The 144,179-nt window shown below is 37.0% G+C and overlaps 7 protein-coding genes and 1 non-coding gene across 14 annotated transcripts; 3 read left to right on the top strand and 5 right to left on the bottom strand.

Moving 5' to 3' along the window:
• Positions 1-36,793: 36,793 nt before the first annotated feature.
• LOC107830079 (putative LRR receptor-like serine/threonine-protein kinase At1g53420) lies at positions 36,794-47,084 on the bottom strand. The gene is made up of 24 exons (XM_016657562.2): positions 46,823-47,084; positions 45,774-45,948; positions 45,138-45,209; positions 44,941-45,009; positions 44,789-44,860; positions 44,547-44,618; positions 44,371-44,442; positions 44,215-44,286; positions 44,057-44,128; positions 43,884-43,955; positions 43,715-43,786; positions 43,289-43,360; positions 43,025-43,090; positions 42,716-42,778; positions 42,579-42,626; positions 42,395-42,438; positions 41,647-42,035; positions 40,219-40,414; positions 38,726-38,869; positions 38,418-38,536; positions 38,128-38,338; positions 37,797-38,034; positions 37,545-37,695; positions 36,794-37,422 (listed from the first exon to the last, which is right to left on the bottom strand). The coding sequence occupies exons 1-24, from the start codon at positions 46,920-46,922 to the stop codon at positions 37,066-37,068; spliced, it is 3,018 nt and encodes a 1,005-aa protein (XP_016513048.2). The 5' UTR covers positions 46,923-47,084; the 3' UTR covers positions 36,794-37,065.
• A 15,555-nt stretch (positions 47,085-62,639) lies between these two features.
• On the bottom strand, positions 62,640-66,341 carry LOC142177973 (uncharacterized). Its single transcript, XM_075247182.1, has 3 exons — positions 65,727-66,341; positions 64,196-64,417; positions 62,640-62,750 (listed from the first exon to the last, which is right to left on the bottom strand). The coding sequence occupies exons 1-3, from the start codon at positions 66,339-66,341 to the stop codon at positions 62,640-62,642; spliced, it is 948 nt and encodes a 315-aa protein (XP_075103283.1).
• Positions 66,342-70,902: 4,561 nt separating this feature from the next.
• On the top strand, positions 70,903-78,524 carry LOC107807270 (histidinol dehydrogenase, chloroplastic). Of its 6 annotated transcripts, none has more exons than XM_016631621.2 (15): positions 70,903-71,043; positions 71,413-71,531; positions 71,748-71,869; positions 71,981-72,033; positions 73,007-73,079; positions 73,263-73,364; positions 73,476-73,577; positions 73,681-73,752; positions 73,829-73,891; positions 74,020-74,061; positions 75,246-75,305; positions 75,447-75,557; positions 75,792-75,962; positions 76,151-76,241; positions 77,841-78,524. In XM_016631621.2, the coding sequence occupies exons 2-15, from the start codon at positions 71,420-71,422 to the stop codon at positions 78,122-78,124; spliced, it is 1,458 nt and encodes a 485-aa protein (XP_016487107.1). In that variant the 5' UTR covers positions 70,903-71,043; positions 71,413-71,419; the 3' UTR covers positions 78,125-78,524. The 6 variants fall into 6 exon arrangements, with proteins under 6 accessions (XP_016487107.1, XP_075106306.1, XP_075106302.1 ...); XM_075250205.1 differs by lacking the exon at positions 71,413-71,531 and adding an exon at positions 71,532-71,561; XM_075250201.1 differs by having other exon boundaries at positions 70,904-71,043; positions 71,413-71,561.
• A 914-nt stretch (positions 78,525-79,438) lies between these two features.
• LOC107807271 (seipin-3-like) lies at positions 79,439-83,212 on the top strand. 2 transcript variants are annotated; one of them, XM_016631623.2, is made up of 3 exons: positions 79,439-80,789; positions 81,705-82,186; positions 82,503-83,212. In XM_016631623.2, the coding sequence occupies exons 1-3, from the start codon at positions 79,626-79,628 to the stop codon at positions 82,528-82,530; spliced, it is 1,674 nt and encodes a 557-aa protein (XP_016487109.1). In that variant the 5' UTR covers positions 79,439-79,625; the 3' UTR covers positions 82,531-83,212. The 2 variants fall into 2 exon arrangements, with proteins under 2 accessions (XP_016487109.1, XP_075106307.1); XM_075250206.1 differs by lacking the exon at positions 82,503-83,212 and having other exon boundaries at positions 79,441-80,789; positions 81,705-82,365.
• LOC107807269 (aquaporin NIP1-1-like) lies at positions 82,827-87,818 on the bottom strand. The gene is made up of 4 exons (XM_016631620.2): positions 87,749-87,818; positions 83,651-83,673; positions 83,483-83,544; positions 82,827-83,043 (listed from the first exon to the last, which is right to left on the bottom strand). The coding sequence occupies exons 1-4, from the start codon at positions 87,816-87,818 to the stop codon at positions 82,827-82,829; spliced, it is 372 nt and encodes a 123-aa protein (XP_016487106.2).
• Positions 87,819-89,087: 1,269 nt separating this feature from the next.
• Positions 89,088-92,392, bottom strand: LOC107807272 (aquaporin NIP1-1-like). The gene is made up of 5 exons (XM_075250207.1): positions 91,976-92,392; positions 91,538-91,759; positions 90,560-90,757; positions 90,117-90,178; positions 89,088-89,551 (listed from the first exon to the last, which is right to left on the bottom strand). Exons 1-5 carry the CDS (start codon positions 92,123-92,125, stop codon positions 89,320-89,322), a joined length of 864 nt encoding a protein of 287 aa, XP_075106308.1. The 5' UTR covers positions 92,126-92,392; the 3' UTR covers positions 89,088-89,319.
• A 21,301-nt stretch (positions 92,393-113,693) lies between these two features.
• On the top strand, positions 113,694-114,893 carry LOC107772129 (uncharacterized). Its single transcript, XM_016591615.2, has one exon. The coding sequence runs from the start codon at positions 113,834-113,836 to the stop codon at positions 114,716-114,718; it is 885 nt and encodes a 294-aa protein (XP_016447101.1). The 5' UTR covers positions 113,694-113,833; the 3' UTR covers positions 114,719-114,893.
• Positions 114,894-117,647: 2,754 nt separating this feature from the next.
• TRNAI-AAU (transfer RNA isoleucine (anticodon AAU)) lies at positions 117,648-117,721 on the bottom strand. Its single transcript has one exon. It is a non-coding gene; the product is annotated as a tRNA-Ile (tRNA).
• Between the last annotated feature and the right edge of the window lie 26,458 nt (positions 117,722-144,179).

Genomic DNA, 144,179 nt, shown 5'->3' on the forward strand with positions numbered 1-144,179 from the left:
CCCGTTCGGGTACCCGGCCATTTCAGCCCACTCTGCTGGATCACCCTCTGATTCTTATCCCCGGATGTCAACAACAGATGTAGCTACGAACATATTCACTGCACTGCCCAACCCAATCGTGGCACAACCCGCTACACATAGGCCGAATTTTGACTCATCCTCATTCACATTTCAAGCACCATCCTTCTCATTGGAACCGACTCGATTTACCACCAGCACTCATCCTCAACAACCTCAATACGAGTTTACACCTGGGCAAGACCAAAACCCCAAAGCTTTTGAACAGGATGAGATGGCAAAAAGAATGAGGAGCCTCGAGCAGAGTTTGAAAAACATGCAAGGTTTAAGCGGGCAGAAGAGTGTTTCCTATACTGATCTGTGTATGTTTCCACATGTACATTTACCGTTAGGGTTCAAAACACCAAAATTTGAAAAGTATGATGGGCACGGCGACCCCATTGCTCATCTCAAGAAGTATTGCAACCAATTGCATGGAGCCGGCGGCAAAGAAGAATTGTTGATGGCATACTTCGGAGAAAGCTTGGTAGGAATAGCCTCAGAATGGTATATGGACCAAGACATATCTCGATGGCATATATGGGATGATCTCGCCAGAGATTTTGTAAGACAATTTCAGTATAATATTGACATCGCACCGGACAGAAATTCTTTGTCAAACTTGAAGAAGAAACCCTCGGAAAGTTTCAGAGAATATGCTATTAAATGGAGCGAGCAAGCATCAAGGGTAAAACCTCCCATGGATGAGATAGAAATGGTCACTACTTTCCTCCAGGCTCAAGAATCAGACTACTTCCAAAACATGATGTCAGCCATGGGAAAGCCTTTCGCGGAAGCGATTAAGATCGGGGAGATGGTGGAGAATGGTTTGAAAACGGGTAGAATTTTGAGTCAGGCAGCCATAAGGGCGACCTCCCAAGCCGTCCAAAGCGGGTCCGGAGGAATGTCAAGAGGGAAGAAAAAGTAAGAGACGTCCATGGTGGCATCAGAAGCAAGGGAATATCGTAATCCCAGGCCCCGTTTTCCAGAAAGAACCCCACAACATTACTACCCCCACCAAAATGTGATCTATGCTCCTTAACCCTACATGGTCATGAATACCCAGCCTTATGTCCAGCCGCCACAACAAGCCAATCGAGGCCAAGCTCCACCTCCCAGAAATCATCCTCCCTACCGAAACCACTATAATCCGCAACCACCTCAAAATAACTTTCGCCCTCAAGAACCACCCAGAAGACGAACTTTCACACCCATTGGTGAACCGTATTCTACCTTGTTCCCAAAGCTAGTCCAGATGGGTTTCCTGCAACCAGTCCCTCAGACAAGGCACAATCCGGCATCACCTGCTTACAAAGCCGGTGTTAGGTGTGCTTATCATTCAGGAGCAGAAGGGCACGATACAAATGATTGTTGGACTTTGAGAAGAGTGGTTGAGAACTTAATAGAGCAGGGAAAGATAGTACTGAGGGACGAGGAGGTCCCAAATGTGACCAACAATCCGTTGCCCGCTCACAATAACGGGCCGTTGATTGGAATGATTTGTGAGGACAAGGAGTTTAATCCCGCCTTGAAAGCTATAATCGCCATCGTCGATGCAGGGAAAAAGCCTAAAGCTGCCCCGAAGCTAGAGAAAGGGGAAAAAAAGACTAGTACTGTCAAGGTTGAGCTCGAAGAGAAGGTCGAGACAAAGACAGTGACGATGTTGCCTGCGAAGAATGAAGTTCTTTATATTCCACGAGGTCGATCAGAGAAGCCGCAGATATTCGAAGTCAAAAGGGCAAAACCAATGTACGTATCGAAAGGGGCCTATGTGGTCCGGGGAATGATTAAACCACCTCAGCTGAATGAGCCAGTGGTTATCGAACGCATAACACAGAAGCCGGTGACAGACCCGTCCACAGTACCATAGAACTATCAAAGAACATTGGTTAAGTACAAAGGTAGAGTAGTCACGGGGGAACTTCCGGAGAATACTTTCATTGGAAGATATTCAGACACTCAAGATTTAAACAACGCCACACGGAAACGCTTCCCACCCAAAAAGCCTGTAACCGTTGAAGAAGCGGAAGTTTTCTTCCAAAAGATGAAAATGCCTAACTACAAAGTGGTGGATCAGTTACACAAGTGCCCTGAGCAAGTGTCTATGTTATCTTTGCTGATGAGGTCGGCCGAACACCAGAAGATCTTGCCCAAAACCCTGAACGAAGCGTATATGCCGGCTGAGACTTCAGTTGAACAACTAGAACGAATGACAGAAAGGTTCTTCACAGTTAATCAAGTTTCTTTCAGCAAGAACGACTTACCTCCGGAGGAAGCGGCTCACAACAAAGCTTTACATCTGACAGTTAAGTGCGAAGACTACTACGTCAAGTGGGTAATGTTGGATGGAGGTTCAGGTGTTGACATTTGTCCTCTCTCCACACTGCAGAGGATGGAAATTGGGACTGGAAGAATTCGCCCCAATAATGTTTGCGTAAGGGCTTTTGATGGCATCAAGAGGGACACCCTCGGGGAAATAGACTTGGTATTGACTATAGGACCGGTGGAGTTCGAAATAACTTTCCAGGTGCTTGATATGGATACGTCTTACAATTTTCTCCTCGGCAGACCTTGGATTCATGCGGCAGGGGCTGTACCTTCCACTCTTCACCAAATGGTGAAGTTTGAATATGAAGATCAGAAATTGTGGTCCACGGAGAAGACGAACAGTCTATTTATCGGGACCCATCCATCCCATATCTTGAAGCAGGGGAGGGGAGTGAGCACACGGTTTATCAGGCTTTCGAAATTTTGTTGGTAGAGCAGTATGAAGAAGGAAGACCTTGCCCCCAACCTTTCCTGTCCAACGCCTCAATCATGGTGGCTAAATAAATGATTCGACATGGATTCAGACTAGGGAAAAGGGCTTGGACGAACGCTGCAAGGAATAAACAAACCTATCACCTTGCCTTCCACTAAGAAACTTTTTAGGATAGGTTTTCAACCCACTCCAAAAGATGAAGAGTGGGCAAAGAAGAGGAAAAATGAGACTTTCGTCGGACCGAAATACATCGAAGAAGAAGAAGACGAGGCTTTTACGGCTGAAGAGATCGAAGAAATATGTGAGGCAATGAGAGGAATGCTCTACGAAACTCACATGGTTCAACCGGGAGAAGGCACAAGCACCGTTGAGATGCTATATGTGGGTCCAAATGCCAAGCTTCGGAATTGGGAGGCCACACCATTCCCAACTAGGCAGAAGTCCGGGTAGACCTGTCCTGCCACCTTTCCTACATCACGAGTTATCGCATGATGTAACTCGGATGTTTTTCTTTAGTTTCCTGTTTTGAATTACTGAATTATAAACCTTGTTATCTTACCAATTCCAAGGAATAAAATCAGTATTTCCTCATTTTTTTTTTCTTTATTCTGATTTTTGCTATTTCTTTTCCTTTATCTTTTCCTTTCAGTTATAATAATGCGGCTTTAGATAATATGACATGCTTGCGGACTTCACACCCAGATCACAACGAGCTGTTTAATTGTGAAATAATGAACCAAGAACCGGAATATGACGAAGAAGAGGCTTTTAGGGAAATAAATCGAGAATTGGAACACTTTGAGAATAAACCTAAGCCAAAACTGAATGACACCAAACCGGTTAATTTAGGAACTCCTGAAGAAATCCGAGAGACCAAAATAAGCATTCACGCGGACGAAAAAACACGAGATGCGATAATTCAACTCCTTTTTGAATTTAAAGATGTGTTTGCTTGGTCATACGATGACATGCCAGGATTAGGTGTTGATCTAGTGGTGCATATATTGCCAATTTACCCTGATTGTCCTCCAGTTCAACAAAAGCAGAGAAAGTTCAAGACTGATGTCAGTGATAAGATCAAAGAAGAAATCACCAAGCAGTTGAAAACAGGAGTAATCCGGGTAGTCCAGTACACTACGTGGTTGGCGAATGTAGTTCCAGTACCGAAAAAAGATGGGAAGACTCGGATATGTGTGGATTATCGAGATTTGAATAGGGCGAGTCCCAAAGACAATTTCCCATTGCCCAAAATCCACATCCTTGTTGATAATTGTGCCAAATATAAGATACAGTCTTTCGTAGATTGTTACTCTGGATATTATCATGTGTTGATGGATGAAGAAGACGCCGACAAAAACCGCCTTCACTATACCTTGGGGTACTTACTGTTATCGGGTTATGCCATTCGATTCAAAGAATGCTGGGGCAACTTACATGAGGGCCATGACTGCCATTTTTCATGATATGATGCATCAAGAGATAGAGGTGTATGTGGACGACGTGATAGTCAAGTCTAGGACTCAGGACGATCATATCCAAGACTTGAGGAAATTCTTCGAGAGGCTGAGAAAGTATGACCTGAAGCTCAATCGGGCTAAATGCGCCTTTGGAGTCCTATCGGGCAAGCTTTTGGGTTTCATAGTAAGAAAGAGAGGTATCGAGTTAGATCCAACAAAGATAAAATCTATCCGAGATCTACCTCCTCCAAGAACGAACAAAGACGTGATGAGTCTATTGGGTAGGTTAAACTATATCAGTCGATTCATTGCCCAGCTAACTAGCATGTGTGAGCCCATATTCAAGCTATTGAGGAAGGATGCAGCAATCAAATGGACGGTTGAGTGTCAAGAAGCTTTTGACAAGATCAAAGAATATCTTTCAAATCCTCCAGTTTTGGTCCTGCCTGAGCCAGAGAGACCCCTGTTCTTGTATCTGACAGTCTTGGAAAAAAATTTCGGTTGTGTCCTCGGGCAACATGACACAACCAGAAAGAAAGAACAGGCGATCTAATACTTGAGCAAGAAATTCACCAGCTATGAGGCCAAGTACACTTTGTTGGAAAGAACGTGTTGTGCTTTGACGTGGGTCGCTCAAAAGTTGAGACATTATCTCCAAGATCATACTACTTACCTCATAACCAGGTTGGATCCATTGAAGTACATATTTCAGAAACCAATGCCTACTGGCAGACTAGCCAAGTGGCAAATCTTGCTTACTGAATTTGACATAGTCTATGTCACTCGCACGACGATGAAAGCTCAGGCGTTAGCGGATCATTTGGCCGAGAACCTGGTTGATGAGGAATACCAACCATTGAGTACTTATTTTCCAGATGAAGAAATAAACACCATAGAAGTAGTCTCGAAAAACGCTCATGTTTGGAAGATGTTCTTTGACGGGGCCGTAAATGCCAAAGATGTTGGAATTGGGGCAATCTTGATCTCACCCACTGGTCAGCACTATCCTGCTACAGCTAGGCTTAGCTTCTTTTGCACAAACAATACAGCTGAATATGAAGCCTGCATCATGGGCATGCATATGGCAATCGATCAGGATGTTGAAGATTTATTGATCATGGGGGATTCTAACCTGATTATCCGGCAAGCCCAAGGTGAATGGGAAACTCGGGATGTCAAGCTTATTCCCTACTGATAGCACGTGGAGGATCTCTGCAAGTGATTCAAATCGATAGAGTTCAGGTATATCCCGTGGTGTCACAACTAACTAGCGGATGCACTTGCCACCTTAGCTTCAATGTTACCTTACCTAGGCAACGCCCACGTCGATCCCTTGGAAATCCAAATCAGGGAAAGACACGGCTACTGTAATTTATTCGAGGCAGGATCAAGTGCCCAACCATGGTACCATGATATCAAGAGGTTCTTAAAGACATAAGACTACCCCGAACATGCTTCTGGAGATTAAAAGAGGACTATTAGGCGGCATGCAGGTGGTTTCTTTTTGAGCGGCGAAATATTGTATAAAAGAACCCCGAATCTCAACTTGTTAAGATGTGTTGATGCCGAGGAGGCAGGAAGAATCATGCATGAGGTACACGCAGGAGTATATGGGCCCCACATGAATGGGTATGTTTTAGCAAAGAAAATCCTTCGAGCGGGTTATTACTGGATGACCATGGAAAAAGGTCTGTTTTAGTTTCGTTCGAAAGTGTCATCAGTGTCAGGTACACGGCGATCTGATTCATGCACCTCCCACGGAACTGCACCCCATGTCTGCACCTTGGCCATTTGTTGCTTGGGGCATGAACGTCATTGGTCCAATTGAGCCAAAGGCCTCAAATGGACACAGATTCATATTGGTCGCTATCGACTACTTCACAAAATGGGTAGAAGCTGTTACTCTCAAATCGGTCACTAAGAAGGCTGTGGTGGATTTTGTACATTCAAATCTTATCTGTCATTTCGGTATTCCTGCAACTATCATCATAGATAACACGGCAAACCTGAATAGTCACTTGATGGGGGATATATGCGAACAGTTCAAAATAATGCATAGGAACTCCACTCCTTATCGGCCCAAGGCCAATGGCGCTGTTGAAGCAGCAAACAAGAACATCAAGAAGATTTTGAGGAAGACGATCCAGAGTTCCCGACAATGGCATGAACAATTACCCTTTGCTTTGCTGGGATATCGCACTACAGTACGCATATCAGTAGGTGCAACCCCTTACTTGTTGGTTTATGGGACCGAGGCTGTGATACCAGCAGATGTAGAAATTCCTTCGCTCCGAACCATTATTGAAGCAGAGATTGAAGATAGCGAGTGGATTAAGACTCGATTGGAGCAGTTGACTTTGATTGATGAGAAACGAATGGCCGCGGTTTGTCACGGGCAGTTGTACCAATAAAGAATAGCCCGTGCTTACAACAAGAAAGTACGACCCAAGAATTTTGAAGTAGGTCAACTGGTATTAAGGCGCATTCTGCCACATCACCAGGAAGCGAAAGGAAAATTTGCTCCTAATTGGAAAGGCCCGTACATCATCAGGAGGATACTGCCAAGGGGAGCATTGTATCTGGGTGATATTGAAGGAAATGATCCTGAAACGGCGGTGAATGCGGATGCAGTCAAAAGGTACTATGTTTGACTTTACATCGGTGATGTCTTGGCACATTTGAGATGAAGGTTTTATTCTCACTACCCAAACACTATCAACTCTCTCTACAAGCCCTTTGAGCCGATTACATTTCTTTGGTTACCTCCTAAAAAAAACTAAAAAAAAAAACAACATTGATTGAGCCTGAACTACGTCTGACTTGATTCCGAAAGGATACGTAGGCAGCCTCTCTCTGGGGTTCAGTCACACCAAAAATAAAATCCAATTTTCCCTGAAGTTGAAACTGGGGCCCACCAAATGGTTTCGAAGTTGTAATTTCATCTTCTTTTACCAAGTACAAGTCCTTCGGATCAATTGCCAAAGGCAGGGGAAACCAAGAAAGATCGTGATGGGAAGCCGATACATTCTAAATTGAGAGAAATAAAATAAGAGAGTCTTATCGGTGAAAACCTTCGGGCACCATGAGGCGACGGGAGTAGAGAAATCGAAAATGAGAGAGCTTTGTTTAGTAAAAACTCGCAAATATTGCTATCAAGCGACAGTAAGGAGAGAAATGAGAGAAGTCGACCAGCGAAAACCCGTAAACGGCGCTGTCGGCCGAAAAGATGATTCCACCTCAGAAAATTCTGGCAAGGTTCTCTGGTTTGGGAACATAAATCCGTTTTGGTTCATGAGGAAATGCAAGTTCATGAAGGTCGGGCATCCAGTCCAAAAAGCATGTCATGTCAATTTAAAGTCAGCATGTTTGCCTCAGATAAGTTTTTCTTGTCCCGAAAGGGACACTTTTTTTTTAAATTCGTTTTCTCCGCTCTTTGTTTACCCTTTCCTTAAATCCTTTTCGTTTTAACCCTAAATTCCAAATGTGTTGGAAAGAAAATGTGGCAGGACCGGTTTCACGGAGCTCCATTTAGTAAGAAGCAAAGAAAATACCCCGCTTCAGCGGTACGTCAGTTCGATCCCGACTGATCATGATGTTGATTGCTTTCGAAGTAAAGCCACAAAAAAAAACAGCAAATCCCCACAGAGTCTCCCCTTGTAAAAATCCCCAAAGAGTCTGTCCCAGCAAATCCCCACAGAGTCTGCCTTGTAAAAAATCCCCAACGAGTCTGCCCCAATAAAAATCCCCACTGAGTCTGGATGGGATGAAAGAACCAAATCCTTACACGGGCAAATCATCACAAAATCCGAAAATGCGAGTATGATCAGTTTAAAAGGGTTCGCCTGTGAATGCAATCAATGACAGAGTTTCTCAATAGGAATAAGGACGGGACAAAGCAATTGGAACAATCAAGGCCACCGAACCAACCACCGTTTTCAAACTGACAATTGTTCTTTGTTGGGAAATTGAAACAGGTGCGATCCAAAGTAACTGTGCAAGAAGCAGGTGCCGCCCAAAAGGAAAAGAAATGCACAAGTGCAAGAAACAGCTTTACAATAAGGAATCAACCCAAAAGGGAAGTGTCCCCAAATTCTCTCCTGCATTTTACTAAACAAAAAATGAAAAAATAACACCACCAATGAAAAAAAAAACGAAAAAGGAAGTAAGAAGAAAATTCAAAAAAAGAGGGTTAGATAGAACCCCAATATTTCCTTTTAGCCAGCATTAGGGATCCAATCCCTGAGTTGAGCGATTTTTCTTTTAGCCAACATTAGGGCTCCAATCCCTGAGTTGAGCGATTTGCTTTTAGCCGACATTAGGGCTCCAATCCTTGAGTTGAGCATTTTTCCTGTTAGCCGACATTAGGGCTCCAATCCCTGAGTTGAGTAGTTTTCTTTAGCCGACATTAGGGCTCCAATCACTGAGTTGAGCGTTTTCCTTTTAGCCAGCATTAGGGCTCCAATCCCTGAGTTGAGCATTTTTCCTTTAGCCGACACTAGGGCTCCAATCCCTGAGTTGAGCGTTTTTCCTTTAGCCAACATTAGGGCTCCAATCCCTGAGTTGAACAGTTTTCTTTAGCCAACATTAGGGCTCCAATCCCTGAGTTGAGCAACTTTCCTTTAGCCAGCATTAGGGCTCCAATCCCTGAGTTGAGCATTTTTCCTTTAGCCGACATTAGGGCTCCAATCCCTGAGTTGAGCGTTTTTCCTGTTAGCCAGCATTAGGGCTCCAATCACTGAGTTGAGCGTTTTCCCTTTAGCCAGCATTAGGGCTCCAATCCCTGAGTTGAGCGTTTTTCCTTTAGCCGACATTAGGGCTCCAATCCCTGAGTTGAGCATTTTTCCTTTAGCCGACATTAGGGCTCTAATCCCTGAGTTGAGCATTTTTTCTTTTAGCCAGCATTAGGGCTCCAATCCCTGAGTTGAGCAATTTTCCTTTAGCCAACATTAGGGCTCCAATCCCTGAGTTGAGCATTTTTCCTTTAGCCGACATTAGGGCTCCAATCCCTGAGTTGAGCGATTTCCATTTAGCCAGCATTATGGCTCCAATCCCTGAGTTGAGCAAATTCCTTTTAGCTGACATTAGGGCTCCAATCCCTGAGTTGAGCAACTTTCCTTTAGCCGACATTAGGGCTCAAATCCCTGAGTTGAGCAAATTTCCTTTAGCCAGCATTAGGTCCCTAATCCATGAGTTAAGCAATTTGTTTTTAGCTGACATTAGGGCTCCAATCCCTGAGTTGAGCAATTTTCTTTAAGCCAGCATTAGGGCTCCAATCCCTGAGTTGAGCAACTTTCCTTTAGCCGACATTAGGGCTCCAATCCCTGAGTTGAGTGAATTTTCTTTAAGCCAGCATTAGGGCTCCAATCCTTGAGTTGAGCGATTTTTCTTTAGCCAGCATTAGGGCTCCAATCCCTGAGTTGAGCGTTTTTCTTTTAGCCAGCATTAGGGCTCCAATCCCTGAGTTGAGCAATTTTCTGTTAGCCGACATTAGAGCTCCAATCCCTGAGTTACGCATTTTTTTACCTTTTGCAAACATTAGGGCTCCAATCCCTGAGTTGCGCCTTTTAGACTAGAGGTTTCCAATTCCCTCATCAATCCTATAGGTTTTTATGGCAATTAACTCACGAAATTTTCCTAGTGAAACTGGGGCAGAAAATTTCGTTCGTTTGTTTTGTTTGTCTCAGCAGGTCTGACCTCGAGGTGCATGGGTCGAGATGACCTACGGTTTGAGTCTCAATCCAGAATAAAGAAAAGAAGAAAAGAACAAAAAGAAGATGTTCCCAAATATTGGAACAAACAAAGGGCAGGTCGCTCAAAATTTGATCAAATTCCCGAGCTCCGCAAATCCCGTTTCACTCAATACTGCAGAAATAAACAAGCACCTACAACTTGCGAGCATCAAGATTCAGATCGAAGTCTACAAGCAGAATCAGCTAAGACCCAAGATCGAGTTGCAAAAGAGTTATAGATAGGAATCTTGTAACTAGCAGTTGACAGGCATAAGTAGCTAGTTCAGTTTCAATTTCCTTTGGTTGTAATAAGGAGGTCGGTAAAGCAGTAGCAGCAACAGCAACAGCAGTAACAACAAGCATTGCAATCCCATGGCAGTCCCAACTACCAAAGTTTCCCGAACTACATTGACCCGATTCCTGTTTAGCCCAGGATATGTAGGAAATCTTTGAAGCAAAGATTCGGTCAAATCTTTCAAAAATGTGCTTCACACGGAGTAGTCCAACGGGCAAAAAACGCTCATATCCGCTCACTTTATCTTTGCACGAAAACCTTGCATGTTTTCGGGCAAAAGAGGGGCAGCTGTGAGCACGTGATTTTTGTTTACGCGACAATTACTCCAAAAGAAATCGAAAAATAAAACAAATGGTTTTGTTGTACAATTTTTTGGAATTTACGTGGCATTTTTGGTAGTTATTTGTAGTTTTGTCTGTGATTGTTTAGTTTTGTCAAATAAAAATACAAAAAATATATGTCGCGTGTAAGTTTAGGATATCGTTCTACTATTAGGAATTAATCAAACCATAATTTGGTTTTAAAAGGAAAAATCACAAAAAATATGCATCTTTTATTCTATTTGTTGTCATTGAGTGATTTTATTTTAATTAAATGTTTAATGTGTGTGATAATTGTTGTTTAAGTATTAATTAATATTTGTATAGTTTTATTTTGATTTTACAATTTAGTTAGGAATTTTTGTTTAAATTAGAAATTAAAAGAAGGAAAAGAAAGGAGTTTAAATTGAAGAAAACCCGGATTTGGGCTCAAATTTGAGACCAAGGATCAGGACCAATGCATTTCATGACCCAGTCCGGTTCTCTGATCTCTATGGCCTCACCAAACGACGTCGTTTAAGGCCTATCAGATCTAGACCGTTGATCAAACATATCTAACGGTCCAATTCAACTCCCATTTTAAACCAAACGACGTCGTATAAGGATGTTCAATCGGAGTCGTCCATCTTGTTCAATCCTACGGTCTCCAATACGCCTCATTAGCCCAACCCATTCCCGTCAAAAACCGACCCAATCCCCTCTGAGACCAAACGACGTCGTCCCTTTAAGTGGAAAGATCAAGGCCGTTGATCATCGATGATCCAACGGCCAAGATCAAACCACTCACCCCGTATATAAACCTACCCCTCTCACCCCCGCGCCCTAAGCCAGACCCCTCCCCCCTTCCTCATCTTCGTCTCTTTCAGAGACTGAACCCAAACCCCTTAGAACCCTAGCGCCGCTCCTCCATTCCCCCACCTGAAACCCGGCGGCAATAATGTCGGTGACCACCAAACTAACACCCCTAGTACACCTCGACCCCCTGAACATGGATCTACAAACCATAGGTCTCGAATCTTCCCCCACCGTCTCGAATCTTCGTTTGAAGATTCGAGCCGGACCCCAACCTATGCCAAACCCCCCAAATCCATACCAGGTACCCTCCTGACCTCCCTCGTGACACAACCAAGCTTGGTTTGGTCCGAATCTAACCAGAAAACTCCGAGTCCCAAATCCGTCCTAAGAACCCTAGAAATCTAGAATCTGAGGTTTTGTCCATTCAAACGAGAGGGTTGGGGTCTAATAGACCTTAATCGAAGTGTTCTCAGTTGATAACACTTCGATTAAAGTTCGTTCAACCCCAAAAGAGGTTCGAGTCAAAATCCGAGACATGGTCGTCTGATTTTCAATTCTTTAAGGTATTTTCTTCTTCTTTTCCTTGCCAGTTCATGTTGTTTGTTTTGTTAAATGGTTGTTCGTGTGTTCAAATGTTAGTGGATTTGTTTTTTTTTTGTGTCGACTATTCTGTCCACCTTGCCCGGACCATTTATTTGGTCGAATTTTTCTCTATTTCGTTGATGAGTGTATGTGTTTAACTATATAATCGATTGAAATGAGTTTCGATCGATTAGTTAGTTCCTAAGGCCATTCTCTGTTTTGACAGTACAATTTGAAGCCCCTGTTAATACTGTTCGATTCTGATTCATGTGGTATTGATTGAATATGTTGTAATTCGCGTAGTCGACTCGATATATGTCGACAATTAGCTCCAGTTTGGAATGGTATTAATCTGACTCGTGCTGTTGATTTGTTTACTGAGGCTTTTGAGAATTGATTACACTGTGTGTTAGCCTGTTTAGTTAAATCAAAATCACTTAAGGATTGGTTGTAGCTGTTAGTTTTAGTATAGATTTCAGAATTCAGTTTGAATTGATGGCATGTTTACTCATTTTTTACCTTGGGCAGCATGTGCATTGTTAGTTGTTAATGAATTAAAGTAGAATGGACAGCATGTGCTGTCAGGACATACTCATGTTGCCCATACTTGCTTAATTTAATAAAGGATAAACCACTTTAACAATAAAAAAAGGGGGATGTCGGGGGAATCTCATGGGGAGTACTTTTCTTTTAATTTGTGAGTGGAAAAAACAGAAAAGAGAACATGGGGGGAGTTCAGTTTGAAGGTTTTTTTAACAGGCTGTTGGGATGGGTTGATGGGGGGCTATAAAAACAGAAGGTTTCAAGAAAAATAGGGACAGTTTTTGGTCAGACATCAAAAGTTTAAAGAGGACAAAAAGAGATCAGAAAAATAGGGTGGGGGATTGGAAAAGAAACCAGAAATATAGACAACCAAGAGTTTTAAAAATCAGGGGGAAGAGAGATAGAATCAGAGAAACAAAAAGGGGAAAACTGGGCAGACAACCAAGAGTTTTAAAACCAGAAAAGAGGGAATCTTCCCAGGATCTTAGTTTTTGAAAGCTAGGTTCCACAACAAAGAACTTCAGTTTGTTTTCTGCTCGAAAGTTCAAAATCCGGAACTACTGTTTCACTGCTTTCTGCCTGCAATCTTCTTGTACTGCTGGGATTTACCTGGCAGCCTGTTTGTTTTTCCAAGCACTACTCTTCAAGCTATTGGTTTCTTCTTTTGATTCCAATCTGTCCTTGAGATTTCTGCTGATGTGGCTATGTTTGTTGCATTGTCGCTATACTATTGCTGCTTCTACTGACCTTCCTCTTCTTCTCACTTTCCAACTCAGGTACACATTTGAATCTCACACTGATGTAACAGTAACAATGAGTACGAAATGAAAGACGCGAAGAATTTTCAATCATTTGGTGTTGTACCTATAGTCTTATAAAGTGTTAGTAGATTTGTGTAATTCTTTAGGTTGTAACTCAATAGGAAAATACAGTAGGTAGTTTTGTACTTAATTGAAACTTAGTTTGTTTAAGTATTGTGATTTACAGTTGTTTAGTTGTACGTATGATATAATTATGTAATTCACGAGTAGTTAGTATATCGATAACTAGACTTCATTTTTAGTTATATTTTGTATGTATAGGGTAGACTGCTACTAACCTTGCCAAACACAATATAGCTTTTAATCATTTAAGTTAACTTTGTCAAAATCAGATTTCATTAGGTAGTTTATAGGACAATGTTCGAATCCCATTAGAAGCATCCTCTAGTAATTAATTCCATTAATCTAGTTTAAATAAGTTAGTTTAAATTCAACTTGAAGAATGTTTAGCGTGAGTTTAGCATTTTATTAATCTTGTATGCAATTCTCTTTATTAAATTAAAAGCATGCTTGCTCATGGAATAAGGCATGAAACAATTCCTCGCCTCATAAATAATTAATCCGATAATTAATAAGAGGCCGGAGTTGGCCAAACATTTAATTTAATTAGCGTGTATTTTCTTTCTTTCATTTTTAGAGACAAACATAATAGAAAATGTAGTCGTTGTAGGTTTATCCTGTCAAAATGAGACGAGTCTCGCCAAATAAAAATGCAAATTACGGGGCCCTCGATAATTGGTCGTAATAAAATACTTAGAATTCGGGATGGACTGTTTAGTTCATTTCACTGCCTTCCCCAAAGATAATAACGCGTTAGACTCTTTAGGCGCGACTTAATTAAATTACATTCTTAAATTCGGGTGCGCATTTATGTGACCCAAATTCAAATCTCAACGGAGTCGGAACGTATTAACAACCACGGGTGCATTGATTGTGACGTGGTTCGAGATGCATTTTCACGACGTTGCAATTCCATAAAAATAATATTAATAAAAGCGGTTTAAACTTAATAAAAACACATAAGTTATAACATGTATTAAATCAGATATTTAGCCATTATAATAATTTAAGCGACCGTGCTAGAACCACGGGATTCGAGGGTGCCTAACACCTTCCCTCGGGCAACAGAAATCCTTACTTAGAATTTCTGGTTCGCAGACTTCATTTGGAAAGTCGAATATTTTCCTCGATTTGGGATTCAAGATAAACTGGTGACTTGGGACACCAAAAGTCAAACCTTTCCCAAGTGGCGACTCTGAATTAAACAAATAATCTCACTTCGAATATTGTCACTTAAATTGGAAAAACTCTCTCGCGCATTTTACCCTTCGGAGCGGGCGCGCAAAAAGAAGGTGTGACAGTCAGTAGGTTTACAACAACTACTAAATTAAGGATATGATAAAATATAGCTATCTAACATATACATTTTAGTAGCCAGATAATGAATCAAATCATAGGACGCTATTTACATAGGACCTAGACCCAATTTATAAAAGCAAACAGGAGTAATAAACACAAACAGAAACTGTACGGACTATCTAATATTTCAGAATATCTTTTCACAAATTTTAGTACTATGAATTAATAATTTGAATTTTCAGAAACAGCTATTGTTTAGTGGCTATATCATAGGCATAATTACTTCATATAGTTACTATTCAATTGTTATGGCAGTAAATTCGTTGTATTCGCGTTGCTGTATTCATGAATACAGTAGTACATCAGCAAAAAGCGCCTAAAAATCAGGACAGTCCAGTTGTATGTGCATGTATTAACTGTATTCGCACCATGTATCCATGAATACAGTAACGACAATCACTTTAAAAATAGGTATGTCCAGTTGTCTAAGAGAGAGGAAAAACATAAATAATCTATTTCATGTCTCAATGATAGTATATACCATATGTCACACCTCCTTTTTCCGCACCCGCGAGGGGGTACAAGGGAGTTTTTTCCAATTAAAGGACAATCGAAAGGGGATTTATTTGTTTATTTCAGAGTCGCCACTTGGGAGATTTAGGGTGTCCCAAGTCACCAATTTTAATCCCGAATCGAGGAAAAGAATGACTCCACATTACAGTCTGCGTACCAGAAATCCGGATAAGGAATTCTGTTAACCCGGGAGAAGGTGTTAGGCAATCCCGAGTTCCGTGGTTCTAGCACGGTCGCTCAACTATTATATTTGGCTTGATTATCTGATTTTATACGAATATGAACCTATGTGCAAATTTTAACTTTTAACCGCTTTTATCATTTACTGTTATTATTGTCAAAAATTGCAACGTTGTGAAAATGTATCTCGAACCACGTTACAATCAATGTACCCGTGGTTGTCGACACACTTTGACTCCGTTGAGATTTGGATTTGGGTCACATCAATGTGCACCCGAGTTTAAGGAAATTAAATTATTAAAGGCGCGCCCAAAGCGACTAGAGTATTTATTTTGGGTAGGACCGTGGAATTTTGCTAAACGGTCCATCCCGAAATCTAAGTAATTTGAAAGCAAATATTTAACGAGGGCCCTGCAATTTTGTATTTTTATTTGGCGAGGCTCATCTCATTCTTATTTTTTTAAAAGGAATTTGCAACGTCATGGACACGCATCTCGAATCACGTCACAATCAATGTACCCGTGATTAGAAACACATTTCGACTCCGTTGAGATTTGGATTTGAGTCACATAAATGCGCACCCGTATTTAAGAAGGTAGGATTTATTAAAGCGTGTCCTAAAGAGACTAACGTATTGTTATTTTAGGAAGAGACCGTGAAGGTTCATTAAACGGCCTAATCGAGAGTCTAGTCAATTGTTATGTATTTATTGAGGGCCCCAGCGATGTGTGATTTATTTGGCGAGGCTCGTCTCATTTTATTTAAAAGGATAAGCCTATAGTGACTACGTTTCTTCTATTAAGTTTGTCTCTAAAATAAAAGAAAATCTCTTAATTATTTACATGCTGAAAAACGTAAACTTATTAGTTATTAGTTTACAGCTAATGCGAATGGAAAATTGCGATCGAGTTTGTACAAAGAAAAACTGCTTTCATTTTATATTCTGTTATTCAATAATACTGGAACATGGAGATTGACCATAATATCAAAGCAGACTAATTATTCTTCGGTTAATTTAAACTAAAATTATTAGATGAAGAAAGTATACATATGCAACCTCATTATTTATTAATCATTCAACTACATCTTTATACGAAGAAAAAAAATTATATTCAACCACAAATCTAAACAGGAGGGATTCAACAGGAACAAAGCCTGATTAATATTTTATTTTTGCTTTAAGCCGAGATTGTACAAATGTGTACCTGGAAACAGCAGTACAAGAACAAAAGAAGTAGGAGTCAGCAGCAATAATACCACAGCAACAGCAGATTCAGCAACACCGCAAACCAGTAACAACCAGTAGAATAACCCAGCAACGGATTGAAAATCAGCAATGCCAAAGTGCAATCACAGTCAAAGCAGAAGTGAGAAAAGATACAAGATGCAGTAGTTTCTGACTTTGAATCACATTTGAGAAAAGACAAACGGAATTTATTCAAGTAGAAGTTCAAGTTGTCTTTCTCTTTTACTCTCTAACACTCTTGAAATTCTCCAGAATGTATTACTCTCAAAAATATTCTCCCAATAATCTCTAAGTCTTCCTTAATGTTTTTTCATTCAAGTCCTAATAACTCTCCCAAAAATTCTCCTCTTTTAAGTCAAGAATGACTCTATATATAGCAAGACCTTGTCTTGAATTCCCAACCCCAAATTATTCCCCCAATGGCATGCTTTGACCCACTATTAAATGTCTTCTTTATTTTAAATTTTGTCCCCCATGCCTACATTAAATAAATGTCACATTCCCAACCCATTACAATATGTCCACCATGCCTATATTAAATAAGTAAAAGATTCCTACCCATTATGTTTTGTCTTGTCCCCCATTATATTAAACAAGTACATCAAAAAACTCACCCCATTATATTTGTCCCCCATGCTTAACATAAAGAATCAAAATAATGTTTAATTACCAAACTACCCCTCCGACATTATTGCAATTACCATTCTACCCCTGAACGGATTACAATTTACCAAATTACCCCCATCAGCTCTAAACACTCAATTAATCATAACTTGACCAAAGTATAGCCAAGATGAACAATTTCTCAACAATCTTCAACAACAATTATATGAACACGATGAACAACACAACTCAAAATTAATGGAATGAATTAACCATATCGGGAACCAATCCTGGTTAATTTAGACCATGAATGTATGAGCAAGAACACAACAATACGAACAACAAAACACATGATTCAAACTAAATTAACAAATCAAAGACAAACATAAACTCACATTAAATCACTGGATTTAAACATGAACTTCAAACAAAGATGAACATGAATTAAATCTATTTTTAGCAACAAACATGACGGATTCATATGACTCAAACAACATCAATGATTTCCGGAAAATACATAACAACATGAAACAAATTGAAGAAATAACCAATTAAATTTCAATTTGAATCTAACAAACATTAAACTAACAAATATTCACTTCAACAATAATACGAACATGAAATAAACATGAAAAACAAGTACTTAATCTTTCATTTGGAATCTTAAAAATTAATTTAACAAAAAACACATGAACATGAACTAAAAATTAATTCAAACGATAAACAAAACAAACATTTGCCGATTTTAGATTCGAAAAATATCAAAACAAAATACGGACAAAATAAAACTCAAAAATCACTAACCGGATTGAAATGAAATATGTACGGACTGTTTCGTCGACCCAAGCTTAGAACAAATGACGATGAAAACAAACTGTCCGGAAACGAGTATCGCACCAAGATAATTTGTCGCCGAAGACGACCACGAACGGACGACCAAAGAAGATGGCACCCGTCACAAGAAGATGGACTGTGAATCAGCTGGGGCGTGTATGGTCACGTGAAGAAGCTGACGCGAGCAGCAGTGATGGGTCTGTTTGGCGTCGAACTAGACGACGAGCGGCTGCGGCAATGACTGCCATGGTAGAAGGGGAAGCAGCGTCAACGACGCACTGGGGAACGGACTGGACGACGAGCCTCAACGAAAGCAGAAACAGCAGTTGCCCGGGTTGTTTGCATAGGCTTCTGCTTAAGCAGTAGCAGCTGCGGCGAAGAAAGCTGCAGCTAACAACAATGGCGGAACAGGCAGCAGCTATGGTCATCGACTGTTGCGGCGTTCAGCAGCTATGGTCGTCGAGGAGGAAGAAGGGGATGAAGAAATCTGAAGCAGAAGCAGCAGCAGCAGTGGCGTGAAGGAGGATAAACATGTTTTTTTTTTGGAGAAGGTTGACGGAGAAGATGAAGACATGGCGACCAACGACCATGTGAGCTCATGCTCGAGCTCGATGAGGCTGCGACGATGGTGTTGGAGCTTGTTCTTGGCGTGAGGAGGTGGAAAGGCTGCCATGGTTGTGGTGTGAGGAAGCTTGGAGAAGAAGAAGCAAAGGGAAGGGGGGGGCGGACCACTTTTAGGTTTTTAGGGTTTTTCTTCTTTTTGTTTTCTTTTTGTGTTTTGAATGAAGAGGGGTGTTGGGTTAATGGGTTAATGGGGCGGACCGGGTCAACTCGGTCTGAAGTGGACTGGGTCATGGAGAGGATTGGACAATTTTTTAGGCTTTTGGCTCACAATTGAAGAAGTGGCCCAATCCGATTTTCTTTTGTATTTTTGTTATCTTTTTTTCTTTTATTTTTCTAAACTAAATTATAAAAATACTTAAATTATTATTAAGAACTAAATTAAGTTATAAAAGCGCAAATTAACGCACAATTAAATAATAATTAAGCATAAAATTGTTCATTCGGACATTAAATGCTAAAAATGCAAAAGATGCCTATTTTTGTAATTTTTAATTTTTGTAAAACTAATTTAATTACTAACAATTGTAGAATTAAATCCTACATGCAAAATGCGACATATTTTTGTATTTTTATTAATTTAACAAATAAGCAAACACAGACAAATACAAATAATTATCTAAAAATATCACAAAATCTCACAAAATTGCACACCGAGAAAAATCATTTTATTTTGCATTTTTGGGAGTATTTCTCATATAGGGCAAAAATCACGTGCTTACAGCTGCCCCTCTTTGCCCGGAGACACGAAGGGTTTTCGCGCAAAGATAAAGCGAGCGATTTTTGCCCATCCGAGTACTCCGTGTGAAGCATTTTTTTGAAAAAGATTTAACCGAACCTTTGATTCAAAGGTTTCCTACATATCCCTGGCTAAAGGGGAATCAGGTTAATGTAGTTCGGGAAGTTTAGGTAGCTGGGGCTACCGTGGGATTGCAATGTTACTGCTGCTGCATGCTGTTATCACTGCTTACCGATCTCCTTGTTACACCGTGCTTAAAAGAAAACAAGAAGCTAGGCTAGACTGTAACTTGTTCTTGTTGCCTTGCTTTCTTGTCGGCTTGTGTTTCATCCGGTGCTTTTCTTCCTTGATTTTGGAATGATACTGGCCATTTGCTTTTCTGAATACCAGTTTTCATCATTTTGCTCGGTCCGTTGGTGACATGGCTTTCTTCATTAAGCTTTTTGGCGGTTCCTCTGGTGGGTACGGCTTTATTCATCAGACTTGTTATGCTGGGCATGATTTAATGTTCACCAGCTGCTTCTTTCAAGACGCCTCTTTTCTTCCTTTTGACTCATGCGCCTGAATTTGTGCTGGGAACTCTTGTTGCAACCTTCTGTCCCGGTGCTGGGGATTTTATTGTTTCCTGCTGGGGATTCTTGTTGTAACCCTCTGTTTTATTGTCTTCTGACTTGATCTTGAAATGTATGCCTCTGTTATATGGGCGGGCTCCCAACTTCAACGCTTGAAATATAAAGACTGAATGTATGCCTCTGTTATTATGGGCGGGCTCCCAACTTCAACGCTTGAAAATAAAGACTGGAATGTATGCCTCTGTTATCTGGGCGGGCTCCCAACTTCAACGCTTGAAAAGTAAAGACTGAAATGTATTCCTCTGTTATTATGGGCGGGCTCCCAACTTCAACGCTTGAAATGAAAAGACTGAATGTATGCCTCTGTTATCTGGGCGGGCTCCCAACTTCAACACTTGAAAAGTAAAGACTGAATGTATTCCTCTGTTATTATGGGCGGGCTCCCAACTTCAACACTTGAAAATAAAGACTGAAATGTATTCCACTCGTTATGTAGGTGGGCGCCTGACATGAAATTTAAAGACTGAAATGTATTCCACTCGTTATGTAGGTGGGCGCCTGACATGAAATTTAAAGACTGAAATGTATTCCACTCGTTATGTAGGTGGGCGCCTGACAAGAAATTTAAAGACTGAAAAGTATTCCACTCGTTATGTAGGTGGGCGCCTGATTTCAACAACTTTTAAAATAAACGTCATTCCTCTCTTCAGGCGGGCTCCTAATTTTAACAAACTTTAAAGCTAAACGCCACTCCTCTCTTCAGGCGGGCTCCTGATTTCAACAACAACTTTTAAAATAAACGTCATTCCTCTCTTCAGGCGGGCTCCTGAATTTAACAACAACCTTTAAAATAAACGCCATTCCTCTCTTCAGGCGGGCTCCTGATTTCAACAACTTTTAAAATAAACGTCATTCCTCTCTTCAGGCGGGCTCCTGATTTTAACAACTTTGAAAATAAAATGTCATTCCTTTCTTTAGGTTGGCGAGATTTAAACAACTTTTAAAAATAAACGCCACTCCTCTCTTCAGGTGGGCTCCTGATTTCAACAACTTTTAAAATAAACGTCATTCCTCTCTTCAAGCGGGCTCCTAATTTCAACAATTCTGAAAATAAAATGCCATTCCTCTTTTTAGGTTGGCGAGATTTAAACAACTTTAAAAATAAACGCCACTCCTCTCTTCAGGCGGGCTCCTGATTTCTACAACAACTTTTAAAATAAACGCCACTCCTCTCTTCAGGCGGGCTCCTGATTTTAACAACTTAGGAGGAAATGCCTCTCCTATGGGTAAAATAGACTTAGGAGGAAATGCGTCTCCTATGGGAAAATCTAAACTTAGGAGGAAATGCGTCTCCTATGGGTAAAAGTAGACTTAGGAGGAAATGCCTCTCCTATGGGTAAAATAGACTTAGGAGGAAATGCGTCTCCTATGGGTGAAACTAACTTAGGAAGTGCGTCTCCTATTGGCAAAACTGGACTTAGGAAGTGCGTCTCCTATTGGTAAAATTAGACTTAGGAAGTGCGTCTCCTATTGGTAAAACTAGACTTAGGAATTGTGTCTCCTATTGGAAAAGACGTGAGATGTATTCCCTTGTTATACAGGTGGGCGCCTAAAATGTGAAATGAACAGACAAAAAGTATTCCTCTCATTATTCAGGTGGGCGCCTGTCTAAACTAAGACTGGAAAGTATTCCTCTCGTTATTCAGGTGGGCGCCTGGTAGTAAAGACATGAAAAATGATATGCCCGCATTATACTTGTGGGTGACCTAGAACAGAACTGAAAAGACAGAAATGTATTCCTCTCGTTATTCAGGTGGGATCCTGTCTTCAAACAAACAACTTAGAAAAATAAAATCCTATTCGAGGGCGGATGAACCCAAAATATCCTATTCGAGGGCGGATGAACCCAAAATATCCTATTCGAGGGCGGATGAACCCAAAATATCCTATTCGAGGGCGGATGAACCCAAAATATCCTATTCGAGGGCGGATGAACCCAAAATATCCTATTCGAGGGCGGATGAACCCAAAATATCCTATTCGAGGGCGGATGAACCCAAAATATCCTATTCGAGGGCGGATGAACCCAAAATATCCTATTCGAGGGCGGATGAACCCAAAATATCCTATTCGAGGGCGGATGAACCCAAAATATCCTATTTGAGGGCGGATGAACCCAAAATATCCTATTCGAGGGCGGATGAACCCAAAATATCCTATTCGAGGGCGGATGAACCCAAAATATCCTATTCGAGGGCGGATGAACCCAAAATATCCTTAAGACTTGAAAATGTCTTACCTCGAATACTTGCTGGGGATTGGGATGAATTTTCCCTTTCTACCTTCCCCATTTTTTTTTTTATTTTTTATTATTATTCTTTTTTATTATTATTATTATTATTATTAGCTTCTTCCTTCGAAGACTAACCGCTGAGGATACCGATTTTCACCAAACTTGTGTTGGACTCCTCGAAACTGCTAGGGATAACACTGTTGGGGAATTATTTACTTACCTGTTGGGGGGTAAAATGTTATCAGCCGGGGATAACGTTGTCGAGGATAACACTGCTGGGGGATTCTGATTCCTTCAGAACTAGTGCTTACTGAGCTCAAGTTTCATCCCTTTGTTGTCCGCTGCGGAACAACTTCCTCCATTGAAACTTATTATGTTGGGGGCAACACTAGTTCAAAAACCACTTCCTTTGAGATTTGTGTTATCTTTATCCTTCCCCAAATGGGTATCTGACTTTCAGAAAATTTTCTAAATGAAAGGAAAATTTTCTGCCCCAATTTGATAATATCCCTTGCGGCATGCATTTTGGCATCAATGCCATTTCCTTTACCTGTTTCAAATCAAACAAAATTTGTTAGTTTAAAACATGGTGGTTGGTTGTGATACTCCTACTGGGATGGCTTTTCCCTTTCTCCCTCCTTGCTCTGCGCTCCACAACTTGTTGGGGATGATATTATTTGCTGGGGATAATCCCTTTCTGCTGGGGATATCCCTCTTCTTTTGTGGCATAGCTCGGAAACTGGCATTTCCCCGACCTTTTAGTCTCGTATGAATTTCCCACACCATGTTCACTGCTCTCCTTGCTCTGTTCATGTACCTTGGCCTTGAGGTTTATAGCCTCGGTTTTGGCAAGGATATCCCTCTTGACACTCGTCAATCCTTTGTCAATTCCCTTTTGCTGGGAATATCTTTCTTGACACTGGCCTCGCGCTTGTTCCTTGCTGACTATACCATTTGGATGTATTAGTCAGATCTCATCTTGCATAATTGGAAAGCTGATGGCATATTTTGAAGTCAATTCACACTTGTTCTGACCAAACAGACTCTATTGGGGATTTTTCTATGAAAGGAAAAAGATAAAAGGGAACAGAGTAGCAAGACAAAGGAAAAAGATGACCTTTTAACAAAAAAAAACTAAAAATAAAAAAACTATCAAACGCAGATACCAACTCTAATGGTCATGACATGCATATGTGGCCTACTCGTCTACCGTCAATCATCTTCCAAGATCTTCAATTGGCAATTCCCCATCTGATTCTCAATCTTATTCGACTTGTAGTGCCCGAAGGGTTTTCACTATCAAGTCTCTCTCATTTTGGTTTTTTTCTCAACTTTCATCGCCTTATGGTGCCTGTGAAGGTTTTCACCAATAAGACTCTCTCGTTTTATATCTCTCTCCAGCTGGGGATTTGGAGTGTTGCCGATATGACTCTTTCTGTTGGAGATTAGAGTCCTTTCTGCTGTGGAACAAAATGCCTTCGTCATTCCAGTCTTCAAAACATGTCAAGTGCAAACAACACAATTGAACATAGATTTATAGTCTCTTCCGATGGTGCTGGACTTGACAATTATATTCAACATCTGTTTTTTCATTTGTCACTTCTAAAGCACCGTTGGGCGACACTCTCATTCTCATTATTATGAACGACCCTCATGCCAATTTAGGCGAATCTTTCTTTAACGGTTTTCTTTGTGTTTAACTTGCCCCAGTTCCACATGACTCGGGCTCCAAATAATCTTGAACTGTTCTTATTTCCTTTAAATGCTTTGATCACCTTCCCAGGGTTTTATGATTAACTTTAAGATTAGGCCAGAACTGTGTGTGCATGTCATGTCACTAGAATCGGCACTGAACAAAATTACAAAGGACTAAACGAAAAGATGACTGGAAATAATAAAGACCGGATTTTGCATTAGACTACCGGTGAAATGGTTTGAATAACAAAACAAAACAAACCAGAACAAAATCCTAAAACAAACTGGACAAAATTTAAACAACCGCTATGACAAAACGGAAAGCTAAGACAGTTTGACACAAGACAGTATCCGAATTACAATCCTAATAATCCGAACAATCAGAAATGACAACAAAATAAACCACCAAATGCCTCTTTCTTGCTAACCAAGGAACGGAGCGTCCTCCCACTTTATCAAAATTGGCATCTTAGCCACTGAGCGTTCGCATCAATACTGCCAAGACCATTATCAGCTTTAATATCATCAACCTCCGTCAACAAGTCCCCAATAGGATTTGAGTGCTTCTGCTATCAGGCCTGATCCCCGCAAAGTGTGCTTCTGGGTCTTGCATTTCCGGCTTACCACAAACCAACCACCTTCTTTCTTTGCGATTCAAAACAGGTTAGAATGGACTCAGTCGGTCCTCATTATTAACAACATCTCTCTCTTTTCATTTTCTTTTTTTTCCATTTTTTTTTTCACTCAGTCGGTTCTTATTACTAGCAACATCTTTTTCCCTTTTTTCATTTTCTTTTTCATTTTTTGTTGTGGTCGAATCTTATGGAGATTGCCTACGTATCATGACCCCGCATGAATCAGACCTTGCGTAGTTCGGACCAATAAAAGATAAGCAATACTAATCATTTTTTTTCAATTTTCATATTGGGTTTCAAAGGTTTAAAAATGACCTACAAACTTGAAAATCAAACGACCCACATATTATAATCAAAAGTTTTACAAACTCCAAAACAAACGGCCAGCTTCCTTTCTCCGTTTGACAAATGCAACCAAACGGTTATTTTTGCAAATGTGGCCCCTTCCAAATTTTGAGGCCGGAGAGGATTATTTTATGACACTTTACACACTTGTCCGTTCTTTTACGAAAATAGCCTTTCGACAACTGAAAGATACTCTGAGGCTATTTCGGCAAGAACGGTTTAAGACGCGGCCGAAGCTGGCTCGGCTTATTATGACAAAATTCAAACGGTATTCACCTGACCGCCGACTCTTTGTTTTTTTTTCAAATTACAATAAAAACCATGTGTTACAAACACGGCCCTTCAGCGCCTCGGGGACGAAGATTTTTAAGGCTGTGTGGGTCAACTGGACCAAAATCCTAAACATGACCCAAAAGGTGGCTGTTTATGCAAAGTCAGCCTTCCGGCGTCCTTTTCGGGAACATTCGGCTATGTCTTGACAAAAACAGCATCACCTGACTTATTCATGAATCTTTTTATCGTTTTTCAAATTAGCAAACTCAATATTGCAAACATGGCCTTTCAACGCCTCGGGGACGAAGATTTTTAAGGCTGTGTGGGTCAACTGGACCAAATCTTAAAATGACTCAAAGGTGGCTGTTTATGCAAAGTCAGCCTTCCGGCGTCCCTTTCGGGAACATTCGGCTATGTCTTGATAAAACAGCGTCACCCGACTTCTTTATGACAAAATTAAAATTTGACATATTTTTTGTTATTTATTTTTGGCTATTTTAACAAAAGGTGGGGTTGGACCCGATGAGGGTTGCCTACGTATCTCACATCCGGTGAGAATCAAACCCGCGTAGTTCGGGCAGGTCACGAATAAAGTAAAATAAACTAATTTTAAATTATTATTATTATTTGAATTTGTAAAAGAACTGCTTTAAAAGAAGAAAGGAAGTATTTTTTTTTTGGATTTTTCTTTTGGAACGAAAGACTTCTAAGAATTCCTTTTCTTTTGATTAGAACTTTGAGAATTTCAAAAGTAAATTTTTTTTTGAATTTTCATTTGTTTTCTCTTATTCTAAAGAAGAAAGAAAATATATTTTTTTTGGAATTTTACCTTTAATAAAATAAATGCTTTCTAAAAAAATTATTTTTTTTGAATTTTGAATTTTCTTTTCAATATTTAAAGAAGAGGGAAAATATTTAAAGAAGAAGGAAAATAAATTCGGATTTTTTTTTATTTTTTATTATATATATACGTTTTTTTTAATAATTAAAAAGACTTTCTAAAGAAGTCAATAATGGAAAATATTTTTGGATTTTTGTTTTGAAAACTGGGAGTCTAAAAAAAACTTTTCTAGACTTTGCAAAACAAATATTTTTGCAGCAAATAAAGATATATACACATTTTTGGAAATAAAGAAAAACTTTTGGATTTATATATATATATATATATATATTTGCAACAAATAATAAAACCGCTTTCAAAACAAACTATTTTTTTAAAAAAAAAAAAAAAACTATTTTTTTTCTATTTTTTTTTTGAACAACCAAGACAGAACAACGATTTTTTTTCTTCTATTTTTTCCTTTGCTTTTAATAAAACAAACTAATAAGACGCTTTTTTCATTTCGGCAGAGTTTTGACAGTATTTGGGTATTGGATTTTTTTCAAAAGTAAACAATCAATTCCCTAACCGCTATTTCTTTTTTTTTTCAATTTCACAATATTCATAATATTCAAACACCGGTCAGTGAGACAAAATAAATGCACGGAAAACAAATAGGATGCATCAGGATGGTCTTTTCATATCAGGTTGTTAGTCCTAGACGGACCCAACCCCTGTGTTGAGTCCCCTAAGTCAAATACAACGTGATGCAAATAAGCTTTCCTACTAGGGATCCGGCATGAAGTCACGTTATTCTATGTTCAAAAACCTGGGTCGGTGTTCTAGACAGTGTACCCGAGCGGACAACTCGAGTTGAGGAAGGAGCTCCTTTCCGGGAACCAAAATGCCAGCCGGCTTAGAAACTTTCCGAGCCTCTTTTATTTAGGGTATGACACTAACAGAATAGGGAGTCTCAACCAGTGAGCACATCCCCGGAGGTAAGAAGAGAAAGGTTTCGGCACAATTTATATACAGTTCAGATAATATCAAAGCGGTAAAGGTAACATTTAGCACATTAGGCTCAAAACATGTAAAAATCAGATAAAGCCAAATATAACAATTTATCTAAGCTCGAATTTCTAACCCTGAACCAGTGGTTCTGGGTCAATAATCCCTAGCAGAGTCGCCAGAGCTGTCACACCTCCTTTTTCCGCCCCGCGGGGGGTGAAGGATTTTTTTCCAATTAAAGGACAATCGAAAGGGGATTTATTTGTTTATTTCAGAGTCTCCACTTGGGAGATTTAGGGTGTCCCAAGTCACCAATTTTAATCCCGAATCGAGGAAAAGAATGACTCCATATTACAGTCTGCGTACCAGAAATCCGGATAAGGAATTCTGTTAACCCGGGAGAAGGTGTTAGGCATTCCCGAGTTCCGTGGTTCTAGCACGGTCGCTCAACTGTTATAATTGGCTTGATTATCTGATTTTATACGAATATGAACTTATGTGCAAATTTTAACTTTTAACCGCTTTTATCATTTACTGTTATTTTTGTCAAGAATTGCAACGTTGTGAAAATGTATCTCGAACCACGTTACAATCAATGTACCCGTGGTTGTCGACACACTTTGACTCCGTTGAGATTTGGATTTGGGTCACATCAATGTGCACCCGAGTTTAAGGAAATTAAATTATTAAAGGCGCGCCCAAAGCGACTAGAGTATTTATTTTGGGTAGGACCGTGGAATTTTGTTAAACGGTCCATCCCGAAATCTAAGCAATTTGAAAGCAAATATTTACCGAGGGCCCCGCAATTTTGTATTTTTATTTGGCGAGGCTCATCTCATTCTTATTTTTTTAAAAGGAATTTGCAACGTCATGGACACGCATCTCGAATCACGTCACAATCAATGTACCCGTGATTAGAAACACATTTCGACTCCGTTGAGATTTGGATTTGAGTCACATAAATGCACACCCGTATTTAAGAAGGTAGGATTTATTAAAGCGTGTCCTAAAGAGACTAACGTATTGTTATTTTAGGAAGAGACCGTGAAGGTTCATTAAACGGCCTAATCGAGAGTCTAGTCAATTGTTATGTATTTATTGAGGGCCCCAGCGATGTGTGATTTATTTGGCGAGGCTCGTCTCATTTTATTTAAAAGGATAAGCCTATAGTGACTACGTTTCTTCTATTAAGTTTGTCTCTAAAATAAAAGAAAATCTCTTAATTATTTACATGCTGAAAAACGTAAACTTATTAGTTATTAGTTTACAGCTAATGCGAATGGAAAATTGCGATCGAGTTTGTACAAAGAAAAACTGCTTTCATTTTATATTCTGTTATTCAATAATACTGGAACATGGAGATTGACCATAATATCAAAACAGACTAATTATTCTCCGGTTAATTTAAACTAACATTATTAGATGAAGAAAGTATACATATGCAACCTCATTATTTATTAATCATTCAACTACATCTTTATACGAAGAAAGAAAAATTATATTCAACCACAAATCTAAACAGGAGGGATTCAACAGGAACAAAGCCTGATTAATATTTTATTTTTGCTTTAAGCCGAGATTGTACAAATGTGTACCTGGAAACAGCAGTACAAGAACAAAAGAAGTAGGAGTCAGCAGCAATAATACCACAGCAACAGCAGATTCAGCAACACCACAAACCAGTAACAACCAGTAGAATAACCCAGCAACGGATTGAAAAATCAGCAATGCCAAAGTGCAATCACAGTCAAAGCAGAAGCGAGAAAAGATACAAGATGCAGTAGTTTCTGACTTTGAATCACACTTGAGAAAAGACAAACGGAATTTATTCAAGTAGAAGTTCAAGTTGTCTTTCTCTTTTACTCTCTAACACTCTTGAAATTCTCCAGAATGTATTACTCTCAAAAATATTCTCCCAATAATCTCTAAGTCTTCCTTAATGTTTTTTCATTCAAGTCCTAAAAACTCTCCCAAAAATTCTCCTCTTTTAAGTCAAGAATGACTCTATATATAGCAAAACCTTGTCTTGAATTCCCAACCCCAAATTATTCCCCCAATGGCATGCTTTGGCCCACTATTAAATGTCTTCTTTATTTTAAATTTTGTCCCCCATGCCTACATTAAATAAATATCACATTCCCAACTCATTACAATATGTCCACCATGCCTACATTAAATAAGTACAAGATTCCTACCCATTATGTTTTGTCTTGTCCCCCATTATATTAAACAAGTACATCAAAAACCCCACCCCATTATATTTGTCCCCCATGCTTAACATAAAGAATCAAAATAATGTTTAATTACCAAACTACCCCTCCGACATTATTGCAATTACCATTCTACCCCTGAACGGATTACAATTTACCAAATTACCCCCATCAGCTCTAAACACTCAATTAATCATAACTTGACCAAAGTATAGCCAAGATGAACAATTTCTCAACAATCTTCAACAACAATTATATGAACACGATGAACAACACAACTCAAAATTAATGGAATGAATTAACCATATCGGGAACCAATCCTGGTTAATTTAGACCATGAATGTATGAGCAAGAACACAACAATACGAACAACAAAACACATGATTCAAACTAAATTAACAAATCAAAGACAAACATAAACTCACATTAAATCACTGGATTTAAACATGAACTTCAAACAAAGATGAACATGAATTAAATCTATTTTTAGCAACAAACATGACGGATTCATATGACTCAAACAACATTAATGATTTCCGGAAAATACATAACAACATGAAACAAATTGAAGAAATAACCAATTAAATTTCAATTTGAATCTAACAAACATTAAACTAACAAATATTCACTTCAACAATAATACGAACATGAAATAAACATGAAAAACAAGTACTTAATCTTTCATTTGGAATCTGAAAAATTAATTTAACAAACAACACATGAACATGAACTAAAAATTAATTCAAACGATAAACAAAACAAACATTTGCCGATTTTAGATTCGAAAAATATCAAAACAAAATACGGACAAAATAAAACTCAAAAATCACTAACCGGATTGAAATGAAATATGTACGGACTGTTTCGTCGACCCAAGCTTAGAACAAATGACGATGAAAACAAACTGTCCGGAAACGAGTATCGCACCAAGATAATTTGTCGCCGAAGACGACCACGAACGGACGACCAAAGAAGATAGCCTCCCGTCACAAGAAGATGGACTGTGAATTAGCTGGGGCGTGTATGGTCACGTGAAGAAGCTGGCGCGAGCAACAGTGATGGGTCTGTTTGGCGTCGAACTAGAAGACGAGCGGCTGCGGCAACGACTGCCATGGTAGAAGGTGAATCAGCGTCAATGACGCACTGGGGAACGGACTGGACGACGAGCCTCAACGAAAGCAGAAACAGCAGCTGCCCGGGTTGTTTGCTTAGGCTTCTGCTTAAGCAGTAGCAGCTGCGGCGAAGAAAGCTGCAGCGAACAACAATGGCGGAACAGGCAGCAGCTATGGTCATCGACTGTTGCGGCGTTCAGCAGCTATGGTCGTCGAGGAGGAAGAAGGGGATGAAGAAAGCTGAAGCAGAAGCAGCAGCAGTGGCGTGAAGGATGATAAACAGGTTTTTTTTTGGAGAAGGTTGACGGAGAAGATGAAGACATGGCGACCAACGACCATGCGAGCTCATGCTCGAGCTCGATGAGGCTGGGACGATGGTGTTGGAGCTTGTTCTTGGTGTGAGGAGGTGGAAAGGCTGCCATGGTTGTGGTGTGAGGAAGCTTGGAGAAGAAGAAGCAAAGGGAAGGGGGGGCGGACCACTTTTAGGTTTTTAGGGTTTTTCTTCTTTTTGTTTTCTTTTTGTGTTTTGAATGAAGAGGGGTGTTGGGTTAATGGGTTAATGGGGCGGACCGGGTCAACTCGGTCTGAAGTGGACTGGGTCATGGAGAGGATTGGACAATTTTTTAGGCTTTTGGCTCACAATTGAAGAAGTGGCCCAATCTGATTTTCTTTTGTATTTTTGTTATCTTTTTTTCTTTTATTTTTCTAAACTAAATTATAAAAATACTTAAATTATTATTAAGAACTAAATTAAGTTATAAAAGCGCAAATTAACGCACAATTAAATAATAATTAAGCATAAAATTGTTCATTCGGACATTAAATGCTAAAAATGCAAAAGATGCCTATTTTTGTAATTTTTAATTTTTGTAAAACTAATTTAATTACTAACAATTGTAGAATTAAATCCTACATGCAAAATGCGACATATTTTTGTATTTTTTATTAATTTAACAAATAAGCAAACACAGACAAATACAAATAATTATCTAAAAATATCACAAAATCTCACAAAATTGCACACCGAGAAAAATCATTTTATTTTGCATTTTTGGGAGTATTTCTCATATAGGACAAAAATCACGTGCTTACACCATAAATACTTATTTTGTATAAAATATAAAAGGTAGCTATCGAAAATAATATTTGAAAATAATTTTGGTTTATAATAAATAAGGTGTATATCTTCGCTGTAGGAGATAAAATTTACAATTAAGAATTACTCTTTTTTTAAACCTTTTTTATTACACTTGGGGAGGGGGGGGGGGATGTTACGCTATAGATGAGGTTTAAACTAGGGGTGTGCATTCAAATCGGTTTATCGATAAATCGAATCGATTATTTGTTATCGGTTTATCGATTTCGATTTCGATTTCGAAATTTTCCTTATCGAGTTATCGATTTCGATTTTGTCCTCTTTGGTTATCGATTTATCGATAAACCGATAAGATATACTAAAAAGAATTATTTTTTTAACCCTTATTCTATAATACCCTTTCCTTTACCCTAAGTCCCTAACCCTATTATTTCCTCTACCATATTTAAGGAATGATCATATTTAAAGATCAAGAGAATGAAGTTCAAATTAATGGAAAACGGAATTAGCCGTGATGATGTATTTTGTTTTGTTTTTTTTATATCGTTGGAGTGTTGGTGGCATACATTTGATCTATTACTTTAGTTTTGTTGCATGTGCTTGTTGACACAATTTTTATGTTATAAACGGTGTTCGTCTTATTTTAGCTTCTTTTTGTCCATATTAGTTAAGCGTGTTTATAGCGATATACTTTCTGTGGAATCCCACAAATTTTCTTATTGGTGTAATCGATAACCGAATCGATAAGCCTCCAAAATCGATAAATCGAAATCGAAAAAATTGAAACCTTATTGAAACGATAACGATAAGTATATGTACAAATCGATAGTCGATAAGTAATTATCGATAAGGGTCAAAATCGAAACGATAAATCGATACACACCCCTTTAAACCATGTACCTCAACTGTGGAAGCTAGGGAGCTCGCCAAGTGGGCTAGCCCTCATGCCTCAACCCCAAGTGAGCTGGGGTGTTGTTTCCTCATCTAGGAATTAAATAGGATAATGTTGCAAATTCAAGTTTAATCGAATCTCGTGTACCATATTAACTATGTAAACAAAAGAAAAAAGAATTTCTCGTGATTAAAAAATAAATTGATACTATAGGGTTAAGTTCAAAGTACATTCTGAGATTAAACTAGCTAGAATAATTTTTCTTTCCCCCATAAATTATTTCCAAAAATTAACAACATAACAAATTACCAATAAAAGAGTTTGGTCGGTACATGAATCGAATTCAAATTGGAGATTACAAATCTATTATTTTCCTCGTATGGAAACTTAAGTGCACCAAATATGTACTACATGAGTTTACAAATGAGGAAGCAATCCAATATTCTCTAATAATGATTTCACATGCTATTATGAATTACAGGACAAGTGGTTCTAGATTATAATTAACTCGTCAATTATCCTTTTGTAGAAGTTATAATTAGCTTTTCAGTGACTTGGAGTTGGCAAGTCAATAAGCAATGAGCTATACTTATTTTCGTAGATAATTAATTAAGCCTCATCTTTGACATAAGGATTAAATTAATCTTTTTAAGCAAATTGAGCGATGAAGCGATGTACAAAACGAGAAACTTTTTGAGTTAAATATTCAAAACAAATAAAAGTCAAAGTGGCTCACTTCAAGCAAGATAAGCAATAATGTGAGAGTTGGTTGGGTGTTTTCTTATTTGAAAAGTTAAAAATGCTAACGTAACTATAAAGGGTCCACTCACTATTTATAAAATCTAGTATAAGTTGATCAAAAGTTTAATTGACTATGAGCTATGAGCGTAGACTTCATGAATTCTTTTAATGAAGTTTTTGGTTTTTTTTATTATTATGAAAAAATGAACATAAAATAAAAATTCTAATGACAATGTTAGGTACATTAACGTACATAAGTCAACTGGAAATTAGATTGCAGATACATTACTTTTATATAAGAACAAAATACACCTCTAAATGAGTTTACTCAAGAAGGATCGTGTACTCCAAGATTCTGTTTTTTTTTTAAAAAAAAAAAACATTTTACTCCAAGAGTTGAAAATGATCACCAGAAAGTATTCAACACAGGTTTGAGACACAAGCTACATATTTCTCGCTTTAAAGACAATTGATACACCATCTTGATCTAAATTACCAAAACTTAGTACAGTTGTTTGTAACGTGGTTGACTTCGAACATAATTGATCTTATGACTGCCGTTATCATACTTAATTATTACCGACGCCACTGAGAAGAAAATATTGCTGGTGTAAGTAGTCATAAGTTTTTTTATTCAATAAATTGGGACATAATTAAAGGCCTGTTCGCTGAATCTTATTACAATAATTAAGGTTAATTGAGGCAGATTATCAACCTAACCTAAAATAAAGAAATTTATCTTATAATTAAAGTCGAGTCTTAAAAGATTCTAGGGGAATATCAATAAGAGAATCAGTAAATGTTAGGAAAAATGATATTGTATAGCCGCTTTCAAAATAATAGCCGAAAATAAATATATATATATATATATATATATATATATATATAACGTAAATCGTTTTTGACACGGGCTAAAAGTGAAAAAAAGCCTTTAATGTTATGTTGAGCTGCTAAACGGCCGAAGTTGAGTTGGTCATGAACCTCCTCGGGTTGGTTTAAATAGCACGGGCTAGCCAGTTTTCAAATTGGTCATTCAACAATAGCCAGCGTTTGCCAAGTCATTGAAAAATAGCCACTATTTTACTGCAACAGAGACCGGTCCAGCATAATATACTGGAGTTCGGTGCACCTGTGTATGAACTTCCAGCATATTATGTTGGACCGGTGTACTTTGCTGGCTCTAGTATAATGTACTGGAGTTCCAGTATATTATACTAGAATCCCAGTATATTATGCTGGAGTATTTTTTGAATTTTGAACAGTGTTTTCGTTCATATTTATCTTTACATGAAAAGTGGCTAAATTCGGATGGCTTTTGAAACTATGACTATTTTTGCATGACCACTTGTAAATCTAGCTATTTTTTAATTTCTCCCCTCATGCTGTCTAGAATCAATTATAGAAGTAGAATCATATGACATAGAGGGTGCTTGGCTAAGCTTATAAGCTAGTCAAACTGGCTTATACGCACCTTTTGGCTTATCTACGCGTTTGGTAAACAGCCAAAGTGCTTATAAGTCAAGTGCTTATAAGCTAAAATCAGTCGTAAGTCATAAGCTGGGGGTGACCAAAATACTTTTCCCAAAATAATTTCTTGACTTTCTCTTCATTCCATATTTGTTGTTAATTATATTCTTTACAAAGAAATTTTTTAATTTATAATCTTTTGAAAAATATTCAACGGTATTTTAGTCATTTTAACAAAAATTATAGCTTATCAGCACTTTTTTATCAAATACATCAACTGCTTATCATCAATTTCAGCACTTCTATCCAAATACGTAAATACTTATTTTAAAAATCAGTTTCAGCACTTAAAAAAGCTTTTCAGCGCTTCAAGCTTATCAACTATTTACAATCAGCTAATCCAAACGGGCTCATATTCTTAATTACTACTCCGTTTTTTGCATTGAATCTTGCTCATTAAGATCCATTGATTTCTTACTATCATGCTAGTCATCTTGTTCAATGTGTCGTATGGCTTCAGTGAGATGTTTTTTTTCACACTAGCTATTATAGTTCCATTTCTATCAAGATGCGGATCCAGAATTTAAATTCTATAGGTTCAATATTCAAAGTTTTTAGTATTGAATCTATTATATTTTTAAAGTTATGGGTTCATATTTATTGTTTTTGCAATTTTAACTAATTTTTACATATAAATTTTTAATCAGCGTTGAAAATTATGGGTTCAATTGAACCCATCGATTCAATGCTACATCCATCCCTAATTTCTATAATGTTTCTTCACAGAGACGGAGGCAGGATTTCCGTAAAAAAAGAAAAAAAAAAAGAAAAAAAAAAGATTGTGGTTAGTGGGAATTGAACCAACAACCTAACAAAGATTTTAAAGTCATTAACCACTAAGCTATGTTTTTCGATTGTTTCAAGAAGATTCAAAATATAATATTCCGGCGAAGGGGCTTCGGGTAAACCCCTAAATCCACCCCTGAATTCTCCATCACTAATATTCTCAACACTAATGAACTTGCCGCACTTCGCGCAGTTATAAAAGACGTCATTATATAGTTCTTTTTTGAAAGTATTTAATTTTAAAAATTCATGTATTTATATGATATTTGATAAAAAGTTAATTTTAAGGCAAGTCTTGATCTCAATTCCATCTCTTAATTTTAAGGTCTTAGCTTTTGGAATTAGATTTAATGTTTTATTATCACTAGGAAATCAATTAAGGGACTTTTGAAAGGGATAACGACAATCTCTTCATCAATTTCTTGTTGATAATGTTTGATACCTTGGCGTGAGGTTTTTATTTTTTTGTTGCTCCGAAAAAGAAGATAACTTCCTGTAGAATCCATACATGGAAGTAGTTTCGTTGATTGAACACTGGAAGCACCAAAATTTCTATTTTTGAGACGTAATCAATTTCGTTGCCAAGTCCCAACTTTATAAATATATATAAATGCTTTGGTTTGTCTTTGTCCCTTTTTTGTCAAAGCATATTATGAGCACTATGCTTTCTCTTCCAATATTACGAGCGTATTTTTGGTATCACGATTATCTTCATTAGATATTCCAATATTAGGTAAAGAATAAATTTTACTTTTTTGTTTTGTGGGTACCGTTACAGATTGTCCAACTTCTAGACAATGCCCTTTTCTGTCACAATACCCATCCTTTTCAACAGTCACATTGGTATATACTTCTCAACTGCAGACTGCTTATTCCAAGTTAATCCTATTGATATTTTTGGTCCCCACAACAACAAAAACAACAAACACAATGTTGGAGTCTGAGTAATATAGTGTGTACACAGGCCGAACTCCTACCTTGTGAAGGTAGAGATAGACCAAATATTAAAAGCTTGGAAAATTTACCTTAGATGGAATATAATTTCAAGTGCCCAGTGTTGAAGTTGCTACTAAGATAGATTTCACTGTCTTATGGTTCTTACCAGTTTGATCAAGGGTCAAAGAACACATCTGGTTAAGGGAGGAGCAGCCACATCCGCTACACCACATCCTTTGGTGGTACTGGCACAGATTCAAAAAGACATGCCATACAAACTGACACTTCGATTAAAGAACCTGTTTTTTTTGTGTAAGAGGAACTCCCATAGTCCGCATTTCAGATGTAATGCAAATAAGCATAAGATTATACAATTTTGAAATCTAGCACTGAGGTACAAAAAACTGCACAGCTGGAGATGGTGCCCCTGACACTTTTCTTGGGAGATTTATGTACATTTTATAGACATCTCACTCACAGAAGAATTAATATACAAAGAGTTACAACAATCCAACTCTTTGAAAATATTTGAACCAATGCAATCTCTCAAGAACCATAAACCACTGCTACACCGGCAAGAGATCAAATAAGGAAGACAAAATTATAGAGTCAGTCAGATCTTGATTCCGGATTGTATTCACAGAGATCAGAGGCAGTTTGTATGCTCGCTAACTGAGCTTGATTACTTGATGCGCTTTGATTTTGCTTCTCTCGTTGGAAATCTTTCAATGCTTTAAATCTCAAATCATCAGTATACGTACTTGCTTCTGGGATATCATCAGGAACTTCTCGTTTCCCTTCAAGCATGCCTACAGCCTCAGACATTAGAGGCCTGAGTGATGGCGTCGCACTAGTGCATAATAGTGCTACTTTTATTATCCTTTCTGCTTCTGCTTTGCTGAAACGAGAACCCAATTTATCATCAACGAGCTCCTCTATTATTCCATTTTGTAGCAAGTGACAGGCCTGCGATAAAATTTTATAAGGAGGTTTTTCGGTTAAAAGAGTGCAACGATTCTCAATCTTAGAAATAGCAGACTGGTCCGGCTGTGTTGAAGTGCATCAACAATAAAGGTAAAAGAAGATACCCAGTCTAAAAGACAAATGAAATTGTCGGAAGGGGCATAGCTATTGTTGTTCTTGCCACTAACAATTTCAAGGAGGACAATCCCAAAGCTGTAGACATCTGCTTTGTAGGACAAATAACCCCACAGTGCATACTCTGGTGCCATGTATCCTCTGCAGTTATTAACAATTATGGCACAAATTTTACCTAACCATACTGATGACAAGATAAAGGTAAAAAGAAAATCTAGTTTGAATTCTGCATTGAAACATACATTGTTCCAGCAACTCGAGTGCTAATATGGGTCTTCTCATCTTCAGTAAGTCTAGCCAACCCGAAATCCGAAATTTTGGGATTTAAATCCTTATCTAGCAGTACATTAGTAGCTTTAATGTCTCTGTGTACAATTTTAAGGCTTGATTCCTCGTGAAGGTAAGCTAGACCTTTAGCAATCCCAACACAAATCTTGAACCTTGTCGGCCAATCAAGTATCAATTGACTTTTCTCTGGATCTAAGGATGTCCATCATACTAAAATGTCAGTGAACATTGCATAGAGAGCTGGTAGTAGTTCAGAATTTTTAAAAAAGTGAATGAATAACTTACTAAATAATGCACGAGCAAGGCTATTGTTCTCCAAGTATTCATATACGAGCAGTAATTCAGTCCCTTCAATGCAGCAACCATGCAGCTTAACAAGATTTGGGTGTTGCAAACAAGAAATCATGCCAATCTCATTTAAGAATTCACGGTTTCCCTGTCTTGATTGGTGTGAGAGCTGCTTCACTGCAACTGAAATACCATCAGATAACCGGCCCTACATCAAATATTTGGTCAGAGTTCACAAACAATAATGATAACAAAATGTACCATTACTATTGTTCCCATAATGATACCTTGTAAACTGCACCAAAACCACCTTCCCCTATCTTGTTAGAAGCATCAAAGTTGCTAGTGGCAGCCTTTATTTGCTTTAAAGTAAAAGAAACGGTCTGCAGCTCCATGCCCTCTAAATCTGTCATGGAAATAGAGTCTTTAATGGTTAGTCATCTATTTACAACTCACGACTTCTGGATAGGGAGGTTTTGTTGATTATCATTTCAGTAGAATGTGCTCTTTCAGATCAGCAAAGCATGGATCAACTGCCTAGTCACAGAATTTGCTAGTTAAATTTACTTCTTTCGAACACATGTTTAGTGATCACCTTTTCTCTGTCTCTTTTTGCATTGCAGATAGCCTTTCCACCAAAGTATGCTCATTACCAACAGGAAAATGCATATAGCCACTACTCCAACAATAACATAAACAGTCACACTCTTCTTATCTTCCTCCGAACAAGATTTAAAAGCTGCACATAAATGAAGACAAAATTGTTGTGTGCGCAGCAGCAGTGCAACAGAAAATGAGATTCAATCAGCTAAGATTCATCAAGTTGATTACATAGAACTTGAACATGCACATGTCATTCATGGGAAAATAAAAGCAAAGTAAATATGTTTAAACTCATCAACACTCCTTCAAGCTGAGAAAAAGGACGCCGGTTTGCTATTTCAACCAAAATTATGAAAATGGAGTTCCACAGCCATATAGAATGACCCATATTTCACCAGTTCCTGCTGCCACTGAGCATTACCCAAAAGAGAAAAAAAGGGAGGGGGCACGAAAACAACCATTTCAGTCTTGCATAGACTTGCTCCATTTCTAAACCATCAGCTTACAAAATTTCACATCAATTTAAATGGTGAACTTTAATTTCCCTGTTAACATTACTACTTCTGAAAATATACCGCCTTCATCCCTTTACGCAGGAGATTCTGGAAAACACATGTGCTGTACTAATATAAGCATCGAACTTGTCTGCTGCAAGCCCCGAACTTGCAAGGACCAATTACACTTGGCTTTTGATGGTTAATACAAACGAAGAGCTGATTATATAGATATAATATGTATATAAAAGAAAGGCAAATACTTTAGGAATTCCAGGGAATTAAAAGCTATCTTTCATTAAGAATTAGGAGAGCTTGTAGAAACACAAATCAGGGAACATACTAATACTTATGGATGGTACAGAACCACAAGCAGATCAAGCCAGGAATGAAGTTTAAGAGCTTGGTTTAAAGAAACTAGTTTGCCCGATAATAAATTAGGAATGCTAATGAAAAATTACTCTTTCAATCACTTGGAGCAGGCCAAGTAAAGGTTCACAAATTGGCTTTTGATGCTGATAATATTTTACTTGTGGTCTCTAGAAAAATGAAGCAACTCTGAAGAGACCAAAGCAAATCAATTGTTGAGATAGATGCTCAACCAGTTATCTTTTAAATTTCAGAAACCAACAGGTGTTCAAACAGCAGGGAGAAGAATGGGCTAGAATCAGATTTTCCACATATTGACTTGGATCAAGGAAGCTAGAAAACCAATATCTTTTACATGGAAGTTGATAAGCATTGTCAACCCCACAAGTAGTCTAGCAGAGCATGTAATCGTTCATTCCATTGCAGTGTTTTTCTAGAAGCAAGTAACCAATCCTGTGACCTTATCAGATGATATGTATGATCACTAGAATCTCTCTGTAGGATTTTTTACGAGACATCCTTTAAATACACAATATATTACAAAGAAAGAAACCAAGTGAAATTAAAAAATTGGATATACTTCGTCATTCCCCTTTGGATGATGAAGGTTGAGGAAACTTACTTGGTTTGAGTGAAATAGCAGATATGAGGGGGCCGTAATTCCCTCTAACTGGGATTCTGGTAGTGCCTTTGCCAGCCCAGTAAAATCGAATCTCCAAGGTATTATCTGTAACACTGGTGTTAAAATGCCTAAGTACGGGCTTTTGAACTCCATCAGCCTCATTCACAATATTGAAGTCTTTCCAAACTAATTTCTCCTGGAGCAGAAGAAGATTGTGTAAGTATCTTTTTGAAATCAGGAGAAGCTATTAGATAAGGAGCTTCTTTTTATTTAATTTCACAAGGTATCAGAGACTTTACTATCTTGTTATACATCTAATATCTTCCATTGAAATCCACCTATCCGGATAAGGTTTTTCATATTTTTCATAATTTTACTAGTCTTGTATCTTTCTAGTTACTGGTCCAGCAATGCCGTTATTACATGTCCCCTCAGGCCATTTCTTTTGGCCAGCACGTGCCACATATAAACAGTCCACATTTGCCCTAGGGCCTGATATCATCAGTTCAAATCTGCTGACCTGTCAAATCAACAGTCTATGTTTGTGCAGTAAGTTGACAAGTCATTATCCAGAGAGCCCCATGTCATTGTCCAACAAACTTTCTAATTGCGACTCAATATGTTTCTAGTCAACACCTAGTCTCTCTTCAGGCCATTTTTTGGGGCAGCACGTGCCACATATCAACAGTACACATTTGTCTAGAATTTGATATTGTTAGTCCATGTTTATTGACCTGTCAAGTCGACAATCTATAATATTCTAGCCAGCCAACAAGTCAACATTCAGACAGCACCACATTGCCGTCCAGAGAACATTTCCAGTCGCGACTTGTCCAGTTACATGTTTATAGTCAATGCCTGGTCAGCTTCATTTTTTATCGTCAAATAATCACCGAGTCAAACATCATAGATTGTCAGCTATTTAATCAAACTGGCAGTGTGCTTGCTTTAGCGTAGACATCTAGTTAAGCTGGCAGCATGAGTGTCCTCAAATTCAATCATGTCTAATGGATTCATGTTAGCATACCTAGTCAGTTTCGTCTCAAGGTAGTGTCCTGTCACTTTTGTGCTATAATTTAGAAGCTCAAGTTGCTTCACCACCTTGAGATGAGGGACATGCTGAAAGTCGAGAATTAATGCTGTTATGTGTTAAAATATATTTTTAAGTTAATAGTAGCGAATGTTCTTTCTAATTCTGTTACAGTAAAGAATCCAAGTGTATGAATAATTTCCCTTGTTTAATAACTTTCTTTATATATAGTTTAGATTAAACTTACCTTATTTCTAGTAGTCCAAAATCCCATATAAGGATCTTGTTGTATATTGTTAACAACAAAATTCAATACAGGTTCTCTCTTCTTTTCCTGTATCTTCACACATCTAATCATAGTTTAACAGCATAGGAAGTTTTATAATTAACATACCAACCTGAATGTATATATCAAACACTCGCCTTCCAAGACTGGTATATGTGCTGTCATTTGTAAAAGTTATTTCAGCAAATTCCAAGCTGACATTGTAACTCCCATTCTCCAAGCAATAACGGAAGTAAGTGAGCGAGAGGGGAGACATCCGAGCATTATTGTACAATTCAGAGAGGCTTTTTGATGGTGTACTTTCAATAAAACGAGCATTTTGATCGTTATTATCATCCATAAAGTCCCCAGTGCTACTCAATCCCCAAAAATTGGTACTAGTACTGAAATATCTAGCAGAACCACCATCAACTCCTGCATCTCCTTCATAATTAACCTCTCGGCCGCCCTCCTTTACGGTAAAATCATTTCCACCACAATTAACATGTAATGAGCACCCATCTGGCAAGGAAAATTGTTTAATTCAATGCTCAAATCATGGTGCTCAAAATATTTCTCACCAGTTGGGAGAACAATCAAGCAGAGAATATTTCCAATCATTAGGTTATGAATTTACTAATCACCTTAAAACCTGTAGATATATGACTTTAGGACTGAATCCAACATTAAAATGTATTGGCATTTTAATATAACAGATGATACTAATGTGCTACAGTCTGTTTGATAGTTGAGCAGTTTGCTACTCGAGTTGACGAGAGAATGCCAAGGGGCTAAAGGGTAAGCATCAGATTCTTTACTGTTAGGTTGTGTTTTTCATATGAAATTGTATGACTTTCCAGAGAAGAAAAGAACCTACTTACACCGAGGACAAGCGAAATCCTCTGTACATGGAAGAATTCTCCTTCTGTAGAAGTTAAAGCGCAAAAGCAGTTAGACCCAAATTTGAATCAGATGAGAAAGCAAAGCTTTGCACTTCCTTTTTCCATCAGTTTCATCATGAATCAGAATTTTAATGTTTCAGAATAATTAGAAGAATCCTCTTACAAGGGGCTTGCTGCTGCAGAGCTCTTGTACAAGTTTACATACAGATTCCTGTAGTAGGAATAATTCTCAGAACCATATATGCTCATCCAGTAAAATAACTTAAGAGCAGGAATTAACAAATAAGGACCTTTCCTTACATATTTTGCTGACAAGCATGTTGGTCAGGTCCTTGCGATGTAAAATTATTGTAGGAAAGATCACTGCATGCGATGAATGCTGTCAGATACCATCTTCCCAATTATGAACAAAGCGTTTGTGAGATCCGCATGAAGACAAAATGTGGAAAAGAAACTGCCGAGATCAATGAATCAAAATTGCTTTGGCACGCCAGTGTACGATCACTATGTTTTTGAAGAATAACTATGACATGTTCCGCAAAGACTGATCCTATCATGCACAAGAAGAAAGTGTGTATGAAATTCGAATATTAACAAGTGTAGACTTACACATTTATTCCATCCTTCAAAATTGAGTCAGGTATAACTCCACTGAGCATGTTGCCAGTAAGAAACCTATGTAGAGAACATAAAGCGGTTAGGCAAGAGCAAAGTTGGAAGTCAACAATATGTTATATGCTTCATACTCCAAGATGATTGGGTATGAGCAAAAGAAGCTTGAGAAGAAAAGAGAAGAGACTGCTTTAACTTGCCAACAGAAAAATCAAAACGGGATAAGTTTCCCAGAAATCCACCTTTTGCAATTCAACTTACACAAATTTCAGCATACTTCTAGCACTAATATTGTTTGGGATTCCTCCAACTAACTTGTTGAAGGTAACATCTCTGCAGTAAAATTAAACAGAAAATCAAGATTAGAAAGTATTTTACCGTTTGAACTCTTAGATGGAGGAGATGAATCCGTGTGTCAAACTCTTACAACTGTCACATGTATATTGAAGAGCAAAATGTATAAAAGAGTGACTCTATATATTAAACTAAAGAATGTACTGGAGAGATACAAGAAGAGGAAGGATGAGAAGACTAATTAAAAGCAAATATCAACATGAAGTTGGTATTAAGGAAAAGGACATCAATGAGAGCTAACGAAGCAGAATATCAACATGATACCTAATACAGAGGACAGCCATAGTCGAAGCAGAAAAATTTATTTCGCCTAACTGTACGTCCATAACTTACAACGTATGCAGATCCTTCATCGCCCAAATATATACAGGAAGTTCTCCAGAAAGGCTGCAGTTTCTCAATACCCTGCATCCATATTTAATAAACTTAAGGAAAACTAGAATGTCTAATAACACACTGTAATTGTACAATGGTTTCCACATATCAGAACAATCTGACATACAAGGTTACCAAGCCCATGTTATCACTCAGTGGAGGAAATGCCTGAGCTGGTCCACCTATGTCACTGATCCTCCTGTATACGAAATTGACCATGAGATAACTGGCAAAGAGTAAATGCTCTACAAAAATCTAATGGAAGTAGTTAAGATAATGTTGAAAGGTTCTATTACTCACAAATCTGTTAACTTATTCAGAAGAGATATGTTTGATGGAATGGGACCCTCTAGTCCGGTGGCATGCATCTCCCTTCATATATCATCAAGAAACAGTTAGAAACTCTGCCAATTTTTTATTTTTTTTTGAAGTTTGGGAGGTATTTCCAAAGACCTTACAGTTTGGTAAGTTGTTTCCAGTTCTGTATGAAATCTGGAATCTGTCCGCTGAAATTGTTATCATTTATCCTACTGTATGGTAAATATATACTGTGAGATATACTATTTCGCAAAAAAGAAAGGAGCTAAAAGCTGGGCTAGGATGTATGTTCTTACAAATCTGTTAAATTTATGAGTTCAGAAAATGAAGTTGGCACCTCTCCCACCAATTGGTTGGAGGATAAAATCCTGAAATTAGAAAAAGATAAAGTCACTCATCTATGCATTGGTCATTCAGGTGCCAATTGTTCTTCAAGTTTGCTTTAGGAGAAGATAACAAAGAGAGGTCATACAGGGTTTCCATGTAGATCAATTTCCCTAGTTCAGAAGGAACAGTGCGTGAAAACTGGTTCCCCTCGAGGTTCCTGGTTAAAAGATCCATTTTCAATACTAGAAACAATGAGAGGAAATAACCACCAAAATATAATTGGAGAAAATAACCATATATGGACAAATCAGCGGTCTCCATCTAGTTAGGAGAATCCACACTCGACCGATATCATTGAAGTAAGTTCGAAAGAAATTGAATACATACAGGTATAAAAGGCTGGTGATGTTTCCCAACTCCTTTGGGATTCCCCCTGACAACCGGTTTACAAGAACAGAGCTGGATCAAAAAGTATACAATTATAATTTGCAAGTGAAGACATGACAAAACTGATTAGCCGGAAAGAAGTGGGTTCTTACATGTTAGTCAGCTGTTTTGTGGCCCACTCAACTGGTATTCTACCAGTGAGATAGTTGTATGCAAAATCACTATAAATGGGGTACAAAGAAAAAGGCAAAAGATTTAGTGAGTGATGTTGATATTGGCAAGAAAAAAGAAGCTAGTCACATCAATTAGGAAAATTTCAATTGCGGAAATGGTCAAGAACAACTCTTACATTTGTCTGATGTTGGGAAGCTTTACCAATTCAGGTGGGAGAACTCCTGGAAGACTTAAACCCTTTAACACACTGCATAAGTGAAAATAATATACAGGCTTCAATTATGGAACCAATTGCAATAGAAACAAATAAAGACGCAGACACACACACGCACGCAAAAGAAGAAAAATAGAAAATGACTGTTTCTGATAAAGGAAATCACACAATGAGTGGTATATTTAGTCAATTTTGAGAGAGAAGAGCTAGTATGAAGTCACTAGAAGGAAACTTCTACATAGCTTTTCTAAACCCAATAAAAGCATAGCCTATGCTGTTTCTCTTTACAAACTCCAGGAATACTTAAGTTTGAATAAACCTTTCAAGCAACAATACATAATAGTCCAGCGGAAAGGAAGTTCATGAAAAATCTGAAACTTCTTCACTTCAAGTTCATAGAGTTCGTTCTTAAATCCCATTTTGACAAAAATAAAGTTGGATTGTCCCCAAGCTGGCTTTGGGTGACATTGATAAGCACGCGGATATTGGTCACGCTCATGGTACTATGTAGCAGTAGATAGAAAGCATGCATGACAAGCTAAAGGTTAGAAACAAATTAAGCAATCTTGATTTAGTAACAAGGTATAAATGCCTCACATTTTTGTGATGTGGTTGAATTCGTCACCTCCGATGCCACGATCACATTCGACAATATTCTCATACCACCCACGTGGCTTAACTCTGACTCCAACCTCTTCAATTCTGCATGAATCTGCATCGAAATTCAAATATGTTGCACCCATGGTTTTGGCGATTTGTTGGAGGACATCCACTGAAAAGCAATCAGTAAGGTTGAAATTAACTATATAATCCACATTTGACAATACATGAAGACACTGGAGAAACTTAACCCTCAAACTAACATAAAAAGAAACTGCAACCTTAAAATATTATTCCAAACAGGGGTGTAGCTAGAATCCGCCTACGTGTTTGGCCGAGCTCACTAGCTTTTGTTCAAACAGTGTATTTGTGTTACGAAATTCATTAAATATGAAAAAATATAAAGTTTAAAACCAAGTTATTGGAACTTGACGTCGTCGTTCTAAAATTCAGAACCATAAAGTTGAAATTCTGGCTCTGCCTCTGATACCGAACAATATGTGAGCTACAAAACTACAATTTGAATAAATTTGGACAAAAAGACCAAACTTCCAGCAATAAAAGGAAAAGAATAATAAAGTCTTCATTTTTTGGGTCTTTCTAGATCATATCAAAATTTAAAAAATAACTTAATTATGAACTGCCCCAAATTCAAAGCCAACACTTCCATGGCTAAACAAGCAAATCACAGTATTGCCTAAATGAAGCATCTCAACCACTAGACATAGCATTAATTTCAGAAATTCGGTAACCAACTGTAATATTCTATGATTTATCCATCTGAGAACAGTAAAGTTCACACCTTTTCACTATAAATTCACTAATTTGAAGTAATTCCATAATTCCGCCCATTTCTTATCTTCTTTAAACTCAAAACTCCTCGTCCTCTTGAGATTATAATACAGAGAGAGCTGTACTCAAAAAATTTACTATTTCTTAATCTGCTAAAGTATCCTACCCTGACCCCCCCCCCCCAACACACACGCACACACTCCCATGGAGTCCAAAAATACCCATGAAAGCAAGAGACAAGAGCTGCAGCTTACCTTCTTCTTGAGGCACTTTGGACTCCGAAAATATCAAGAACAAGAAGCAGCAGTTCAATGTAAGAATCCAAGCTGTGGTGATGCTTCTAGATGGGAGCATTTTTCAAGATTAGAAAGAAAAAAAAATGTGTAAGAAAAGAAAACAGTAAGTGCACAAGTCAGTAGGAGGAAATATATGAATATCCCAAGAAATAAACAGCAAAAAAGAGGGGGGGAAAGTTGGAAATGATTGGTGCTGAAACTGTATCCATGTAAAATGTTCAGAGAAAGTAGACGTGATATTTTCTAATCAAAATAGCTGACCGGGAATTTTGGAGCCATGCGCATGTGTTGGGAGTGGGGAACCATACTATTTTTAATTTTTACTAAATAGACTAAAATAAGTGTAAAAAAAAAAAGTTACCAAAGTATATATAAGTGGCGTTATACTGAGAAACTTACATAGCGCCATTAATAGTGGCGCTATATGTCTTATATATGAAGACATAACGCCATTAATATTGGCGCTATACCCCTTAATACAAATCCCCCATCTTCTTCTTCTTCGTTCCATCTCCGTCTTCCACCTCTTTTCACTTCTGGTCCCCCCACACCACCGATCTGGCCCAATTTTTTTAAAAAAAAAATTTGGGTCCCCCATCACATAAAAGTTTAATATTTGAGGTCCCACTGTCAAGTAGAGCTTCGTGTTTTAGTGGATTCATTCTTCCGGAGTCAAAATTTCGATCTATCTACATTTCAAAAATTCTAAATCGAGGTATTTCGATTTATTTTAAGTTGAAACTTTTATAACAATGCATATTACTTGATTTGTATGTGTTCTATTTCGGTTTGTGTTTATTTTTTCCGAAACTAGCATGTTAAATTTTATCCGAATTTAATTTTAGTGTTGTATAAAAATATGTAAATTAGTCTAAAAATGTGTTTGTTAATATCCTCATGTATATTTATGTGTTTTTATGCCGTTTAGTTTAGATTATTTTTTAGCGTAGTAAAATGTATACTTTATTAGCGTAGTAAAACGTAGACCTTTTTAGCGTAGTAAAACGTAGACCCCTTTAGCGTAGTAAAATGTAGAGCCTTGTAGCATAGTATTGTGTAGTAATTGTTTAATTATATTATATTCTAGCACGAAACCCATATATATCTAATTATGGTGCCACTGGGCCACAGAAAATCTAGCACGAAACCCATAATTATAAATATATATATATATATATATATATATATATATATTACAATTTAGTTATTAAATAAATATGAATAAAAATTATTTAAAAAACATAAAATTATTAATGATAGTTGGTACCACTGAGTTTTAGAAAATCTAGCACGAAACCCATAATTATAAAAATTATATATATATATATATATATATATATATATATAATTGTTACAATTAAGTTATTAAAAAATATGAATTTAAATTATTAAAAAAACATAAGATTATTAATGATAGTTTTGTACCACTGGGCACGAAACCCATAAGTTTATATATAATTTTATACAATTAAGTTGTTAAAAAATATGAATTTAAATTATAAAAAACACACATAAATTTTAATGATAGTTATTAAAAATTGTGAATTTTCAGTTGACGACATGGATGCACCTATACATCCCGGCCCTCGGACGTCGGAGCTACTACCCCTACAGCCCCAGCATAGATCCGAGCATATATGGGGGGGAGAGTTGCTTACGCAGACTTTTCGGGGGAGGAGAGTGGATTTATTGTGGGATTTTTTGACTCCTCCCCGCGTTCTACATCCCCGTGTGGTCCATCACTTGGAGGAAATGGGATTATATAGGATCATTAGCATTGGGCGGATACAGCTCGACTATGCTTTGATCATGGCGTTGATTGAGCGGTGGCGACCGGAGACGCACACTTTCCATCTGCCCATCGGTGAAGCCACCATCACACTCCAGGACGTCGAGATTTTATATGGCCTGTCCACCGATGGCTTGCCAGTTTTACTGCCTTGGAACATGAGATTTTTTAACCGGGTTGCATATATGGAGTTGCTGCACAGGCTCATGGGTTTCAGGTCCGAGGACCCAGATGTAGCAATTGGGAGTAGTCGTATGCAGTTGGTCCCTATTAGAGACCATTTGGTGCAGATCCACGATACTATCACCGACGACTCAGCGGAGGTGGATGTGGAGCAATATACGAGGCTGTTGTTGCTCCTTCTATTTGGGGGGTCTTGTTCCCGAACACTTCGGGGAACCTAGTGAGCCTTCGTTTTCTGCATTATATTGCGGACTTTGATGATACAGTCAGCTACAGCTGGGGTGGTGCTGTCCTATCTTTTTTGTACAGGCAGATGTGCCGGGCATCCATGGGCACATAGAGAGACGTTTGTGGCTTTCTGCCACTTCTACAGGTGACAACTTATTCAAATAATTTGTCGTTTAGTTCCAATTCTACCTAGTTAGAGTTAATCTTTACGTCAACTTTCTGTTTTAGGTTTGGGTGTGGGAGCGATTTCTGCAACTTCGGCCACCTCTACCACAGCTACCGGATAATGTACATATTCCTGATCTCCCTCTAGCTTGTAGGTGGGTATTGCATCGTAGACTTGCACGAGAGTATCATGGCCATCATAATCTCCCGTTCTGTAGGGATGTGTTGGATTTTCTGGAGGATGCACAGGTGAATATCTAACTAAACTTACCAATTTATTTTTAACTAGGTGTTGCGCAAACTAACAGTTTGTGTTATTATTTGATAGTTCATCTGGACGCCGTACAGCGAAGAGCTGATAGGTACCCTGCCAGCGTATTGCACGCACGGTCGCCATATTTGGAGGGCTTCCGTCCCTCTCACGTGCCTCGATATTGTTGAGCATCATGCCTCAGAGCGAGTATTTCGTCAGTTTGGATTTCCGCAGTCTATACCGACTCAGCCTGCATGGGACCCTTTACATTATGAGAGGGATGATAGGATGAGAGTGGACGACACATTTATTGAGTGGCTGACAGCGCAGTTGGGTATTTGGGACAGCCGAGGGGACTTGACCCCAGCTCCGCAACACTTTCCTATCGAAGTTTATATGGCATGGTACCGCACTGTTTCCCGTCTTTTTATCGGGAACCCAGTTCATCAGGTAGATGGTCGATACGTCTCATACGCCGGGAGACATGAGGCTCTGGTATGTTTTCTGTTATTATCAATTACTTTAATAGTAATTTCTAGTCAAATACGTAGTTTATATTAAAAACTTTTGTGCAGGCGATTGGATTGCATACCGTATATCGTATGGGGCAGCAGATGCAGAGTTATGTCCACGACCCTGTGATCATGCAGGACTATAATCGTCACATAATGGATGTGGCTGCCCAGACACTGCAGCGAGGCCGATCGGATCAGCGTTTGGCACACCAGCCAGATTATGTTGACCCAGCCACATGCCAGCGAGGTTGTGGTATGCCACGGGGTGGTGGCCGACGAGCTGCTGCTGCTCCACGACGACCTGCTGGTGTTGGACGACGCGGTCGTGGGCGGAGAGGAGGTCCCCAGCAAGGGGGCTTTGAGGTTCCTGATATGGGAGGTGGCATGCATGAGACCGACATGCCGTCTTACAGCCTTGGCATTTATGACACTCCAGAAACGTCGCAGGTGACCCCATCGGGTCAATTCTTGATGATGGGCTCGGATTTTCACGGAGTGGAGTTGGGTAGATATTTCCATGGACCGTCTACCACTGATGAGTCTCGACCGATCCGAGATTTTGATAGTGGGCACCGACTGAGTTATGGCAGCTCATCACATGCGCAGGTATGAGTTTATTAGTATTAATTTTATTACTGTTTTTACTATAACTTATTTATTTTGTTTTAACTTTATTAATTTACTTTTTTAGGCTTCATGCGATGCTGCGACAGATGACTACATTCAGGATCCAGACACGTTTATGGTAAGACAATATATATTTTTGTGAATTGTTATGTAGTTTTCTATACTAAGTTTGATATTATTATGTAGCCTTCTACTGGACCTGACAGCACCACCGATACATGTCATCCTGTGCCGCATCCAGCCATAAGGAGTAGACTTGATGATGATGATCCTGATAGCGTACCCGGGCGGCAGGGGATGCGCCTCAGGCCAACGGCTACTTTGAGACACACCGGATGCGGGACACATTGATTCGGTCTTCCATATTTTTGTTTTTTTGGTGTAAATAATATTTTTTTATACATTAACAACAATATTTAGTCGAATATGACAGTTGCTTTTTTTAGTTCAAATTTCGTTTTATAGTTTTTGGTATAGTAACACAACAACTTAAACTTAACTTCCACTTAAATTAAAATAAAATTAAGTACAACAAACAAGGAAAACATTAGTACAATACAAACACAAACATAACAGGCCAACATAATAAAAAGACATGACATATGAAAATGACACTAAACACATACACGTAAATGTTCAGATACTCAGTTGTCATTTATTCTTCGCTCCAACCACTTAAATCGTTCTTCCATTTGTTCTTTTTCTTCTTCTAACTCTTTCACTCTCGCATTCACCTCCGCAAGTTCCCGTTTATATTTTTTGTTGCGTTCCTTGTGTGCTTCACAATTCCATCCAGCTCTCCATTTTTTATCTTCCACCTCCTTTAGTTTCTCCCTCATATCTGTAATAATTCTATCTGCATCCTTTTGTATTCTATGCTGGTATAACAACATATTATGAAATTCATGTAATTTATCCCTGTAGCTTTCCTGATAACATGGTTCCTCAGCCCATTCATCAAATTCACAAGTAGGTTCGTCGGGTTGCTTGTACAACTTGTTCATACAACACCAATAGCGGCGTCCAACGTTAGCACCTTCCCACCCACAATCCATCATGCATGGTTTTCCACAAGAGCAAATTGGTGGACGACCATGTTGAGCCATTTGTGAACTATTTGCTTATAATAAAAACCTTACTTACTTTTAATGAAATATTTCTTGGGGGAAATTTTTAGCACACTAAATAAATACAATGACCCCGTTATTTATAGGCTAAACAATACACATATAACGCCATATCTAATGGCGCTATATTAGATAGCGTCATATCTAATGGCGCTATATTAGATAGCGCCATATCTAATGGCGCTATATTACATAGCGCCATATGTAATGGCGCCATATCATGATGTTGACGAGACGACTTTATGTCAGCCGGTCACACATATCTAATGGCGCCATATCATTATATTTTCAGCTTTTTCAGTTCGACAAGACAAGACACACATAGCGCCATATATATAATTTGTGTATTAAATATCGTGATAGCGACAAGACAACACACATAATAAATATACCGATAATTAAGTATAAATTATTATTTAAATAGGTAAAAAGGGAAAGTACAAATCATAATTAACAAACAAAAAAATATTTTTTCATAAATACTTAAATCGTATAAATAACAACTAATTATTACAACATGAACTCATGGGTAGTTAGGTACAATAGAAGAACACCCGCCCTGAGCTTGATTATTGTTTCCACCCAAAGGACATTTTCTACGGTCGTGGCCTGTTTGCGAGCATATACCACATTCGTGCATATACGATATCACTAACATCCATTTGGTTCCGTATACGCGTTCTCTTCTGCACCTGTATTTTACGCAAATAGGACTTGTTACACACCATTTTAAATGGTTCTGGGGGCCAGTAATGCTCAGAACCCACTGGTTGCAGCTGACCACTATATGTGTTTACGTATTTGGAAACACTATATTGTTGATCAATATAGTTGGTCTCCGCATAACCAACACGTTGAAAACACTTGATGGCATGTGAACAAGGCATGTGGTATATTGACCATTTCCCACATGAGCATAACCTTGTGGATTCATTTACAGTATGTACATTATTACCCCGATTATTATGGATAGCGGTGCGAACTTCAAAAATACCTCGTTCGTTATCATATTGCAAAAAGGAATGCCAATGTGCTCGCCGTCTGTATTTCTCTAATCTCTTCATAGGCACTGGCATAAATTCAACACCCCTTTCCATCAATTCCGTTGCAGCTGCAGACCGTTGTACAAACCTCTCCGCCATCTGCTTAAACGACATACGCACCATGGCTGTGACGGGCAATCCTCTTGCCGACTTTAATAACCCGTTGAAGGATTCTGACACGTTTGTAGTAAGAATTTCCCAGCGTCTGCCACCATCTGCATGCAACGTCCACTTTTCAGGATCATGTCGCATTAACCAACGATATGCTGCATCGTCTTCTTGCCTGATAGAATCCATATGCCTCCGGAATTTATGTTGTTGGTGGTCTGTTGCTGCCATCCACATCAAATCATGTAGATCTTTTTTGGGATGTGCCTTCTTGAAATTGGCCTTAAAGTGCCTCACACAGTAACGGTGGTATGCATAAGGTTCTTGCCAGGCAGGAAGGTTCTCCACAGAACTTAATATACCCCCGTGCCGATCAGATATTAGACAAATACCTGAACGATGTTTGACAACGTGCTCTTTCAAGTGGTTCAAAAACATTGTCCACGTCTCTGTGCTTTCATTTGCACAAATAGCAAAGGCTAGAGGAAATATCTGTCCATTTGCATCCACAGCCACGGCTATCAATAGCTTGATATCGTACTTTCCATAGACATGAGTTCCGTCTATGGATATTACGGGCCGGCAATACGAAAAACCATCAATTGCTGGCTTAAACGCCCAAAACACGTAATTGAATATATATTCTGGTTTACCCGGACTCCGCTCAAGCTTCCATTCAATAACTGTTCCGGGGTTAAAGTGCTGCAGTGCACCCATGTAGCTAGGCAGATCTGCAAATGACTTATCCCAGTTACCATAGACTATTTCAAATGCTCTTTTGCGCCCAAGATATGCCTTTCTTTTAGTAATTGTGTGGCCATATTCCTGGTAGACTGCTGTAATGCACTCTTTAATTTTATACCTGATGGACGCTTCGATGTGCGGAATAAGTACAAGAGATATCAAGTCAATATCCAAGTTGAAGTGATTCCCGTTGAAAGTGTCCATTTCGCATGTGTGGGTGGGAATGTATTTACCCACTTTCCACATACCTGTTTTCTTCTTCGACGCACGCAACATCCAATTACATGGCCAAAACCACCTGCGGAAAATAGCCTTGTATACCGTCGGACTTGACTCTGATACTTGCATTTCACGACACTGTTTAACATTGTGCATTTTACAAGCCCTGCTTACGCGTGCTTTATCAGGAAAAAGCATCCCCTTTGCAAGCACCGTTGGTCTAGACTCATCCCATATTGCTGTCCGGATTTCATCAAAATCCCGTGTGAGAGCTTCCACATCCGGCACGGCTGGCAAGATATCAATATAAGGAATCTCCCTTGAATGAAACGACACTTCATACTCGTTCACTTTTCGTCTATGAGGGGCTCTCTTCAAATCCGGTTCTTCCTCCTCGTCCTCTTCATCACCATCCTCACGAGCAAATGGTGTCTCATCTCCCGATTCATCGGCATTGTTATCGTAATCGCTGTTCTCTTCCTCACTCTGTTCATCTGCCAGATCCTGATGTAATACGTCGTTTTCGGGCAATTGAGTGAGTACGGGTAGTTCAACTTGCTCGTTTTCACTGCACATTTCAACAAAAATATAAGTTGCTAAATTAATAAATGCTTTATATATGGTTGTAGTTTTTCACTTACAAGTTGTAATGTGATGACATTCCATGATGGACGTTTTCAGTTAGATGATGACTACCGGATGGTTCACTTATAAAATTCATATCCGGCTGGTACCCCCTATTAAATAAATGAGCGTTAAAATTTATTCAATCCGCAAAAATATACATATTAACACAAATGAAAATTGTAGTTTACCTCTCTTCTCGCTGCTCATTCGCCGACGGTGATAAATTTAAATCAAGAAAAATTCTTTCATATGGAACATGTCCAGCAAAAACTGATCCAGAATAACCACCCGATGACTCGGGGTTATCTCTACTACGCACAACCTCATTTTTTGGAACGTCTTCGACCTTCACGTACATCTCCAACATTGTGATTACAAGAAATTCCCGGCATTCATCGGGAGTCCTCAAGAAATCACTCAAAGTGTCATCATCGTCGATGTTAAACTCTGAGTAAAAAGCAACCCCTTGCGGCGTAACGGAATACGGATATCTTTCGGTTACTTTGAGTATCACTGAACGTTTTCTCACACTCATTTTTTTGCATAACAACGATATCAATGTTTCGTACTCAATTGAAAGTGGCAATTTAACATTACACTTAGCAGGTAAACTGTAGCCCACAGAGTTATTCTCCATCACAACCTCACCCCCCCAATATAATGATACTCTTATTCTACGTTCTTCAGACATAATGAAAAAATGCTGGAGAATTTAACAACAATAGAAAGCAAGAAGAGTTAAAAAATAAATTTACCCGGATGATGTTGGAGCGATTATAAGATGTTTATATAGAAAATGGCTAGCCGTTTTTTTTTTTTGTATATAGCGCCACAAAAAGTGGCGTTATACACATTTAAATTATTGAACCCGGACATTATTGGTGGGGTCAGGATAAAAGACATATAGCGCCACTATTAATGGCGCTATGTAAGTTTCTCAGTATAACGCCACTAATAGTGGCGCTATACAGTAACGGTACAGTTAACGTTACTATATAGCGCCACTATTAGTGGCGTTATATATACTTTGGTAACTTTTTTTTTTATACTTATTTTAGTCTATTTAGTAAAAATTAACAATAGTATGGTTCCGCACTCCATGTGTTGGTCCTGCAACTTGACGATCTTTCAACGAATGTCATTATCCTTTTCTAATTCATGCTACGTTTAGTCATAATTTTCCTATAATGGTAGTAATTGTCTTGATCTCAGAACCTCCTCGAGCTTTGATTTTTCTATATTAAGGAGTCTTTTGGTCGGGAATAAGAAAAATAATCCTACCATAAAATCTAAGACGAAATAAATACATTGTTTGGTTGGAAAAATTAGAAAAAAAATATAATGCTCTCATAGTTTGGTTGGTGGGGTATTACGCAATACATACATTACGAGAGGAATGGATATTGTATTTTATACGAAGACAGAATTTAGAATAAGAGATAAATATATATATATTTAAAAAAAATTCTTAAAGTATTATTATTAACAATATAACAATTTATACGTTACTCCTATTATTTATGAAATGGCAATTCATTGTTTATTAATCAAAACATAAGAATCTATGATGCAATCCACGTAATTACGTTTTGGGACAAACTGTAACAATGAATATGTAAGCCGCCTGTACCTTCTTTAGAAATATTCTTCTTTTTTTTATTTTGTAGAAAAATATACTTCAGCATTTACCTAACAGGTGTGGACTAATCAACCCATGTGTCTGGTCAAATTTCGACTATGAAGAAAAGTCATATGCAACATTAACTGGCGATTGAATAACGAAATCGTCCGATAAAGTTCTGAAACAGTGGCATCTCTCTTTCTCTTGTATATGTCGAGACAATTAATTTTTATTTTAGCAATAATCATGTTTTTTCTATCATTCATAAAGGCTGAAAAACAAAAATCACTGGCAATCTCTTCTTGCTTTATCTAAAATAAAATTGGATGAAATAATCTCTTCATTTTCTCAAAAAATTAAAATTAAAAAGAGAGCACTGGTAAATACTCCTAATATGCTAAGGTGGCGGCTACAATATGTGAACATGAGCTGGGTCTCATTGAAGAAATGATCTCCATATAGATATATAGGTTTTAGGCACGTACGTAGAGTTCTAATACTGAGTTCAGTTGAACTCATAACTTTCGACCCGAAACAAAAATTTATATGTAAAAATCTATTAAGATTACAAAAATAATAAATATGAACTCATAACTTTAAAAATACAATGAGTTCAGTGCTATAAAACCTTAAAATTTGAATCCATAAGGTTTAAATCCTGAATTCGCCTATTTTGGTGTTGTCCACAAGTCCAAAAGTCGTAATTCAAAGAATTTAGTCATGGCCTCGTGGACGCTAACTAAATCAGCTCATCACAATACTAATTTAAAAGGCTTTTATAGTAACAACATCTCTCTATCACCTGATACAAAATTCCTAGCTAGCAACACTTTTATATATTTACAGAGTAAAAAATTTTGATAGTTCCATTTCTTTGATATCTCCACTATTGAAGATTAAAATTTGCCTAGGACCACTCTAAACGCCTCCTCCCTCCACTCTATATCTATCATAATAGTGTGATTTTTTTACGAGATATTTAATCTCATACCTTTTTTGCGTGTTTTTTATTTACTATTTATGATTTTTATATATTAGATATTAAAGCTCTTACTTTCTTTGCGTGTCTACTGAAAATGTTGGCTCCGACTTCAAGGAAAACAAAACAAAAAGTTTATAGCTGAAATATTTATGGGTCAAAATTAGATCAGAAAAATTCGGCACGCGAAGATATAAGGTCGAGAACGGACAGGTCGAGGTTGGACAATCATCAATTGGCCGAGAACGGACAGACCGAGGTCGGACAGTCATCAATTGGCCGAGAACGGACAGGCCGAGGTCGGACAGTCATCAATAAGGCCAATGTCGAATAGGCCGAGGTCGGACACTCATCAATAAGGCCAAATTTGCTTTGGAATACTCAAAGGAATATTCTACAGAATATTTCCTCTATATTGTACTTTTTTTTAGGATTTTCTATGGATACTCCCTTATAAATAGGAGGGAAGAACTTCCCCAAAGCCCCCCCCCCCCCCTTGCAAACACTCCTCGTTAAAGAGATTAGAAGATCTGTGATCCCACACCTAGAGGAGATCCAAAAAGGGTCCTACGGTTCTTACATTTGTCTATCATTTATCTTTATCAAATGAAAGAGGATTCACCTCACTCAAGATTGGGTGACTCTTTTCCTTTATTTATATTTTATTGCTACTTAATAATACTTAATGCATCTTTCTTTACCGCTTCATTCTCTTGAATTGATTTATTCAAAAAGGTTCCAATATCTTTTGAGCGAAACAAAATTCAAATTAAAAAAGAAATAAAAGCTCAATACAAGGGATCAACATGAAAACAATAGTTTATGTTGACTATAAGAATAATTAGGCCGGACTAAGAACAGAGCATTACAGTGAGATATGCATGCATACCAACCAGCTGATTGGAGTGCTGTCTACTAACACGTTCTTGTTTGACTTTGTTCCTCTTTACACAAGAGTTGTATCTTTTAAATCAATCGATCTAATTAACGGCATTAATTAATTAGTTTTCTTAATTAAAATTTAAAATATTTGAAGTCTAACAAGGAGTTATTACGGTGTGCTATAATTCCATCTACTCTCTTTTGCTTTTCGGGGATTAATTAAAGTTGTGATATCTTTAAAGTTTATAAATTCAGTACAAATGACTACCTAACTAAACAAGTGTAGAGTTACAATTTAAATGATATATCACACACTTCAATTATTGACTTAGAAAAGAGTTGATTGGTTTTGTTTACCTTAAAATTGGATAACAATTAAACTTATAAGTGGTTTTAAGAATATATAATTTTACTTAGCACAAACTGAGAAATATAAGAATTAATGTTAGAAATTAATTGTAAAATAAATCAAACCAATATAATAAGCGGTTATGACCTTCAATCTAGATTGTTCTCGAACCAACAGTGTATGCTAATGAAAAGTATGAACTGAACAACAGAGCTTAAGAGAGAAAATATAATGTATTGATTTGTTATGCGTGAATATTCTGATTACAAATTAATTAGAATCCCTTTATATAATGGAGGAATTTCACTTATGGTACAATTCTAAATATAGAAGAAATCCCATGATTGGCTAAATAACCGGTCTCGACTTGATACGTGTCGAGATTTCCGCCACGATCCTTGTCTAATTACGAATATCTTGGCTTTATGTTATTCCACTTAGCATGCTTCCTTCGATCTCGCTCAATCTCTATCCCTCTTCGGTCTCGATCTTGGTCGGTCATTGATTTCATGAGCTTAGCAATCTACGACCGAGCCTTGGTTTCGATCAGCCATACAAAATTAGGAAAGCCCGATTTTAACCGTATACAGGTTTCCTCCTATATTCTGATTTTATATAGCTTTTCCTTTGCGCTAAAACACTAGTCCAGGCGTAACCCTTTCTATAGGTGGCTTTAAAGTGTAGAATAATAGACCAACGAGCAACTTGGATCTAATTTTACACTCCTTCCCGTCTCAAATATTAGTCTTTTATATTTAGCCTTTTAGAAAATAAGAATTAAATCTTCTTTAATCAGTCTAATTATTAGAGTATTAATTAAGTGTTACGTTTAAAGAAAAGATAATTGATAGTATAAATAGATATTCTTACGATTATGGCATGCTCAAAAGACAATAATGGAACCACAATCAATTATATAGAAAGAGCGATAACCTAAAATTGAGAATTAACCTAAATAACCTTTCACCCGGTCCCTTAAACTAAAAGTAACCAGAGGATATATAACATACCTATATCCATGTGTAAAATGTGTGTATATATATTTGACTGGCTATTTATGTAAAATCTTTTTTCTCTTCATGTGGCCTTGAATCCTTCTTCTAGTTTTGGCCCACAGACGGGCTCAATGGACGGGGCTTTCTTCGAAGACTGTCAATGAATCCTACTGAAAATAAAAAATAGTAAAATTTATAAGTGGTAATGGAAAAATAGCCATAATTTTAAAAATAATTGAAATTTAGTCATTTTTCATATAAAAGAGAAAGGGTCAAGGGTCAAAATACCCTTCTACTTTAGAATATTGTCTATATTTAACCTTAGTTATACTTTACGAACAAAAATACCTTGCCGTTACTAAACTTATCATATATCCCCCTATTTTTTAACGGAAATCCACAGTGGCAAGGACCCACCCATTAAAATCCTACCTGGCCTGACATTTGGGTGAGGTGGATACACATGGCATGCCACCTCACCACCCTTCCCCATACCTTCTCTTTCCCTTGTATCTTCCACCATTTCCATTCTTGTCGCATGTCCAGGTGCTAATTTTTCTTTTACTGCTATATCACAAGATCCTACTAGTTTTTCCATGACAACTCACCCTCTAAACTCAACTGTCAACCTTCATGTTTGAATAACAAATCACTTCTTTAGGAGTAGATTTCAAACTCCTTTTCGGTCCGCCATTTTCAAGTTGGTTTAATTTCTTTTTCTTCGACCTATAGAGTTCGACCGAACCACCATCACAAAATCTGATACAAAAGTTGTAGAATTGAAGAAGAAAGGAAGAAATTCTACTGCTAACCTAAAAAGAAACAACAACAACCCAACGTAATCCCACAAGTGGGGTATGTGAGGACAGAGGCGGAGCCAGAATTTGAAGTTAAGGGTTTTGGGATTATATTCCTTCTAAATTTGGGTTCTAAATTAATAATTTGTACATATTCAATAATTTTTTAAAGGCAAATATAGAATTTGGACCAAAGATATTCGGTTCGTGGAACCCGTTCGGAAGCTTTAGCTCCGTCCCTGGGGGAGGGTAGTGTGTATGCAAATCTTACCCCTACCTTGCAAAGATAGAGAGACTATTTTCGATAGACCATCGGCTCAAGGAACGGTGAACTAAAACAACAAACAATAACAACAAGGTAATATATTAATGAAAACGAATAACACTATATATAGCGATAACGAACGAGGAATAAACACATACAACGTGACTAGTTTTACTGACAAGTCTAGGAGAGACATGCGACTATTTGTCAACCTACAACCCTAATACTCGTCCTCCGTACTTTTCTATCGAGGGTCATGTTCTCGGCAGAGGCGGATCCAGGATTCGATGATTGAGAGTGCCACCAGATTTACTTTAAACTTATCACTAGTCAAAGGGACTAAATTGGGATGTATATTTGATCGACTCGTTTTTGTATTAATTCGTTTCCTTTTGATTCGATCCATTTTGAAATTAATTCAGTTTGCTTTACAAAGTTTTTTATTTCACCTTCTTTAGCCGATGTGTCTGCCCTTCCAGGGTAGGGGTAAAATTGCGTACATTCTACCCTTCTCAAACCCTAGTTGTGGGATTATGTTGAGTTATTATTGTTATTGTTTAGATAAAGGAAAAAATAAATTAGATGGATAAAAAAGAAAAATAACCAAAATCAAATTCAAATAAAATTTTGAGAGTTACAAAGGTGAAAAAAAGTAAAAGAAATTAAGAAAAAAACAGATAAAAAGGGGGCAAAGTGGGGTCAAAGAGGGTAAGTAAAACTGGAATGCTAAAAGCGTGAAATGAGTGTCGATCACAGGTCTTGTGCCTGAAAAGCTGGCCCTCAACCATGGCACCCGCAACCACTGTTGTTACCCAGGGTTCCACTCATTCTTTATCTATGTTCTTTTGCATGAAATATCAGTATACAATGAAATTCTACCTGAGCAACCGGGTGGCTGACCACTCCTTCTTATCTATATAGATCTGCCCCTGATTCTCGGTAAACTGAAGCAAAGACATACCTAATTATCGCACCCCATTAATTCTTAAGCCTATCCGTATCCTTCTTTAGACCCGCCATGCTAAGCTATGAAGCTAAAGTAAACTAAAGACAAAATTTTCATTCATAGGCTATGAAATAGGCGAAGCTCAATACATAAGACGCGAGCAAGGACCTAGGGACTAAAATGAAAATAGGAAACCTAAATGGCAAGTTTTTGGACTCAAAACATGTTTCTACAGCTTTTTAAAAAAGTTACTTTTCTACCTAAAACGCGATATTATACTGCATTTTACATCATGTATGCTTAGTCCCAAAGAAATGGAAATATTTTGCCGTGGAAAAACGTAAAAATATTGTATTGTGGGAAAGCGCATTATAATAGTGCGTTTTACATCCTAAAGAAATGAGATATGGGGAAGCACACATCCCACAGAAATGTGATTTATATTACTTTAAGTGGGATTTCTGTAACAAAGATATTGCGTGATCATCCCTTGGTTTAGTTAAAATGCCTTCCAAATTTGAGCGTTAAAATAAGATAAAGTTTCTTAAACTCGAAAATAGGTGTTTTATCAATAATACTATTCTTTCCGTTTAAATTTATAATCTTAATTTAATTGGAAACAAATTTTAAAAAGCAAGTCATATTTTAGTTTAGCCAGAACTACATGGGAGGAAATCCATCCCGCACTAATGCTATTTCTATATTTGTTTAGTGGTCATAAATTAAAATTATGTGTTAAATATTAAAATACCTTTGTTATTGTCTTTGTAATATATCATGTGAAATATTAGAGTTAAAGAGTTATTAAATATATAAAAAATAATTGTTTTGAAACAAATTAAAAAGAAAAAAATAATACACACAAGGAAGTACTTTAGAGTATACTTTTACTCGTTATTTTGTCTGGAACGTCCAGTATTTTCTATTAACATCCAATTCAATTTTCAAACATCTTCGGTCGATCGACTTAAGACCTAGGCTCTGATACCAACTTTGTCACATCCCAAACTACTCCCTAGACGTGACTGGCACCCAGCTAACACCACCTGCCAGGCGAACCCCTTCCTCTAACGTTTAACCATTTACACAAATACTGAGAGAAAACGTGCAGGCCTAAAGTATTATTAATAACTAAATATGTAATGATTATCGCTCAATACTTTAGTCAATTGGTAGAAAAACCAACAATTACTTAAATAAAAAAATTCTAGCCCAAATCCCACACTAAGACCATGGAACATCTAACAGAGTAATATGAGTTTTATTGATGGGTTTGCAAACCCGAAAAGAAAGAAAGAAATAACTAACACGAACTAAGCAAGTCTGAAATGAAATCCTCCACGAACGATGCGGTGGCTCACCTCAGCAATAGGATCCACTCGAACAGACTCGTCAGCCACTAGCTCTATCTCCTGCAATGGTATCTGCATAGAGATACAAGTAAGGAGTGAGTTATACGTAAATATAACCTAGTAAGATCCTCGACCCGCCACTTTAAATACCTCTGGAACAAGTGTTAGAAAATATAAACACACTACAACACGAATGATGTAATAAATATGATAATTATACAATAACTCAATATATGTGTATCAACAAAGTTATTAAGAATTAACCGACAAGGATACCCACTAAGGACTTATCATAATTGCAGTGAAAGAAATATACCAACACACCACGAGTCCACAACGACACCACAACGCCCCAACATCATGGCCCACAGCCGTATCAAACTCGACATCATGGCGCACAGCCTTATCAAACTCAACATCATGGCGCACAGCCGTATCAAACTCAATATCATGGCGCACAGCCGTATCAAACTCAACGTCATGGCGCACAGCCGTATCAAACTCAACATCATGGCGCACAGCCGTATTACACTATCAAATAACTTATAAAATAATATATTTGCAGCTAGTCTGAGACCACCAATTCTACCAAGAGTACGCTTGTCCCAACACATGGATCAGGCAGAGAAAATACACTTTCAAAATGGGTTTCAGAGAAGCAAGTATCAAAGCATAAAGTCTCACTTACCTCATTAACGGAAAGTTCTCCAACCTTGCCACGCCTAGAACACCAACCAAATAGCCTCAATCTATTCAAAATATAGAATAACACATCCTAATTAGTCTATGTGTAAGATTCTCATGATCTTAAGGCAATCCAAAATCAAAGTCAATCCCCAGTGTAATTAATAAGAATATGTACATAGTAAATCGTCATCCAAAATAGTCGAAACAGTGTTTGTCTACGGAATGCATTACATATGATTCTTAATCTTCCTAACCTCATCATTACAATTCCTAGAACATTGTCAATTCTTGAATATAATTACTCATGATCATGGAAATCATGATTAAATTCCTACATGTCATACGTTTAATACCAAAAATTAGAATTAGGTACTGTTAAAATAGATTTCAACATACAAAGCAATATACATTCTCACTTTAAATTCTTGAACTCATTATTGCATAATCGCTGTAATCTAATCATGATTTAGGTAAAGATAATAACCACTTTCTGCAAATTCAATCTCCCATCTTTAGTTAATAACTAGTATCCTGACACTAAACCCACGAAACAACACCATCAATATAGTTTTCCATAGGTTTCAATTGTACCAATCATTTGATTCATTATTAAGCCATCAATAATTTATACTGTAGGTATATTATATATTACACTTGGATTTCTTTCTCACCAAATACTCCTCACAAGTTTAGGCTTGAGATTCCCCCCACAATTGCTTCGTCAGTTCTCCAAAAATTTCTATTTGCCGTGTACTTTTAGTAGCACCTGGATGAATAGAGTAGCGGAAGTTATGAGCCTCTTCGAGAATCAACTGTTTCACATCACCTACCATGGGGATACACAATCTACCATTTCGACGTAACACACCTTCACTGTCAATAGCAAATGACTTAACATCCCCATTCTGCACTCGATCTCGAAGTTTAGCAAGATGGGGATCTTCAAATTGAAGAGCCTTGACCTGTCCAACCAAGGATGATTGTGCTACCAAACCCGCAAGTAATCTGCCCGGCAATGTATGATCAATACGCACTCCCCGATTGGCCAACGCCTGAATATCCATAACCATAGGTCGTTCTTCAGCAGTAAATCGGGCCAAGCTACCCATAGACTTTCTACTCAAGGCGTCTGCCACCACATTCGCCTTTCCGGGATGATATAAAATAGTAAGATCATAATCTTTAAGTAACTCTAACCACCGTCTTTGCCTCAGATTCAGATCTCTTTGCTTGAATATATATTGCAGACTCTTGTGATCAGTATAGATTTCACATGGCTCACCATAAAGATAGTGACGCCAGATTTTAAGTGCAAATACGATTGCAGCCAATTCCAAGTCATGAGTTGGATAATTCTTTTCATGGTTCTTTAGATGTCGAGAAGCATAAGCTACTACTTTGCCATTCTGCATCAGCACACAACCCAAATCGACTCGAGACACATCACAATAAATAGTAAAAAAACCTGCACCTGTAGGGAGTGTCAAAATTGGAGCCGTAGTCAACGCGACCTTCAATTTCTGAAAACTTTCTTCACACTCATTCGACCACTAAAATGCAACACCTTTCTGAGTTAATCGAGTCAATGGAGTGGCTATCTTTGAGAAACCCTCAACAAACCTTCTATAATATCCTGCTAGGCCTAAGAAACTACGTATCTCTGTAGGAGTAGTGGGTCGAGGCCAATCGAACTGCCTCTATCTTCTTTGGATCAACTTGAATCCCATCTCGTGACACCACATGTCCCAAAAAGGAAACTGTATCCAACCAAAATTCACACTTTGAGAACTTGGCATAAAGCGTTCGCTCCCTAAGTGTCTGTAGCACAACTCTCAAGTGTTGTTCATGTTCTGCCTCACTTCGAGAGTAGACCAAAATGTCATCAATAAATACAATCACAAAATGATCTAGGAATGGCTTGAACACCCGATTCATGAGGTCCATAAATGTTGCGGGGGCATTAGTAAGCCCAAAGGACATCACCAAAAATTCAAAATGCCCGTACCTGGTCCGAAACGCTGTCTTGGATATATCCTCGGTCTTAATTCTCAGCTGATGGTAACATGATCTCAGGTCAATCTTTGAAAAGTGAGTTGCACCCTGTAGCTGGTCGAATAAATCATCAATACGTGGTAATTGATATTTATTCTTGATCGTCGCCTTATTCAGCTGCCTGTAATCAATACACATTCTCATCGTGCCATCTTTCTTTTTAACAAATAACACAGGTGCACCCCAAGGTGACACACTAGGCCTGATCAATCCCTTATCAAGTAGCTCTTGAAGTTGAACCTTTAATTCTCTCAACTCCGCTGGAGCCATACAGTATGGAGGAATAGAGATAGGTTGAGTTCCTGGCACCAAATCAATACTGAACTCAATTTCTCTTGTCGGAGGCGGCCCGGGTAAATCTTCTGGAAATACATCAGCAAATTCTCGAACCACTGGAACATTATCAATAGTAACATCCTCCAAACGCGTATCATGAACGGTAGCAATAAAACCCAAGCACCCATTATTAATCATTCGACGTGCTTTTACATATGATATTATCTTTCCCCGAGTCAGAGGAGTTATGCCTTTCCACACTAAACATGGTTCTCCAGGAAAGTCAAAACGTATAAGCTTGGAATGACAATCAACTGAAGCATAACATGAAGCTAACCAATGCATACCCATAATTACATCAAGGTCAGACATAGGCAATACTAGTAGATCGACTACGGTGTCCCTGCCTTGAATAAATATCACACATTCTCTATAGACTCTATCCATAGATATAGTCTCCCCCACTGGGGTCACCACAATATAAGGCACATTAAGAGACTCAATTCCTCGCTCTAAGTATATGGAAAAAGATGGAGATACATATGAATACGTAGAACCAGGATCAATAAGAGCGTAAGCTCCATAAGAACCGATAGTGATAATACCTGTGATGACTGCATTAGATGCCTCGGCATCTTGTCTGGCCATAACAAAGAATCTCGGAGGTCCACCCGCTCCCTTAGCAGTCTGTGTACCCTATCGACTATGTGCACGAGCAACCTGCGGAGCGGCTCTAGCTGGCTGAGTCTGAGTTTGTGTACCTGTAAACGTTCTTTGCGGCTGTGGAGTAGCATGGCTAGTAGCAGAATATCCTCTAGGACAATACTTAGCAATATGTCCTTTTTGACCACAAGTAAAACAAGCCCTATCTGTTCCAAAACAACGACCACTGTGATTTCTACCACAATTCGAACACCTACGATGTTGACCTAACTGATATGAGTTATTATCCTTCCTTTGTGTCTGTTGCTGCCCCTGTCTAGCAGGATAAGTACTCCTAGAAGACTGCACCACTGACTCTGACTGAGTAGGTCTGGACTGCCCATGATTAAAGCCACTTTTTCTCCCAGATGGAACTCCACTAAACCCGCCTGCACTACGAGCCCTTTTGCTTTCTCGCTCGGTCCTATCTCTCTCTTGATAAGACTCATAACGGAGAGCAGTATCCACTACCTCTTCGTACGAACCACCTCGAACATCCCTAACCACAGGACCCCGATAACGATGGTCAAGCCCATCCACGAACCTCCTCACCTTCTCATGCTCATCTGCAACTAGAAAAGGTGCATAACTGGCTAAGTCAGTGATATTAGCCTCATATTTTGTAAGTGTCATACTGCCCTGGCGTAGTTGCTCGAACTGACGTCTCATGTCGTCTCGCTTGCTCAGTGGAACGAACCTATCCATAAACATAGCTGAAAACTCTGACCAAGTAATAGGTGACAAACCTACTCGTCTACCTCTCTGAACTAAATTCCACCATGACTCTGCAGATCCTGAAAATAGAAAAGTGGCAAATTCCACCCCTCGAGTCTCCTTCAGCCCCAAAGTAGATAGTATCTTCTCACAACGCTGAATGAACTTCTGGGGCTCAATAGAAGCCTATGTAGCATTGAACTCTGGTGGCTTAAGATCTATGAAATTCTTAAGATCCTTAGACTGCCCTATATTTGCAACTAGTTGAACGACCTGCTAAGGGGATATTTGAGGAGCTGCAACATTCAGCTGAACTTGTGTTTGCGCCTGCGAAGTAGTCTGGGGAGCTGGAAGTCCACCCTGAGTAGGCACTAATGCCTCCAACACATTCAACAACCTCACCACTGCATCTGCAGGTAAGGTAACCGTAGGCACATCAATTGGGACCGATGGTAGAGCATCCTGAACCATTTGTTCTTGCACTCGATTTGGCATAGTAGCTTGGGACTGACCCATGTTTACAACTTCTGGTTGAGGAGCGGCCTGTCTACTAGTCTGAGCTCTAGTTTGATGAGCCCCAACTTGACCACTACCTCGAGTAGTACCCTGTCTAGCACCACATCTAGCAGATGAAGGTGTGCGTGTCCTAGCCATCTGCGAAATAAACAATCCGAAGTCAAACTCATGTTATCTCAACGCACGATCAAGGAATGAAAGAAGGGAAATACCCTAAATGCTTAGCAGCCTCAAGATCATAAGTATGGGCGCCTACATACCCATGAATAAGACTCTACTAAACACTGCTCCATGACCCTGGACTTAAGACCTAGGCTCTGATACCAACTTTGTCACATCCCAAACTACTCCCTAGACGTGACTGGCACCCAGCTAACACCACCTGCCAGGCGAACCCCTTCCTCTAACGTTTAACCATTTACACAAACACTGAGAGAAAAAGTGCAGGCCTAAAGTATTATTAATAACTAAATAGGTAATAATTATCGCTCAATACCTTAGTCAATTGGTAGAAAAACCAACAATCACTTAAATAAAAAAATTCTAGCCCAAATCCCACACTGAGACCATGGAACATCTAACAGAGTAATATGAGTTTTATTGATGGGTTTGCAAACCCGAAAAGAAAGAAAGAAATAACTAACACGAACTAAGCAAGTCTGAAATGAAAGCCTCCACGAACGATGCGATGGCTCACCTCAGCAATAGGATCCACTCGAACAGACTCGTCAACCACTAGCTCTATCTCTTGCAATGGTATCTGCATAGAGATACAAGTAAGGAGTGAGTTATACGTAAATATAACCCAGTAAGATCCTCGACCCGCCACTTTAAATACCTCTGGAACAAGTGTTAGAAAATATAAACACATTACAACACAAATGATGTAATAAATATGATAATTATACAATAACTCAATATATGTGTATCAACAAAGTTATTAAGAATTAACCAACAAGGATACCCACTAAGGACTTATCATAATTGCAGTGAAAGAAATATACCAACACACTACGAGTCCACAACGACACCACAATGCTCCAACATCATGGCACACAGCCGTATCAAACTCGACATCATGGCGCACAGCCGTATCAAACTCAACATCATGGCGCACAGCCGTATCAAACTCAATATCATGGCGCACAGCCGTATCAAACTCAACGTCATGGCGTACAGCCGTATCAAACTCAACATCATGGCGCACAGCCGTATTACACTATCAAATAACTTATATAATATATTTGCAGCTAGTGCGAGACCACCAATTCTACCAAGCGTACGCTTGTCCCAACACATGGATCAGGCAGAGAAAATACACTTTCAAAATGGGTTGCAGAGAAGCAAGTATCAAAGCATAAAGTCTCACTTACCTCATTAACGGAAAGTTCTCCAACCTTGCCACGCCTAGAACACCAACCAAATGGCCTTAATCTATTCAAAATATGGAATAACACATCCTAATTAGTCTATGTGTAAGATTCTCATGATCTTAAGGCAATCCAAAATCAAAGTCAATCCCTAGTGTAATTAATAAGAATATGTACATAGTAAATCGTCATCCAAAATAGCCGAAACAGTGTTTGTCTACGGAATGCATTACACATGATTCTTAATCTTCCTAACCTCATCATTACAATTCCTACAACATTGCCAATTCTTGAATATAATTACTCATGATCATGGAAATCATGATTAAATTCCTACATGTCATACGTTTAATACCAAAAATTAGAATTAGGTACTGTTAAAATAGATTTCAATATACAAAGCAATACACATTCTCACTTTAAATTCTTGAACTCATTATTGCATAATCGCTGTAATCTAATCATGATTTAGGTAAAGATAATAATCACTTTCTGCAAATTCAATCTCCCATCTTTAGTTAATAACTAGTATCCTGACACTAAACCCACGAAACAACACCATCAATATAGTTTTCCATAGGTTTCAATTGTACCAATCATTTGATTCATTATTAAGCCATCAATAATTTATACTGTAGGGATATAGTATATTACCTGAACACTTGGATTTCTTTCTCACCAAATACTCCTCACAAGTTTAGGCTTGAGATTCCCCCCACAATTGCTTCGTCAGTTCTCCAAAAATTTCTATTTGCCGTGTACTTTTCTTTTCTTTGTATTAATCAAGACCACAATTTCCCTTACTCTGTATATTAGGTTTTGACATGTGGGCCACCAGATAAAAATATATGTATGGGCCTAGCTCTAACGTTTACCATATATTTTGTCCCAATTGCTTTATTATCCAACCATCAGATATAATTATAAATTAGGCCCATTAATCATTTAAATAAATTTTAAAACTCTTAACTAAATTAGTATATAAAAAAAATTATTGGTTATTACAAAATTTTCAAGAACATACGATATGGATTGATTTTAGAAAAAAAAAGTTGGAAGAGCAATAACTTTGAGCAATAAATATAGATTCAACCTTTAAGCAATATTTAAAGGTTGAATCTATATTTTTAAATTTTCGAAAAATTTCAAAATTCATCCTCAAGTGAAAATTTAAAATTTTATGGCCAAATACTAATTTCGAAAAAAGTAAAATTTTCAAGAAAAGGTAAAAAACATTTCACGGCCAAACAGGCTCTTAGAGCTGCATATTATCAGTGATAAAACCCAAATAAATAGTAGTAGTATCATTTTATTTCAGAAAAATAATGATGAATCCAGAATACCTCAATTATACAAGAATACTAGAGTAGGTTATTAACTAATTGGTTGCATGTTCGAATCCTACTTGAAAAGTTTTGTAGTAGTTGCCTAGTGAATACATATTCTATCTTTCTTATTTAAAGATCGTGAGAAATTATATTTTTATCATTTCTAAAAATATTAATTTTTACATGCGAATTTAGCATGAGTTTGTCTTCATACTTAGGAAATACAAAAAAATAATATAAACCACATTTTTGTGGGATGCGTGCTTCCCCATATCTCATTTATTTGGGATGTAAAACGCACTAAGTAGTTTTCCCACAATACAAGATGCACGTTTTCCCACGATAAAATATTTCTATTTCTTTGAGACTAAGCACACATGAGGTAAAACGAAATATAATATCACATTTTAGGTAGAAAAGTATTTTTTTTTTCAAAACTTTAAAAACGTGTTTTGAGTCCAAAATCTTGCCATTTAGGTTTGAGACTCAAACTTACAATGGATTAATTAAATAATAATGCTAATTAAGTGAATCAATTGCAAGAATTGTTGACTAATCAACGGATCCCTAACTTCGCAGTGCAATATTTCAAGCGCCTTGTACAAGCTCCACCAATAGCTCCGACCTCTTCCATTTTAATTGGTATCGAAGTCCACTCACTCCGCCGCTACCGGTGACTCTGCTCCGCTCCATCTCTTTCTCCGGCGACGTCTTCTACTTGTATGTTATAAAATCATACTTCTTTTTCTTTTTTCCTCTTCAAGTTTTATCTTAGAAGTTTTGTTAGGCATTTCTCTTCACCCAAAAAGAAAACAATAAGCGCCCGAAAAAGATTGAATTTTAGCATGTGTTATAAGGGGTTTCTAAATTTTATATAAGTTCGACCTGCTTTATCCAGACGGGCACTTGAGTGAATGTAAACACATTGTCTCTATTAGAAGATAATACTCTACATATATTATTGTTTATTAGAGCTAGACTCTAATATTGAATTTATTTCAATACATTGTCTAACAAAAGAATAACCTTTTAATGTACCAAGATTACTGATTTATTAGAGAGAAGAGTCTAATTTTGGTTTGTTGTCAGAATATAGATGGACTGCAGAATTCTATCATTGAATAGGTCCTGTAGCTTGGCTAGTAATCTTCGGGCCATTCCTACACGCAATACTGTATTTTATCGGAAATGTTCTTATCTGCCTGCAGGTATTACTTTCAGCAGTTCCTTCTTTTGCAGTAAGTTAATAGACTAAAGAAATTGTTATGTAGCATTTCACACATGATTTTTTTGTTGTCAGTTGCTTGTAGTTGTTCTTATTGGTGAAAACCATCAGAAAGTGCCATACTTTAAATTAAATGTGTCTTTATAGAGATTTTACTGTTGGGTTAATGTGTCATGTTGTTTTTGATCGTTATTGACAGGGTTATTTCGTAAGTCAATTAGGTGCTCAATGAAGTCCTATAGGTTATCAGAGCTTTCAGCTTCTGAGGTTGACAGCCTCAAAGCTCGTCCGCGCATTGATTTCTCCTCCATTTTCAACACAGTGAGTTAACAATGCTTCGTGAACTGATTTTGTATTTTTTCCTTCAAATTACTTATTTATTTACAGTTCAATTTAGTAGACTTATTGTGAATGTTGAATTAATTGTATCAGGTTCAACCCATTGTTGATGATGTTCGTAATAGAGGTGATGCTGCAGTTAAAGAGTTAGTGCTTGTTTTATATTTATTCCTTAGTGACTGTGTTTGTTTCATCAACAAATATTATCCTGTAACTGTTATGTGAAAATCCCCTTAATTTCAGGTTCGCTTTCCATAAAAATGCAAAACACGTGTTTACCTTTAATGGTTTAAGGAGAAAAAAAAAAGAATGCCGAACATGTGTTATTGATCCACAGCAAATACCAAATAAATGCCCCATCTGGAGGTGCTGCACTGTCAAACTATAAACAATTTGTATGATATTAATGAATGATGTAAAGGACATCTCTATTATGTTGTAGTAAATTATGTTGTGTGTCCTCATTCCTGTTGGATGGACCAAAATGATCTAAATAAGTGACATAAAGATGAGCTTTGTTATGCTCGAAATTTCAATCTCTGGTCCACTGCTCTTAAAAGCGAAAAGCGAAAAGAAGCGACAAGGTTCCATTTAGCAGATCCAACTTGGTGACCTTTGTGTCTTTGCAACCATAAGCCTAAACATAAAATATCAAATATGATTCTATATTGCCTATTATCAATACTCTCTCTCCCTTTTTAGTTCCTTTAGGAAACCCTGGACCAACATTTCAAACTACTTCCTGGTGTGTCAACTTTTTAAATATACGTTCATTAATTAAAGCTAATAACTTCAGTTTCGACCGATGAAGGTTGCTACTGTGCTTTTGCAGCTTGTTTTTACTCTTTCTGTAATTGATTCTTATCAACTTTAGTTGCCATTTTTTTAATTTGCTGGTCAAACTAAGTTCAAACTTTCAAACCGTCATAATATCCCTAAGTTTAGATTAAATAGTTATAGAATACGGAAATCTTCAGTTTTTTGGTTCCTTATCCATCACTTATCATTCTTTAAGAGTTAATAGTTCCATTCAGAAGTAAAAGATGCCACTGTAGAAAAGTTAACCTGTCTTTTTGTCTTGATGTTACTTTGATATGATATCTATAACTTCCTGGGCAGTTACACATCACGGTTCGACAAAGTTGTACTGGATAAGATAGTTGAAGATGTCAATGAGCTTCCAGATCCTGAGGTATGTATTTAGATACATAGTTTTCTTATTGATGCGATCGATGGGGATTAAAGAGAGTAGTTTGAATTGTGTTTAGGATTTTTTGTCCCCTTTCATATTCCTTTTCTTTAATTTTTTTTCTTGAAAGAAAATTGACTTCAGTTTTTCTTGTTTCCAATCTGACTAATTCTTCCTTTGACTCAGCTTGATTCAGCTGTTCGAGAAGCATTTGATGTGGCATATAACAACATATATGCCTTTCATGCTGCTCAAAAGCCTGTTGAGAAAGTTGTGGAGAACATGCATGTAGGTTGTGGATATTGTATATGATTGATCTCAGTTGTGAGGGCTTGTATAGCAGCATTGTGTTGGCACTCTTACTTCTTCATTTAACTTTCATATTTCCTACTTTGCCAGGGTGTCAGATGTAAACGTGTGGCTAGGAGCATCGCCTCTGTAGGGCTTTATGTTCCTGGTGGAACAGCTGTTTTACCTTCTACAGCTCTGATGCTTTCAGTTGTATGGTGATTCAATTTTCCATGTTAATTTCTTGCTCTCACTAATCATTTCTTCCAATGCTAATTCCCTGATTACAAAATCATCAATTTTTCCTTTTGGCCAGCCAGCACAAATTGCTGGGTGTAAAACTGTTGTACTTGCAACTCCACCTTCTCGGGATGGCAGCATTTGCAAGGTATTTGTTTACCATCTTACTTTGTTGGTATTAGTTTAAGTATCAATGGCCATTTATTTGGACGCATTTCTTGTAGGAAGTGCTTTATTGTGCCAAGAAAGCAGGTGTGACCCACATCCTTAGAGGTGGAGGTGCTCAGGTATAAGATGATATGCTTCATTGGTCTTCACGAGCGGACATTGCAACACATTTACTTAATTTCTTACTTCTTTTTCCTAACTTAAACTTTTTAATGTCCATCTACTGCAACCTTTTTAAAATCCACAGGCAATTTCTGCTATGGCCTGGGGCACTGAATCCTGCCCAAAGGTACAACTTTCACCTTAAAAATTGAAGCCTTGCATGTTGTATCATACAACACTAGTATACTTCTATTGCTTTGCTCAGCTTATGCACGCAGCACAGAATAAATGTTATTGACATGAGTACTTTCAGGCAATTAATCCTGGAGTAGACGTGCATGTAATATTTCTAGAGTATTCTTGCAATGATACACGAATAGTGAACCTTCATATAGATGATCCTAATTAGTTTAGGATTGAGCCATAGTTGTTTTATTCATGCAAAACATATAACTTTAATAATTGGACAAGGGTTGATGGAAAAGAATCTATGAATCCTTTTCATCAGTTTATATTTCCTTTAAAACACGATGTCTTTGCTATTGCTTGAAATAGGGACATTGATGTCTAGGCAGGAACGGTAATCGAAGCACGAGCTTTGATTAAATAGGCATGTGCTGAATTGTTATTACTAAAGGAACCAATCTCGCTTCAGGCCTTTGGTACACAATTATGAAGTGTGGGTTAGGTGCACGTCACGAGTTCGAACCATTCTGTTGACTGAAGTCTGGTATTTCGGTAGAAGCAGGGTGTAGGGATGAGTTTATACTTCCCTTGTTTTCAAACTTGTGAGCCCTATTGGAGTTGGGTTAGATAACTCACTGGAGATCACTCGGTTAGCCGGTTAGGAGGGCCAAATAGGACTGTGAATAGGAAGACGTCAAAGATTTTATATAGAAAACATATATCAATACATAGTAGAGAACGACAAGGAAGACAAGATAACATGGACTTAGTTTCTTATTTCTTTTTTTTTTTAAAAGAAGTTTTGTGATTCTTGGCCGAAAATTTATATTTTTATTATGATTGCAATCACTAATCAGAATATATATCAAGGAAGATTCCCCTATGTACAGTGAAAGTTGATCCTTATTGTTACATTGGCTATTTTTTTAACAAAGGAAAGTAATTATGGCATGTTTTAGCAGACACATTGTATCTGTTCCTTGTACATCTGTAAGGCTACTACCCTGGGTGTCCTTGAAACCTGTGGTTAACTTGTGGATATCTTAATGAAGTGGGTTTCCTTTCATATTGGCCTTTGGATTTCTGTTTTCCTAAACATGGCATGCATTTTACAGTCGAACTCTCCTTTTCTTATTTTGATAATATATAAAGGGGAAGCACTATGTACATTACCATCTATGCCAGGTTGAGAAGATATATGGGCCTGGGAACCAGTATGTTACCGCTGCAAAAATGATTCTGCAGGTATTGGTTTCAAGTAAGAGGCAATCTTAGGTTAGGGATATCAGCATTGTAAATAAACTTCACTTGAAACAAACACGTTGCCAAAAGGCTATTCTCCTCACCTCCAGTTGTCTTTTGCTCAATAGTACTCTCTCTCGACAGAACAGCGAAGCTATGGTTTCAATCGACATGCCAGCTGGGCCTTCAGAAGTCCTTGTTATAGCTGACAAGCATTCCAGTCCTGTCCATGTGGCAGCAGATTTACTTTCACAGGTATTAGCTCCACTTTTCACTGCTTGATTATGTTTTCTTCCCTACATTCTGTGTCTGAATCTGGTGCTCTTGTTATTTCACATTAGTAGTGCTTATGTCTCTTCTGATATCAAAATAAGAAGATTTATGGATTTCGTAGTGAAGGAGATTAACTGTTAACACAGATTGAACTGAAACTTTCAATAATTCCTATCGTTCATGGCAAAAGCTTATCACCTCAAATGCAATTTTCAGGCAGAGCATGGGCCAGATAGCCAAGTCGTACTGGTTATTGCTGGGGATGGTGTTGATCTAAATGCTATTCAAGAGGAAATTAGGAAGCAGTGCCAAGCCCTTCCAAGGGGAGAATTTGCACTTCAGGCACTTAGCCACAGCTTCACTGTGTTAGCACGGGATATGCTTGAGGTATGTTTGTCGATCTTGGCTGGCATTAATTTGCATACAGTTGAATGTGTGCTTGCTGTCATTATATAACACTACCTGAAACATATTTAAAAAAATTGAATTATCATCAATGTGGATGCAATTTCCTTGTAAATTTCTCTGTCAGCTATAGGCTTTATCTCGTGGACTTTAATCGCAATCTTTTTCAGGCAATTTCCTTCTCAAACATGTATGCACCTGAGCATCTGATAATCAATGTGAATGAAGCTGAGAAGTGGGAAAGTTTAATTGAGAATGCAGGTATTTTAAGTGTTTACTGCTAAATTTTACTTGACTTTTCCATTTGGCATATCTACTCTTCTGTTAGTTTGTTTTGGCTATTGGGGTCGCCGATTGTGATGTATCCATGAAATATTTTCCTCAAGCTTCTCTCTATTTTACAAATGTTAATGTGTGATATACAGTGGGTAATATGTTCATCTTTATTCTTCTTATCTTTATATTCCTTTGAGTGAGTTTTCTGTCCTGCCCTTTGTGATCCTCCATATAACACAACTTCTCCATACAATTTAACAGCATTTTTACTAAAGATTTCTGTTTCATTTTCTATTTTTTCCTTGTCTTCACCATCCAGCTGGTTAATACATTAGTCTTGCGGTATTTTTTGGTCTATTGACGTCTTTAATCTCTATGCCTAATTTTTGTGGTTTAAGGGTGTGTGTATTGAACACGTAATGTTATTATCTCAGCTCTTGACTGTATAAGGTTGATAGTTTTTTCCCTTTTATTCCTTCAAACTCTATGATTTAGCTCTGCAAGATGTCAAATAGAAGGGTCAGGTTGGCTGGCCATTGTCAAGGCGGACAAGTTTCTTCACTAGTGATCTATGCCATCTCCTTTCTCGGTAGGGAGTTGAATACACCGTCATTTCTATTACATGGCGTAGTTGACTAGCCTTTTTTTTTTTCTTTGGCATGGTTATTTCAGTCCGCTTGGGTTCCTCGGATAAGCTCTAAAAGAAATTCACTACTGATGGTGGCTGGAAATGCTGGCTCCATTTTGTAATATGGTTCTTATGATAGGCATGACATATTTTTTTTTACTTCTGGGCTTAAAGAAATCTGATTTACAATATCTTAGATAAGGCAAAAAAAAAAAAGAAGAGAACTCTCTGCAGTACTCAGCTTCTACACACTAATAAGCTAACTACACCAGAAAGAAGGCTTTTTTATATGGCTTAGTGCTTACAGTTAGCTAAAATTGTATTTTATGGAGAGAGCCTGGTTTTTCGAACAGAGACAGATCTATATTGCAACTCTTGAGAGATTGGACGATGCTACTTCCTCAAGTTAAAAGTGACTGGATTTCCATTTCAAAAAAAGAAAAAGTGACAGACTTAGCAAGTAAATTTAAGCAAACTCATTTACTATAAAATCAACTATGTTCATTGTTGTAAAAACTGGAGAACAATCTCACAAATCAAGAGAAATTTCAGGAACTTGAAGAGGGTATGATGAATGTTGAATAACTGTCCTTTCGATCTGTATTTATGTGTGTGTCTGTTTGTGTAACTTTGTCCCCCTTATGACGTTGACACACTGCCAAGCACCAACCACTTGTGTTGATCAGTGGTGACAATTGCTTTTTCCAGAACTTCTTTGTCAAAGTGGTTTGTCCGACTTGTGGAAGCTGTCTAATGTTTGTCCCGACTTGGGCTCTTTAGCATACAGCTCAAAAATATGCATGTTCATGTGTTATTTCTGATGTCTTCTGTGTTCATATGGGTACCAGGAAAGTTAGGTTGGAGGTTCATATTTTAGCATCAATAGCAACTTACTAATCAATCATGTCTCCCTTTGGAAATCTAACTTATAAATAATCAACTCTGAATACTTGCAGGTTCTGTATTTATGGGACAGTGGACACCTGAGAGTGTAGGAGATTATGCAAGTGGAACTAACCATGTTCTGCCAACTTACGGGTATGCACGGATGTACGGTGGAGTCTCTTTAGACTCTTTCTTGAAATACATTACTGTGCAGTCTTTAACAGAAGAAGGGCTGAAGAATCTTGGCCCCTATGTGGAGAAAATGGCCGAAGTTGAGGGTTTGGATGCCCACAAGAGGGCTGTAACCCTCAGACTGCAGGACATAGAAGCGAGGCAAATATCACACTCAAGATGATACCATATGTGGATCCCTTTTGTATTCATAAAAGAATAAATATTGAGCAATTCACCCGTCATGCAAATCTAATGGATGAGCGAGTTCATCTGCTGTATTTGCTGGAACAAATTTAAACCAGATATCTGAAAAGATGTTTGAGAGCTGTATCTTAATTGGACTTTTGCCATGTTTTGTAATAAAAGTTGTAATGCAGCAAACTTGTAATATTTTGGATTAGATGTAATTATCGTGGTGACAAAAGGTTGCTCTTTTGGCTACAGATAACGAAGAGTTAAAATCTCTGATATCATTTACTGTAATTCTTATCTTGTAATTGCTTGAATTTTAATATTATTTGATTTTAGTGCCTTATACTCGTTATTCAATTGAATTAAAAGAAAAAGATGAAACATTCAAGTCATGCATTCTGTTGAAATTGAATCATAACTTGTGCATGTTTAGATTCAACAAACGAAGGTGTCTTGCTTCACCCATGCTCCAGTCTTAATTACCTCCCCAAATTCCGATTCAGTAAGCACGTACGGATTCCTAAGTGGACGGTCCAAGACTAAGTCTTCTATTTGCTCTAAATTAGGGGCACCAACTCAAACTGTACATTGGGAAGCAAATAAGCAATATTGAAACATGATACTCCTATTTTAAAAATAAATTTTCACTTTTACTTGTCACTTTTAGCATATCAAGATTTTTTTTTCCTATTATACCCATAGTATTAATTACTAATTTCAAATTATTTTCTCAAATTCATTAAAAATATGCATCAATTAATAAAAGTATCGTAGTAAATTATACACTTTATTTATTATTTCTTAAGGGGTGTGTAAAATACATAGTGGACAAGTAAAAGTGAACGGAGGGAGCACAACATAACGCCTTGGAATGTAGTGATTTTTTAGACATAGACCTAATCTAAAATTCACGGTGTGTTAGTTTACTAAGGAACTAAATTGGTTTCTACTATCCAACAATTAGTTATGTAACATTTTAAAATCAATAACAACGATTTATCTTTTGTAAGACAAAAAGAAATATTTATTCATCAGCAACAACAACAAACCCACCCTTATAAAGTATTTTCTAATTGAATAATTGAGTTAAAGTAGCATCTTCTTCGCAAATGTATTGCATAACTTTTTCTTTTCAAGTAATATTGTACAACTCAAAATTAAGAATTACATCATCTCAAGTGAATTCCACACAGAAGAAAGCCGTTTGGCGGTTTACCTTCACCCATTTTATGCTCGTTATCCGTTAGTTGAACAATGTACAGATATTTAAGCTAAATGTACAACCTATGCATTAGCAAATTAATTTGTTTTCTTGCAAGTATCAATTTCCTTTTTTTGTTCATGTTCAAAATTTCATTTCCTTTTCTTCTTCTTCTTCTTCATTAAACTGAACCCTGATTTCAGCTCCTCCAAAATACGTACGCTCCACAATCGTAGAATCGTATATACGTATTCTTTGTGTATTTGTAATGCATTTGTTCGTGTAGGTTATGGAAGATACAAAACCAAACAAGCAAGCCAACAACGGAGACCTATTCGACGATGCGCCAGAGGAATTTCCCTTCGACGATTGCAACGACAGCTTTTCCGACGCGGAAACTGGCGGATCGGAGGCTGTCGTAAACCTTAATCGATCACCGAAAAATGAAGATTTTCCGTCGTCGTCTCTCCGGCGCCGGCGTCCTCTTTCTTACAGTGATTCTGGTAACGATTCGGCTAATTTTAGACCTTCGGTAAGTTCTGAGAGTTATTTGAATTCTAAAGAGAGAAGGCTTATGTCAATGGAGAAGGATAAAAATGGAAGTTTGAATTATATAGAAAATTCGAACTCAATGCAGCTTGATTTGAGCAGAGGAAGACAAAAAAGTAGTGTCGATGAAGAAAATAAGGAGATTTCGACGGTTATGAATGCGAATAGTGTAATAATAGGTAATTCAAACGATGATCATTTTATGTTGAAAGAGGATTCTGTAATTACGGATGTGAACAATGACGGAATAGATAATTCGGAGGTAGTTGATTCGCATTTGAGAGGAAATGATGATTCAAGTTCGAATATTTTGTTTGATTTAGCCAATTTAGTGATAAAAGCTGTTGGCTTTCAAGTGAATATGTTGGTTACTTTTGTGAGTTTGATGATAAAGTTGTTTTCATTTCCTGTATGGGTAATTTATAGCACGTATATGTTTGTGATGGATCCGTTTCAAATAATGAGGCGTGGAAAAAGATATGTGATGCACAAGTTTATGAGGAGTTTTGGATTTGTGTTTGAATGGTTGAAGGAGCAGAGGTCAGTGTGGAAGTTGGGGTTGAAACTCGGATGGGGATGTTTGTGGTCTGTGTATGTATGTGTTGTTTTGGTTGGATTGCTGGTATCGGCTTTTATAATGGGTGGCATCTTGATGAGAATTATGGTTGAAGAGCCGATCAGGATGAACGAGCCTTTGAATTTTGATTATACAGCAAAAAGCCCAGTTGCATATGTGCCTGTAATAAGGAGTCCAGGTGTGACCTGTGGTGTAGGTAGTAAGGATCAAGTGGAGGTTGGGATGGTTGATGGGGTGCGAGTTATCCCACCTAATCATCAGTTGCAGGTTACTGTTTCATTAACGTTGCCGGAGTCTGATTACAACCGAAATCTGGGCATTTTTCAGGTATATAAGCCAGAGACCTTTGTGGTTGATACTCTATGTAATTTTTCTGCTAGATACAGAACAGTGGTGATTGGAACTTCTTCTTGTTAAGAGTTCATCAACATGGGTTCATTGACCTGATTATCAAGTTGTTGCTTCAGTTTATGCCTAAGAAGTTAGTCCAAATAGCTATGCAAGTTGCCTGGAGTACATCTATGCCATATTTGTTATGTTGTCCTCTGCTTTCTGCGAGGATATAGATATGTTATAAATTTAGATGGAGGATAAGTTTCTAGGCATGGTTTTGCTGTTGCAAACTGATTATAATTTATTCCATATTAGTTTAATTAATGCACACAAAGAGGGAAGTTTGAGTTGAAATAAGCTTTAGACATCTGTTTGCCGGCTGTGTATCTGGTTTGTGTATTACATGGCTTAGGTTTTTAAGCTAGAGAATTTTTCAATGCATATACATTTCGAAAAATCTGCATAATAAAAAAGAGAAGGGGGACCCTGGGGCTGGGGGATATATTTGTAAGAATGAAATGTTTGTCTCCTAATGATTTGACATAATTTTTTTTTGGGGGGATGTGGTGTCCGTGTCAGCTTGATTTGACATTCCGTGCCAGCTTGATTTGACATTAATTTCTTTCTCCTGTCCGGGGTCTATTTACCAATTTAACATGTCTGCACCTGCCCTTATAGTTTCACTTTGTCCATTTCTTTGTGTATGGATTGAAGGACTTAGTATGATTAATTTCATTGATTCATTCCTGGTAGAACTTCAAGCCTACCACCTATTTTAGGAATACAAAGTTGAGGTTTACATTGTTGACCCAAATTCTTGAACTGAATGAATTGCTGGTCTGCTATGCATTTCTACATCTGATGTCTTACCTTAATGGATTAGTAACTTTTTTGTTTCTTACCTTGAAGGTGAGGGTGGATTTCCTCACTGCTAATGGTAAAGTGCTAGCTAGCTCCAGGCGACCCTGTATGCTGCAATTTAAAAGCAATCCTATACGCCTTTTCTCTACTTTCCTTAAGGCTGCCCCTCTTGTCACCGGATATACATCAGAATCCCAAAAGTTGAGGGTATACTTAAAGGGTTTCTCTGAAGGTTTCGTTCCAACGGCATGCTTGAGGGTGATCATTGAGCAACGAGCTGAGTTCCAAACTGGAGGTGGAATTCCTGAAATGTATGCTGCCTCTTTAACACTGGAATCTGAACTTCCTTTTCTGAAAAGAATGTTATGGTATTGGAAGACAACATTATTTGTGTGGGTTAGCATGATGTTGTTTACCATGGAATTTCTTTTCGCTCTTCTTTGCTGCAAACCTCTTATCATTCCAAGACTAGGACTGAGGCATGATTCAAACAGTCGTGCGGGTTCACCGAACAACCCACCAGCTGAAAGGTAGTCGAAAGCTTATGGTTTGATCCCTTAAAATTATGCTTTCATTTCTTTTTTAATTGTACATAACTGGTAGGTGTCTGTTGATTCTTTGCCCGATTGGAACCTATGTCGATATGTACGCATAGTGACTGGTTTTTACTTTTCAAGTAATTCTATGAAAATATACTCCTTCTCATGAACTTCATTTTTCTTTGGCAAGTATAACATTGTGTCCTGAAGTTTACAAATGTTAGATTAGGTACTTTCCATTTCCTAAAAGTTTCCTGTAAGCATCTTCTAGAAACATTGGTGATATAGTCATTTCCTATATGGACAGAGTTCGAGGAAATTTAGCATGCTTATGAAACTACCGCTTACCATGCTCATCAAAGTACTTTCTTCCGGTAAAACCTCAAAATGCTTCGTGGAGAGCCTCAGTGGAAGAATATATCTAAAGATTTGCTAAACAGTATGGGAAATTCAGAGATCTAATATATGGTAGCAGCCAAATGGGGTCTATCTTCTAATGAACTTGCATTGAGGACCAGAACAGTAGTTTTCTCATTAAGCTTTATTTTGGGATAATCTTCTGTTGTGAAACACATAAACTTGGGTCTGACAAGTGGTTAATCAACCATACCGGGGCAGTAGTATTTGTCATTTAAACTTTGTTTTGGGCTAATCTTCGGAGGAAGGGAAGAAACTTAGTGACTTCATCAGAGGGCTTAATTGTAAACCTCATGGCATTGTAGAACCAGATACCAGCTGTAGCTCCTGCTATTGGACCCAACATGTATAACCATAGTTTCTCGTAACAATTTGATACAATTGCTGGTCCCAAACTTCTTGCGGGATTCATTGACGCCCCTGAAATAGTCCTGTTCATCACAATAGCCAAATGTCCCCAGTTAGGCAAATATGTAGAATGTAAGAGAGTTATGATTCCAAAAAGAACAACTAGGAACTGTTACTCGTACTCATCTGTGAGGGTTGGCATTGTACTCTTATTTTTCTAAACTCATGTTCTTATATAGGTCCGTTCCACAGTTTGTACAGGTAGCTTTCCACTTAGTTTTTTATTGATGATAATCTGTAGTATTCCTCCACTTTGAGTTGTTCCTGTTTATTTCCTGAAGCTATTTTAGGAAAACATACTTTTTAAACTCTCGAAGAAATTATGGCAATTTCTTTAAGTGAAATGGTTTTGGTTGTCAAACACTTCCAAGAGCATTTGATTTCCAAATGTGATAACTTTACAAATGCATTCTGAAATGGGTTCAGATTAAGTGGGAAACGGAAGATATCTGTTTAGCATACCCTGCAACAATGGAGTTAATTGTGGCTACAGCTCCAATGACAAGTCCAGAGAGCTCTACAACCTGCCCCAGTAAACAGAGAGAAGGATAAAATAAGTGAAATTCTGAAGTCGTAAGAGCTTAACATTTGAAGTAATAATCAAGACACTAAAAAAGCAGTGGTACTAACAGCTCGATTATCCGTTGCAATGCCTGCAACAGCAAACATGAGGTGGAAAGTGATTCAAGAATTCTAATCCAAGAGACTGCAAATCTGAGCCAGCTGGAATTGTTCCCAGAAACTGAGGTTACTCTTCCTTGAACATTAAGTTCACAGTGCTAGTTGCTAGAGTTGCACCTACGGCTTGTGATAGGAGTCTCGAACCTAAATATTGTTTTTTTGGACTCAAATTACCTTAATAGGTGTTTAAAAAAAATACATTTCTATATATAGCGTGCAAATACAAGACGCTATACATTAACGGTAACGTCTGCCATTAAGGTATAGCGTGTTGTATTCATACGCTATACATATACCGCCCAAAAAAAACGCTATACCCTGAATATGGACCCACCAATAAGTGAACTGACAAACACAATAATTTAAATGTGTATAGCGTATATTTAAAGAACGCTATACGGCAAAAAAATTCCATATCCCGGGCTAGCCATTTCCTATATAAAGTGGTTAGGATTTTAGGAAAATTCGTTCACATAAAATTCTAACTCCCGTTCAATTTTTTCTTGTTGTTAAATTCTGAAGCATTTTTTTCGTAATGTCTGAAGAGCGTAGAATAAGAGTTTCATTATACTGGGGGGGAGGGGTTGAGGTTGTGATGGAGAATAACTCTGTGAGGTATAGTTTATCTCCACGGGGTCATGTTAAATTACCACTTACAATAGAGTACGATAAATTGATATCGTTGTTATGCAAAAAAATGGGTGTGAGGAAACGTTCAGTGATACTTAAAGTAACCAGAAGATATCCGTATTCCGGCACTCCGCAAGGGGCTGCTTTTTACTCGGAGTTAAACATCTACGATGATGAAACTTTGAGGGATTTTTTGAGGACTCCGGATGAATACCGGGAATATCTTGTAATAAATATGTTGGATATGTATGTCAAGGTGGAAGACGTTCCAAACAATGAGGTTGTCGGACAGGTTCCGGATAACCCCCAGTCATCGGGTGGCTATTCTGGAGGAGTTTTTGCCGGACAGGTTTCGGATGAAAGAGTTTTCCTTGATTTAAACTTATCCCCGCCTGTTTTACATAATTCACAATACGAGTGGTAAGCTTCAATTTTCCTTTATGTTACGATGTACATTTTTGTTGTATTGAATTTGTGTTAACGCTCATATATTTAACCGGGGTACATGACAGATAGGAATTTTACAAATTATGAACCCAAGCATAGTTTTGGTGTGTTGGATCATGGTGGTCCATCCGGGAGCCATCACCTAAATGAAAATGTCCATCATGGAATTTCATCACATCATGGAATTGCTATCGGGAAGAATTGGCAAAATAGTTACTGTTATGTGCTTATCCTATAGTTTTACTTCTAACCCTCACTTTGTGCATTATATTAGAAACGTTTGGAATTCTACTTATAAAGGTTTTCCTCGTAGAACCTTAAAGAACGATATTTATAAATATAAAACATGAATATGAACAATATTTGCGCGATTTATTTACTCATATAAATTATCGTGTTACTATTACAGTTGATATTGGTAGAAGTGGTAATGAATGTGATTACCTTACTGTTACCAGTCAATGGATTGATGAGGATTGGATAATGCAAAAACGCATTATTGCTTATAGAATAATTTATTCACATCACACAGGGCAATTTATTGCTGGCACAATTGTGAATATTTGTAGATATTTTTGCATTATTGATAAAATCATGTCAGTTTCAATGGATAATGCTACTAGTAACACAAATGTTGTAGCTTTGCTTACCACTACACTAAGTCCTGCATTTAGTAGCATTTTTCATGTTAGATGTATTGTCATATTTACCATTTAATTGTGGGTGATGGTATGAGAATTTTAAATATTGAAATTGAAAAGGTTAAAATGGCTCTAACTAGTTTTTTTATTCAAACCGTAGAAGTAGATTTAGAGAATATTTTAAAAGATGCGATGAATTTGGCCTAAGAGAAAGAAAGATTCCTAAAACTTCTCCAACTAGATGGAATTACATGTATGAAAATTTAGTTGTTGCATATGAATATAGAAACCCTATAAACTCAACGGTTAATGCTCATGTAAGCGATGATGACGAACACCTTACAAATGCGGATTGAGCTAATGTTAAAATGCTTGTAGATTTTTTAGAAAAATTTCATATTGCTACAAATGAATTTTCTGGGCAGTATTATCCTACTATTTCAAAATGTTTAGTTTATATTGCAGAACTTGCAAATTTGTTTGCTCATTTTTCAGAGGGTGAAAAAATTTATCAACTTGCTATTGATTCTATGAGAAAAAAGTTTAAAGAATATTTTTTCCCTATTCCCCCTATTTATGGTGTTGCTGCCTTGTTAAATCCTAGTATGAAATTAAGAGGTCATCAATTTTGGTATGAAACTGTTGTAATGGCTTAGCACTTGAAGAAGAGGAGTTGTCTAAACTTCCGGAAGCAATAGCCTCAATTAAAATAAATGCTCAAACTATTTATAATGCTTATCAAGTTGCATTAGATCAGGCTAGACCAAACGTTCCAACTCCTTCTTCTTTTGATTCTCAATCATCTAAAAGAACTGCGGGAGTAAGAGCACTTAGTGCTTGGGCCGGGTTCAGGGGTTCTCAAGGTTCTACTACTAGTAATTTTTCACAATTGAATGAGCTTGAAGTTTATTTGTCATAGGGAATTGAGAAAGTGAATCCCGACGGCTCCTTTAATATTTTGAAATGGTGGAAGGACAAAGAAAAACACTTTCCGATTCTTTCAAGGATGACCTGAGACGTTTTAACTATTCAGGCTTCAACAGTGGCACCGAAGAGCGTTTTCAATCAAGCAAGACTTCAACTCGATGATTATAGAGCGTCTATGAGGGAGAGCTTGGAAAGATCAGTACTTTTCAGAGATTGGATTCGTTTGGAAAGAAGAAATTTTGGACTTGGTGAATCACAAGTTCACAACTAGAGGTAGATGAAGCTTACGAAGAAATGCTAGCTGAACTTGCGGAGGATTCTGCTTTGCCCGGAAGCGGTGATAACCAAGTTTCTTTTCTGCCACCACCAACGGATATTCCTCCGGACCTTAATGGATTTATGAAGTTTGTAAGAGATACCATGTAGATTTTTAGAAAAATTAGTATGTATTATGTAACTTGTATTTTCACACATCTTGATTAATTTCTTTTTCTTCTCAATGGTGGTATTAGCACCTTGTTGTGCTAATTCCATATGGGGAGGAAGACTAAGAAAGATATTGCTATATTTTTTTAATGCTATAATAAAATTATAACGCATTGCTTTGAATATCTCTTTACAAATATTTTTGTCTTTAAATTTGAATTAAAAAATTTAGGTCACAATTCTATAATATAATTTACAAGAAATTGCTTTAGATATTTTTATTACCATTTTTTACTCTAACTTCTATAAATTTTTTTAAAAAAATAGAAAGTATCCGTTGGGCCCACTTAGGTCCGGGACCAGCCCGCTTAGCCCGGGACCATTAGTTCGTGGACACGGTCTCGAATCGGTTCCTACAAAAAGCTCGCGAAGCCCGAGGACGCGAAGCCCATTTAAGTTGGGACTAGGCCCACTTAGGACTGGCCCACGAAGCCCATATAGGCCCGGACTCGGCCCACATGTCCGTCTCAATTCCAAGAATGGAAAAAGAAGAGAACAAGATGTTTGTATTTTGCTAATAAAACATCACTAAACAAGCAGTTCAATCAGAACTGAAAAATCCCCAACATTTTTAATGGAAAAATGACAATGTATAGCCGCTGTAAAAATAATAGCCAAAAAATATATAAAATTTATATATTTTTTTGTATATATATACATTCTTTAAGTTATATACAAAAAGTATACAAGTTTTATACACTTTTTTGCATTGGCGGATTTACATGGAATGATATGGGTGCTTAAGCACCCATTGTCTTTTATTAGGCTTAGTAGATTTACACAGGGGCGACCCGACCAATTTTGTGGCCTAAAGCCAAACTTTATGAGGGACCTTAATTTTTTAATTTTTTATTTATTTATTTGAAATCTATTTTTTAGCTTTTCTTAGATATAAAGTTATAAATAATTTTCTTACCAACAATAACTCCTAATAAGTCTTTCTCAGTTGACAATATAACTAGTCCATTTAACCTTTCTTGTGACATTATTGTTCTTAGGTAAGATTTATCAGTTTTAATTTTGAAAACTTCTTTCCGTTGAAGCAACGGTAACATGAGTTATTAACATTATTTCATAAGCAATTTAGGCATTTGAAAAAGAATTAAATCTTTTAATTTGATTAAATGTATCAATTAAATTGTTATCTTCTAATTGTACTATTTTCCTTAATATTTTTAATTCAGAAAATAAATCTAAATTATCAATATCGAATTGATTATTATGCTTTAAGGAACAACCAAAATTAAGACAATATTTTTTCAAATTTCCAACATCTAGCGATCTTAGTTTTTACTACTAAATAGTAAACCCAAAATATTTTCATATGCTTCGAATTGTTCAAATCTATTTTGAAGTGAAAAAGTAGCCTTGTCAAAGTAATCAACTCTAAACGGCTCTTCGAAAGATTTTGAGATTTTATTATCAACATTGCACATCAAATTGTTACTTCCTATATATCACACGTTTCTTGTGAAATTCGGGTTCGATATTCATTTCAAGTGCAATTTTCTTGGTAGAAATCATAGCAGTTGCAAATCCTTCTTCTCTATATATTTGTTAAAGAAAGAAATCAAACCTTTTCACTTCACAAAACTCTTTTTAAACTTATACATAGTCTATTAGGTGTAATGAGGCCCCACAAATATGGGGCCTAAAGCGGTTGCTTTACTTGCTTTATGGAAGGACCGCCCCTGGATTTACATAGGCAATTATAAAAAAAATTTAGATAAGTATTGAGTGAGCACCCATCACTAAATTTATTTTTCCTCTTCTTTCGGAATTTTTATCGGCGAGCACCCATGACTTTGAAATATTAGATCTGCCACTGCTTTTTTGGCTTCCAAATATAAAAAATTTCTGACTCGGATTAAAAAAGACAGTACTCAAACTTTAATTCAATAATTGGCCATCATTAGTGGAGGGAGGAAGTGGAGATAAACCTACTCCAGCAAAACATCATTTTTTATCATCTGTCGCAAATTATCTTTATTTTTTAAAACTCAAATTGAATATCCAAGTATCATGATGATTATTTCGGAACCAAATTTAAGTAGAGATTGGGCCATTCTCATGATTAAAGTATTTCACCTTACTCCTTACTATTATTTGTCAAAATTCAACACTGGGAACTCTAATGAACATTTTCCAATATTACAGTAATTTCTTAACTACACATTGTTATTTTATGAAAACTCAAGTTTCTCATTACAGAAATCCTTCCAAAGTGTCAAATGTAATGCCACAAACATCCAACCTCCAATAAACAAGCCACCATAAACTCTTCCATTGACCAAATTAAGACTTCATTAGTTTATATTACAAAAAATAAAACTCGTTTCTTTTGTAAACAAAAGTTAAGGAAACTAATAGCTAGGAACACATGCTTTTCCCCCTTTTCTCATTCCTATTTTTCTTTCTTTTGTCTATATATATTTCAGAAGAAGAAGAAAAAAAACAATTACTCCCCTTTTCAGTTGGAGCTGTTTGTTACGTGCTAGATCTGAGGGACTTGCTTGATCTGATGGACTTGAGGAAAGATCCACTTTTGGTAATCTCACGTAAAGGCTTGTCTGTGAATCTGATGATGTTATAGACCCAAGCACCTGATATGGCCCCAGCTGTTGGGCCTAACATGTAAACCCATATACCTCTGTAATGGCTCCATACTATTGCTGGGCCCAAACTCCTTGCTGGGTTCATCGACGCTCCTGATATCGGTCTGTTGAGATGTAATATAATTAAGTAACTAAAATAATTTAAAGATGTATCAAGGTAGACGAGAGGTCCTGAGTTCAAATTTCACTTCCATCTAACAAGAAAAAAAACATTTTCACGTGTTTGCCCGTGGAGAAAAATCAAAAACATACATGAAGGGTTGTTTTGAGACATTAAAATTTAAAAATGTACAACAGTAAAAACAAACCCAGCGAGTTCCTACAAGTGGGAGTATATAGAGGGTAATGTGTACACAGACCTTAAAAATGTATTTTCTCTAAAATTTTAAGCTTTTGGATGAGGTGTTCACACGTTTTAACAACAACTCCAGTCCATTTTATTATTTTTTTTGGAAATGAAGTGGTCAAATAATACAAGTATATATGAAAAAGATATAAAAGAAGCTTGTTTTTTTTTTCAAATAAGAACTTTGTATTTTTGTGTACTGGGATGGCGAATGGTCAAAAGACTTGACCCCCCATATCAAAATAATTTAGACACATTCACACAATAACATTTTAAAATAATAATCAAAATAAAAAATGCAAAATACATAAAGTAGTAATTACCCGGCAAACATCACATTAAGCAACACGGTTGCCCCCACAGCAAGACCAGCAAGTTCTCCTATCTGCAATTATAGCCACAGTAAAGGAATCCAATCAATCATGTAATAATGATGATGTAGAAGAGTCCACAATTATTAAATAATTCAGATTAAACTTTGATTAATTAGAAAGAAACTTGAATATTTAAGTTTGAAGTCATAATCTTGTTACTAATTTATTCGTAATTATTGACTACCCTTAGCGTACGATAGTCGATTGGTGAATATTTTATACTCCAGCATATTAGTCGTAGCAGAAAAGAAATTAAAATTATCACATTCACAAGTAAAGTACGTAGGCAACTAACCTAGCTGGATTGGCTATTCAAGATGTTGTTCTTAACTGTTTCTAATTAAGTTAAAATAGAGGCCAAAAAATGAGATTCAAAATGAAAGAGTACTTACCGCTCGATTATCAGTTGCGACACCAGAAACGACAAACATAAGATAAAATGTGATAATAAATTCCAGAACAAGAGATTGGATATCTGATCCAGAGGGTGAAGTTCCAAGAAAATGATCATGTTTGCCATTGAATATTAGTCGTAGGGTTCCGCTTGCTAGGGTTGATCCAATCACTTGAGCTGCCACGTAAGCTGGTACCTATATATATACAAGAAATAAATGCTCGTTAATTATAGGTAAGAAAAAAGTAATATAATCTCTTTAATGTTCTCAACTAATCAAAACTAACACGACCAATTTTGGAAGCAATTAATAAACGTTGACTATAGACAACTTACACCTGTGAAAGTCGAGAAAACGTGAATAATATTTCTTGCTATCAATTCACATATTCAAAAAGCGGTAAATTGACTGAAATCTTTTATCTGCTTAATGCAATATACATAGGTTCGAGAATTAGGATAAATAGTTAGTAAGTAGTTAAGCATATTTTTTTCCCATAGTATTATTCTCCTATTTCCTTACCCTTAAAATGCTGTTATTACCTGTTTGTTTTCTTGTTTTTAGTTCTCCTATTATCTTACTGTTATTATTGTTTTTTTTTTTTTTTACTTTTTTATCTAGGGACTTCTCCACAACCATGTTTCTGTTTTTCAAAAACTGCCGTGATTATGTGTTTTTTGAGCCGAGAGCTTATCAGATATCGCCTCTCTACCTTCACAAGGTAGTAGTAAGGTTTGCGTACACATTATTTTTCATCTGTGTACGCACTACCCTTCCCAAACTTAAGATCAACATACACACTACCCTCCTCAAACCTCACTAGTGGGATTAGACTAAGTATTTTGTTGTTGTAATGTAATATACATTGCAGGCATTGTGACGAGGCATTTAACAAAATGATACCAATTAGTGTCAAGGCCAATGAACTCAAAAATTGAAGATTATTTAAGTCAAAATTGAACAAAGTGTACATACCTGTTTCCATGGGAACCTTTTGCAAGTGGCAAAGGAAATGGTAACAGCAGGGTTAAAATGAGCACCAGAAATGTGGCCAACAGAGTAAACCATGACCATAACCACCAGCCCCCAGACAATGGAGATACCAGGGAAAGTAACCATTCCTTTGTCTGCATTCACCGCCACTGAACCACACCCCGCAAATATCAAGAAGTACGTCCCTAATGTCTCCGCTATTATCTGTTCAATTAATTGGAAGAAATTAATTAACAAACTGGTACAATTTCAAGGGAATTTCCACCAATAGTTCCGGCCGGCAACCAAAACATTTCTGATCAGGAACTTTTTAGGACTTGAAAGTCATTTTCTTTGGAAAAACTTGCAGTATTCGATGAACTAATATAATATAGACATAGATTTTAGGTATTAGCAAAACTAATTAAGGAAAAGAGTCACCTTTTGGATGAAGGGAACAGTGACAAAGCAACAGCTTGATGAAGAATCTTCATGTGCAGAAGTCTTGTTGTTGTTCATATCATTATCTCTAATATTCAAACTCACTGATGCATGGTTTCCATTAGCCTCTGCTGTCTGCAGATCACCCATAATTGTATATCCTTAATTACTTTTAACTCCTACTAATTAAGATGTGTAGATTTGGGGGGTTGTTGTGCAAGATGATCAGCTTATTGTTTGCATAGGAAGAATAAGCGAGCAAACAAACATTACAGCTTCGCCAATTTATATATACAAATCCAGAAAGATAAAAGTGAAGGGGGCCGGGGAGAGAGAGAGAGATGGACTTTTTTAATTTTGTTTGTACTTTCTTTTCGGAGAGATCAATGCTTTTGACTCTGAGATCTTCTAGCTGATATTTATTCAATTTTTCTTCTTCTTCATTTATAAAAGGAGAAAATAAACATTTTTTATTATTAATAAAAAATTGGATATTATTGAAAGTGTGACGTATTTAATGATTATTATGAAGATAGACATTGAAGGCTGATCCAACAACCCACCGGTAATACAGAAAAGTTATGAATGCACGAGAAACTTTTAATTCTTCACAACCATTAACCAACTTCCATATTATCCATATGAGAAATGGTAACTTCTTTTTCTTCGCTTTCCAAAAAAAGAAGGATGAAAATCACTAGCAATAAACTGAAACTAGAGGTCAACTCTTTTTTTAGTTATAAGTAATTAGTTAATTGGATAAGCAATTCTTATCAAACTAGGCACTTTCCCTTCGGGTAATCACTTGATTTAGTTGGAATTTTTATTATTAATTAACAAGTAATAACAACAACAACAAACCTCGTAGTTTTCCACAAGTGGGGTTTGGGGAGGGTAAGATATACGCAGCCTTACCCCTACCCCTGGAAGGGCAGAGAGGCTGTTTACGATAGACGCTCGGCTAGAGAACGACTGAAAAATAAAAAGTAATTGCAATAAATAGGAATAACAGCAAGATGAAATAAGATCGAATCCAAGAATGCAGTCAAACTTTAGGTAGTAATAGCCATCTATAAATAAAAGATATCATACTAACACTAATGCTAGCGACCTGAGTAAGACAAAGAGAAACACTCGACCACCTACGAACCTTCTACCCTAATCTTTGACCTCCAACACCCTCTTGTCTAGGGCCATTTCCTCAGTCAGCTCCAGCTGCGCCATGTCCCGCATAATAACCTCTCCACAAGATTTTTTAGGCCGACCTCTACCCTCATACTGCTTACCGAGGCTAACCGCTCGCACCTTCTAATTGAGGCTTCTATTCTTCTCCTCTTAACATGCCCGAACCATCTCAACCTCGCATCCCGCATCTTATCCTCCACTGGGGCCACTCCCACCTTTTCCCGAATAACTTCATTTCTAATCTTATCCAACCGGGAATGCCTACATATCCACCTCAACATCCTCGTCTCAGCTACTTTTAGCTTCTGGTATGAGAGTTCTTGACCAACCAACATTGTGCTCTATACAACAGAGTCAGTCCAACTACAATCTTGAACTTACCTTTAAGTCTCAACGGCACATTCTTATCACACAAGACACCTGAAGCGAGCCTCCACTCCATCCATCTTGCTCCGATACGATGCATGACATCTTCATCAATATCCCAGTTACCTTGTATTATAGATACAAGATACTTGAAACTACCTCTGTTGGGGATGACTTGCGTATCAAGCCTTACCTCTATATCCCCTTCCTCGGCACCGTTGCTGAACTTGCACTCCATGTATTCCGTCTTGGTCCTGCTCAACTTGAAACCCTTAGACTCTAGGATCTGCTTCCAAACTCCAGCCTCTCATTAACACCACCTCGCGTCTCGTCAATTAAAACTATGTCATCCGTAAATAACATACATCATGGCACCTCACCTTGAATGTGTCTCGTCAATGCGTCCATCGCCAAGGAAAATAGGAATGGACTAAGAGCTGATCCCTGGTGCAACCCCATCATAACCGAAAAATATTTCGAGTCTCATCCCGATATCCTAACCTGAGTCTTAGCTTCATCATACATGTCCTTAATCACCCTAATGTAGGCTATTGGGACCCCTTTAGCCTCCCAGCATCGCCAGAGCACCTCTCTCGGGAATTTATCATATGCTTTTTCTAGGTCAATGAACAACATGTGCAAGTCCTTCATCTCCCTATACCGCTCCACCAACTTCTCACAATGAGAATGGCTTCCATAGTCGAACGCCCCGGCATGAAAGTGATGAAACTGAACTGGTTCTCAAAAATGGACACGCTGGTCCTCACCCTCACTTCAACCACCATCTCCCAAACTTTCATAGTATGGCTTAACAACTTAATCCCCCTATAATTATTGCAACTTTGGATGTCGTCCTTATTTTTATATAGAGGAATCATCGTACTCTACCTTCATTCATCGGGCATCTTCTTCGTCCTAAAAATAACGTTGAATAGCTTAGTGAGCTACTCCAAACCTGCCCTACTCGCATTCTTCCAAAATTCCACAGGTATTTCATCTGGCCCGGTAGTTCTACCCCTATGCATCTTACGCATAGCCCCCTTGACCTCATCTAGAGCTGTTAATATGGGCCGGGCCAGGACCCACGTGGGCTTTAGCAATTGACGGACTGGGCTGGGCTGGGCTAGCCCACCATTTTGATGGGCCTTATAATGGTCAGCCCACCCCAAGCCTATGTGGGCCGCGGGCCTCACGGGCCGGCCCATCATTTTTAAAAATATAATGTTATATTTTATCTTTAAGTTCTGACCTAAAAAAGTAATTATTTAAAAGTTAAAAAATATCTTATTGGAAAAAATTCGCAAAACTTAATAACTTTTTATACTGTTCCAATATATCACAATAAATACTAAAAAAGTAAAAGACAGGACTATATTTCATTCACTAATACTCAAAACTTAAAACAAACTATTCAAGAGAACATTCATGATGCTTATGAGATATCCAGCACATCATCTTCATCAAATACATTTGAATTCGCTTGTGACAAGGTTGTCTTGACATCTTCACTTTCATCTACAATCCATATGCAATATTAATTAGTTAAATATTAAAAATAATTAAATTTTAAAAATTAATAATATTTAAATTCACATAAAAAAAATATTATCAGTTTGAGTTCGGGAAAACCTGTGCAGCCAATTTCAAGTAGTAACAAGTGTTTGGATATTTTCATAATAAATGCAACTTCTGTACTTTGTAAGAACACGCCAACAATGCCAAATGTTGATTCCGATGGTACAATGGTAATAAGAATGCTAAGTACATCACCACCATCATTGAAAGATCAGGATATTTTCTAGAATGGTCCTTTCAATACATGACAACATCATCTCTTGAAACTTCTCAAGATCAAGTTTTGGTTCCTCTTAGTAAAGATCCAATTCTGATTTTCCATCTCTAAAGGCAGTATACTTTTTATTTTTTATATATTTTAAATAAATATTTTATTAGGCCCACGGGCCGGCCCGACCCATCCTCAGTCAAGCCTCATGGGCCACGGGCTTACTCGGGCCGGGCTTAAAAGCCTCATTTTTAAACGCGCTCCAAAAATTCTAGCTAGTCCTGCTAAATCACGGGCTGGGCTGGCCCAACGGGCCAAGCCCATATTGACGGCTCTAAGTCCTCATCTACTCTTATGTGCCTACAATATCCGAAATCCCGACGCATCTCGGAGTGCTCCAAGTTGCCCAACATAATGCCCCAATCACCCTCTTCGTTCACGAGTTTATGAAAATATGTCTGCCATCTTCATCTAATTTGAGCCTCTTCCATCAAAACTCTACCTTCCTCATATTTGATACACTTAACTTGATCCAGATCACGGGCCTTCCTCTCTCTCACCTTGGCTAGCATGTATATCTTCTTGTCCCCGCCTTTAGCCCCAAGATCTTCATACAGACGCCTTAATGCCGCAGTGTTAGCTATAGTAACCGCTAACTTCGCCTCCTTCTTAGCCCTCCTATACCCCTCCTTGTTCATCCTCTTCGCCTCCTTGTCCATGCTCTCTATAAGCGTCAAGTACGCCGCTTGCTTGGCTTCCACTTTCTCTTGTACCTCCTCGCTCCACCACCAATCACCTTTGTGACCGTCAAAGAAATCCTTCGAGACCCCTAACACTTCTCTCGCAGCTACTCTAAATTCTAATACACTCCGTTGTCGTGGTCCACATACAACTTGCGTCTCCACTGCTCTTCTAAGCTCCCATAGCTAACAACTCCCCCCAACTCCTGCGCTTTGTCACTAGTCATAGCACCCCACCTCATCCTGGGTTGACCATACACGAACATCTTTCTCCTCTTCCTCACGATCTCTAAATACATCACCAATAATCTATGCTGGGTCGTGAGATTCTGGCTTGATATAACCTTGCAATCCATGCACAGACTCCTATCGCGTTTCCGGAGGAATAAATAATCAATTTGAGTCATGGCCAACGAACTCTGAAATGTAACCAATTGTTTCTCCCTTTTCGGGAAACACGAGTTGGCAATCACAAAATCAAAGGCTATAGCACAGTCCAACAACAAAGTATCTCCTCCGTTCCTAACTCCAAAGCCAAAGCCGCCATGCACACTGTCATATCTCCCAAATGTCGCCCTAATGTGAGCATTGAAGTCACCTCCTATGAATAACTTCTCGGTGAGCGGAATGCCACGTACCAACCCATCAAATTCTTCCTAAAAACGCCTCTTAATCTCTTCTTCCAAACCCATTTGAGGCGCGTAAACACTAATGACATTTAAAGTAAACCCTCCCACAACCATCTTAATAGCCATAAGCCCGTCGTTCACCTTCCGAACTTCTATCACTGGCTTCCTAAGATCCCTGTCAACCAAGATACCTATCCAATTCTTACCCCTCCCGCGTCCTGAGACCCACAATTTAAACCCATCAGTATCTCGAGCCTTCGAACCCACTCATCTAGTCTCTTGGACACAAGCTATGTTGATCTTCCTCTTCTGGAGGATCTTCGCTAACTTTGTAGATTTCCCCGTCAAAGTTCCTATGTTCCAGGACCCCACTCTCAGCCTAGAGACTCCCTTGATATTTCCTTTGTACAAAGTATAAATGCCCCGAAAACTAATTATGCTATCTTGTTTAACAGAATTTCTCGCAGCCCCCTAAACTTGTCCGACTTTTTCTCTTAAACACCTTATTTAAGATTGTTCCAATTGAATACTTATATTGCTCAAAATTTATTCCTATTAAGCACTTTTTGCTGATATGACATAGTGTGTGTGATACACCTACTCCAAGAACGTGGGATGTACTATTTTTAAAGCTTTTTCTCCTCTTTTTTTAAAAATCTTTTTCTTCTTCATTCATCTTTGCCATAACTCTCCACCATATACCACCATTGACTTCGTCGACGACGCCGTCACCGCCGCCACCGCCGCCACCATAATCCACCTTTCTCTTCTTTCTTTAGCTACCTCACCTCCTCCACCACTACCGTCGTTTTATTTTTAGATCTGTCATTACCGCCGCCACCATGCCGCTTCTTCCTCCTTTTTCGAACTAGCTCCACCACTTTTTGCCATCATCACCTATGCTACCACCATTCCAATCACCAGTTTCTTCATCTTTTTCAGATGTGAAAACCGCCAGCGCTATCTTCTCCTTTTCGTTAATTCTGACAACCACCACCATCTTGCTCGCCGGAAAAAATGGAGATTCATCACTTCCACCACTCTCTTTTCTACCCCACTTCCTCTTTTCTTCCAATAAATATTAGATAAAAAACTAAATACATCGATAAATTAAATCTATAGACCAAAAGAAAAAGAAGAAGAATAATAACATTGTGGTTAGAGTCGCCGGCTTATGGGCTTAGCTGAAGAGTAGGGAAGGGAAGGTCTGGGTGGGTGGGGTGGGGTTATTATTATTATTTTTTTTTCTTAAAAATAGTTTTTGTTTTTTTTCCTCAAAATAACTTATTTTGTTAATTATTATTTTGGACCCAAATGTCAAATGTCATCAGTTAATTCATCCACTTGCCACATTATTGGCGCGTGTATTACACCATTTTTAGTTTGTTGCTGGTTATCAAAAAAAGTGTCTAATTGGTTCAAATTTTGGGTAGTTTAATAGCCTGTTTGGCCAAGTTTGTTTTTGGCAAAATAAAAAGTACTTTTGGCGAAAAATTGAGGTGTTTGACCAAGTTTTTGGAAGGAAAAAATAGCTTTTGAGGAGAAGCAGAAACAGTTTTGGAGAAACAGAAAAAAATAGCTTCTCTCCAAAAGTGTTTTTTTGAGAAAAATACACTTAGAAGCAGTTTTTTAAAGCTTGGCCAAACACTAATTGCTGCTCAGAAGTACTTTTCAAACAAATTAGTCAAACACAAATTGCTTCTCACCAAAAGTACTTTTGAGAAAAACACTTATCAAAATAAGTTGACTTTTGCAGTTTGGCCAAACGGGCTATAAGTATTCAATCGGAACAAATCTTAGATAAGGTTTCTAAGAGGAAAACCCGGAAAAGTTTAGGGGGTTCGGTATGATTTTGGCCTTAAATAAATGAACTTCATATAATTGTATATTTGAGCAGATTTTCTTGCTTATGTAATACTTGGAAATATATTTCTTAAGCAGATTTTCTTGCTTATGTGACAAGTAACAAGATAGAAAAAATATATTGACTACTGATAATTTTTATGCTTATTCATATAATTATGGTACTAGCGGAGAAAATAATGAATATTAAACTTAACGCCAGAGGACAATAAATTTCAACAACAATGCAAAAACCCATGTTTTGATGCATGGCTTGTTATGGTCGCTATTTCCAGTCACCTTATTATATGGAGAATATTTTTTCTTTTTAAGTAAACAAAATTTTCCCATTAGATAATTCCATAAATTGGTGGGTAGCTGATCAACTGCTCATTCAGTTACTTAAAATCAAGTTAATTAACTGGATACCTTCTTTGATAATCCATGTTGTTTCATTAGCTGTCTATTTTAAATCTTTGAAGTTTGAAGTTTTATTATCCATCATACAATTTTATACTCAATCTTTTCCACGAATTGCGACCTACTAGTGAAATATTTGTGTATTTAAACGAATTGCGACCTACTAGTGAAATATTTGTGTATTTAAACTATTCGATATCATACACCAATCTTTTCTTAGCGTGGGTAAACCAATCACATATCTTGGTTTATAGTAAGGAATAGTCTAGTTGCGAGAGGAAGTAACACAACTTTAATTTCCTTGTCTAGTCATGGATTAATTTCAGAAGTTACATAAAATATACTAGTAATGTTTGAAAGACAGACCGTTGATCTAGAGAAAGAATAGTGCGATATTATATTAGTGGTGTACACAAGATTTTATGTAAGTAGTACGGGCGACAAAATAGTTAAAAGAAAACAGCTAACCACCCATATTATCCACTAAAAATGAGTTGGATAATGAACTTTTTAAAAATGGGTCAAATATGGATAAGAACCATATTATCCATTTAGAAAATGGATAACCAATAAAGCCTCAAATTGGGGGTTCCTCAAATTAGATAGACTAAGAGTTCTCCCAAAAGTGATCATATGCAAGAAGCCATGGATTGTAAGATAGTTTGTTATTGGCAAGTTGGAAGTGGGATTCTTCCCACATCGGAAGAAAGAAGTTCCGTGCCTGTTATGTGAAACACCTTCGAGACCGACCTTACTCGTACCGTGCCTGTTAGCCTCGGAACTGATCATTATGAAATAACACTCAACAGGTACGAGTTTGTCTCAATAGGTACGAGTTTGTCTCAACAGGCACGAGATTGACTCAACAGGCACGAGACTGACTCAACAGGCACGAGATTGTCTCAACAGGCACGAGATTGACTCAACAGGCACGAGATCCTAGAGTTAATTATTTTTAACAGTAAAATCAAATTTATTTGAATTTTAAATTCAAAATTCGAATAAATAGTCATGTCTGTTTGTGAAACAAGACATCCTTTCTGAAAGGGTCTGATGGTTGCCTATAAATACACAAGAATTCCAACGAAGTGAGATAGAAAATCACAAGTGTTACTGCAGGCTTTGTTGTATCCTGAAGAGAATCATTTTGTATTTTCCCTAAATTAGTATACATGCGATAACTCTTTAAGGACAGTCAATTTTCATGCCTCAAAGCCAATTTGATTATTTTATTTCTAACAATCTTAAAGAGTTATTCTGCTATGGAGAAATTGATGTCTGTCGTTGAGAATCCGAAGGAGTTCATCAAACTTGATCGTTTTGATGGAACGAACTTTATCCGTTGGAGAGACAGGATGATATTCTTGTTGTCTGCTCTCAATATCTACTATGTTCTTGATTATGCCTTGCCTCCAATGCCTGAGCCCACAGCAGAAGATTCTGACGTAATCAAGGAAGAAGGGAAGAAACGAGAACATGATGAACTGTTGTGTCGCGGCCATATTCTGAATACTTTGACAGATCGACTCTATGATCTTTACTGCAATCTGAAGTCACCAAGAGAGATTTGGACTGCTCTACAAACTGCATACCAGAATGAAAAACGAGGTATTGACAAATTCCTGGCTCTGCAGTACTTTGAATTTAAAATATTTGATACTAGGCCTATAATGGATCAAATTCATGAACTGCAAATCTTAATATCAAAACTAAGTAATATTGAAGTTAAAATTCCTGATGCACTTCAAATAGGTGCTATTTTTTCGAAATTGCCTTCCTCTTGGAATGACTATAGAAAGAAAATCCTACATTCTATGGATAAAATGACTGTGGAACAATTTCGTACTCACATTCAAATTGAAAGTGAGACTCGTGCTCGTGATGCTATTAGTCAGCCTTCGAGTTCCGCAGTCAATTTTGTCAGTCAGAATGGTTCAGGAAGTGGGAACAAACATCTGAAAGTTTCCAAAAAGTCTTCTTTTAAAAAGAGAAAGAACTTTAGTTGTCATCATTGTGGAAAAAAAGGCCATATGATTCGGGACTGCAGATATAGAAAGGCAGGAATAAATTTCAATGCAGGCAATACCGAAAAGTCTAGAAAGATTGAAAAATCTGGAAATTCTGAAAAGGCAAACATAGTGGAAAATTCTGCCCAAGGACTGGTTGCCATGGTTTCCGCAATGCAAATTGGTATGGTCACAGAGTTGAATGTGGCTACCGCTGCTACAAATACTCAAGACTGGTGGCTAGATTCGGGTGCTACTATTCATGTCTGTTATGACAAGAGTATGTTCAAGACATATGCAGAAGTGCAGGATTCTGAACAAGTCTTGATGGGAAACCATGTTGCGGCAGATGTTGCTGGAAAAGGAAGTATTGAGATTAACTTCACATCTGGCCAGAAGTTGACATTACTGAATGTATATCATGTTCCTGATATGAAGAAAAACTTAATGTCCGCTGCTTTGCTGTCAAAGAAAGGCTTCAAGATAGTTATTGAGTCTGATCATGTAATAGTGTCTAAGAATAGTGTTTTTGTTGGAAAAGGCTATAACTGTAACGGCATGTTCAAATTGAGTATTAATGAAATAAATTATGTTTCTGCTTACATCGTTGAGTCTGATTCTTGTTTATGGCATGCTAGACAAGGACATTTAAATTTTGGCTCCTTGAATTATATGTCCAAAAATGGTTATATCTCATGTAAAACTCAACATATAAAATGTGAAATTTGCATACAAGCAAAGATGACAAAGAAACCATTTCGTAAAGTTGAAAGATCCACAGAACTATTAGATTTAATACATTCAGACTTGTGTGAATTAAATGGAGAATTAACTAGAGGAGACAAAAGATATTTTATTACTTTTATAGACGACTTCTCTAGATTTACATATGTTTACCTACTTAGAACTAAGGACGAAGCTTTTCAAAAGTTTAAAGAATACAAGTCTGTTGTGGAAAATCAAAGGAGTAGGAAAATTAAAATTATTCGAAGTGATAGAGGCGGAGAATATTTTCCTAACAAATTTAATAAGTTCTGTGAAGAGCATGGCCTAATACATCAAATGAGTGCCCCTTATACTCCTCAACAATATGGGTTAGCGGAAAGAAAAAATAGAACTTTGGTGGATATGGTTAATGCTATGTTACTTAATGCACATTTGCCACATAATTTATGGGGTGAAGCACTACTAACTGCATGTTATATTTTAAATAGAGTGCCTTCAAAAAGTATGCATATTTCGCCTTATGAGCTTTGGAATGGTAGAAAACCAAATTTAAATTATTTTAAAGTGTGGGGGTGTATATCCTATTATAGAGTACCTGACCATCAAAGAACAAAATTGGGTCCTAGAGGAATTAAAAGTGTTTTTATAGGATATGCACAACACTCCAAAGCTTATAGACTGCTAGATCTAGAATCTAATGTCATTATAGAATCTATACATGTTGAATTTATTGAAAATAGATTTATAAATGTTAATGTTGATGAAATGACTGAAATAAATGGAAAACGTATTGATGCTAATAAAATGTCGCTTCCTGAAATTATTAAAACTAAGGAAAGAAGTGATGATATGCAGATAGAACCAAGGAAAAGCCAAAGAATAAGAAAGGAAAAACATCTTGGTTCTGATTTTATTTCTTCACAATCTATAGTATTTCTTGTTGAAGGAGATAGGACAAACGTTTGTAATCAAATTCCAATTGTATTAAATGTTGAAGAAGACCCAAAGACGTTTCAAGAAGCAATGTCTTCTAGAGACGCTGCTTTTTGGAAAGAGGCCATTAATGATGAAATAGACTCAATTATATCCAACAACACTTGGGTTTTGGTTGATCTTCCTCTTGGATCAAAACCTATAGGTTGTAAGTGGGTCTTTAGGAGAAAGTACAATACAGATGGTTCCATCCAAACCTTCAAAGCAAGATTAGTTGCAAAAGGTTTCACTCAAAAGGAAGGCATAGACTATTTTGATACATATGCTCATGTTGCAAGAATAACATCGATTAGAGTCCTTTTATCCTTGGCCTCTATCTATGATCTTTACATACATCAAATGGAAGTTAAAACAGCCTTTTTAAATGGGAACCTTAGTGAAGAAATATATATGCAACAACCTGAAGGATTTATTCTTCCGGGAAACGAGAAGAAAGTTTGTAAATTGATAAAGTCTCTTTATGGTCTTAAACAAGCGCCTAAACAGTGGCATGAAAGATTTGATAGTGTAATACTATCAACCGGATTCGTACATAATAATGCAGACAAGTGCATTTACTCTAAATTTACAAAAGAATATGGAGTAATAATTTGTTTATATGTCGATGACATGCTGATTTTTGGTACGAATCTACAAGGAATTACCGAGACCAAAAAGTATCTAACCTCAGTTTTTAAAATGAAGGATTTAAATGAAGTTGATACTATTTTGGGAATCAAGGTCAAAAGAGATAACAAGCAAGTGACTTTGTCACAAGCACATTATATAGATAAAATCCTTACTAAATTCAGTCATTTAGGAATAAAGGGGTATAATACTCCTTATGATTCTAGTGTTAAGCTAACTGCAAATACTGGAAGAGCAGTAGCACAGTTGGAGTATGCAAGTGCGATAGGTAGTATGATGTATGCAATGCATTGCACTAGACCCGACATTGCATTTGTTGTTTGTAAACTTTCAAGGTTTACCAGTAATCCAGGTAATGATCATTGGAAAGCAATAAGTAGAGTACTTGGATATTTAAAATATACAAAGCACTTAGACATTTGCTATAATGGTTTTCCTAATGTATTAGAGGGATATTCTGATGCAAGTTGGATTACAAGTATTAATGATAATAAATCCACATTAGGATGGATATTTACTCTAGGCGGTGGAGCCATTAGTTGGGCATCCAAGAAACAAACATGTATTTCTCATTCTACTATGGAATCTGAATTTATTGCTTTAGCAGCTGCTGGAAAAGAAGCAGAATGGCTGAGGAATATGTTACTTGATATAAAGTTGTGGCCACAACCTATGCCAGCCATTTCCATATTCTGTGATAGTGAGACTACAATGTGTGTTGCTCATAATAAAATATATAATGGGAAATCGAGACATATAAGCTTGAGACATGCTTATATAGGAGAATTAATTACCAATGGATCTATAGCTATAATATATGTGAGATCAAATAAGAATTTGGCTGATCCACTTACGAAGCCATTAGGTAGAGATGTAGTACAACAAACTTGTGGAGAGATGGGACTGAGACCCTTAAATTAAATACAAGGAATAGGAACCCCACTTTGAGTTAGTATACACTCTAACAATATAAGTTCAATGGGTAATAACAAGTTACTTGTATTGTTTAAGCATTGATCTCCTCTTTAGGAGCCCTAATTCTATTGTACTACTTACTGTTATATGAGGAGTTAAGGAGTTGTTAAATGCTTGTTATAACAGGGGCATAAAGACAAACTCCAAAGTGCATACTGTTACATGAAGATGTTGATTAATCTTAATGGAATTATTAATGTCTGGAGTAACAGGGACATATTAACTAATTCCACCTATATGAATATTGAAGTGGTGCCGCTTCTAGCAAGATTTAAAGGGTTGATCTTGTAAATATTCATGAATTCAGGATGAGCACATGGCCGTAAACGTGCTAAAGTGAATACTGGATTTTCTAAGCTACTAGATAACACTGTGTGTGTGGTACTTTCGGTTTTGGCACAAGGAGTTGTGGTTCAAATCTTAAGATACCATTACCTTCGTCAAAACTTTAATATACTTACACTAAAGGAAAGTTCAAATCTGTAAAAGATACTTTCAATTATTCACAAGTGTTATGAAGCGAAATAACAAACTAGTGGGGGATTGTAAGATAGTTTGTTATTGGCAAGTTGGAAGTGAGATTCTTCCCACATCGGAAGAAAGAAGTTCCGTGCCTGTTATGTGAAACACCTTCGAGACCGACCTTACTCGTACCGTGCCTGTTAGCCTCGGAACTGATCATTATGAAATAACACTCAACAGGTACGAGTTTGTCTCAATAGGTACGAGTTTGTCTCAACAGGCACGAGATTGACTCAACAGGTACGAGACTGACTTAACAGGCACGAGATTGTCTCAACAGGCACGAGATTGACTCAACAGGCACGAGATCCTAGAGTTAATTATTTTTAACAGTAAAATCAAATTTATTTGAATTTTAAATTCAAAATTCGAATAAATAGTCGTGTCTGTTTGTGAAACAAGACATCCTTTCTGAAAGAGTCTGTTGGTTGCCTATAAATACACAAGAATTCCAACGAAGTGAGATAGAAAATCACAAGTTTTACTGCATGCTTTGTTGTATCCTGAAGAGAATCGTTTTGTATTTTTCCTAAATTAGTATACAGGCGATAACTCTTTAAGGACAGTCGATTTTCACGCCTCAAAGCCAATTTGATTATTTTATTTCTAACATGGATAATATGGGTAATCATATTATTCACTGGTTAACCCGTTTTTTTATCCGCATTAAATATGAGTCGAATAATTTATCCATTTTTCATTACCCGTTTTCGACCCGAACCATATCAGCCCACCCCGCCCGCTTGCCACTCCTAGTAAGTAGTATCGCTCTATTGTCCAATCAATTAATTTGTAAGCAGATAGGTTCCGGAACTATTTTGGTTTTTAGACTTGACTTCCTAAGCCAAATTGATTTTTACTTTTAATGGCCTGGTGTCGGCCAATTGTATATATGAATATAATTTTTTTTTAAAAATATCATTTTAATATGTAAGAATTTTTATTTTTGCGAGGCAGCGTTGATTGACACCCCTTAGTGAATGGTGTTCTGCCACTACATGTAATCCATAATTCGCTGATGAATTGAAGACGACAGCAGATTCTCTAGAAAACGAAAGATTCAAAGTTTTGATGCCGAGTCAATATAATGGCAATATATGTACTGCTAAAATCATTAAAGTCAACCATGTTGCATCTTTATAACAGTTTTGAATTTCTTCAGGCGCATTTAGGGCATGATTAAGTTAGTTAAGGTCAGCTTTGATGTTCTTTCAAAAAAGAAATTTATAAGCATATATTACTCTAATAAAAAGACCAAGGAGTGGACTAGCGGCAACCCATGTGTCTGTGTGTAATATGAGGAAACTTCGTGTGGATCAAGAATACTGCAACTAATTTAACTCTTCATTATCAACGTGCACAAACTTGGAAATATTTCGATGTGAAACTAAAGCACATTCACATGAATCTTTCTACATTCTACGATTCCTCGCCGTGATCTCATAATTTTGTCATATTGCATGATCATCGTTCCATGCATGCACTTGGTATACATGGTCAGAATTCATATATCTAATCCTAAAATTTAGTAACCTGACATTGTTTAAAGAAAGAAAAATTGGTCCGATACAATCTTGTACTAATATTTTTTGACTCTAATACTATATGTTACAAAACGATCCCCTTCTTCGGGTTATTTTATCTGCCTCTCCTAGCCCCGGAGGCCGGATGTTTAAAGCAAGTATGTGTACTTAACTCGCGATTTTAAATTACCCAAAGCAATATAAGGTTGATGCAATAGAGATTTTGTATACGGGGAAAACCGAGGCTTGTGAGCACCCCGATTTTCCTGTGGGGCAAACTAAGCAAGGACATGGTCACACGGAATTGGGATCGAAGCCAGGAATTTCTGGTACCAAGGCCCGAACGAAGTGCTTATTATCGGGGCCATCGAGACAAGCCCCCCCTCCCCCGCTTCGGTTCGAGCTCAAAGACCTCGGAAGACATAACCAAACTGTTATACACGACTAACGAAGGGCCGTGATATCCGCGCCCAACCAGATATCACAGCGTGGTTCTCGGCCCATTTCGACAGCGAATTAGTAATTAACGAAAAAGAAGATTTTTACCTTTCTTAGAATTGTACTTAAGGTAAAACTCCCCTACTATATAAATGAGAACTTTATTGTATAATACACATTGTAACACATATACCAAGGCAATATACATTTGTTTTCTCTACTTCTAAAAGTTATTCAAGGTTTTTATTTTTGCTCATAGTTCTTCATAAGTATTTGGCTCTGAAATGAAGGCAGGCTAATTGTTAAGCTCATAGTTGAGCCCGAACTTAATACTACTACTGGTTTGACTATTTATTTTATCTTTAATTTGCTTATCTAACGTTGTTAAATACTTGTATTGATTTATCCATATATCTTTAAAATCGCGTATAAATTCAATTGTTAACCATTTGTATGGGTAAACAGATTTAATTGAAGTTTCTGTTTACATTGAGTTGCATGAAGTAGCAAGTACGTAGAACAAGTTCTCCGCTATTTAAGATTTAGCAATTCAATTGAAAAACGCTTGTTCCATAAATAACGAAGGCTATTGTACAAAGCTAAAATGATGTAGAAATTTTCAAAGCAACCCACAAAACTTGGCACGATTAGTGCGCATTGAAAGAAGAAGAAAAAAAAATTCAACTCGCATGCATAAATCCCACTTCCCACTATTTACCTCCTCAATTGTCTCCAACTAATCGCTCTTTACGACTTGTGAGTCAAAAAATTATCTATATTTTCGTCTTAACTAACACATGATATGTCAACTTTCTCTTTCCAATTCCATTAGTCGAAGATTGACTGAGTAGAAGTCTCAGTCAAAGCACAGGAGGCTGTATGTGCTATATATGCGTTAGACAATGCTACGCTTTTGTAAGTTAGGCAAGGGTGTTCGGGTGAACTCCCTTGCGCCCCTAAATCCGCCCCTGCATGCATGCAAGGGCGCACGAGCATGTAGCCCTTTAGTGACCATTTTAATTTTTTATTTTGGTCCAAAATAAGTGTCCATTTACATAGTCAAGAAGGAATTAATTTTTTTTTTTCAAAATTTGCCCCTATTTACATATTCCAATGTATCAAGATAAGAATTAATTAAGATTAATTTAGTGAATACATCTTTTTTTCTCTAAAATTTCATATTTTCTTAATGGGTTATGTGCCAAAGGTAAAATGGTCATGGACAAGAGGGAGTAGCTTTCAAAACTTTCTCTAGGTTGTTCACGTAGTTCCTGTGAATGGATTAGGACAAGTACAATTGTAAATTCTGGTATATATAAGTAAGGCCAAGATAAGGTATTCTGGTCATAATTCCATGATTCATGGAGTTGTTGTGGTTGATTTAACTTTTATTAGGCGACAAGCAAATGACTCTTGTGACACCCCGGCCCCGGCCTTCACTTTTTTCTTCACATCACAATAAAATTATTAGTGCGTCCTTTTCAATGGCTTGTGTTATTATATATGGCTCTTTAAATATTATTAGGGTGGCAAGCGGGTGGATCGGCTCGAAGTGAGCGAATTGAAAACGGACAATGTAAAAATAATAAATCGTTCGATCCGATCCGATCCATATTTAATATGGATAAAATAAATGGGTTAACCGGCAGATGACTTCTTGAATATGATCACTTTTGAGAGCAATATTCCTAGTCTTCCAAACTTGAGGAACCTCCAATTTGAGTCTTTGCAAATGTAGAAGTTAAACTCATTGGTTATCTATCAGTAATCCATTTTTTAAGTGGATAATATGGATCTTATCCATATTTGACCCATTTTTAAAAAGTTCATTGTACAACCTATTTTTTAGTGGATAATGTGGATGGATAACTATTTTTTTTTATCCATTTTGCCACCACTAAATATTTAACTAATAGCCTACTCTCTTTTGTGGAGTCAATTACTCAAATGGTCACTCAACTATCCCAAATTATCTCCTAAAGTCACTTTTCTTTCGTTTGTAACAATAAAGTCCCTAAACTATGCCTATTGCACTCAGAAGGTCACTCAACTATATTTTTCAAATTTTGGATTGCCAAATATCTATTTTACCCTTTAAATTATAAATATTTATATTCTTTTTAATTTTTTAAAATTTTTTAATATTATGATTTTTTCCTTTTTAATTTATATTATGGACTTACCTATAGAATAAATAAATATTATTTATAAATTAAAAAATAAAAAGTATTTAAGCATATATAATGCTGGAATAAAAAAATAATGAGCATAAAAAAAATTAATTAGAATAATTTTTTTAGTAATAATAATTTTAGTATTAGCAACAAAACTTCAAAAATTTATTTACACAATTCAGAATGAAAGAAAATAAAGGTTGTAAAATATATATTCTATGCACATAATATAAAAGTAATTATTTTAATAAAGGTATTTTTATAATATACATTATATATTCTTGAAAATTATGCTTAATTATATTATTAATTTTCTACCAACTTTCCGACGACACAAAATTATGTCATCGGAAAGCAGGGAGACTATCTATATAGGGTAAAATATGCTATATTAAGTCGTGCATGGAATATAAATATAATATAATTGAGCATAATTTTAAAGAATATATAATGTATATTATAAAAATACCTTTATCTAAATAATTATTTTTATATTACGTGCATGGAATATATATTTTACATCCTTTATTTCTTTCATTCTGAATTGTGTGAATAAATTTTTGAATTTTTTTTGTTAACACTAAAATTATTATTACTAAGAAATTATTCTAATTAATTTTTTTACTATGCTCATTATTTTGTTATTCCAAAATTATATATGCATAAATACTTTTATTTTTTTTAATTTATAAATAATATTTATTTATTCTATAGATAAGTCCATAATATAAATTAAAAAGAAAAATCATAATATTAAAAAGTTTTACAAAAATAAAAAGAAGATAAATGTTTATAATTTAGAGGGTAAAATAGGTATTTGACAATCTAAAATTTGAAAAATCTAGTTGAGTAACTTTCTGAGTGCAATAGGTATAGTTCAGTGACTTTGTTGCTACAAACGAAAGAAAAGTGACTTTATGAGATAATTTGGAATAGTTGATTAACCATTTGAGTAATGGACTCCTCTTTTGTATACAGAGAGTGTGTTTAATGTGTTATTATATAGGAATTTTTACCTCCTATAGCAAATGTTAACACCTTATTTATTTTAATAAATACCATTTAAAAAAATTATATTCTATAGATACCTTTTTAAGGTTTATAGCAAAATATTTAATTTTGGTTACCTTCTAGCCCTAAGTCACTGAATACGCTAATCAGTTACACTCTTTTCTTTCTCTCTCTATTTTGATACATCTCATTCTCTTCCCCCATCCCACTAAAATTTCAGATCTCCTCCTCCTTCCACTAGAATTTTTCGACTCTTTACGAATTTTGGATCGGAGTAGTACATCGAGTGATTATTGTCGGCCGGTTGTACCAGCAATAGGTTCGTACTTTGGATTAAGCTTTTACGGCTCAGCGTGGCCTGTAAGAACTTCTTTTTTCGGTTGGCCTGTAAGAACTTGACAAAAGCATTTTATTTTGGCGTTCTTTATATGTTTAAATTGTGGTAGTGATCATCTCAAGGCATTCCAGGTTGATTTTGTGGAGGAATTGATTAAACAAGCTGGGGCGGTGGCTGTACCAGGCCGTGTATTCTTCCATACCAATTCGTCAAAATTAGAGGACTTTTCTTCGACTGCTATTATCTACCATAGGAGGTATATCAGATCTGCGTTCTGCAAAAGTGAGGAGACATTAGTTGCTGCTTCACAAAAGTTAACCGAGCTCGTAGATGGTTCAGGGAGACTGGAGCTATTTTAGTAGTAATTAGCCATCTATAGATACCATTTCAATGTATTTTAGTGTATTTATTGTTTTTTTCATTGTAATTCAATGTATCTCGTTGTATTCCATGTATTTCATTGTATTCACCGTCTTTTTTTCTCATTGTATTTCATTGTATCCCGTTGTATTCTATGTATTTCATTGTATTCACTATCTCGTTATATGCCATGAATGTCTTCATAAGTTTTTTTTTAATTAATACAATTTATGTATTCAGATGTATTATATAATTTCTCTGAAGATTGCTATGTTTTTGGGGTATTTTTTGGCTGAATTTTTTTTTATAACTGAAAATACAAATTTTGTGTGTTATAATTGAGTTTGTTGAGTTATATTAGGAGTCTATTATGTTAATTGATTCACTTTCCGTTTTAAAACAGTGTAATCCCCTATTTCACGCCGTGAATACAGTCGAATACAATAATCTGTCCAGCTGTAATCCCATGTTTTACTCCTTGAATACAGTCGAATACACTCAAATACAACAACTGATTAGCTGGACTTCCCCGATTCACGCCTATTTTTTGCTACTGTATTCATGAATACAGTAGCTTAAATACATCTTATAACCACATAAAAGGTATCTATAATCCGTAATATAGCAAATGATATTTATATATGGCTAATTACTACTAAAAGATGGTGCTTTATGAAATTTTTTCTATATAATCGCGTTTGAACTAGGAGGCCCACCCGAGCCCAACGCACAGAGTCCAAGGTTATGGGTACGTGGGTAAATCCAAGCATTGGCCCAATTAGCTCGGCATGCAAATATTGCGGAATTCTTGGCATTTGTTTCAAAAATGTGTGCTTGCAAAAATTTATTGTGCAGGAAACTAAAAATTCCTAAGATAAATGACACATATGCCTCATAAGCCTATACACCATGGTGCAACTCAGTTTTCTTTTTCTATCTAATCCATTTGATGTCCAAGCATTTAACGAATTTAACAATTCTCTTTAACTAAATAACTTGACAATTTCAACTATCAAGATGATAAGTAATTTCGAAGAACTAAACTGACAAATATAATACTTTATATACGACAATCTTTTTAATATGACAGAAAAATGAACTAAACTAGCCAAAATAATGACTAATCGTTGTTATTCACTTCTAAACTTATCATTAGAAAGGTATTAAATAAAATGAACTAACTTCGGCCAGAAAGTAGGCGCAAGACGCTAATGTTGCGGATTTAGACGCAGTAGAAACGAATTCAGGATTTTTTGTTGGAAAACTAATTCAAAATTGAAGTAGAAAACCTTAATTGTTTAGGATTTAGTGTATTTAATTCATGTTTAAATATGATTTGTAGCCAGAATTATATAGAATATGTTTTCATGTTTCTAATTGGAATAAGTTTCGTACTATTATAAATAGGGATATTGATAGCTTATTTTATGTGTAGAGAAAATAAAGAAATGTAGATATCATTCATAAATTTATAAATAAAATATTTTCCTTCATTTTTATTTACTGTATTCTGAAAAGATTATACACCGTCACTCCGAGGTAAAAATTGCACGGGGCGCCCTATTTGGTCGCCCCATTTAATCTATACCCATTTTTTTAAAAAACTTTTAACTTGTACCCACTTTTTAAATAATTTCAGCCCCCTTTCTCCTCCTCCTCCTTCCCCTTTCTCCTCATCCTTCTAACTTTTACCTTTTATGTAGTACGTATTTATTTTTGGTGCTCAACACACATTGAAACAATTTATGTTTACTTTAAATGTACATCTGTATTCTGTAATATAATACCTTTGAAGTTGTTGTTTTACTCATAATAAGAATTTATGCCGAATACGCTTGTATATTGATAGTTCTTTATCTTTATCAGGTAGGTTTAGAAGGGAACTTGTTTACAATAAAATTTGAGTTCAAGTGTATTAATAATTCAGTAAGCAAGAAATAACTGGAGTTTAAAATTACAAAACGAAAGACAAAAAAGCAGAAGCTGAAGAAGAAAGAAAAGAACTGGAACACACAAGTACTAGAAAGAAAAGAGAACTAAATAACTTCAACTCTAGAGCCGAAGTTCGACAGTTACAAAACAAAAACTTCAGCTCTAGAGCTAAAGTTATTTAGTTCTCTTTTCTTTCTAGTTGATCAACCGCGAAACACCAAAAACAGTAGTGATTGCCTCAGACTTCAGCTCTAGAGCTGAAGTTTCCCAGTTACAATACAAAAACTTCAGCTCTAGAGCTGAAATTTCCCAGTTACAACACAAAAACTTTAGCTCTAGAGCTGAACTTCAGGCCGGGCTACTAGAATGCTGAAGTTTTGCGTGATTGCCTTTGCTACTTTAGCCCCGTATGCTGAAGTTATGCGAAAATGCGGGTAGGCTTGCAATTTATTTTTGCAAAGCGGGCACAAGTTAAAACGTGACACAAAAAGCGAATATAGATAGCTGAAGTTTCCCAGTTACAACACAAAAACTTCAGCTCTAGAGCTGAACTTCAGGCCGGGCTACTAGAATGCTGAAGTTTTGCGTGATTGTCTTTGCTACTTCAGCCCCGTATGCTGAAGTTATGCGAAAAAGCGGGTAGGCTTGCAATTTATTTTTGCAAAGCGGGCACAAGTTAAAACGTGACACAAAAAGCGGATATAGATGCGAATGCCCTCACTCGGAGTGCACAAAAATTAATACGCCACTCTAAGGTTCAATTTCAAAGAATACAACAACAACGACATCCCAGTATAATTCCACAAGTGGGGTCTGGGAAGGGTAATATGTATGCAGACCTTACCCCTATCCCGAGGGACAGAGAGACTGTTTCCAGGAGACCCTCGGCTCAAGAGAGCAACAAGAAACAATATAAAAGAATCAAATTTGTTTGCAGAGAGTGTGTTGGGTTATGGTAAATGTTATTCATGTCCCGCCATCAAGTATTTGAACAAAAAACACTGACAGCTGTCTAGCCCTTAAATATTTTGCCAACGTTCACTTTCTTTCCAAAAATTTAATTTAATTTCCCCTTTAATATATTCTGTGTAAAATACAAACAATATAGACATCTTAGCTTCGGTTCCGAGCCAAGAGAAAATGGACCGTTGCAACCAAACCTAATTTCAAAATCTCACCAACCCCTACAACTGCTTGAAAGCTGAAAAAATTCAAGAAATCACCAGCTTCTATTCTCTCTCGTTTCATTTCTCCAAAAAATAAGAAAAAATGGTGTCTAAAATCACCAAAAGAACTCCCACAAAGTCCATTAAGAACCGTAGAAATCTCCCTAGCCATCTTCGCCGTAGCAAGAAGAAATCCCCATCAACAAAAAATGCTGCCTCTGTAGTTGTTGCTTCCATTAACAAATCCTTGTACACTTGTCATCGCCGCCTTATTAAACTCTTCTCAAAATTCACCCGCATTGCTACTCCTAAAAAAACTCCCAAAAAACAAGGATATCAGCTTCTAGGTAAGGTTTTTGATGAATCTGCAGCAAATGAGAACAATCTGAGGCGATCACTTTTTGATGACGGAAATGCCCTTCCCCCGTTGGTGTCACCTGATAAAAGAACCATTTTTCTTGACTTGGATGAGACTTTAGTGCATTCTAAACCAAACCCACCTCCAGAAAAGTACGATTTCATTGTTAGGCCGGTGATTGATGGACATAGAGTAGAGTTTTATGTGTTGAAGAGACCATTTGTGGATGAGTTGTTGGAGTTTTTGAGTGAGAAGTTTGAGGTTGTTGTGTTCACTGCTGGGCTTAAGGAGTATGCTTCTCTTGTTCTTGACAGAATTGATAGAAAAGGTTTGATTTCGCATCGATTGTTTAGGGATTCTTGCAAGGAAGTTGATGGGAAGTTTGTGAAGGACTTGTCTGATATGGGGAGAGATATGAAGAGGGTGGTGATCGTTGATGATAACCCGAATTCTTACCTTTTTCAGCCAGAAAATGCTATTCCGATTAGGCCATTTACGGATGATCTTGGTGATGGGGAGCTCAAGAAGCTCATTGAGTTCCTTAATGGATGTGTTGAAGTTGAAGATATGAGAGATGCTGTGAAGGTTTATCTTGCTGCTGAAGAAGAATATACATCAGTGGAAATTTGATTTTTTTTTTAATGCTTAATTTATTTTTTATTTGCATTTATTTGGTTCCTTTTTCTGGAGGATTAATGTAATAGGTTGAACACTTTTGTGTTCAATTGGAAATGAGAAATGAAATTGGGAACTGTATACAATTTGGAAAAGTTTAGTGGTAAACTGTCCTCTTTTGTTCTCCTCATCAGATCTTCTCTGCAAAATTCCAAACAATGATAGAAGGATTCTTGAATAGTAAGGTTGAAGTAAACTTACTGTTGTTGATGTTGAATTTAAAAGCTGCCAAACTTAGTAATTGAGGCTTTACAAATTGATAAGAGCAGTTAGCATTGTGCATTCAACAGTTCCAAGTTTAATAGATTTCCACTCAGTTGCTGGATTTAATTTTCTATATTTATGCATCTCTATTCAGTTTCATATACATTCTATGCAGAATCAGAAACTATGAGAACTGTTGCACAAGTAATATGACAGTCGTCAGTCCCACAATTAAGCTGCTCACAAGGTTCAACTTCTCCTGGTGACTTGGTCTAGAGCAGCTTTTAACTTGCCAATTGCTGTAATTTCATCAAACTATAAGTACATTTCAACGCAGCTTTTAACTTGCCAATTGCTATCGACATCTGTTTGCATATAAACAGATATTAGAGGACGCAAATAGTATAATTCGGCATTTATTTAGGGTTGCATGTGTGTGAGAGAGAAAATGAAGTCATATTAACTCTCTAGAATACATGGTTGTAGCTTGAACTTGTTCAAATGCAAACAATTGCTTGTCTAAGAGGTCAGTGTATGTTCCAGTTTTCCCCCATCAAGGTCATTTGTGTAACCAGCATAAACAGACAGTTCACTTAACAAGTGGATCCAACTTGTTAGAGGAAGAAGACTTCTTAAATCAAAAGAGCTGCTGCATGCACAAGAAGTATATACATTTCTACAACCTTCAGATGAATCTCTTTCTCACAGTTATAGATTGTGAATTAAAAAGAAGCTAATCTTCGCAGCTTCTTCATATGGTCATTCATAATCCTTACTCATTAGGTTCTCTCTAATACCACTTCTTCGAGTTGCTAATTCTGCATAACCAGCAAACTGTGGATGGGGGACATATAGCAGATTTGACTGTAAAAACATTCATTTTCACTCAATACCGACTACCATCACATGATATCACCAAAAAATCTGGTGAATACATAAAATCAGCAAGTATAGTTAACTGATGAATAGAAGGCCCCCTTTCCATCAGAATGATGGTCTTTAGTCTAAAATAGAAGCTGATTCCTAATCCAAGCTGGGAAAGATTGGTACTCAAGAAGTCTGAAAAAAGCTAACATCATACTTGGCTCCTAGGATATGCAAGGAAGAACTTAGTAGAACAAACATAGGAGGAGAAGGCACAGAGCTTCAGGATGATTCTTAACTAGCTGTGAAAGAATCTTCAAGCTCTTGAAACTAAACTTTGCCTACCTAGTGACTGTCGATCTCCTTACAAAAACCCTATGTTTGAAAATCATGGCCAGCTCATTGGTGGACATGCTTTCTGAGCAAAACAGGAGAAAAAGATTTCTTCATCCCAGTAGCATTGCCTCCCCCTTCTCCAGTACCATGTCAATCACATACCTGACATCATTTCTATCTACTACTTAAGCATCAATTCAACAAATCATTTCATTAGGAAATAAGTCAATCATGTTCTAACTTATTACTTAAGGTTAACGGATCTTTCAGATAGTTCAAAAGGGACAACAACAGGAGTTCTGAGATATTCAGAAAATGCCTCGTACATGATCACTCTACCCTGATGTCATCTAAAATGGCAGTGGTGGCCACCAGCCAAGGCCATGGGGCTTCTCGCCCATTGACCCCATCCACACCATGCCACCTATAAAGAAAAGCTCATTCTGCACTCATAACTAACATGGTCCCATTCCTTCCATACTTGCTTCTCTCCACCACTGTCAACTGTCTAAACCCTAAATCATGTATAAAACCATCTAATGCAAAGCTGAAAATCAGAAATCACACACGGCAGCTCTGGCTTCACTAAATTTGGTTGACTACAACAGCCACTGATTGACAGCACTAGCAAATCAGTGACCATTATTTAAACCTCAAGCAGAACATTAATTTAGTCTGTCTATATTAATCCAAAGACATTGAGAAACTAATTGCAAAGACAAATATGCCATCCAAAATTAACAAGCTCATTAGTGCAAATTAACTGATCTGTGCAATATACTAGAAAAGATCACTCAATTCCTTCACGCTCAAACACAATGCATACAAAATGATATCTTTTACTTCTTCTAAGCAGAATGATAGGCCTAAATTTTGCTAATATCACAGAAACATAAAACATACACATAGAACAGCTCAAATGAACTTCACCCAAAAACTAAAAATTCATTTGGGGGGGGGGGGGGGGATGAACATAATCGAAAAACAAAAAGGTACTTTTTCATTTCACTTTTATCTCAATCTAACAACATGACAAGTGAAGATCTGAGAGGGTAATCTAGAAGCTTCAGATTTAGAGAAACAAGCGTCATCAAGAACATCACTTTTACACCATCGACAATCTTGCTTCTGCAGGCAATCAGATTTTGACCCAATATTGCCGCATTCGGGTACCCGATTTGGGTTTCTCCTACTACTCAATGGCTTTCGAATTGGATCTCCCAAAGTAAACCCGCTTGACGATAACAGTAGAAGAAGCAGTAGAAGTAAGGATTGAGTTCTGAGAGGTTTAATGGTGGGTTTCATTTTAAATGTGCAAAAAAGAATGATGAAATTGTTGATTCTGCAAAAGTTTCTTGGGAAGACGGCTCTGAAATGGATTTATCCAACAGGGATTAAAATAGACTCGCCTTATGCTAAGGGCTGTGAGAAATAGTTTCCCAAATATTTTTGCAGAACTTAAAACATAAAAACAAGAATATGGCCCATGCAGGTCTCGAACCTGCGACCTTCGCGTTATTAGCACGACGCTCTAACCAACTGAGCTAATGGGCCTTGGTGGCTAGTAGCTTCTGGATCCAATTAAGTAGACAGTATTACTGAAGGAATATTAGTGAAACCGTGAATGGCTGAAATTATCGAACACTCGAGAATTAGGAGACCCCTTAAAATTACGAGGAGATGAATAACATCTTATTACGAGGGAGAGTGGCCGTCACAGTAACTCTGTCCCATCTTTGACTCAAAAAAGGTACAGTATTTTATTTACGGCCTGAAAACTATTTTGCACAATCATAAATTTAAGTTCCAAGATGAATAAACACAAAACTAAGCCAGTACCAATAAAAAATGAAGCAGCAGATGTGGTTGAGGTTGTAGGTAGTTGGAAAAGGATTGGGGTCAATTCAGATGGGAACAGATTAGCGATCCTACTATTTAACTAGCAGCCTAACTATTTTATGGTGGTACTAATTAGTCCACGTAGTGAAAATAGCATGGGCTAGTCAGTTTTCGGTTACTGAAAAAAAGTCACTAATTTATGCCGCAATAAAATCTGGACAAAAATACCCTAGCTAAAACACAAGAAGTTTCAACATAATATGGTAGATTATGGAGCTCCTACATATAAACTTTCAGCATATTATATTTGAACTCCATCATATTATTAAATTCCAGCATAATATTTTGGAATCTCATATGTAAAAAATTCGAACTCCAGCATATTATACTGGAATTTTTCCGGATTTTAAGGATATTTTTGTTTAGATTTTATCTTTGCATGAAAAAAGTGGTTGAATTTTGATTACTTTTGAAACCAAATAACTTTACAGTCAATGTCCTTCCACTTCCCAAATATCTCAATTATTCACGATGATCTCTCAGAATTTGCGTTATAAAGAGCTAAAATGAGCATATAAGCCATGCGTAGGATAATCAAATAGTTTTTAGTAGTGTTTTCTTGCTTTATACGCAATCGAGAAAAAGTAGCGTAAGAAGATGAATAAAGGCACGATAGAATGATACAGCACAAGTAATCCAAGTAAAGACCGTTCTTTGGTCTTTCATTTTCATAAATAGAATAACACTTTTTAAAAATGGAATAGCTCCCAACTTGAGAAACCAAGATTTAAATATTGCACAAGGCCCTTTCATGTTAAAGTCTTAACTTTGAAATTCTCAAAAATGTTTTAGAAAAAGCTTTAATCGTGTCATGGAAAAGGGCATTAATCATTAATAATGAAGTATACACTCATGACATATGATGTCAGTCTTACAGGAGACAATTTGAATCAATCTGAAACTTCTATATATACACTAGGTTAAGAATTTGATTTTCCATATAAATTCTGCTGGTTAAGTATTTGATATTTCGTATAGGTAGGCTTCTGTTATTAATGAAGTAGTAATCATGCTTCAGGGCACAGGGGCGTCGTTCATGTTTGGCTTGGCAGTTGGGTCTATCCCAATGATGTCAATGGCTGTGTTTGGTGATGGTAATTGCTTTCAAAAGCCGAGGCGGCCGCCGCCAACGGGTGGTATGGTAAATGGTTTGGACGAGACTAATGTTGCTGGTGGCAGAGGAGAAATTACATCTACCACTGCTAGTACTAGTGCAATTTCAAGAATTGGCGGAAGAAGAATGGGGCTTAGAGGAAATGTTGATAATGGTGGCAGAGGAAAAACTTACCCTAGTGTTAAGCTTGTCAAGGAAGTACTTCCAGCTATAGTCCTGCGCTAGCTACCTATATATGGTTTGAGGATTTCGTCTTTGTGTGTTGTGTAATATAATTAGTTTAGGCCCCATGCGCTGTGATTTGTGTGTGTTTGTGCTTCTATATCTCTATATACTCTAGTTCACTTGTGATCTAGCTTAGCACATGTAACTTACTTTTAATTTGGTTTAATATTTTTGTTAAACGATATTACACAATCAGATAGAACTTGATCGATCATCTAGTCGTTCCACGCTTGAATTAGGTATTGTCAAATTTAACCAGAGATAATTAACTCGTCTAACCCTTGAGTGCGGGTTAGGCTAGGAATATTTTTAGGCATGCTAATTTAATTTTGACATAACCCAAGTGAACACATCTAAAAGTTTTGGATCCGTTTGGACTACCTTGAAGTAAGAGTCCTTATTTATAGCTAAAGATACAAACGATAATATACAAGAGAGGTTCATAGGGAACCAAATCTCCTAACCTCACCTATATACACGAAGGGGAAGGCTGCAAAAGTTATAGCTAGCTAGATATATAGCATTCCTATAATTGTATATTTGTATCTGTTGAATTTGGCAAATCCCACATCGGTGGGTTAGCCATTTGGTAGTGATATTTTTCCTATAAAAGGAGGCCTAATGTTTAAGATTTAAACACACCTCTCATTTGCCTTCTTATCTTTTTAAGGCATTTGTATCTTCTCTCTTTAGTATTATTTCACTTATATTTTTGGAATGGAATAAAATATTGGTTGTGTCCGAGGAGTAGGCAAAATTGGCCGAACCTCGTAAATTTTGGTGTTTCTTTTATTGTTGCTTTATTGTCTTATTTATTATTTGGTGGCTGTCATAATTTTTGGTATAGTAGTTGTGACTTATTCACACTATATACATTTGGCTTCCGCAACAATTGGTATCAGAGCCAAGGTACTGTCTAAGTATGCTCTGTGGTTGCAGCATAGTCTGATCTTCCACATCAGAAAAGATTTATCTTGGTAACTGAGTCAAGGTTCTGTCTGAGTATGCTCTGTGGTTGCAGCTTAGTCTGATCTTCTATATCAGAAAGGAAATAATCTTGATTTGTGTCGTCAGCTATTAAATAATATTTGTGTTAAATATGGGAGACAATAAACAAGAAAAATCTACATCAAGTGTCAACAATACGTCATCATTGGCATCTTCGCTTATGACAAGAATTGTGTCAAATGCGAAATTTGCGGTAGAAATTTTTGACGGGTCCGGGCATTTTGGGATGTGGCAAGGCGAGGTTCTAGATGTTCTTTTTCAACAAGGGCTAGATCTTGCCATTGAAGAAAAGAGACCAGATGTTATTGGAGAAGAAGATTGGAAAATTATCAACCGTGTTACTTGCGGTACCATTCGATCCTGTGAGCACGTGATTTTTGCCTCACGAAAACTACTCCAAAATAAATCAAAAAATAAAACAAAATTCTCTTAGTGTGCAATTTTTAGAATTTATGTGGCATTTATTAATTATTTGTGTTTTGTCCGTAAATGTTTACTTTGTCATAGTTAAATGAAAAAATAAAATAAAAATACATGTTGCATGCATATCTAGGATTTAATTATGCATTTAAGAATTAACTAAAAGGGAAAATCACAAAAAATATGCATTTATCTTATTTTTCGTCATTTAAATGTGTCATTGTGTGATTAATATTTTGTCCTGTGTGTTAATGGTTGTTAAAGGGTGATTAATATTTTTTGTAAGATTAATTTTGATTTTTATAATTTTTAAATAAGAAATTTAATAATTAGGAATTAAAGGAAAAATAAGAAAGAAAAATTGGGTTGGGCTGTTTTAATTAATGAAAATCAGGCCCAAAATGTGTAATAACCCAGTCCAAGGCCAGGTCTCTCAACCGGATCCCAAACGACGTCGTTTGGATGCTTTCAATCGGGACCATTGATCAATCAGATCCAACGGTCCAGTGCAGATCTTCAACTAAATCAAACGACGTCGTGGATTGGATTCAATCAAGGCCGTCTGTTCCCTTTTAATCCAACGGTCCCGGTCAGTCCTCTATACCCGATCCACTTCACCCCCGGGCCAACCCTTTCCCCCAACTTAAACCAAACGACATCGTTTGGTTAAGTGAGCTGATCCTGACCGTGGATCATGTTTGCTCTGACGGTCAAGATCAATCCACCCCACCCCTATAAAAGCCTAAATCCTACCCCAGCCCCCCCAAACCAAATACCCCCTCTGTCCTGTTCATCATCTCTTTCAAGAGATCAAATGAACTCCATCGTCCACCACCGTGCACCACCCACCGGAAATCGCCTCACGGCGGTTCCGGTGGTCCAAACAACCCCACCTTAACACCCTCGACTCCTCTCAACCTCCCCGTTCCAAATCCATAACCCATATACCTCGAATCAGGCCCCAATGTCTCGAATCTTCGATCGAAGGTTGGTCTGAAAACCCAACTTTCTCCGATGGCCTCCAAATTAACACCATAGCTTCCCCTAACTACCCTCATTACGGATCTATTGTCTGTTGACCTCGAATCATCTTAGAGCTTCTCGAATCTTCATTTGAAGATTCGAGTCAAACATGAACTCACCCAGATCTGTCTCAAATTCACACCAAATAACCCCCAGGCCTCCCTCACCCCTAAGTCGTCTTTTGTTCCCTTCAAATCTGCCCAGAATTGGTCAAACCCTAAAACAGAAAATCTGAAACCCTAAAAATGCCAAATTGTGGAATTTGTCCGATTAATTAAGGGATTGAGGTCTAAGAGACTTTAATCGAGGTATTGTCAATTGAGAATACTTCGAATAAAGTCTGTTCAGCCTCAAAAGGTCCGAATCCAAGTTGAGCTTGTGTCCGAATAAATTTGAAGATTCAGAGGTATTTTTCTTACTTCTTTTTGTATACTATGTGTTTCAGTAGTCTGTGTAATTTTCATATTTGTTTATTTGATTCTGTGATTCTGTCTCATACCCGTTTATGTGATCAAATTATAGCATTGTCTCTGTTTGTTATGATTGTTTACAATATGTATAATCGACTTGATTAAGTTCGTCGATTAGTTGTTTTGTAAATTTTTATTTCCATTAATGCTAATTGTAACAACCTGTTTATAGACTGATTGTTGACAATTGTTGTAGATAGTCAATTGATTAATACTCGTCAATTAAATCACCCTTGTTTGTAGTTCAATAAGTTCGTCAAATAGATGTTGTGTATGTTGGTTTCTGGGCAGTAAGTTTCAGGGCGTCGTCAATATACTGACAATGCCCCTGCATTCATACTTATTTCAAATTCAGTTTAAATTGTTCTGTTGAATTCAGTGTGATGTTATTGTGATGTTGGGTTTAAATTCAATTTTACAAGTGTTGATTAGATATAATTGTGTTAGAAGGTTGCATTCTCAGTTAAGATTCAGTCCAGAACTTAAGAGAATTGGTTATAGTTGTTTAAATCAGAAACCAGGTTGATAATTAAGTTTGAACAGATTATAAAATCTGTTTCGTATTAGATTCTGATTTTTGTATTAAGGGCAGTAATAACAGTAGGATTATAAGGGTATTTTGGGGAATGAAACAGTAAGAACAGTGTGTTAGTATTAATGTGTTATAGTGGAATGTTAATGGCTATTAATTAATGTAATAATGGGAAACTAAAGGAAGTGGAAGGGCTGAAAATAAGGGAAAAGGTATCCTTAGTGTTGATTAACTAGAAAAAGGCAGTTTAGTGGCAGATTTTTAGGAAAAAATCTGCCTTAGATAACAAAGGGGGGGGGGGGGGTCCGGGCAGCATTAGGGGAGGAAAACTTGTATAAAGAGGGGAGTTGGGACTGATTTTTTTTTTTAAAAAAAAAAGAGGAGGAGAATAGAGGAGAACCATATAGAGAAGGGGAGAACACAAAATACAGGAGAGGAGAATCGAAAGGAGATAGAAACAAAAATCTAAAGAAAGAGAACGGAAAGAAAGAAAGAAAAATCAGAAATAGTAAAAACAGATTTCTACACTAGAAGCTAGTGTTAAGGTTGAATTTTTGAGATTGAAATTTTCAGTTTGCCTTCTCCTAAGTCTTGAAAATCAGAAATACTATTTTTCTTGAATCTGTCCGGATTTGTTCGATCTTATTGTTTAGTTTGAAATCTGAAAATTCTTAAAGAGTCCTTCTACGATGCTTCTGGATTCACGGGTTCTGTTTGTTGCTCAAATCTGTTGAAACATTGGTATATTCTGCTGGTTTTGTTGCTGCTGCTACTGCTGAAATTCACTTCTTCTACCCTCATTTCCAGGTACATATCTGTAAACTCATGTCATGAAAAGCTTCAACATGGCAAGTAAATGAAGTTTGGAATTATAAGGATGTCTTCTACTCATTTAAATTCTATTAGTTTAAGTTTCAGTTTTGTTTTTAGTTGGTTAATATAGTATTATACTTGACATGATAAAATGTTAACTAATTAACCTTCTGGAGTAGTAAATTACACGATAATCTTATGTGTTTTGAGGACTAGTGATGGCATTTATTGTTTGAATTGTTGAGATAGGGAATATGGTAAAAAGTTTGCCATTAATTAAAGCATGTGATATTGTTAGCTAAGTATAGAATAGTACGGAAAATACCCAGAAATTACATTACTAGCTTATTTTGTCAAATATCCAATTTTGTTTAAGGCTAGATGATGTCAATTGTACTTTATTCGTATATGGCGTAGTAACGGTTATATGTATAACCTATAGTTGAAAGGTGAATTGATATAATCCATTACTATTACAATGTTGGAATATTGCGAACAGATCATGATGTATGTTTACGTTATATGTGATGTCGTCTTATTAAATCAATTGGTAGATTAGTTCTCTTTCTTAATAACAAATGGCTTAGTTATTTTAGGAACGCGATCAACTCATTTCTTTTAATATATGAAATAATGTAAATGATTTTTTACAAAAATATAGAGCTAGTGTTTGCAAATATTCGCGTAGGCAAAGAATAAGAATTTGTTTATTTATCCCAAACTCAATCTTCGTAAGCAAAATTAACCAAATAATTATAACCTCAGACTAAAAACAAGTGGTGTAAAAGAAGGGTGAGATTTATAAATTGTAACATTTTAAGTCAAAATGTGTAAATAGCGTTCGCTCCAAATGTAACAATGAAAATTCTTCGAAAAATATTACTTCATTTATTAAATCAATTCTTTTCCTAAGTTTTATACGCAATTCGCTTTTTGGATAGACAAATATTATATTTACGATAAAAATGGTAGTACTAAGCACACGTTGTTTATTATTTTTTTTACTCTTTAAATTCGAATGGTTTTGAGGAATATAATTCACACGCGAAAAATATAATTTGCGGTCAACACTTAATAAATTGTGAATTCCTTTCAAGGAATTTAGAGGCATCTCAAATAGTGATTTCTCATGACTTTCACATAAAAATGTATGGATGTAATAAACAATTTGTGGAAAATTTATACTATCATCAAGAATATTTTGTGTGATTAGGGATACGTTCGCGTGACCTGATTATATTTCTAAAGGCAATTCGGATTATGCGTTCGCGCAACTTCGAGCGAACATTTAATAAAAAGGGGGGTTCTTCGGAGAATATCAAATTTATTTCATATAACCCGAGATGTGCAGTTCACTATTTAATCATACAAGAGCGACGAACGTTCTTAATTTTATTTTAAGCACAATTTCGAACATAAGTCTATTTTTATAATAAAAATAAACAAAAAATAATATTATCAATCTTATTGTGTACACGTATGCGTGACACGATTCTTTACGTTTATAAAAAATATATAATACGAATATACGTACGCGTGATTAGTTTCAAGAAAATCTTTAATTGTAAACAATCTAAATAGAAGCGGTAACAAAATCATGCAAATAAAAAATGTATTTAGCAAATTGAGATAATTAAGCCAAGTATAATAACGGTTGAGCAACCGTGCTAGAACCACGGAATTCGGGAATGCCTAACACCTTCTCCCGAATTAACAGAATTCCTTACTGGGATTTCTGGTTCGCAGAATAACAAACAGAGTCATGTTCTCCTCGATTCGGGATTAAAACCAGTGACTTAGGATGCCTTAAAATTCCCAGGTGGCGACTCTGAAACAAACAAACAAATCCCGTTTCGACTGTCCTTTAATTGGAGAAAACTCCCTTCACCCCTGCGGGGGCGGAAAAAGGAGGTATGACAGATCCTACCTTGCTAGAGAGCAGAAATATCCATACACAAAGGAAACTTCTGTAAATAAATTATGGAAAGCACTGGAGGATAAATTTTTGAAGAAAAACAATCAAAATAAATTGTACATGAAGAAGAGACTGTTTCACTTCACCTATGTTCCTGGTACCACGATGAATGAACATATCACCAGTTTCAATAAGTTGGTCACAGATTTGCATAATATGGATACAACTTATGATGATGGTGACTTGGCCTTGATGTTGTTGGCGTCACTTCCTGATGAGTACGAGCACCTTGAAACTACTCTACTCTATGGAAATGATGAAGTTTCTCTTAGAGAAGTTTGTTCGGCTTTGTACAGCTATGAACAAAGAAAGCGAGAAAAACAGAAGGGCGGAGAAGGAGGAACACTATTTGTGAGGGGTCGTCCTCAAAATCAAACGAGGACAAAGAAGGGAAGATCCAACAAAGATGAATGTGCCTTTTGTCGAGAAAAGGGGCACTGGAAGAAAGACTGTCCGAAGTTGAAGAATAAGGCCAAACATAACAATGGAAAGGCCATTATGGATTCAAATGTAGCTGATTGTGATGATTCAGACTTCTCATTAGTTACAACAGAGTCATCAACATCATCAAACATATGGTTGATGGACTCGGCTTGTAGCTATCATACGTGTCCCAACAGGGACTGGTTCGTGGATTTTCAAAAGGGAAAATATGGAGTCATCCACACAGCGGACAATAATCCTCTTACCTCATATGGAATTGGTTCAATACGATTAAGGAACCATAATGGAATGATTAGAACATTAACAGATGTTCGATATGTACCGAATTTGAAGAAGAATCTCATCTCTGTAGGAGCCCTCGAATCAAAAGGGTTCAAAATCATTGCAGAAAATGGAGTGATGAGAGTATGCTCCGGTGCACTAGTGGTAATGAGGGCTAATCGGAAGAATAATAATATTTACCGCTATCGTGGCAGTACAGTTATCGGAACAACGACAGTGACATCCAGTGACGACAAAGAGGCAGAAGCAACCAAACTATGGCACATGCGCTTGGGACATGCTGGGGGAAAATCCTTGAAAACTCTATCAGATCAAGGATTGTTAAAAGGAGTAAATGCTTGCAACTTGGAGTTTTGTGAGCATTGTGTCAAAGGGAAACAGACAAGGGTTAAGTTTGGTACAGTAATCCATAATACTAAAGGCATTTTGGATTATGTACACTCTAATGTTTGGGGTCCTTCCAAAACACCTTCATTGGGTGGCAAGCACTATTTTGTAACCTTTGTTGATGATTTTTCCCGAAGAGTGTGGGTGTATACAATGAAGAGCAAAGATGAAGTGTTGGGAATTTTTCTCAAATGGAAGACGATGGTGGAGAATCAAACAGGCAAGAGGATTAAGTGTATTCACACAGACAATGGAGTTGAATACAAAAATGATCATTTCAATAAGGTTTGTGAAAATGACGGCATCGTCCGACACTTTACTGTCAGATATACACCACAACAGAATGGAGTGGCAGAACGTATAAACCGGACCTTGCTGGAGAAGGTACGGTGTATGTTGTCCAATGCTAGCTTGGGCAAAGAATTTTGGGCTGAGATAGTTACATATGCATGCCACTTTATTAATCGCTTACCATCTGCTGTTGTTGATGACAAGACACCATTTGAAAATTGGTATGGAAAGCCTGATGTAGATTATGACTCTTTGCACGTGTTTGGCTCAACTGCATATTATCATGTGATAGAGTCAAAATTGGATCCAAGGGAAAAAAGGCTATTTTTATGGGAATTACTTCTGGAGTCAAAGGATATCGCTTATGGTGTCCTATGACAAAGAAAATAATATTCAGCAGGGATGTTACCTTTGATGAATCTGCTATGGTAAATAAGGTAACAGAAGATACCAAACAAAATGAAGGTGCTTCTAAGCAGGTGGAGTTTGAGGGAAAATTTATTTTTCCTACACAAGAAGTAGAAGAGGAAACAAATGAAGATTACCCTCTGGAAGGAGAGCCAGTAGAGGAGATTCCAACTCAGAAACCTCAACAACAACTTGAATCAATAGCAACCAGCAGGCCAAAAAGAACAATAACGAAACCTGTTCGTCTCATAGAGACGGTTGCTTGTGCAACCTCAATTGTAGCTGATGATGTTCCTACCACTTATAAAGACGTTGTCCAAAGTTCAGAAGAAGATAAGTGGAGGATTGCCATGAATGATGAAATACAGTCCCTTCATCAGAATCGTACATGGAGATTGGCCAATCTCCCGAAGGGAAAGAAAGCAATTGGGTGCAAATGGGTATTTGTAAAGAAGGAAAGATTTCCTAACCAAGTAGATGTTCGCTACAAAGCAAGATTGGTGGCCAAAAAATATGTTCAAAATGAGGGAATTGATTACAATGAAGTGTTTTCTCCAGTTATAAAACATTCCTCCATTAGAATTATGTTGGCTTTGGTAGCACAATGGGATTTGGAACTAGTTCAGATGGATGTAAAAACTGCGTTTTTACATGAAAACTTGGAGGAGGAAATCTACATGACTCAGCCAGAAGGATTCAAAGTTGCTGGAAAAGAAAATATGGTGTGCAAACTTGAAAAATCATTGTACGGATTGAAACAATCTTCTAGACAATGGTACAAGCGATTTGACGAGTTTATGTTGCGGCAAGGGTACAAGAGAAGCAAATACGATCATTGTCTGTATTTGCACAAGCTTAAAGATGGTTCCTTTGTATATCTTCTCCTATATGTTGATGATATGTTGATAGCTTCCAAGAATTCGGAAGAAATTGATAAGTTGAAGATTCAACTGAAGAAGGAGTTCGAGATGAAGGATTTGGGTGAGGCAAAGAAAATTCTTGGCATGGAGATAATAAGAGATAGACGTTCAAAGAAACTCTGTTTATCTCAGAAAGAATATTTGAAAAGAGTACTACAATGTTTTGGTATAGATGAAAAGACTAAGCCAGTTAGTACTCCACTTGCTCCCCATTTTAAGCTAAGTACTACTATGTCGCCAAAGGATGAAGCTGAACGAGAGTATATGTCAAATGTACCATACGCAAATGTTGTTGGTAGCTTGATGTATGCAATGGTCTGTACGAAACCTGACATTTCACAAACTGTTGGAGTTATTAGCAGATATATGCATAATCCAGGAAAGGAGCATTGACAAGTTGTGAAGTGGATTCTACGGTATATTCATAATACTGTAGATGTTGGGTTAGTTTTTTAGCAGGAATGCAATCAGTTTGTAATTGGATATTGTGACTCAGATTTTGCGGGTGATCTGGACAAACGAAGATCAACTACTGGTTATGTGTTTACTTTTGCAAAGGCACCAGTTAGTTGGAAGTCTACTTTGCAGTCAACAGTTGCTTTGTCTACAACAGAGGTAGAGTACATGGCTATTACAGAGTCTGTAAAGGAGGCAATTTGGCTTCAAGGATTGCTAAATGAGCTTGGTGTTGAACAAAAAGGTATCACAATTTTTTGTGATAGTCAAAGTGCTATTCAATTAGCGAAGAACCAAGTTTATCATGCAAGGACGAAACACATTGATGTTCGGTATCATTTCGTACGAGAAATCATAGAAGAAGGTGGAGTCACGGTGAAGAAAATTTCTACTACAGAGAATCCTGCTGATATGCTAACAAAGGTGGTAACTGTGATCAAGTTTCAACATTGTTTGGATTTGATCAACATTGTTGAACACTGAAGATTGAAGATGAAGACATAACCAAAATTTGTTATTGAGAGAAAAATTGAAGATGTGGAATTTTGCCAAGGTGGAGATTGTTGAATTTGGCAAATCCCACATCGGTGGGTTAGCCATTTGGTAGTGATATTTTTCCTATAAAAGGAGGCCTAATGTTTAGGATTTAAACACACATCTCATTTACCTTCTTATCTTCTTAAGGCATTTGTATCTTCTCTCTTTAGTATTATTTCACTTGTATTTTTGAAGTGAAATAAAATATTGGTTGTGTCCGAGGAGTAGGCAAAATTGGCCGAACCTCGTAAATTTTGGTGTTCCTTTTATTGTTGTTTTATTGTCTTATTTATTAATTGGTGGCTGTCATAATTTTTGGTATAGTAGTTGTGACTTATTCACACTATATACATTTGGCTTCCGCAACAGTATCCTACATACGATTAATGTTTATCCTTTATACCTAATTAAATTCGGGCTAATAAAACCTCAAGGAAATTTGTCAAAACATTGAAAAATAGTAGGTTAGTAACCTAACCCATAAAAAATAACTCGACCTCATTAGCTTATTCTTTCCACGCTAAGAGTTAGGAATTAATCAGTTAGGTCCTATATATCATACTATATATCAGTTAGGTCCTATACTGTACGGCAAAAAATCATAACTCCTTACAACTTTCTTTAATGGATGTTCGTTATTTAATGGATGTTTGTTACACTGATTCAGAAACTAAGAGACAATTTACGTTTGCAAGATGGAAATGGTACTCTAATTACTTAGTCAATGATAATTGGGGTCAAAGTAAACTAATTAACAGTAGGATGAGGATCATGACTAGCTAAGACAAAAGAAGAACAATAAGTTTGTTGATGGAATATTCCATGAAACAAAAAAAAAAAAAAACGCCCCCCCCCCCCCCCAGTTTAATGCTACAATTTGGTGGCCGAAAATCAGGACTTAAAGTCTAGTATTAATTCACATCAAAATGTAAATTCTAGAAATTTGGCTTGATAGAGGTTGTGATAAACTTGTCTTCCTCGTGTGAATTGTTGCATTAATTAGTTTAGTACTACTTCTAAATAGTACAAGTATATATAGAGAAGATGAAAAGATGATTCTTTTAACTTAAAAGTACCTACAAATCTCTTAAAACTTGAATAGTAGTTTTTTTTTTTTACAGAAATAAAAAGGGGGAAAAACCAGAAAATGGTTAGGATCTCTACTGGTGTTACAGATAATGGTGCAGGCCTCGCATTTCAGGGTTCTGAGTTAACATTCATGGTAGGCATTATTGCTGCTTCAATCTCAACGATGGCGGTAGTCATATTTGCCTGTGCTAAATCCTCTGTGAAAAGTAAAGGTCAAAATCCTTATAGTGGTAGTGGAAAAACTTCCAATAAAACTGTTGTCGGTGAAAGTAAAGGTCAAAAAACTCCTCAAACTTCTGCCACAATCCGTGCAATTGGCGTTGACACCATTTCTAATTCCACCAACAATAGTCTCGCAGCAGCAACTTTTGTGGATATTGCAGCCATGGAAGATAATGATGATGGCAAAGATAATAATCAATTCCATGGCAGTGACACCACAAACACCGGTGCTGACAAAAATATAATTAGTGGTGGCAGTGGTGGTCATACCAATAGTAGTGGTGACAATGATTATATGAGTGGAGGTCATACTCATGTTAGCAACGAAATTACTACTTGTGGTGGAGGTGCTTGGTCATAGTAGCAGCGGAGGAGTAGCGGTGGTGGTGATTGGGGCAGTGATCACGGTGCTAGAAGTTGGAGTGGCAGTGGTTTTAGCGGTGGTGGTGATGGTAGTGGTGGTGGTTTTAGTGGTGGAGGTTAGTGAAAAAGTTACAATATTCTTGCTCCATTTCTACAAGTCAGTTGTTTTATAAAAGTTGTAATATGTGCTCAAAATCCATTCATATGTTCTTTTTTGGGTCGGTTTGGGATGTGGCATTTTATGCGATTATATGTAATTTCATTAATAAGCTGAAACTTGAATTACTATTGATCTTCAAAACCTATACTTGACAAAACGTTTTAATTAAGTAGGGTTGAATCTTCAAAATCTCTTTTGCAAAAGCCCATCTTTGGATCATGAATCTAATTTGTAGGAGATAGGTTTTGTATTCTTTTCCATTTCAGCTTGACTTGTAGGCCAAATGTCATTTTAGTCTAATTTGATTATTTACCCATTCGAGTCTGAAAAATTCAGATATCTTGATAAAGTAATGATTTTTTTTCGTGTTTCAGAATATGTTTACCCGTAAAATCATACAGTTAAATTTGTTGCACGATTTATATACAAGAGAATTGATTTGATCCGAAAATGATATATAAACAAAATAAAACGTAAGACTTAACGATGAAATCGAAATAAATAACAGATAACTTGGTTCCGAGAGCAACAATAAGAACAATGTTAGATAGAAAATAAAGTATCATATGTATAGCTTGAGAATAATGTGTAGCATAAGTTTGTCAGAGATTTTTCGTCCCTTATAGAGATTGTTAAAATCACTATTTATAGCTATACCTGGGGAACAAGGTTCAAGGATCAAACCACTCTTAAATGACAATAATGTGGGCCATTGATAAATATGTAACAGCAGGCCATAAATGCCAAATTCTTTGCAACGATTGTATATTTAATATTGAGAAATATTCTTCATTAAATGTCATCTGGTGACAAATATTCGTTTGCTTCCGTTGACTAAGTTCCCTTCAGAATCTACTTGGTGCCAACTGAAGCTGCTATCCTCGGTCTTGGTTTCCACTGGCTTCATCTTCCGTCTGCCTCTGATTCCACGTGTTACGCTATTATTCGAGCATCAAATATAAATCGATTGTATCCTACACAGATAGTTCCCCTGCTTTTCGGTGGCACATCTTTGTATTATCGAGAAGTTGGTGAAGATTCCTTTCTTGGCGGAAATTTTTTTGAACCCTTCTGAAAACAAACGTTCTGGGTTGTATTCCCCAGCGGAGTCGCCAGAGCTGTCACACCTCCTTTTTGCGCGCCTACCCCGAAGGATAAATGCGTGAGGGAGTTTTTCCAATTTAAGTGACAATATTCGAAATGGGATTATTTATTTATTTCAGAGTCGCCACTTGGGAAAGGTTTGGCTTTTGGTGTCCCAAGTCACCGGTTTATCTTGAATCCCAATTCGAGGAAAATATTCGACTTTCCAAATGAAGTCTGCGAACCAGAAATTCTAAGTAAGGAATTCTGTTGACCCGAGGGAAGGTGTTAGGCACCCCCGAATCCCGTGGTTCTAGCACGGTCGCTTAAATTGTTATAATGGTAAAAATATCTGATTTTTAATACATGTCATGACTTGTGTGCTTTTATTAAGTTTAAAACGCTTGCGTTATTATTTATTTTTGATGGAATTGCAACGTCGTGAAAATGCATCTCGGACCACGTCACAATCGATGCGCCCGTGTTTGCTAATACATTCCAACTCCGTTGATATTTGGATTTGGGTCACATAAATGCGCACCCGAATTTAAGAAGGTAATTTAATTATATCGCGCCTAAAGAGTCTAACGCGTTATTATCTTTGGGAAAGACAGTGAAATTCGCTAAATAGTCCATCCCAAGAAATCTAAGTATTTATTATGACCAATTATTGAGGGCCCCGCAATTTGTATTTTTATTTGGCGAGACTCGTCTCATTTTTATTTTTAAAAGGATAGACCTACAGTGACTACATTTTTCTATTATGTTCGTCTCTAAAAGGAAAGAAGAAAATATACGTTAATTAAATTACATGCTTGGCAAGCTCTGGCCTCTTATTAATTACTAGACTGCAAAAGATGCTAACGGGAGCTTGCACTCGAATTTGTAAAGCGGGGAATTATTTCGTGCCTTATTCTATAATTGAACATTACCAAAAGGAAAACGAAATTATAAATAAAATATGAAATTGACAAACGCTATTGTCGAAGCAAACAAATTATTCTTTAACTAATTTAGATTTCACATTATTAGACGAATTGAAACATCGGAACTAATTATTATTTTTTTTAAAAAAAAAAGGAAACTAATTGAAAATGAACCAACCCTGACTACCAACACGTTCGAGGGTCGTTAAACTTAATCGACACTTTAAAATCTATTATATTTAAAGGAACTCTAACAAACCTTGTTCGAAATCAACTCACGCCTATTAAACTAGACTACGTGAGTTACTAATGGATTCCCTTAAGCACGAATTGAATTACGACTCACGGTCTAGGAATAAAGTATCTAATGTTGTATGAACCTGAATCGTATTAAACTATACTAAACAGCTGTATTAGTGTCAATTCCAAGTTACTCCAGCCCAAAACAATCCAAAACTAAATATAGATGAAATCTAAATTAGTCCACTACTCGACTGTTTAACTATTAATTGTAAGATAACGGATCTAAAACTAGTTAATTCTGTCATAGCTTTCATTTAAACTAGTGACGTTATTAAAGTTATTGACTAAACAAAATTTAACAAAACTAGATAGTTCATCGACAAGCCAAAACCAAAGCAAATTATACAGTTTATCTTCCCAAACGGTATCGAACAAAAGTAAACTTAGATTAATTACACATCAACTAGTGTCTATTTTTGAAAACACAGATGCAGGGTAAACTACATAAGCACAAATGTGAAAGCCAAAGCATGAATATTTCCATTTTTCAATCTTTCAACTCAAAGTTACATCACAGCTTGGTTCAAATGTGTACCTGATTGCAACAAATGGAACAAATGAAGTGAGCTGAAAAAATGCAACAGCAGGAGAAGAAGCAGCAACGAAACAACAACAGCAGTAATAGGACTCCAAGATCAAAGCAGCTTATACCAAACTTCCAAATACCCAAAACTCAAACTATTCTTTCCAGATACAAGGATTTGTGATTTCTTTTTTTTTTTTTTGAAAATTTATAACTAAAAACAGAAAACATAGACAACCAGAAAGAAACCAATTTGGAGCAATTTTCAAACAGGCCAGAAGTTCAGTTGGTGTTTTCAATTTATCCCTCTCTTTTGAAGTTTTGTTCTCCAGCCCCCTTTTTCTTTTCAATCCCTCTGCCCTCTCAGTCTACTCAGTCTTTCCAGTCTTCTCCAGTCCTCTTTTGTCCTCTTCTCTGTTTTCTGGTTCTCCCTCTCTTTTTTATATTAGAAGAGAAGAACTCCTCCTATAGGCAGGCTGCCCATGGCTTAAAATAACTCCTAATGGCTGTCATTTCCACTTAGGATTGTCTAGGCATGGAGTTTTTCTTCTATTTTAATCTTCTAAAATTCAAAATGTAGCGAATATCCTACTGTACAGCAGGTTCCACTACCATTCCCATATGCATTTTCAGCTTTTATCATCAAGCCCATGTTGTTACTGATTTCCAGCTACTAAAGGTGCTTAACATATCATCAATCCCACTATTGGTCAATTAATTTCATTAGTTTAATTAATATTTTAGTACCCTACTGTTAGCCCACTTGCCCTTAAGCATTTCAGAACTTTTAAAACCCCAGAATACCCTTGAAACTCCTGTGATTTATTGTATTACCCTTAAGCTTAGAAGTTTGAGGTTATAGCCTATATAGACTCAACTCCTAAGACTGGTTTCAGGTTAACTTACAGTTCTACAGCTATAACCAATTCATTCATTTATTGATTCAAACTTAGTCAAACAGGGTAGTTAATCCAATAGTATGAGTATGTCATATTGGGAACCAATCCTGACCAAATCAAAACCAAAGGATCAAGCAGGCAATTGAGAATGCAAACAAGGATCAAAACTATACTGAAACCAGCATATTAATACGAGTTTCTTAACATAAAGAACATGAATCATGCTAGAAATTCTACTGGAATGGCCAAACTCATGTTTTTTCTAGTTTTCAAGTGAGTTTAGTTGACGACACTTACTTAATCGACCATATGAGCTACAACAGATTGCTAACAAACAATAAAATATATCAAACAGGTCATCAGATGGCTTTCAGTGACTTTAGATGCAACATGAGATTTTAACACGACCTTAACTATCCTATGATTCTAAACAGCTTGGACATATAATTCACTGTAAGTACAAGTAACAAACAATCAGAAGAAAAATGACTACATAAAAGGTCTTTATGAAGACGGACAGAATTGAAAGAAGATAACATAAAAAATCAAACAAGTTAACTAATTATACAAGCAAATACAAATACAAATAAAAGCAGAAGGAAAAGAAACTTATCTCGGAAGATTAAGAACAAAATGAACCAGGCCCGAACTGGACTCGACCTCTTTTGAGGTCGAATGGACTTTAATCGAAGTGTTCTCAACTGAGAACACCTCGATTAAGGTCTATTAGACCTCAACCCTTCGCTTAATTGGACAAACCCCCAGGTTTTGGATTTCTAGGGTTCTTGGGGCTCAGATTAGGGGTTTGAGCTTTTCTGGTTAGATTCGAACCAAACCAGGCTTGGTTTGGTCACGAGGGAGGTCAAGGGAGTAACTGGTTTGCAGTTGGGGTGGATCGGCATATGTTGAGGTTTGGCTCGAATCTTCAAATGAATATTCGAGACGGTGGGGGTAGATTTGAAACCAACAGTTTGCAGATTCGTGTCCAGGGGGTCGAGGTGCACTAGGGGTGTTAATCTGGTGGTCACCGGCATCGTTGCCGCCGGGTTTATGGTGAGGGGGTGGAAGGGCGGTGCTAGGATTCTTGAGGGTTTTCGTCTCCGAGTTGATGGGGACAAAGGGGTGTAGGGGGGTGTTTGGTTACGGGGCGGGAGGTGAGAAAAGATGGTTTATATACGGGACGGGGAAGTTGAATCCTGGGCGTTAGATCAAGAATGATCAACGGCCAAGATCTTTCACTTGGGTGAAATGGCATCGTGCGATTTAAGTAAGATTGGGTCGATCTCTGGGGTTAAGTGGGTTGGGTATCAGGCGTGGGTATGGAGACGTGATCTTGGCCGTTGATCAATCTGAGATCAACGGCCCAGATCAAGTATGATCAAAACGATGCCGTTTGGACGTTCTCTGAGGTTGGTTGATCTGGACCGGGCAAAAACAGTGATTTGGGCCTGATTTTGGGTCCAATTCAAATGGCCCAATTCCGATTTCGTCCAATTTTAAACTCATTTTTTCTTCTTCTATTTCTAATTAAAAATCCGAATTTACAAAAATCCTAAAAATAAATTATAAAAATATGAAATTAAAATTATATCACACAGACATTAATTGATTTTTTTAGTAATAAATTAACACACAATATCATATATTAACTAAACAAAATCAACCATTAAACGATAAAAATGACAAAATTACCAAAAATAGTATTTTTTTGTGATTTTCATTCATTTAAAAACCCAATATGATTTAATTAATTCCTAATGGTAGAATAAGATCGTAAATTTATACGCAACACTTTTTTTGTATTTTTAATTAATAAAATGAACAATCAAAGACAAAACTACAAATAGCTATCAAAATGCAGCACAAATTCTCAAAATTATACGCAAAGACAATTTGTTTTTTTTTTCGATTTCTTTTGGAGTAATTGTCGTGGAAACAAAAATCACGTGCTCACAAACACGATTAATCCATGATTTAGTAATATTTTTCCCGGTTCTCAAGGTAATCATGGCCACGATTTTAGCCGCTTATACTTTTACTTATACTCCTCATTCTTCTTCTTCCACTTCTAACAGTTTCATAAATTCTCTTAGCCTCTTTGCTTTTAACTTCCTTCTGCTTTCATCTCTTTTTGTTCATCTTCCATACACTCTATCATCTCCTTCTCATTATGGCTTCTTATACTAATTCTACAAAGAACTCTGGTCTTCTTTTCGGTTGGGGTCTGAAGAGGATTAAAGATAAAGAGGTCGATGTTCATGCCGATCCTCCCACAGTGAGCACCATTATCCCCAAACATCACTGCCAAGGACTTCGAAGAGAAGTTTTCCACTTCAAACCCTCGAATTTGGGTTGTTGGTAAATACAGTTCTTCTATTCTCCCTTCCAGTATTCCTGCAATGAAGGAGGACTGTGATTGCCATACCCTAAACATCATTTCCCCTGATCTGGTGGAGTGAGTAGCCTTCACTAAGAAGTCTTTCACGTACGTTTACACGTATCCCTTAATTTTGGGTCTATTTTCTTTGAGTGAGGGGCTTGACCTCTTGATTTTGGAATTATGCCATAGGTACCAGGTCTATTTGGCTCAGGCGGGCCCTTTGGTGTGGCGAACAATGGTTTGTCTGCGACGGTTGTGCTTGGAAACGAATGAGCCTCTCACCTTGGCTCTTATAATGAACCTTTACTCCCCCAAAATCTTTTGTGGGGGAATAATAAAGTTCAGCAAGCGTGGCCACTATGTTTTGCTTACCATCATGGATGACAACAATAACCGTGGATGGATGGAGCATTTCGTCGTCATTGCTACCAGGGATATCATCCCACCCACAACTTTATCCTTCCCCGAATTTTTGAATCATTCATGTAAGTTTAAAGTTTATTTCTTTCTCAGAAGATAGGTTGTTTCACATCATTGCTAACCCTCATTATTTCCTTATTTCAACAACTCGGTGGACACTACCAAGGGTTGAAGGTTTGGACTGGTGGGTTCAGAAGATTCTAGACATCAATGTGCCAGAGACCCACCGGTGGAAGGAATTGGACCCGAAATATGGGTGGAGGGCCAAGAACCTTGGTAAACTGACTCTGTCTTCATTCCACCTTTGTACATAAGAAAACTAGCTAACTTTACTTTTTTGTTTAATTAAGGTCTCCCGAAGGGTTCTGTTTATTGATGGGTGGAAGATGTTTTGGTCGACCATGCAGATGTTGCGAGGTTGTTGAAGGATGCTCTTACCCGAATAGATGCCTCGGGTTTGCTTCTAGTGTAGGTGCTTCCTCTAGGAGTCCCTGACCAGAGAATAAGCAATCAAAAAGGCGGCGTTCTTTCTCGGCCGAGGGTAAAAATAAGAAAGTGAAGAAAACCATGCCCGAACCAGCCACATCCATTATGGTTATTGATGATGATAGGAAAGTCAATGAGGAAAGAGCTTCCTTATAAAGGAGTCAACGATTTTTATCGGCTCAACAGAATGCTCAATTTGGAGAGCTTGAAACCCCAATTAAGGGTGAGCTCTTTGAAGAAATGAATTTGGTGGAGAATGATGATTCTCTCTTTCCGATCCCAATTGTTGCTTCCGGTTCTATGAGACCGGATACTGGGTCTCTTCTGCCTTCAGTTGGTGAGCAACCAACAAACAACACTGCCCCTATCGTAGCTGCTTCTCAACCTTCAACACCATCAGTTTCATCTCCATCCACAATAGTTATACCTTCATCACCAGCAACTATTACATCACTGCCCCCGACCGCAGATGCCCTAGAGGAAGATGTCCCTCCTCCTCAGTCCCCTGGCTATGGGATTTAGGGTCATAACTATTCACCCTCTACTGCAGACCCCCAAGGGAGGAAGAGCATTTCTCTGTCGGTCTCGAAGGACTGCCACCGGCTCTCCAAGCTAGTGAAACTTGCTAACTATCTAAAGTTGTTGGCTTCAGAAAAAGATAAGAAGAAAATACACTCTCTTTCGGGAGAGTGTTTATTGAATAATGTCATGCACAATGCATCAGTGGTACCGAACTTGTTCTTTTACTTCTTGTTTCTACTTGACTTGTTATGATAAGGTTTCTAAGTTTGGTATTTGATAATAGGCGAAATCTAGGTGATTTAGCTATTGTTTATGCTTCCGCTTGATTATATTCCAATGACATATTATGGTTAATTGATGAAAAATAGGCTTTAATTGTGATATGTATACATTGCAGGACGATGAGCCTGTATGATGCTTTCAAGAGGATATTGGAATGATTTATGAGCAAGAACAACCCCTCGGAGTTGAGTGCACGCAAGGACGAGATGAAAAAATGGACGAAATCAAGCTCCAGGTGCGCGAAGGCGCGCAGGAGTTCGCGCGTAAGAAAGGCCGAAGCAGAATCATGCGCGAAGAAACGCGCGAAGTTATGAGCGAGCTCGCGCGTGTCCGGTCCGAAAAAACGTTATTTAGGGGTAAAATTGGAAATCTGGAGAGAAACCCACTTAACCTCTATAAAGTCAAGCTCGTCCAATGTTAAATCATCAAAAAGGATTTTCATAGTTTAGTGCAAGAAATAGAGAGGCAAGAGACAAGGAGGACATTTTTGAGAGGAAAACACAAGCATAGAGCCGCCGTGGAGGCCGGAATTCATCGGGTTTCGTCTTTCTTCCTCCAAACTTAGTAATTTTTATGTTTCTTTGTATGAGTTGTTGTTTTGATACCATGTCTATGTGGAGCTAAACTTCACGTTCTAGGGTTGTGGTTCTTTCATGACTATTGTTATTTGGATATTGAGTTTGATTTCTTAGTTTATAATATTGGTTTATTTATTCAATTATGCACTTAATTATTTGATTGCTTGATCACCAATTGAATACTATCTACGAATCTTGAATTGAACTCGAAAGTGGGAATCCTAGATTGCATATAGGATTGAATAGAGCAAGTTCTTGAACCTTGGCATCGGGGAACGGATTCGCGGTTAGGATAGACATATACCTAATTGCCTTGCTTGGTTGAAATATAGGAATTGTAAATGCGTTCTTGTTGATCTTAATTCCATAGACATATAGGTATTGAGTTGACTTGAATAGAAGAGTAAGAACTCGACAGATTCTTATGAGCAATATTAACCCTGTCAACCAATAAGTTTTAGCATTGAAATCACAATTCAATGCATATTATGAGGAATTTGAGTAAAGATCACATATAGTAAAGGTATCTGCTTTTGAAGACGGACTATATTTTTGTATAAGGTCCTCATCATCGCTGACCTTAATGACAGTATAAACTTCATCATTCTCCTCAATGTTGGAAGGTTTAACCGTCAGTTTAAACATGAATTTTCTATCCAGAATATCATTAATATCCAATAGATGAGAACACTCATAAGCAACACCAGAAGTCTAAACCAATGTTAGTATTAGAAGTGCTAAAAACCATGAAACAATGGAGATAAAATAACATACCTCTACTACACCTTCTTTCAAGGTATCAACAGACTTTCCTATGAGTTTTTTGCCTCACGATCCCAAAGTAACAAAGAAATAAAGTCAGTGTCATCAATTACTCGAACTTGAATTCTGTATCTGAAAGCTTCTTTAAGTTAAAAATATTTTTTAACTTAAATTTATGTTCTAATAATCTTTAATTAAGTAGAGATTATGGTCAAGCCTTTTCAGAGCAGAATGATCCGCACGTTCACATGGTTGCAAGCGGCGTACTCATGATCCTCAAGCTCTAAGTTCATAAAAGTACTTGTTTTACCACCTTGATTGTAAGATTCTACATTACCATGAACAATAACTTCTACTATGACATCTGCCACATCTAAATAAATAGTTATGAATAAGTTGATAAAATATTCAATAAAAAATAGCGAAAGGTAAAACAATTACCGAACGGTTCATTCTCATCAACCTCAAGTTGGTTTGTGAGATGCTTATAAGTTTTAAAGTTGAAGATATTCAAACTAAACTATAGATCACTAACTTCATCCACACTCGTCCTATGAGAAAACGTCAATTTCAATTTATGCTTGTTGGTCTTAATTTTCAGATTGTTTGGTTCAACCACAAAGTTCTTCATAATATACAATCCCATTTCATGTATTTTTATTTTGAAAATATGCATAACAACTTTTCTAATAGTTGCATGAATTCGATTTCCTTAAAACAAAAAATTTGAAAAGAAATTTAAGTTAGCAAGGCTCATAACTTGAAGAAAATACATCACAACTCAAAAAATATGAAAAAATAACAGTGATAAAAGAGTATGCACCTTTTCATCTTGAATAATTAATTAAATTGAATTAGGATTTTCTGGTTTCTCGCGGTCTGGAATGTGCCATAATCTAACATCACGAACCTTCAAATTCTAACTAATTTTGGACATTGATATTTCGCTAATATAGTTATAGTTTGGAGTCATACTTTGTAGTAGTTGTCACACCTCCTTTTTCCGCCCCCACGAGGGTACAAGGGAGTTTTTTCCAATTAAAGGACAATCGAAACGGGATTTATTTATTTATTTCAGAGTCGCCACTTGGGAGATTTAGGGTGTCCCAAATCACCAATTTTAATCCTGAATCGAGGAAAAGAATGACTCCATATTACAGTCTGCGCACCAGAAATCTGGATAAGGAATTCTGTTAACCCGGGAGAAGGTGTTAGGCATTCCCGAATTCCGTGGTTCTAGCATGGTCGCTCAACTGTCATATTCGGCTTGATTATCTGATTTTATACAAATATGAACTTATGTGCAAATTTTAACTTTTTACCGCTTTCATAATAATTATTATTATTATTTTACAGGGAATTGCAACGTTGTGAAAATGTATTTCGAACCGCATCACAATCAATGTACCCGCGGTCCTCGACACACTTTGACTCCATTGAGATTTGGATTTGGGTCACATAAATGTGCACCCGAGTTTAAGAAAATTAATTTAATTGAATCGCGTCTAAAGAGTCTAACGTGTTATTATCTTTGGGGAAGACAGTGAAATTCACTGAATAGTCCATCCCAAATTCTAAATATTTAATTAAACGTTTATTGAGGGCCCCACAATTAGTGCGTTTTATTGGGCGAGGCTCATCTCATTTATTTTTAAAAGACAATCCTAAATGCCTACATTTTTCTCTATTAAATTTGTCTCTACAAAATAAAAGAGAAAATGTCTTAATTTATTTACATGCTGAAATTAACCAATAATATTTAACTAAACAATATTCCTACCAAGTTCCTAAATGGCCTATTCGTTTGATTTTTTAACTAGACGGAGTTACTACACCATTTATTTATTTTTTAGGCAATATATATAGATAGTTCATCCGTTAAGCTATTGTCAGATGTTCCACTATATATATTAAATAGCTACATGATTCTGATTTTTGTAAGCTAAATAATTTATATATACAAATAAAATTCAGAATATAATTAAAATAAATTTAGAACTTCAACTCTTCATTTTCGTATTCATGCTTCCTGTTTCAGTTTACAATAATCAGCGTGTCAGTTGTGTACCTGATATTGGAAGCAAAAGAAAAGGGAGATCAGCAGAAATTCAGTAGCATACAACAACAACAACCCCAGCAACCAGTAACAACCAACAACGAGAAACTTAGTGACAGATTTTAAAATCAAGACAAAAATCCAGAAACACCAACAACAATCAACGGACAAAAGCAAAGAGAATCTTTTCAGATTTTGAAAGACTAGTTAGTGTCGACGACTGGACGTAGCAGCAGCCATGGATGTCGAGAAAGCTTTGAGCTTGACGAAAGAGATGAAGCAATGGCAGCGGGGTCACTTGGCGTGGCTATGGAAGTTCAACGACTTCCGGCGAGTTTTGGGTGTGTGTGTGTTTGTGTTGTGGTCGGATTTGTTGTTGTTTAACAATGGTGAAGGGAGTTCAAGATGAAGAATAAGAAGTGAGGTCGTTTGGACGTGAGAATGGAGGGTAAAGGGCAGCCATGGGAGGTGGGTTTGGAGCTTTTTTTGGAGAAGAAGATAGAGAGGGGGGCGGGTAGGTAGTGTTTTTAGGGTTTTCTTGTTTTTTTTTTGTTTTGTTTTATAAAAAATGAAAGAAAAAGGGGGTTTGGGTCTCTTTGGGTTATGTACTGGGTCGACCCAGTTCGAAATGGACTGGGTCGTTTGGGAAGATTGGGTATTTTTTGGGCTTGTGGCTTGAATTTGAAGAAGAGGCCCAATTCCGATTTTCTTTATTTTTTGCTCTCTTTTCTTCTTTTATTTTTCTAAAACTAAATTCTAAAAATCCATAAACTATCATATAGAACTAAATTAATTTATAAAAGCGCAAATTAACTCTCAATAACAATTAACACATAATTAAGTAATAATTAAGCATAAAATTGTGTTTAATTGGACATTAAATGCTAAAAATGTGAAAGATGCCTATTTTTGTAATTTTCATTTTTGTAAAACAAACTTAATTACTAACAATTGTAGAATTAAATCCTACATGCAAAATGCGATATATTTTTGTATTTTTTATTAATTTAACAAATAAACATGCGCGGACAAATATACAAATAATTACACAAAAATATCACAAAAATTCAAAAATTGCACACCAAGGAAAAAATCATTTTATTTTATTTTTTTTGGGAGTAATTCTCATATAGGGCAAAAATCACGTGCTTACAGCTGCCCCTCTTTGCCCGAAGACACGAAGGGTTTTCGTGCAAAGATAAAGTGAGCGATTTTTGCCCATCCGAGTACTCCGTATGAAGCATTTTTTTTAAAACGATTTGACCAAACCTTTGCTTCAGAGGTTTCCTACATATCCTGGGCTGAACAGGAATCAGGTCAATGTAGTTTGGGAAGTTTTGGTAGTTGGGACTACCGTGGGATTGCAAGGTTACTGATGTTGCATGCTATTACCACTACTTACCGATCTCCTTGTTACACCGTGTTAAAAAGAAAACAAGAAGCTAGGCTAGGCTGCAACTTGTTCTTGTTGTCTTGCTTTCTTGTCTGCTTGCGTTTCTTCCGGTGCTTTTCTTCCGAGACTTCTGGCCCTTTGCTTTTCTGAATACCAGTTTTCATCATTTTGTTCGGTCCGATGGGGACATGGCTTTCTTCATTAAGCTTTTCGGCGGTTCTTCTGGGGATACAGATTTCTTCATCAGATTTGATATACTCGGCATAATTTAATGTTCACATGCCACTTCTTTCAAAATGCGTCTTTTCTTCCTTTTGACACATGCACTTGAGTTTGTGCTGGGACCTCTTGTTGCAACCTT

Source organism: Nicotiana tabacum, chromosome 3, assembly GCF_000715075.1.
Source record: "Nicotiana tabacum cultivar K326 chromosome 3, ASM71507v2, whole genome shotgun sequence".
Lineage (NCBI taxonomy): Eukaryota > Viridiplantae > Streptophyta > Magnoliopsida > Solanales > Solanaceae > Nicotiana > Nicotiana tabacum.

Coding starts and splice junctions, on each gene's coding strand:
- LOC107772129 (XM_016591615.2), top strand. CDS start 113,834: ATGGTGTCTAAAATCACCAAAAGAACTCCCACAAAGTCCATTAAGAAC.
- LOC107807271 (XM_016631623.2), top strand. CDS start 79,626: ATGGAAGATACAAAACCAAACAAGCAAGCCAACAACGGAGACCTATTC. Junction 80,790..81,704: donor GAAATCTGGGCATTTTTCAG/GTATATAAGCCA, acceptor CTTACCTTGAAG/GTGAGGGTGGATTTCCTCAC. Junction 82,187..82,502: donor AACAACCCACCAGCTGAAAG/GTAGTCGAAAGC, acceptor CTATATGGACAG/AGTTCGAGGAAATTTAGCAT.
- LOC107807272 (XM_075250207.1), bottom strand. CDS start 92,125: ATGGGTGATCTGCAGACAGCAGAGGCTAATGGAAACCATGCATCAGTG. Junction 90,179..90,559: donor TCGCAACTGATAATCGAGCG/GTAAGTACTCTT, acceptor CTATAATTGCAG/ATAGGAGAACTTGCTGGTCT. Junction 89,552..90,116: donor CTTAATGTGATGTTTGCCGG/GTAATTACTACT, acceptor ACATCTCAACAG/ACCGATATCAGGAGCGTCGA.
- LOC107830079 (XM_016657562.2), bottom strand. CDS start 46,922: ATGCTCCCATCTAGAAGCATCACCACAGCTTGGATTCTTACATTGAAC. Junction 44,443..44,546: donor TTGATCTACATGGAAACCCT/GTATGACCTCTC, acceptor TTCTAATTTCAG/GATTTTATCCTCCAACCAAT. Junction 38,870..40,218: donor TGCTATTTCACTCAAACCAA/GTAAGTTTCCTC, acceptor ATTTATGTGCAG/CTTTTAAATCTTGTTCGGAG.
- LOC142177973 (XM_075247182.1), bottom strand. CDS start 66,341: ATGGCCAGACAAGATGCCGAGGCATCTAATGCAGTCATCACAGGTATT. Junction 64,418..65,726: donor TTGAGTTCAGTATTGATTTG/GTGCCAGGAACT, acceptor ATGGATATTCAG/GCGTTGGCCAATCGGGGAGT. Junction 62,751..64,195: donor GTAGATTGTGTATCCCCATG/GTAGGTGATGTG, acceptor ATCTCTATGCAG/ATACCATTGCAGGAGATAGA.
- LOC107807269 (XM_016631620.2), bottom strand. CDS start 87,818: ATGTCACAAGAAAGGTTAAATGGACTAGTTATATTGTCAACTGAGAAA. Junction 83,545..83,650: donor TTGCAACGGATAATCGAGCT/GTTAGTACCACT, acceptor TTACTGGGGCAG/GTTGTAGAGCTCTCTGGACT. Junction 83,044..83,482: donor ATTAACTCCATTGTTGCAGG/GTATGCTAAACA, acceptor TGTGATGAACAG/GACTATTTCAGGGGCGTCAA.
- LOC107807270 (XM_075250201.1), top strand. CDS start 71,420: ATGGACTGCAGAATTCTATCATTGAATAGGTCCTGTAGCTTGGCTAGT. Junction 72,034..73,006: donor GGTGATGCTGCAGTTAAAGA/GTTAGTGCTTGT, acceptor CTTCCTGGGCAG/TTACACATCACGGTTCGACA. Junction 73,365..73,475: donor AAGTTGTGGAGAACATGCAT/GTAGGTTGTGGA, acceptor CTACTTTGCCAG/GGTGTCAGATGTAAACGTGT.